The sequence below is a fragment of the Hyperoodon ampullatus genome, assembly GCF_949752795.1.
Source record: "Hyperoodon ampullatus genome assembly, chromosome: 14".
Classification (NCBI taxonomy): Eukaryota; Metazoa; Chordata; class Mammalia; order Artiodactyla; family Ziphiidae; genus Hyperoodon; species Hyperoodon ampullatus.
The window spans coordinates 32,169,386-32,313,564 of NC_136927.1; the positions used below are offsets into that span (position 1 = coordinate 32,169,386).

The window sequence follows — 144,179 nt, forward strand, 5'->3', positions numbered from 1 at the left end:
GGATGAGGTTTTTGAATATGGACGATTTATGTGCAAAGGTGACTTTTCTAGCCGCCATGAAGGTAAACTCGAGCTTTGACTTGTATCCGCTTCCTCATCTGCCATAACAGATGTCCCAGACTTTAATAGTAAATGTTGGCTACTCAGCTCCTTAGTCAGATGAGTCTCTGCCTCTGGTAACGGGACACAATTACTTGTTTTGTTAGGAAGGGAAGGAGATGATCTTTGTTTTGCCTAGCATTTTGGGAGTTGTGACCACGGTTTACTATAATCAGATGAATTTTGTTCAAAGAATCATCAGAGATGACACTTGGATATCAGGGTGTGACTGAGATTGATAGGTTGACATTTACCATATGATGCCAGAAAACCATCTAATTCAGAGCAGAGTTGAGAAACACATCATTAGGAGAACTTATTCAATCACCCATGCAGAGAGATTCTAATAACATCATTTATTCTTTCATTCCCAGGCTCCTCTCCTCTCTTTTGCATTGGGAGGACAGTTCTATTTTAAATATCATTTACGACAGGACTTAGCTCTCTGATTTAAGCAAAAGGACATAAATTCACAAATCTGCCTGGTATACTTTTTTATTTCAATAAGGGGTGGTGTGCAGCTGCTGTTTCTTCCAAAATGAAAAAATAGTAGAAGTGAAAAGTGAATAAATCATAATCGGCAATCATTTTTTCTTCAACAAATCCATCAGATCGTCTTCTATTCCCTTCTCACTCAGCTCATCTAAACTGTAGTATCGATGGACGATTTTCTCAGCGGTGACCACCACGACTCGGAGCCCATGGGTGTCTTTGCCCAGCTGGCATCCGATGGCAGATGATACCACCATGTCGAGGTCCTGGTAGGTGCCCCCGGCATTTCTGTGGTAGTGGCCTGAGAACACAGCTTTGATACCTGCAGGGAAGGGAAAAAACATTAGGGGGCCAAGGATTTCCATTTAGGTAACTTAGGGGCTCCAGTGGTTTCTTCTGTGAACAACACATATTATTATAGTAAATGCATAATATTATTCAGCATATGATAAATAAGAAGGCAGCATATGTGACATCCAGAATCTTTTCAAGGATAACTCATATGTATATAATACATTATTAATCTGTTTCTTGTAATTCATACAGGAAAGTACTAGGGGACAAGGAGAGAAGGGAGAAAAGGTAAATGACTTTGGGAGAGATGAAGGAAATATTTTGAGGCCTACATAAACAGCCATAGAGTAGAAGGTACATGTCTATGAAAAATAATGTTTATCAGAAATATAGATCAATGGAACAGGATAGAAAGCCCAGAGATAAACCCACACACATATGGTCGGTCACCTTATCTTTGATAAAGGAGGCAAGAATATACAAGGAGAAAAGACAGCCTCTTCAGTAAGTGGTGCTGGGAAAACTGGACAGCTACATGTATAAGAATGAAATTAGAACACTCCTTAACACCATACACAAAAATAAACTCAAAATGGATTAAAGACCTAAATGTAAGGCCAGACATTATATCAAACTCTTAGAGGAAAACATAGGCAGAACACTCTATGACATACATCACAGCAAGATCCTTTTTGACTCACCTCCTAGAGAAATGGAAATTAAAACAAAAATAAACAAATGGGACTTAATGAAACTTAAAAGCTTTTTGCACAGCAAAGGAAACCATAAACAAGACCAAAAGACAACCCTCAGAATGGGAGAAAATATTTGCAAATGAAGCAACTGACAAAGGATTAATCTCCAAAATATATAAGCAGCTCAACATCAAAACAACAAACAACCCAATCCAAAAATGGGCAGAAGACCTAAATAGACATTTCTCCAAAGAAGATATACAGACTGACAACAAACACATGAAAGGATGCTCAATATCACTAATCATTAGCGAAATGCAAATCAAAACTACAGTGAGGTATCACCTCACACCAGTCAGAATGGCCATCATCAAAAAGTCTACAAATAATAAATGCTGGAGAGGGTGGGGAGAAAAGGGAACCCTCTTGCACTGTTGGTGGGAATGTAAACTTATACAGCCACTATGGAGGTTCCTTAAAAAACTAAAAATAGAACTACCATATGACCCAGCAATCCCACTGCTGGGCATATACCTGGAGAAAACCATAATTCAAAGAGTCATGTACCATAATGTTCATTGCAGCTCTATTTACAATAGTCAGGGCATGGAAGCAAACTATGTGTCCATCGACAGATGAATGGATAAAAGAAGATGTGGCACATATATACAATGGAATATTACTCAGCCATAAAAAGAAACGAAATTGAGTTATTTGTAGTGAGGCGGATGGACTTAGAGTCTGTCATACAGAGGGAAGTAAGTCAGAAAGAGAAAAACAAATACCGTATGCTAACACATATATATGGAATCTAAAAATGAAAAAAAAAAAGGTTCTGAAGAACCTAGGGGCAGGACAGGAATAAAGACGCAGACATAGAGAATGGACTTGAGGACATGGGGAGGGGGAAGGGTAAGCTGGCATGAAGTGAGAGAGTGGCATGGACATATATACACTACCAAATGTAAAATTGACAGCTAGTGGGAAGCAGCCGTATAGCACAGGGAGATCAGCTCGCTGCTTTGTGACCACCTAGAGGGGTGGGTTAGGGAGGGTGGGAGGGAGACGCAAGAGGAAGGGGATATGGGGATACATGTATACGTATAGCTGATTTACTCTGTGATACAGCAGAAACTAACACACCATTGTGAAGCAATTATACTCCAATAAAGATGTTAAAAAAATAAATTAAATAAAGGAATAGCTGGATGGAAGGAGAAAAAGGTTTGAAACAGGAGAAGGGACAAGGAGGTGGACTTGTCCCTCTCTTTTAAACAGATACTTTTTACTCATTAATTCCTTCATATTTCTCAGGAATCTCTGAGTGCAGGAGCCAAAGATAGGGCCAGTGAAATAACAAAACGTGAAGACATGCATGCAGCAAGGAGAAGGTACACGTTCCACAGCACAAGAGAACAAGCGATTTACAAGCACTCCTTCAAGTCTCTATAATTGACACCCAATTCAAATTCCCACTGTTATTCGTTGTTCATAGGGTACAGCTTTATTTTGGAAGGTGCAGTGTTCTCATTGTGAAAATGGAGATGGGATTTAATAGGTAACATCTTCTCTGTATTAAATGTCCTTCTGGTATTCTGTATGTGTAAAGCTGTTCTTACCCCCAGCCAGGAGTCCTGACTCTAGGAAAAGCTGTTTTAACTTATCATTGGTTGCTTAGTGTGGCAGAGATCAGCCACCCAGGACTGGACTTGCTGGTTAGCCAACAGGCATCTAAAGGACTTTTGGTGTATCTTATTCATCTTAGGACGTGGAAAGTACACCTCAAAGAATTTTTAAAAGCGTAAATCATATACTATGATATATGTAAGCACTTGTTGTCTAGCATCAAGATTACTGACAGCTATATTAAAATTTTTTGAAAAATAATAATGTTTATGGAGTTCTAATCAAGATAGCACAGCATGGTCAACATTTAATATACCTCCTCCTCTCCAAACTTAGATCTATGATGGATAAAATATAAAAAAAAAACCCAAAGGACAGAGATAGCTTCAATACCAAAATAAATAGCTCTATGGACCAGAAAAAAAGCAGGAAGGCAGAGTAATGAGTGGGAGTTGAGCTCTTACAAGATAATCAAGATTGAAAGCACTTTCTCTGAGATGAGGCAATGAAGGCTGGCTCCCGGCTAGAAACAGGGGTGGTGTTAATACCTCCGTTTAAGGAAGGAGACTGAAGGAAACCACCACTTCCCTGTTCCAGGGTGGTGGTGGGCTGGCACACCCTGGTACAAGCACTCCAGAAAAAAAAAAAAAGGACCTGATTTGTAATGTTTACTCATTTCCATGGAGTTAACATTCTCATGATGGCCGATTTCAAATGACCAACGTGATGTCACTGAACCAGAGTGGTCAAGAGATGCCCAGGGGCTTCCCTGGTGGCGCAGTGGTTGAGAGTCTGCCTGCCAATGCAGGGGACACGGGTTCGTGCCCTGGTCCGGGAAGATCCCACATGTCGCGGAGCGGCTGGGCCCGTGAGCCATGGCCGCTGGGCCTGCGCGTCCGGAGTCTGTGCTCCGCAACGGGAGAGGCCACAACAGTGAGAGGCCCGCATACCGCAAAAAAAAAAAAGAGATGCCCAGGAGCACACCCACCACCACGGAGTGTTCCCAACACACATACGAGAGCTGTACGCAGCCAAAGAGCAGGGGTGAGAATAATACAGAGCAAGATAATTAGAAAATGGTTAAGTGTCGAGTATGAGTATTTATTACCTTTGCTTCTTAATATAATTTACTTAATGATGAGTTTGTATAATTAAATTCTAACAGTGGCTGTTTAACAACCAACTCACACAATTCTCTAACATTTAATCATTGGTTTTCATGTGTTGGTAGGAGCTGTCTCCAGCACAGCACTGGGTGAAGGCTTATAGCAACCCACGGGTCTAGGGAGGAAGGACAGACACAGGTTCAAGTCAAGGAAGCGAAACATGGTTTTGCAGGATGACTGGGGGGCCAGGACTCTTAAGCACTATCGTAAGGCCTGGTCCCCGATGGGGGCCGAAACCCCTGCACAGGGAGAAGTCGGTCAAGAGGAAAAGTGAGGGAAAAACCACCGCCTCCCCCGCTGCAAATACCTCTTACCCAAACTGAACCTGAAATTAAAAATTCCACCATCGGGGCTTCCCTGGTGGTGCAGTGGTTGAGAGTCCGCCTGCCAATGCAGGGGACACAGGTTCGTGCCCCGGTCTGGGAAGATCCCACGTGACGCGGAGCGGCTGGGCCTGTGAGCCATGGCCGCTGAGCCTGCGCATCTGGAGCCTGCGCTCCGCAACGGGAGAGGCCACAGCAGTGAGAAGCCCGCGTACCACAAAAAAAAAAAAAAAAAAAAAATTCCACCACCTGTGAAAATTTCACGCTAAGTAAGACAGTCTTCAAACTCTTCAATTGGGAATATGAATTCACTTCAGGGGAAATCAATGATACAAACTGTCTGAGAAATACTTAAAATAAATGTTTAGGATATCAAACGTACTCAGTAAAGGCCAAATATCCATTAAAAACAACAAGATGTTGTGAAACGAAACGGGCATGAATTGAATGAGAACGGTTGGTAATGGAAATTTAGAAATGGTGGACATAAAAGATATGAATTAAAATTTTAAAACAAAACCCTCAATAAATGGGATAAATTCTAGACTAGACATGAATCAGACAGGGAATTAGTGAATGAAAAGGTAGAAATGTGGAGCTGAATCAGAAAACAACACAGACACCCAGACATAAGCAATAAGAATGAGTTCAAAGAACCCAAAGGATGGGTTATTTGGAATTTTCCAGAAAGGAGGAACATATGGGTCTTCAAATGAAAGGTACTAAGTAGGATAAATAAAAATCAATTCATACTGACATATGCCATGGTAAAATTATGGAGCATCAGAAAGAAAAGCCTTAAAAAGATATCATGGTGGGACTTCCCTGGTGGTGCAGTGGTTAAGAATCCGCCTGCCAATGCAGGGGACACGGGTTCGAGCCCTGGTCCGGGAGGATCCCACATGCCACGGAGCAGCTGGGCCCGTGAGCCACAGCTGCTGAGCCTGCACTCCAGAGCCCACGAGCCACGGCTGCTGAGCACGTGTGCCACAACTGCTGAGGCCCGTGCGCCTAGAGCCCGTGCTCCGCAGCAGAAGCCACGGCAATGAGAAGCACGCGCACTGCAACAAAGACCCAACACAGCCAAAGATAAATTAAAAAAAAAAAGATATCATGGCAAAAATACTATAAAGGAATGACAATTAGACAGGTAGCAGGCATTTCAGCCATAAAACAATCAGGGAGTAATACCTTCAAAATGCTGAAGGCAAGTACTTGTGAACCTCAAATTTTGTACCTAGCTAAACCATCATTCAAGTTTAAGGGCAAAACAGATACATGTTTGGACATATAAAGACTAAGAGTTTACCACTTCTCAAAACATTATGCTGAGTTAAAGAAGTCAGATGCAGAAGGCCACATATTGTATGACTCCATTTATAAGAAATGTCCCGAATGGGCAAATCCATAGCGAAAGAAAGTATATTAGTGGTTGCTGGGTGAAGAGGGGAAAGAGGGAGTGGGAATGACTGCTAATGAGCACAGGGTTTCTTTGCAGAATGGTAAAAATGGTCTGGAATTAGACAGTGGCCATGGTTGCACAGTCTTATGAATATACTAAAGCCACTGAATTTTGGAGTAAATTGTATGGTATGTGAATTATACAGCTCAATAAAAAAATGTTTTTTTTTTAAACCCGTATGGGAAGGGGAGGAGGCTAGAATGATCCATGTGGTAATGGATTAGAGTTGGAGACATCAGTATGAACTTGTGTTTACCTTAACATGGAAACCCTGCTGACATCTGGAAATATATATAGATGTGTACGTACACAGGTTAGTAGAGAGACACACATTTCTTGCTCTGTCAGGTGCAAGTGCCTAGGAGCAAGGACACATACTAGCAGGGAGCACACCTAGCAGCCACATCTTGGTTTCTACTCCTATTCTCCAACAAAAGGAACTATGGATCCTTGGAGAAATGGGTGACTATAAGACTGGGGCAGGAAATGTATTTAAAAAGCCACGAGTCTATACTAATACAAATAACTGATTGAATAAATGTGGGGAAAAGAGACTAACATCCCATACAGAAGACTAACAGATAATTTATGTGGAAATTCCTCCTTTAAGGAGGTGGAGTATAACTCCCTACGCCTTAGGTATGGGCTGTGCACAGCAACTTCCTTCAAAGAGTAAAGTATAAAGAGAGGTTTAAAAAAAAAAAGTAACTTTACAGTGGAGAAACTGACGAACATCAACAGTGATGATACGTCAGGTTGATGGTATGTACCTTGATATGACCGGGATTAAAACAGTAATTGACCTGTGTGGTCTTCCTCCCTTAAACCCATAATTCTGGCATGAAAAAGACATCAGACAGATCCCAATAGACATTCTATAAAATACCTGACCAGTACTTCTCAAAACTGTAAAGGTCATCAAAAATAAGCAAAGTCTAAGAAATGGTCACAGTCAAGAGGCACCCACACCAATGGAATACTACTCAGCAATAAAAAGGAATCAACTATTGACACATGCCACGTCTTGAGTGGATATCAAGGAGATTAAGCTGATTTTAAAAAGCCAACTCAAAAGGTTCCATACAGTATGATTCCACTTACATAACATTCTTAAAGTGACAAAAATTATATAGCTGCTAAGAGTTAGGGACAGGGAGGAAGGGGGCTGGGAGTGGGTGCGGCTACAGGAGGGACCCTCGTGGTGAGAGAACTGTTCTGCATTTGACAATGATTCAAAAAATGTATGAAGGAAATACGATCAAATTGTTTAACGCTTCTTGTTAGTAGGGTTCTGAGAGACTTTGAACAGAGCTCTGGAGACTATAGCCGCTCTCCAGCAGCGAGAACTGAGACCCACCTGCGGGCAGGTGTGGGCCTGCCAGCCCTGGACCACGGCTAGGGATGGAAAGGAAGGTGACCCAGGTTTCCCTGCTTAAAACAACCAAGGGTGGAGAGAAACAGCTATTTCCATTGACTGTTATTAGGATGCAAACAGATACAACTCATTTCAGAGGGTAATTAGGTGCTATTAGGTTCTCACATTTTGCTGTGCATTCCTTGACCCAACATCACCATTTTCATATAAATTTATCCTTCAGAGATACCCAGAGAAGAGCCCACAGATGTAGGCGTGTTGTGTCTGTGGGGACAAATATACAGTGCTCACAGAGGCACTGTTTGTAATATTCGTTTACGGGAGACTGGATAAATTATAGTATGTGTATTTAAAAAAAAAAGAGAGGTTGATTTACATGTACCGGCACTGAAAGGCACCAAATATATTATTAAGTATGAACAGCAAGATGTAAAAAGAAGTGTTGTGTGATCCTGTTTTTGTAAAATAAAATATAAGAGGGTGTGTGCTTGTGTTTGTACCCCCAGCTGAATGGGGGAGAAACAGACACTAAATTCACACAGGTGATTTCACCACCAGGGTGGTGGGGTGGGATCAGCAAGGGTGGGCATCACTTTCTATGTTTTTATTACTATAATGTTTGTAGTGATCATGCATTGATTTGGTGATCACAAACAAACATCAAGGTGACGTGGACCGGGAAAGAATGACAGGAGGGACGGAGGTGCTGCCACACCAGGGCCGGAGCTGTGTGGCTCAAAGCTGCGGCTGGAACCGCTGGGTTGGGTGTATCGCCATAAGTGGGGGAAGTGAACAGCTCCTGATCACTCAGGGTGGAGGGCCGTGGAAATGACTGCTTCCTCCACTGCCTTCCTGGGGTTTCCGAGCCTTACGGTCTGTGCCGTCAGACACCCAAATGGGAGAGTGTACGATTAGACCCACCCCGGGGAGCTGCTAACGGCCAGTCGGAACGCACTTAGTATTATTATTTTGCTAAATTAGGTTTATGAAATTTGGCTCTTTAGGCCTAATTCATAGTTGCAAAATGTACTATTCTGGAAGGAATGTTTGGCAATTTTGAAAGTTGCTCGCATTAGCCGTAATTAGCTGTAAAAACTCATTTATGTTTAGATTTCATGCCATTATTTGTTGGCATTCGCAGAGACAGGAGTGTTAATGGGGACTGTGCAAGTGACCGGCAGACCTTTCAGAAGGGGTCTCGGTAGACAGTGGAGAGCTGGGCTTCTCTGCCATCAGCGTGTCCCATTCATTTCCTGACCCAGGTCCCTGGGGGCTCATCATTTACTGTTAATGTCCCAAGTCACAGAAATGTGACCAAATGAGGATTTTTAGATGAGCAAAGAAGCCTAAAGAGGACTAGAAATAAAGATGAAAGAGCCGTCAGCAAGCAGAGCTGTTGTGTTCAGAATCTTCTTGCTTCTGGTAAAAGAGATCCCCCCTCCCCCCTGCCCAGTACAACGAGGAACTTGACATTTTGGAGTCCTGAACAGGAAATCAGGCAATGACCATGTGATAAATTTACAAAGGGATGGGCAGGCAGGAGGCTAAAGTCTGTCTCAAAGTAGGGACATATGAATGACTCTCCACTCTCCTGGGTTCTTGTGCAGAGTTCAAGGCTCTGAGATATTCCCAGTTGGTCCAGGGAAAAGCAAAACACAGGGATGAGACTCAGGTGGAAAGTGAGGGAGCCTCTTCTTGGGTTGGAACCGGAACCAGGAGCCTGGTATTTGGTAGGGGGAGTTTCTACTTCCCACCTCCTGGGAAGTCCAGGAGTTCTGAACCCCAATCATGTCTCCTGATCCTGTCCCAAAGAAGGGCAAACACTGAGGCAGAGTGGGTCGAGGGTAGCAGCAGCAGGACCCTAAGGACTTTTTTTTTTTTTTTTTGCAATACACGGGCCTCTCACTGCTGTGGACTCTCCCATTGCGGAGCACAGGCTCCGGACGCGCAGGCTCAGCGGCCATGGCTCACGGGCCCAGCCACTCCGCGGCATGTGGGATCCTCCTGGACTGGGGCACGAACCCGTGTCCCCTCCATCGGCAGGTGGACTCTCAACCACTGCGCCACCAGGGAAGCCCCCTAAGGGCTTTTTATCCACCATCTCCTGAATCCTCCCAATGGACCTTTGTCCTAGGGACACAGGAGTCATCTCCATTTTACAGATGAGAAGACTAGGCACGGAGAAGTTAAGGAACCAAGTCAAAGTTACTCAGAAAACAGGGCAGCCAGGATCAGACCCATGGTACTCGGATGTAAGAGCTCAGGTTCTTGCAGACTCAGGTTCTGTCCTTTGGGACCTTGGGCAGGTTACAGACCTTTGTGAACCTCGACTCCCTCATTTGTAAGACAATAATAATACCTGTCTCATGGGTGGCAGAGAGGTTTGGATGACAGCTCGGATGCTGGCAACGTGTGCCCAGTAAACAGCAGGTGCTCATCATACCCCGAAGCTCCCCTGCTGGAGTGGGACGCAGACATGACCAGCTGGCCTTGCAACATTCAGGCCCTTGTCCGAGTTACAATCCTGCCACCAGGACTTGCAAGAAGTTTTACTTATGTTGGTTTTCTACTAGCTTTTTAAAAAATAATTAATTTTTCGCTGTGTTGGGTCTGCATTGCTGCACGCGGGTTTTCTCTAGTTGCGGCGAGCGGGGGCTACTTACTTCGTTGCGGGGTGTGGGCTTCTCATTGCGGTGGCTTCTCTTGTGGAGCACGGGCTCTAGGCACACGGGCTTCAGTAGTTGTGACATGTGGACTCAGTAGTTGTGGCTTGCGGACTCAGTAGTTGTGGCTTGCAGGCTCTAGAATGCAGGCTCAGTAGTTGTGGCACACAGGCTTAGTTGCTCTGCGGCATGTGGGATCTTCCCGGACCAGGGCTCAAACCCATGTCCCCTGTATTGGCAGGCGGATTCTTAACCACTGCGCCACAAGGGAAGTCCTCTACTAGCTTTTGATGGGGATGCATTGATTCACAACTCGATGGAGGTAAAGAATATATTAATAAATCATGGTTTTCCTGACAGGGGATTGATTTTAGTGGTGTTTTTAAGAGTTGTGCAGTATTTCCATTCGGACTGTTCATCAGTCATCTGTGGCCGACATGCCTCTATGGTGCCTTAATTGAGTTATCACGTATAGATTGTTTTTGAATTATGAACTGCTGTAAGGAGGTGACAAGCATCTCAAATTACCACCAAGAAAATCCGCAGCAGAGATAGCCCCTGCATCAAGAGGACGCCATCCGTGGCATTAGCTTCATATTTATTTCTCCATGGTATCAAGTCATAAAGATGCTATAAAAGCAATTTTTAAGCTGTCCTGATTCAAATTCATTTCAAATCAATCAGAGGATTGGGATACAATCTCCATATAATTTAATATTCTAATATCAGAAATGTGCCTCAAATCAACCAGGAAATCGGGATGCACCCGGTACAATTTTGGGATTAAAAACTGATGTCCTTAATGTCTTTAGTGTTACTTAGGCTTGGAAAGTGTGAACAGATTCTAATTGGGCAGTTTTTACTTTTATCCTGCCTGAGTATACACTTATGAAAATGCTTGGCATCTTTATATTGCTAGCTGTAACAGTGAAACTTGTGTCACAAATCATTAGTCACACTCAATTTATTCTGTCTCAGTGGTAAGGAAAAAAATGGGACTCATAAAAGAAACAAAGAAAAGGAAAATTTAAAAAAGGAAAAGGTTGGTGTGAACACACAGAAAGCAGGCATAAATAATCCCTCCTGCAGGTAAGGAATTTCCTCAGCAGGCAGCTAAGAGGCAGGCCTGGAGACGGTGATCCCCGCCGGCGGCCAGTGGCCTGGGATGGCTGTGAGGCAAAGGGGGAGAAGCAGATGTTTCTTAGGCAGGGCTGGAACATCAGCTGCTGATCCAATATCGGGGTTAAGGCCCACCTGACTCATTCAGTATGACATTCTTCATATTAAATTACGATTTTGAGTTGCCAATTTGGGAGTTCTAGATTCTAGTATAATCACGCTCAGAATTTTACTGGCAGGTATCCTTCCAGATGCCTAAGTGTCCATGGCCCATGGCTGCCAGGGACTGTGGAGAAAGGCAACAGCCTACTCCCCGTTCTTCGGCTGAGGCAGGATGCTGTTTCTTCAGCCAATTCGAGGCAATAAACATTTGCAGAGCTCCCTCTCGGTGCCAGGTGTTGGTGGAGCCTGGCGGGTCACCCAGATCAACCATTCCTAGCAATCAAGAGCTTAAAGTCTACAGCTGGGTAGTACTGTAAAGTACTTTCATAATAAAATGCAGAAAGTGAAAATAACACGGTTTAGCAGTGTTTTATTTACAGAATATCTGCTCTGAGCTGAGCACTTTGCATGTGCATCATCTCAGGCAAGCCTCATAAGGACCCCCACGAGGAAGATACTGTCCTCTTTTACAGATGATGGGATCAGGCACAGAGAGGTTAAGTAACTTGTCCAGCGTCACACAGCTAGGATTTGTTGCCTAGATCAGACTGACTCAGAAGTAGATGCTCTACCACCCTGGAGGTCCAAAGTGCCACGGATCACAGATGGTGCTGGGGCCCAGTAAGAAGGCTTCCTGGAGAGGGTGGCTTTGACCTAAACACACCCTCAGCTTCTTCCAGTTCTTTGTTTGTGCCTCACCTGGGACTTGAAGGAGGGTCATGATTAGGGTAGTACTAACAATAACAAGAAGCAGCAGCAGCAGCATTACTTATGGAGTGCGCACTATCTGTCAGACATTGTTCTGAGCTACTTTACATGTTTTTAACTCACTGAATCCTCACAGTTTGCCTAAGAAGAAAGCACAGTTATTATCCCAGTTTTGCAGATGGGAAAACTGAGATGTAGAGACATTCAGTAGTTTGCCTAACTCAGCCTGTACCCAGGAATCTGGCCCCAGTCGACGCTCCTCACCAAAACACCTGGGTAGTGGAGGTAAAAGAAAGGCCCGTCAGGGAAGGCGCAACCATGAGCACAGGACAGGAGTCAGGTGAGTGCAGGAAGCAGCAGCAGCTAAACAACAACAACAACAACGGCTCCTGCTGACTGGCCACCTGCAGGCATTTCCTCTACAGCCTTTGGACTCCTCCCCAGACATGGCAGAACTTATCCGTACTTCCCAGGGCAGTGGGTGGCAGCACCAGGGTTCCAAGTCAGATTCTGGCCCAGCTGGAGGGCCCGGGAGGCGTGGCCAGAGGCTAGACTCCGTCTGGCTGAAGTGGAAATGGACTTGAGACAAGTGCCAGCTGGGGTCGTGTCTTCCTCTTGTGGTGAGCAAAGCACTCCATCATGTTCAGTTCCAGCCTTTCGCTGATTCAAACCCTCCCATCCTCAAATTCCCATTAACTTGAGCGGGATCTTCAAGGCATTTTCATGGACCTCCTTTTGAGGATCACCTGTAACTTAATTGACCCGGGGTCTGCCAACCTTTTCCGTAAAGGGCCAGGTAGTAAATATTTTAGGCTATTCAGTCTCTATCGCAACTACTCAACTCTGCCTTCCTTTGTGACATGGAAGCAGCCGCAGAAAGTGTGTGAACACGTGTGTGATCCAATAAAACCTTATTTACAAAACTAGGAGGAGGGCCACCCCCAGTAATGGGGGAAAAGCATACCATCTTCAAAAATAAGTTTGGGTGATCAAAGGTCAGTCACGATCTCTTGATTCTTCAAAAATTGGAAGCTTCTGTGCTTCTCCCAGATAAAGTAAACAACAAAGGACAAAGTAATTTGTAGTTTAGTTTATGAAACTATGGATGCCATTCCAACCAGAAGAGACAAGCATCTTTGCCCAAAAGAGAACACTGCTTTAAAGAACACAAAACTGGTCAATTATTCTATAAACAGGAGCACCTGTCCTGATGGTCAGAGACTTCTGTATCTACCTTAAACTAAGAGTGTTCACATCCTTCCATCTAAAAAAGTAATCGAGACCTGAAATATGGAAAAAATTGTTTGCTGACAATTTTTGCTTGAAATTAAGTAGCTAATGGACTTACAGAGTAAACAAATGTACCAATAAGGGAAACTGTAAAATTTAACCAGCATACATTTTACACTCAATAAATATAAATATACGCTGTTGAATTAACCTCCTAGTTGTCTCTCACATATACAATATGATGTGGAAAGAGCTCTGAGGTGGCACTGGTCAAAAAGAAATGTAATGTGAGCCTCATGTGTAATTTTTGAATTTTCTAGCAGCTCCATTAAAAAAAGTAAAAAATAACAGGTGAAATTAATTTTAGTTATGTATTTTATTTAACCCAATGTATCTAAGATATTATCATTTCAGCATCTATTCAGTATATAAAATATTACTAATTTTACATCCTTACTTCCACACTAAGTTCTTGAAAATTCAGTGTGTATTTTACACTTAGAGCCCACCTCAAGTTCTTGAAAATTCACTGTGCATTTTACACTTAGAGCCTATATTGAACAGTGTGGGGCAGATGTGGAAGTCCAATTCCAGCACTGGTACTTTTTAACTGAATGGCCTTAGTTTCATCATCTATAAAATGGGGATAATAACAGCTACTCTGCAAAGCTGCTATTGTGAGAAACAGCTCTGCTGTGCCTGGCACATAGTAGGCACCAAATGAATGAAAGCCATTATTATATTAATTAATTAAAGCACTGAATATTTCTTTAATAGAAGTTCTTAATTATGAATATCATACAACAAGGCACAAATACAAGGCACTTTTGCAGAGCAAAAATGATAACTACACCACATATACAAGTAGACAAAAAAGGCTGGCTCCAGGGTCATTAGTTTCCAAAGTTTACAAGGAGGCTGAACTGCTGGGTCAAAACACACCTGCCCCCTTTTGGGTACAGCTTAAGCTATAACTGAAGAACCATAAACTGCATATTTGATCAGTTTTAACATATGTACACTCCTGGAAACCATCACCAAGATCAAGGTCATGAACGCATCCATCACTGCCAGTTTCCTGGTGCTCTTCTGGAGTCACTCCCTCCCTCCATCCCTGTCCCAGGCAACCACCAACTTGCTTTTTGTTCCTATAGATTAATTTGGATTTTATATAAATGTAATCACACAGTATGCACCTTTTGGAGGGGGTGGTTCTGGCGTCTTTCATCCAGCATACTTCTTAAAGATTTCATGAAAGAATCATGGAAGCATTAATTTTGAAAGATTCATCCATGTATCAATAGTTCATTTTTTCATTGCTGAGAACTATTCCATTGTACAGATATCCCATAATTTGTTTACCCATTCAACTGTTGATGGACACTGGAAGTTGTTTCCAGAACTGCCTCAGCACTTTTGATGAAAATCGATTAACCATATAAATTTGGGTCTATTTCTGAACTCTCTTTTCTGTTCCACTGATCCATTTATCTTTTAATACCAAATGCCTAACAGTCTTGATCACTGTAGGTTCATAGTTAATCTTGAAATCAGATAGGATAGGTCTTTCAACTTTGTTCTTCTTTTTCAAAACTGTTCTGCTATTATAGGTACTTAGCATTTCCATAGAAATTTTAGAATCAGCTTGTGGATTTCTACCCAAAATAAAACTGCAGGAATTTTGATTGTTATTATGTTGACTCTATAGATCAATTTGGGGAAAATGCCATATTAACAAGTCTTCTGATCCATGAACATGGTCTATCTTTTCATTTACTTAGGTCTTTAATTACTCTCTGTAATGTTCTATAATTTAGGGTAGAGAACTTAAGATATCTTTTGTTATTCCTAGGTATTTTATAGTTTTTGGTGCCATTGTAAATTGAATTATTTTTACAATTTCACTTGACAATTGTTTGCTGCTAGTATATATTGTACATAATTGTATTAAGAATACAACTGATTTTTGTCTATTAAGTTTATGTCTGGGGACCTTGTTAAATTCATTTTTTAGTTCTAGTGATTGTTTTGTAGATTCCTACGATTTTCTAAGTAAACAATCATATCATCTGCAAACAGGGACAGCTTTACTTCTTCTTTTGAACCTTATGCTTTTTCTTGCTTTTTGTAATGGCTGGAACCTCCAATAAGATGTAAAACAGGAGTCCTGATCTTAGGGGAATCATTTAGTCTTTCATATTCCCATAGTTTAGGCTTTTGAAATAACTGTCAAATGATCCTTCAGAAAATGAACCAATTAAAATTCCCATCAAGGATGTGAGAGTTTGGTCACTGAGATTCCACGCCCTGCTTGATCTTTCATGGAAGAGCCTTGAAGAGGTTAAAAAGGGACCCTGCCTAGGACAACATACAGTACGTTTCTGTTTATCCAGAACTTCTGAGTAACTGCTGCTGTTATTTTATTATGCTGGATAATCCCTTTCATTTCACTCTTAACGAAGCCCATTCACACGATTTACTCTGGGGGACTCTAATGGTGTCCCCACTAGGCTCCTTCACAGGCTGGTGTGTCCGTCCGCCAGCTGCTGGGCAGGTTGGCTGCTAATGGCTCACAGCTGCCCTTCTCTGGAGACCTGAACGACTGAACCAAAGCCACCGCACGCAAGTGGTGACCTCCCCTTGAGGGCTGGGGGTGGGGGAGGGGCACAGCCCATGACCGAACAACAGGAGTGTGCAAAAGGCCAGCCCCCAAACCATACATCGTATGACTCCATTTACACGACATGTCCAGAACAGGCACATCTACAGAGGCAGAAAGTAGATTTCTAGGCAGGGAGGGAGGAAGGGGTTGGGGAGGAGATGAGGCAGTGACAGCTAATGGGCTAGGATTTCTTTAGAGGGTCATGAAAATGTTTTAAGATTGACTCTGGTGATGGACGCACAACTCTGTGAATATACTAAAAACCACTGAACTGGACATCTTAAATAAGTGAAATTGTATGTTAATGGTATGGTATGTCAATAAAGCTGTCATGAAAAAAATAAAAGGAAAAAAGGGAATAATGACTATAATAGAAATAGCTATCATTTGCTGAAGATCTACTACAGGCCAAGCACCAGGAACAAGACCCATTATATGTATTAATTTGAACTCTTCGACATTCTCAAAGTACATTACTGTATATGGGGGATGGGGGAGTCCCCCCCCCACCACTCAAGGTGGGACCACCTCTGGTGAGATCCCTGCTCTGGTGCTCCCGCTGGATCAGGCTGAAGTCTGACTCCAGCTGAGCACATATCCTTCTTAGCTCTGTCGCCTGCCCTGTCCCATTGTTACTTCGCTGTTCCCTCACATGTCCTCCAATCCCAGTCTCAGGCTCTGCCTCCAGAGACCCTGACCTAAGAGAGTTACTTCATGTGGACCCCTTGCCATCACTATTGCTCTATTTGTGAGGCTCAAGGGCTCACCAGCCACCTGGCTTCTCCCATGGTCCCACCCACTTTATTTATTTATTTATTTATTTATTTATTTTTTTTTTTTGCGGTACGCGGGCCTCTCACTGTTGTGGCCTCTCCCGTTGTGCAGCACAGGCTTCGGACGCACAGGCCCAGTGGTCATGGCTCACGGGCCCAGCCACTCTGCGGCATGCGGGATCTTCCCGGACCGGGGCACGAACCCGTGTCCCCTGCATCGGCAGGCGGACTCTCAACCACTGCGCCACCAGGGAAGCCCCCACCCACTTTAAAAACAACAGACTTTCTATTAGAGCCTCAGCTTGCTCTCTTCAGTGGTTTTAAATTTGCCATTTCACTATTTATCTTTGCTTTTCTGCTTTCAAAAGTAATGCATGCCTGGGCTTCCCTGGTGGCGCAGTGGTTGAGAATCTGCCTGCTAATGCAGGGGACGTGGGTTCGAGCCCTGGTCTGGGAGGATCCCACATGCCGCGGAGCAACTAGGCCCGTGAGCCACAACTGCCGAGCCTGCGCGTCTGGAGCCTGTGCTCCGCAACAAGAGAGGTCGCGATAGTGAGAGGCCCGTGCACCGCGATGAAGAGTGGCCCCCGCTTGCAACAACTAGAGAAAGCCCTCGCACAGAAACGAAGACCCAACACAGCAAAAATAAATAAATTAATTAAAAGTAATGCATGCCTTAGGAGAGCAGTTGAATAAACTGTGGTACACTCACAGTTGTAAACAAACAAACAAACCGAGGAAGATCTCCATAAACTGATACTGAATGATTGCAAAGAAAAATGTGAATAATGTGCAGGAAAGCATATATAGGAGCCTACCTTTTGTGTAAGGAAGGGAAAATAAAACACATATTGATGCATGCAACGTACCCTCAAATAGATCAGAAAAATATACTTGCAGTATCTATTGCAAATAATAAAAAAATTAAGCAATTGGCGTAAAATGCCAGATAAATCCAGGTAAAGGGTATATAGGTGTTCTTTTTACTTGCAACTTTTCTGTAAGTTTGAAAATATTTCCAGACAAAAAGGTTTTTCTCAAAAAGCAATGCATGCTTGCTAAAAATAAAATCAAATATTATAAAAATACAAGGCACTTTAAAAAAGGAGGAGGAGGGAAATCTCTTGAAATCTCTCTTTCCATTTTAGGAGTTCCGCGTGTCTTGTCCAGATAATTTGAATGTCTGTACTAATAAAAAACAGATGTAAGATATAGGTCTATAGAAATACACACATACACAAATACATATAATTTCACAAAAATGGGATATGCTATCTGTGAATTTGATCCTTGCTTTTATTCACTCAACAATCTTTTAATTGTTCCCCTCAAGACATATGGCTCTATCTCAGAGCTGCCCTATAAAACCCTGAAAACTGTATCTGCAGTATGTACAATCTAGGCTGTCAGATGATCATTCTACACTTTAAATTGGGAGGTCGGGACATTCAGAGCCTTCCGGCCCTCCAGGGACTGTTCAGGTACTTGGGGACACTCAGTGCAGCTTCTCAGAGAGCCTCGGGGGCCCTGGGGCAGTGACCCTGCAGGGAGGAAGGTGTCCATTTGCCCAGCCCCAATGTCCAGCTCTCCAGGGAGGGGCCCATCAATTCCTGTTTGCTGCAGGATCAACAGCGCAAGAAAAGACTCTCTCAGGTTAAAAAGCACTCAAGCCAGGCAGCCCTGCCTCTGTACCACTCGACCTGGGTAGGGGTTTGGGGGGTTAGCTGCTACGGGAGTTGAACCCCAATCTTCTGAAGGGCATGAGCAGCCACAGAAGGCTGGAGATGACTTCACTGCCAGGGGATCAGGTGCTCCCGCGCTGGGCCTCCGCTGGAAACCTGGGTGGGGTTCATGCCACCCTTTCTTTTGTGGATGCTATGCAACACATAAACATCTGGCCACCTCAGGCATTTGCTAAGATGTCTGGTCCACATGCTGTGTGAAGCATCTGGTTTGTCTTGAGGATTCATAGCCTCCTCTTGGGATTTCTCCTCTCTCTCTCTCTTTTTGTTTTGCTTGGGTTGAAAGTAATGGCCCAGCTATTGAAATGACCCTTTACCGGAGGCCAAGAGATTTCTTTTCTCTATAGAGTAGGAGCTGGTGTTAGGTGAAGAGATTTCTTTTGTTTTAAATTTTCTCCCCAGTTTCCTCTCCTAAAAAACTAGCCATGTAAATTCCACTTTTACCTCCCCTAGATAATCATCAACAAAATGATACTCTTCCCTTCCCAAGGCTCCTACAAGAAGGTGGGAGGGTGGGGGGATGAAACCACGATTCTCGGTGGCAGAGAAGTGGCTCAGAGAACACCGAGGGGCTGTGCATTTCCAGCTCAGTCAGGAAGGGAGTGATTTTGCTGAAAAAGTTCCCAAGAAGAGCGGGTGGAGAGAGATCCACTGATCCGTCATCAGGCCCACACCGGCGGCGGTGGGGAGGGCCAGGCTCCGGTTTGTTGCACGCATCTCCACCTTCACCACCACACCCCCCCATGACTGTCAAGGCCTGCACTCCCGCCTTGGGAGAACGTGAGTTCCCAGACCCAGGCACAAAGCGGTGTTGCTGGGACATAATTCCGCTCAGGGGCTGGAGATGCCTGGCTGCCCTCATGCGTGCAAAGCCTCCAGAGCCTGCAGTGAAGCATATCGCTTCTCCACCTGGAGTTGAGGATTAATTATGCTCCTACCACCTTCAGACTCACTCCCCTTTATTCTTCTTCTACATGGGAGGTATGAACAACTTTTTAATTTTCCCCTTTCCTGATGACCTGGAAATTCAAAACCTGTGTGTAGTATGCAAGAGGAGAGGTGTATTTTCTTAATATTAATATTCAGTTGCTAGAAAAGCAGTGGCAGCTTGGGGCAGGGGCTCAGGAGACGAAGGCTTGAACCCCAGCCTGCCACTGCCAAGCTGTGAGCGTGGCATGTGCGTCCACCTCTCTGAGCCTCAGTTTCCCCCACTTGGAAGGTAGGGCTAATGTCAACCACCCCCAGGTTCAGAGCCGTGCCCAAGGTCACACGGCAGGAAGCTGCATGTGACATACTCAGGCGACGCTCAATAATTATACCTTCCTCTCATCCTTCTCTAAGATTCTGATCAGAAGATCTTTTTTTTTTCATTTGCACAAATTACAAATTACATCTTTTTCGCTATTCACAATTTCCTCTTTATTTTTAAAAGAAGATGGCAGGCTTGTGTGTGAGCTGGAGCGTGGGGCACACAGTAAGGTTTCAATCCAGAATGGACAATTTTCTAGATTTCCATTACCCAGTTTCCATGCCCTATCTTAAACACAGCTGTCAGGACAAGAGGCTCATTAAAAAAGATTGTTTTGACTGACGGCATGCTCATGTATCAAATTGGAAATCCGTCCAAAAATACTGGAGGGAGGTAGACAGAGGTGGCAGCAAGCCATGGAAGGGAGGTGTTGAGCAGCGTGCTGAAGATGAAATTTACTGGGGAAAAGGGGCTCTAGCTCGGACCAGGTAGGTCCACGAGGGGAGCTCTGCGCCATCGAAATATCAGGACCTTGGGAGAGTCAGCTTCTGTTTTAATAACCGGGGAAAGAAAGCTTCCAATCAGGCAGAGATGCCTTACAGAACACAGCATTTGCCTAATGAGCGTGCTTTTCCATGAGCCCTTTAGAGAGCAGCCTGCCCTGGGCTCTGCCCATGCCCTTCTCTGCTCGCTGGATGACCACAGCCTGTCGTCACCTCAGTCACCCCACCTGCTGACGACCCCCAATCACTTCCCGGCCCAGACTTAGTTCTCCCACTGCTCGGAGGACCTCTCTTCCTGATGTCCCTGCAAGAGCTGCAAACTCACTCTTTCCGCCCCATGCCTGCTCCTCCTCGTGGGCTTCCCTGGGCCAGCACACAGCCACCTGCTCCAGGGATGTGGGCTGTGCATCCCATTGGTTTTTCTGCCTGAACGTGCTCACAGCCCTTTCTGTTCTCCATCCTCAGGGAGGTCTTTGTGGCCACCTGCTCTTCCCTCCTTTCTGCCCCCAGGTGTGTCAGGATGACATTCAGCTGTCAGCGGCTTAAACAAGCAAAGGGTGTGCTTGTATTTACCTCTGATCTGTCCATCAGACAGGAGGTGGGCAGTCGGGGGGGTGCAGCTGCTCAACCATTTCACTAAGAATCCAGGCTCCTTCTGTCCTGCTCTGCCATCACCAGCTTGTGACTTTGTCCTCAAGACTGCAAGATGGCTGCAGGGCTTCCAGGCTAATGTCCAAGTTCCAAGCAGGAAGAAGAGGGAAGGGCCAATGAACGCTTTCCAGGAAGCCCCACTTGCTAAATTCCAGGACTGGGACATGTGGCCACACTAGGTGTAAGGGGGGCTGTAGGTGTGTCCAGCCTGTCATACGGTGCCCTGAACAAAACCAGGGAAAGAAGGAAGAAAAATGCATCCTGGACAGACCGGGCAAGGTTGTCTTTCTCAAATGCAAAACCCGATTGTGCCACTTCTCCACGTAAAACCTTTCCATGCTTCTCCATCACCTTGGGGCCGGATCCGGCTCCTGTTCCGTGTCATCCAACACCTGAGCCACACTCTGGTCACCAAGCAGCTCCAGTGCCAGGCCCAGTACATGCCCGGCTGTTCTGTGGCTCCGGCCTCAGCCCACACTCTGCCCTGTGTCTTTAGTGCCCACTTCCTGCCCACATCTGCCTGCTGAACTCTCACTCGTCCTTTACGACCCTGCCTGCTCCTCTCCGCGGGGAAAACATCCCTGGCCAAGCTGGACTGGGCTGATTTTCCTTCCTCCCGTGTTTTGCACATTCCTCTACTTTTGTCCTGAGGTTTCTTGCTCCCATCCTGGTGTCCCCTGCTGGCCTGTGAGGACAGAGACCAAGGCTATCTAACTAAATATCCATCCCTAGAATGAAGATAACAGGGCTGCTGCTCTATAAATGACTGTTGAAGGATGGATGGATGGATAGAGAACAAATATATCAAATTTGTGGCAACTCATAAGCTGCATTTTAGTAGGTGTCCTGGAGGAGAAACTCAAATCTCCCCTCTGCCAATATTATCTAAGGAAAAGCAGAGTACCAGTATTTACTGATATTAAAAAAGAATTGCCATGTTCCTTATAAACGTCCGCTTCCCCAATTTTAAAAAGGGGGTGTTAACAGATCCCTCACGGAGTTGCTGTGAGTTTCAGAGATGATGTGTTTGAGCCCCACCACAGGCTCACTCACGCGCCCTGCGGACACAACACTTTTCGGTCCTGTTTCTGAAATAAAGTGTAAATGTGGGTCCTTCCTTCCTTGCTGTGGGAAGCAGTGCTGGTTGCCTCCCGATATCCATGCCCTTCCTTTTCTTCTTTGCTAAGAGGATCCTGATTTTACTCTGGCAGGTCATGGGCTGCATCCACAGAACCAGGATGGAGGCAGTTCTCTTCCTATGACCACCCATGGGGCTAGGAAAGGGTCTGTGGCCAGGTCTCGGTATGGCGCTGTGGGAGGATACCTGCTGAGGGTCCATCCTGGGAAAGGTGTTGCTTCTTTTTTTTTTAAAGTCCCCTTTTCTGCCTCTTGGGGGTTGTCAGGTCTGAATGTTATGCCCAGAACTACAGCAGCCATCTGAGGAGGTCCAAACTAAAGAAAGGGCCACACTGGGTGTGTGTGTGCAAGGGGGGCGGTGGCGGGGACAGGACAGCAGAATCACAGTAAGATCCTGGTCCCTCAGTTAGACTTGTCTGAGAGCCTGAACCACATGAGATAATAAACTTCCTTATTCTCTGAGCTGGGCAGGCTGGAGTTTCCGATTACGTACAGCCAAAAGGAGCAAACACTATCCTATCCTTTTTAGAGCAGTAACTCGTCTTTTGGGGTGACCAGTAATCTGCTTTTAGACACAATGTAAGTTGGCCTTTGGAAGCTCTTACAAGATAATATAAAAAGTCCCAGGATGTTTCCTTCATAGGGTGGGGTTCAACAGGACTCCAGCAGAGTGTTGTTTTGTCAGGGATCTTCTTTTTTTTTTTTTTAAATAAATTTATTTATTTATTTATTTATTTTTGGCTGCATTGGGTCTTCGTTGCTACTTGCGGGCTTTCTCTGGTTGCGGTGAGCGGTGGCTACTCTTCCTTGCGGTGCGCAGGCTTCTCATTGTGGTGGCTTCTCTTGTTGCAGAGCACGGGCTCTAGGCACGCGGGCTTCGGTAGTTGTGGCACGTGGGCTGAGAAGTTGTGGCTCGCGGGCTCTAGAGCACAGGCTCAGTAGTTGTGGAACACGGGCTTAGTTGCTCCACGGCACGTGGGATCTTCCCGGACCAGGGCTTGAACACTTGTCCCCTGCATTAGCAGGCGGATTCTTAACCACTGCGCCACCAGGGAAGTCCCTGTCAGGGATCTGCTTGACATGCTTTCTAAGGCTTGAGAAATTGCTTTCTCAAGCATCAAGCATTCAACAGGACCCAAGGCACAGACCCAAGGCAGTGCCTGACACAGAGGAGGGGGCAGGGCACTGGGTAACCTTAGGACATGTCTATATGACAACTTGGAGACAATTTGGAAGTGAGAAACAGACAACACACCACAGAGGCAGAGTGCGCTATTATTAAAAGACCCAAAACATAGTCAGCTAGAAAGAAAATCTCCTCCTCCCTTAGATTTTAGTCTTTTACTTGTGGGTAGAAGATATGAAGTGTGGAAAATGCTAAGTGGCATAATCTTTTGAAAATAATTGATGGCTCTGTAACTATTATCCTTAAATACAAGTGTCAGTGGAGACTGATCTTAAGTTTCCAGACCAGAGGCTGGGAAACCACAGCTCATTGTCTATTAGCTTTTAAGGGGTGCAAACTAAGAACGCTTCCTATATTTTTAAATGGCTACATTTAGGTTTATATAAGCCCCTCTGTATTCTCTTCAGTTTTGCCTCTTGGCCCACAAGGCCTAAGATATTTACTATCTGGCCCTTTACAGAAACAGTCTGCCAACCGCTGACCCTGACTTCATTACAGGGATTCTTTTATTATTCTTTTTTCATTTTTTGAGAAACTTAGAAGATTCAGATGAGGAAAAAAAATAATATAACATTTACATTCTCACCACCCACAAACAATAAATATTAACATCTTGTAAGATCTCCTTTTACAGTTTTTAGGAAAAAAAATTATAATTATATAACTTGTATAAAATTATAACCCATGTCCCCTTTGACCAGCACCTGCTGTCCCAGAGGCACCTGGCTTCAACTCTAAGGAATGGGCACCTTTGGCCAGAGGGTCAGTAGCTTCAACAAGGTTGAGAACAGCTGTCCTATAACCTTGATCAGAAGATAGGAAACAGGGACACTAATCACAATGCTTCTGGGCCTTGATGTATCGATCACACAGAAAGGTTTCTTTTCCTTGAAAGCACTCTTTGCCATGATACGCGGGCTCAGCACAGAGTAGGCAAACTCCAATCTACTGAATTAACTGAATGAGTGCCCCCAAGGCAAACATTTCATGGAGCAATTTCATGAAGACACAGCCATGAAGTAAAGGTTGTTATGAATTAAAGTAAAGGAAGGAAGCGGGGGGGGGAGGCAATGAAGGAAGAAGGAAAAAGGAAATGCAATGCAATTCACACAATCTTAAGGGAAACCACGCCCCTACCAGATAGGTAGCAAGCAAAGTACATACATATCTTTAAATGTGACTTATGGAGAGAGGAATTTAAATATTCAAAACAAATCTCTAATGTGTCAGGAAGTACCCACTCTAAGGCTTCCACACTGGTTGTAATTCTCTGGTTCCCTCCCGACTTTGCCCCTAGGATTGAGCTTAAGCTTAAGCTAGGATTGATCTTCTTGAGGGTAAGACAAAGCTTACTCATCTTTGTTCCCCTAGTTTCCAAATGCAGAGAACACGTGCAATGTGTTCAAAATGCAAAGATGAATGTGACCATAAGCAGTACCCGACGCCAGTGTCAAGAGCCCCATAACTCTTCCAGTCAGAGTGTCAAACCTCTTCAGCAAACATGACTCCAGGTCATGCCTGGCCTTACCATGACCAATTTCAGGCATTCATTTCATAAATAAAAAACATGTAAGCGTACTTATTTTAAGATTTGGGCCTGTTTGTGCACAAAGAACTTCATAACAGTAGTATTTATCACAGAGAAAAATCAAACACAATTTAAGTGTCCAATAGTGGCAAAAGGGTTCAATGAACATGGTATAAAACATCTGTGGTCTGGAGAATATTTTTAATGACATGAGATAATGCTCTGTATGACATAATCTTATGCTTCTAAAATGCTATGATCTTAGCTGTATGAAAAGAGAACTTCTTAGTAACAAGAAAACATTAATGAATGGATTACTTATAAACCAAGCCCCTACTAAACCCCACCCCCCAACCTGTACAACCAGGCTGAGGAAGTTTTCTGTTAAACCACAAAGACACAGGATTTTATATAAAGCCAATGAAAAGTGACACCAGGGAACTGCCTGAATCACAGGGGAAGTCATTAACAAACAAGGCTCTGGCAGAATACATACACACACACTCATGCTCAAACACGTTCCAGAGAAGGGCAATAATTGGACTATTGATAGGTTCAGAAAAAGACCCTTGAGAAAACTGATGAAACCTGAAAATATTTTTTCGCTTATAAAAATGACCCTCAATTAAGCTGTTGCCAATGTCAAATGCAGGATGCTGTCAAACAATTATTTCAGACAATTTAGGCCAAGGAAACCAAATTGCCACTTGATTCATTCTTTGTTCATCCTAAGAGTTGGTGCATATTTGCAATAACAACCAACATTTTATCAAATACAAGTTGAAATAAACTGATTGCCATAATTTGTCTCTTTTCTCAAGATAGTATCTCAAACCAACCTTTATTTTTATTTTATCACTATTTTCTATGAGCTACAGCTGCCATTTTTAAAATAAGCTTTTTCCGGTGCCCATAATCCTCTGATAGGAGCCCACTTGCACTTGTATCCCAGGGGAGCCAGTCAGAGTCTGCGAGGGGTAGGAGTGGGGGTAGGGCGGGGTGTACAGATCCCTTCCTGTTTCAAGCAGCATCTTTGTCTGCAGAAGGCACAGTCCACCCATTCTAGATGAGAGGATGAGGTTAGGGGCTTACTCTGAAAAAAGACTACTGCTCTGAGGCCAGAGAGGAATTCCACACCCTGAGTGGACTCCCTGGACCCTCACCCAGCAGGACCCCTTCAGATGTGGTGATTCTAAGCCGCCATGGCTGGCTGGACCAGCTCCTTCCCCGGGGCAGCCCATGAAGGAGTGCAGGTAGAGAGAGGAAGTGGTTTGCAAGCAGGTGGGAATCGTCCCAACACAAGCTGGCCTGGCTCTTCTCACCTTGCCCAAAGTGCATTCTACTCATTACCCCGAAAGCATGATTAACAGGCCAAGGGTCAGAGCCAGAGCCCTGGGACTGGAGCCGAGCTGTGTGAAGCTGGGTAAGCTGAGGTGTCGCTCTGTGCCTCAGTTTCCTTATCTATAAAATCAGAGCAATAGTACCTGTAGCATAGTATTTAATAAGTGGGAAATATTATTAGTATGTGAATGTAATGTTAATTGTGTTTTAAATGGCTTATAAAGTAAAACTGATAGTCAAGGAAGTTGGTTACCCTGGGGTCTTTAGCACCCACAGGTGGCACATGGTGGGGATGACTCAGGGACGTGGGACCCTGGTGTGGTGGGCAGAGGAGTAGAAGGAACACAGTAAGAAAGACTTGGGTTCCAACTTTGGCAACACTCTAGCCACCAGCAGTGCATGAGAGGTGTGAACTTGTGCAAGGGAGAAAATAGGTTCCTTACACATCAATCTCTCTGATGTTAAGTCACCTAAAATATTTTTATGATAATAATGAAAATGATGATAGTAAGATGGACAATACTAAGAGCACCATCATCACTGAACACTTAACAGGAACCAGATACTGTGTCAAGGTATTGGATTATCTTATCTGATGCACATAAAAACCAGAGATATTCTATCCCTGCTTCCTAGCTTTGTGACCTGAAGAAGTGATTCAGCCTCCAGGACTTTGCTTCTCAGTAAAATGGCAAGAACGCCAACACCTTGAGGGGCGCTGTGTAGGCTGCGGTGACAATGTGAGCAGCCGCTGACAATAACGTGAGGAATAAAAAAACTGAATATTAGCCATGACTCTCAATAAGCTTGTTCATCTTCTGCCTTTTTCAGGAGAAAAAAACTGCTCTATTAGGTTCCTTCAGTGGCATCCCGGAGGAAGTGAGGTTAGGAAATGAGGTTACAGTCCCCCAAGGGAGAGGGACCACAAGGCCCCACCCAGCAGGTGGCCCAGCAGAAGGCTGGTGGCTGAGGCAGCATCACACCTGCCAGGACTCGGCCCCTTCCCCCTAGGCAGCAGTGCTGCAGGGACACCTCACCTGCACTTCCACCAGTGCGTAGAGGAGGGCCTTCCGTAAAGGAGACATATTAGAGAAGTTCTTTTCCTTCCTCGCGTGTGTCTGTAATTTAAATCTGAAACGGACTCACGTTTCTCACTGCTGTGTGCTCAGGTTCCTCACCTGGACTGCAGACACCTGTACACACAGGACCCTGGGTTGTGATGACAGGGCACATAGGAGGCTTTACCCAAATGGGTGCTGTTCTTTTACTTCCAAATGAGTCATCAATATGCAAACATTTCTGTTAAGTAAAATTGTAAAACAAAACTAAAGCAATTTCCAGCTTATTTTATGTAGCAATATTCTAAATTTTCATGTACAGTGTTAACCATAGTCGGGGCAAGTGCCTTTTAAGTGGCAGCAAGTCCAGTAAATAAAAAAAATACTTGAACTAGTATAGGAAGTAAGAGTGTTTAGCACCAGAGGGCAGACAACAGAAGAACTATAATCCTGCAGCCTGTGGAACAAAAACCACATTCACAGAAAGATAGACAAGATGAAAAGGCAGAGGGCTATACACCAGATGAAGGAACAAGATAAAATCCCAGAAAAACAACTAAATGAAGTGGAGACAGGTGACCTTCCAGAAAAAGAACTCAGAATAATGATAGTGAAGATGATCCAGGACCTCGGAAAAAGAATGAAGGCAAAGGTCAAGAAGATGCAAGAAATGTTTAACAAAGACCTAGAAGAATTAAAGAACAAACAAACAGAGATGAACAATACAATAAGTGAAATGAAAACTACACTAGAAGGAATCAATAGCAGAATAACGGAGGCAGAAGAACGGATAAGTGACCTGAAAGACAAAATGGTGGAACTCACTGCTGCAGAACAGACTAAAGCAAAAAGAATGAAAAGAAATGAAGACAGCCTAAGAGACCTCTTGGACAACATTAAACGCAACAACATTCGCATTATAGGGGTCCCAGAAGGAAAAGAGAGAGAGAAAGGACCAGAGAAAATATCTGAAGAGATTATAGTCGAAAACTTCCCTAACATGGGAAAGGAAATAGCCACCCAAGTCCAGAAAGCACAGAGAGTCCGATACAGGATAAACCCAAGGAGAAACATGCCGAGACACACAGTAATCAAACTGGCAAAAATTAAAGACAACGGAAAATTATTGAAAGCAGCAAGGGAAAAACGACAAATAACATACAAGGGAACTCCCATAAGGTTAACAGCTGATTTCTCAGCAGAAACTCTACAAGCCAGAAGGGAGTGGAATGATACACTTAAAGTGATGAAAGGGAAGAACCTACAACCAACATTACTCTACCCAGCAAAGATCTCATTCAGATTCAAAGGAGAAATCAAAAGCTTTACAGACAAGCAAAAGCTAAGAGAATTCAGCACCACCAAACCAGCTCTACAACAAATGCTAAAGGAACTTCTCTAAGTGGGAAACACAAGAGAAGTGAAGGACCTACAAAAACAAACCCAAAACAATTAAGAAAATGGTCATAAGAACATACATATCGATAATTACCTTACACATAAATGGATTAAATGCTCCAACCAAAAGACACAGGCTTGCTGAATGGATACAAAAACAAGACCCATCTATATGCTGTCTACAAGACACCCACTTCAGACCTAGGGACACATACAGACTGAAAGTGAGGGGATGGAAAAAGACATTGCATGCAAATGAAAATCAAAAGAAAGCTGGAGGGGGCTTCGCTGGTGGTGCAGTGGTTGAGAGTCCGCCTGTCGATGCAGGGGACACGGGTTCGTGCCCCGGTCCGGGAAGATCCCACATGCTGCGGAGCGGCTGGGCCCGTGAGCCATGGCCGCTGAGCCTGCGTGTCCGGAGCCTGTGCTCCACAATGGGAGAGGCCACAACAGTGAGAGGCCCGCGTACCGCAAAAAAAAAAAAAAAAAAAAAAAAGAAAGCTGGAGTAGCTATACCCATATCAGATAAAATAGACTTTAAAATAAAGAATGTTACAAGAGACAAGGAAGGACACTACATAATGATCAAGGGATCAATCCAAGAAGAAGATATAACAATTATAAATACATGTTCACCCAACACAGGAGCACCTCAATACATAAGGCAACTGCTAACGGCTATAAAAGAGGAAATCGACAGTAACACAATAATAGTGGGGGAAATTAACAAATCATTTACACCAATGGACAGATCATCCAAAATGAAAATAAAGAAACAGAAGCTTTAAATGACACAGTAGACAGATAGATTTAATTGATATTTACAGGACATTCCATCCAAAAACAGCAGATTACACTTCCTTCTCAAGTGCGCGCGGAACATCCTCCAGGGTAGATCACATCTTGGGTCAGAAATCAAGCCTCAGTAAATTTAAGAAAATTGAAATCATGTCAAGCTTCTGATCACAATGCTATGAGATTAGAAATGAATTACAGGGAAAAAAATGTAAAAAACACAAACACATGGAGGCTAAACAATACGTTACTAAATAACCAAGAGATCACTGAAGAAATCAAAGAGGAAATCAAAAAATACCTAGAGACAAATGACAATGAAAATACGACGATCCAAAACCTATGGGATGCAGCAAAAGCAGTTCTAAGAGGGAAGTTTATAGCTATACAAGCCTACCTCAAGAAACAAGAAAAATCTCAAGTAAACAATCGAACCTTACACCTAAAGGAACTAGAGAAAGAAGAACAAACAAAACCCAAAGTTAGTAGAAGGAAAGAAATCATAAAGATCAGAGCAGAAATAAATGAAATAGAAACAAAGAACACAATAGCAAAGATCAATAAAACTAAAAGCTGGTTCTTTGAGAAGTTAAACAAAGTTGATACACCATTAGCCAGACTCATCAAGAAAAAGAGGGGGAGAACTCAAATCAATAAAATTAGAAATTAGAAATTGATTAGAAATTAGAATTAGAAAAAGGAGAAGTTACAACAGACACCGCAGAAATACAACGCATCCTAAGAGACTACTACAAGCAACTCTATGCCAATAAAATGGACAACCTGGAAGAAATGGACAAATTCTTAGAAAGGTATAACCTTCCAAGGCTGAACCAGGAAGAAACAGAATATATGAACAGACCAATCAAAAGTAATGAAATTGGGGGCTTCCCTGGTGGCGCAGTGGTTGAGAGTCCGCCTGCCGATGCAGGGGATACGGGTTCATGCCCCGGTCCGGGAGGATCCCACATACCGCGGAGTGGCTGGGCCCGTGAGCCATGGCCGCTGAGCCTGCGCGTCCGGAGCCTGTGCTCCGCAACGGGAGAGGCCACAACAGTGAGAGGCCCGCGTACCGCAAAAAAAAAAAAAAAAAAAAAAAAAAAAAAAAAAAAGTAATGAAATTGAAACTGTGGTTAAAAATCTTCCAACAGGGCTTCCCTGGTGGCGCAGTGGTTGAGAGTCCGCCTGCCAATGCAGGGGACACGGGTTCGTGCCCCAGTCCGGGAAGATCCCACATGCTGCAGAGCAGCTGGGCCTGTGAGCCATGGCCGTTGAGCCTGCGCATCCGGAGCCTGTGCTCCGCAATGGGAGAGGCCACAACAGTGAGAGGCCCACATACAGCAAAAAAAAAAAAAAAAAAAAAATCTTCCAACAAACAAAAATCCAGGACCAGATGGCTTCACATGTGAATTCTATCAAACATTTAGAGAAGAGCTAACACCCATCAAGCTCTTCCAAAAAATTGCAGAGGAAGGAACACTCCCAAACTCATTCTACGAGGCCACCATCACCCTGATACCAAAACCAGACAAAGATACTACAAAAAAAGAAAATTACAGACCAATATCACTGATGAAAATAGATGCAATAATCCTCAACAAAATACTAGCAAACAGAATCCAACAGCACTTTAAAAGGATCATACACCATGATCAAGTGGGATTTATCCCAGGGATGCAAGGATTCTTCAATATATGCATATCAATCAATGTGATACACCATATTAACAAATTGAAGGATAAAAACGATATGATCATCTCAATAGATGCAGAAAAAGGTTTTGACAAAATTCAACACCCATTCATGATAAAAACTCTCCAGAAAGTGGGCATAGAGGGAACCTACCTCAACATAATAAAGGCCATATATGACAAACCCACAGCAAACATCATTCTCAATGGTGAAAAACTGAAAGCATTTCCTCTAAGATCAGGAACAAGACAAGGATGTCCACTCTCACCACTATTATTCAACATAGTTTTTGAAGTTTTAGCCACAGCAATCAGAGAAGAAAATGAAATAAAAGGAATACAAGTTGGAAAAGAAGAAGTAAAACTGTCACTGTTTGCAGATGACATGATACTCTACATAGAGCATCCTAAAAATGCCACCAGAAAACTCCTAGAGCTAATCAATGAATTTGGTAAAGTAGCAGGATACAAAATTAATGCATGGAAATCTCTTGCATTCCTATACACTAATGATGAAAAATCTGAAAGAGAAATTATGGAAACACTCCCATTTACCATTGCAACAAAAAGAATAAAATACCTAGGAATAAACCTACCTAGGGAAAGAAAAGACCTGTATGCAGAAAACTATAAGCCACTGATGAAAGAAATTAAAGATTACACCAACAGCTGGAGAGATATACCATGTTCTTGGATTGGAAGAATCAATATTGTGAAAATGACTATACTACCCAAAGCAATCTACAGATTCAATGTAATCCCTATCAAATTACCAATGGCATTTTTTACGGTACTAGAACAAATCATCTTAAAATTTGTATGGAGACACAAAAGACCCTGAATAGCCAAAGCAATCTTGAGGGAAAAAAACGGAGCTGTAGGAATCAGACTCCCTGACCTCAGACTATACTACAAAGCTACAGTAATCAAGACAATATGGTACTGGCACAAAAACAGAAATGTAGATCAATGGAACAAGATAGAAAGCCCAGAGATAAACCCACGCACCTATGGTCAATTAATCTACAACAAAGGAGGAAAAGATATACAATGGAGAAAAGACAGTCTCTTTGATAAGTGGTGCTGGGAAAACTGGACAGCTACATGTAAAAGAATGAAATTAGAACACTCCCTAACACCATACACAAAAGTAAACTCAAAATGGATTCGAGACCTAAATGTAAGACCAGACACTATAAAATTCTTAGAGGAAAACATAGGAAGAACACTCTTTGACATAAATCATAGCAAGATCCTTTTTGACCCACCTCCTAGAGAAATGGAAATAAGAACAAAAATAAACAAATGGGACCTAATGAAGCTTCAAAGCTTTTGCACAGCAAAGGAAGCCATAAACAAGACCAAAAGACAACCCTCAGAATGGGAGAAAATACTTGCAAATGAATCAACGGACAAAGGATTAATCTCCAAAATATATAAACAGCTCATTCAGCTCAATATTAAAGAAATAAACAACCCAATCCAAAAATGGGCAGAAGACTTAAACAGACATTTCTCCAAAGAAGACATACAGATGGCCAGGAAGCACATGAAAAGCTGCTCAACATCACTAATCATTAGAGAAATGCAAATCAAAACTACAATGAGGTATCACCTCACACCAGTTAGAATGGGCATCATCAGAAAATCTACAAACAACAAATGCTGGAGAGGGTGTGGAGAAAAGGGAACCCTCTTGCACTGTTAGTGGGAATGTAAATTGATACAGCCACTATGGAGAACAGTATGGAGGTTCCTTACAAAACTAAAAATAGAATTACCATATGATCCAGCAATCCCACTACTGGGCATATACCCAGAGAAACCCATAATTCAAAAAGACAAATGCACCTCAATGTTCATTGCAGCACTATTTACAATAGGCAGGTCATGGAAGCAACCTAAATGTCCATCGACAGATGAATGGATAAAGAAGTTGTGGTACATATATACAATGGAATATTACTCAGCCATAAAAAGGAACGAAATTGAGTCACTTGTTGAGACGTGGATGGATCTAGAGAGTGTCATACAGAGTGAAGTAAGTCAGAAAGAGAAAAACAAATATCGTATATTAATGCATGTATGTGGAACCTAGAAAAATGGTACAGATGGACCGGTTTGCAGGGCAGAAGTTGAGACACAGATGTAGAGAACAAATGTATGGACACCAAGGGGAGAAAACTGCGGTGGGGTGGGGATGGTGGTGTGATGAATTGGGCGATTGTGATTGACATGTATACACTGATGTGTATAAAACGGATGACTAATAAGAACCTGCAGTATTAAAAAAACAAAAAAAAAAGAAGAAAAAACAAACACACACAAAAAAAGAGTGTTTAGCTAAGCGAGGGATATTTCAATTTTACAAAGGAATCCCACCGCTCATTTGAAAATGACATTAATTGCTATTTTTAAAACGTGACCTAGAAAGAAAAGATATAATATTTTGACTTCATATGCTTAAACAGACATTGCTGTTTCCCATGTACTTGTGGCTCCTTTTTGAAATGCTGCAATGGGATTTTTCAACAAGATTTTGAGTTTTTAGTTTGAGGGTGACCTACAATACTCTGTTTTGTGCACTGCTGCCCTGGGTGCCCAGCACAGGGCCCAGGCTATTTGTTGAATGGATAAATGCTGACTTAACTTTGGGAACAGGCAGCACACACATACACATGCCAGATTCTCAATTTATAAATAGTTACTATCAGAACTTGATTTTAACTTTAATTAGCCCAACTGTTAAGGATACCTCCAAAGTGAGAAATGTAATCCATCACTTTGCACCAAATGTAGCTTCCGTAGTTGGTCTTTTATCTTGGTTTACAGTGAATGAAATACAGACATAAAATGACTAAAGCATGATGTTTTATGGTGAACTGATTGAAACATACAGCAGACCAAACCTAGAAGATGAATTCAAGACCAAATGTAAATTAAAGAGGGTAAAATTCCTCAAGCTGACATGTCCCCAGAAACTCTGAATTCTACAGATGCTCAAAAAAAGGACTGTTTGTTGAGTTCTCACTTGAAAGTCAGTTAAAAAAAGAACCAATGAGATAGATTTTTTAGTGCATTTTAAACAGAGGGCATTGGGACTTCCCTGGCGGTCCCTATGCGCTTCCACTGCAGGGGGCGCGGGTTCCATCCCTGGTCAGGGAACTAAGATTCCCACATTGCCGTGTGGCCAAAAACAAACAAACAAAGGGTGTTGTCTGATGACAGCCACTGCCATATGGACCCACTTGCTGCATTCAGAAAAATCTGACTATGAGATTACGCATTCCAAAGTGTGTTTATTAGCACATTAATTGGTGAGGTGTGTGCTTTAAAAAAAATAAATGCAGAGTCAAATCTTCTCACTAAGTTCCATAGGAATTTTCCATGTAGTTCAATGTTTCCCAACCTTTTAAACTAATACCCCTTTCGACAAAACTGAAAATAGTGTACATTCCTCATTCACCCTGAAAAACCTCAGACTCTTTGAGACACAGTCTATCTTCCTGCGTAGCCCAGAAGCCAAGAGGTTTCTTGTCTAGCTTCACTTCCTTAGTTTGTATTCTAAAAAGAATTGCTAATTCCTCTCCCTTTTTCAATATATAAAGTTATGTTAGCAAACTGCAGGCACGTCCCCAGACTTGACGTGCCTCTCCGTGCTTTGTGCCCCCTTACGTACACCCTCCCAAGAAGACGCGGCCTGCTCCGGGCAGCACCAGGAGTGAGAAGCGCTGCTCTCATGAAAGGAGGAAGCCAGACCCCAGGTAAAGCTAACTTGCCAGCTGTGGGCTTACACCACGGTCCAGGGCCAGATGACGACAAATCACCCTTCATCAAGCACATGCCACGTCCCAGGCATGAGGCTAAGTGCTCTTATACACGCCTCCCTTTACTTGATTCTCACACCAACACTATGAGGTTGGGACGAGTACCGTCCTTTAACAAGTGAGTAAACGAAGGCAGAAAGATGTTCAGCAGATTACGGGAAGCTGCTTCACTGGGGAGTAGCACCAAAGGATTTGAATCCAGGTCTGTCTGAAGCCAAGCCCGCCCGCTGACCTGTGACCTTCAACGGTCCTGTAGCCCACGCTCATGAGCATGCCACCCCTTGTACTGCCATCACAAGTTCGGCCTTACCCGCACACTATCCATGCTACCTGTCATTTATCATTTTTCTTTCACTTGATGAGCTAGTTATAGTTTTTTTCTAACACATTAAACACCCAAGTGTTTGATTTTCAGTGCCCCAGGAGCCCTCCCACCTTCACCACATCATGGGCCTCCAGCAGGATGAGCTGCACCCAGGCATGCTCTCCACTGAGGAACCCGGGGCCCCTTCTGGGCAGACCTCCGGTGAGTCGGCAGTTGTGACAGGGGGGATCATCAGAAGCAGCCTGGAATTAGACGTGTGCATGTTGTGGACAAGGTCTCAGGGGAGAGAAAGAGCCTCCCGCTGTATCAGGAACATCTCTCTAAGCCAAGGATGGGAAAACTATGGCCTGCAGGCCCACCACCTGTTAGCGTAAAGTTTTACCAGAACCCAGTCACACCCACTTGCTTATGTACCGTTTGTAGCTATTTTCATGCTACAGAGGCCAAGTTGAGCAGTCGCTACAGAGACCACAGCCCAAAACGTTCACTGTCTGACCCTTTGCAGGGAAAGTTTGCTGACCCCTGCTCTAGGTGATGCATTTCCCATCCAAAAGTCAGCTGGTAAATACCAATCCAGAGGTAACATGGACATTACCTGTGATTCTGCTGATTAGTAGATATGAATCAAGTTTAACTCAATTCTATATTTATTTATTGAGAGGCTACTATGTGATAGTCTAGGCTAAGGGCTGGGATTATAGAGGTGAACAAAGCTGGGACTCCATTTCCTGGAGGAATCAGGATGGAAACAAATAATTTCAATACAACTCAATATTAGATGTCAGAGTAGGATTTGATGTTTCATTCTTCCTGTTAAGTAGACCCTGGAAACCTGACCTTTTTGTTCTTTAAAACTTTGAAATTCTAAAATCATAACAGTACATGGGCTAAGATCTCTTTCTAGGTTTTTTTTTAAAAGCATAAATAGAGGTGAAACTATAATTCTGTGAAATTACTCATTAGCTTTTACAGGAAAGATCAACTTATTGGAATTTTTCATAATTGCCAAATTCGCTCTGGGCTTTCTACTACACAGTTCTAATCTCTATGTTGAGAATGGAAAAAAGAAAAGGTATCGAGACATCAAGGGAAACAGGGTCAGTTAAAGAGCTAGACTTTTGTTTTTTAAGATTGAGTTTTTAAATTGAAATCCGTATTAACTGGGTCACATATTAACCTTCTGCTGAAAAAGGCATGAGGGATACAGACAATGGCCAGGAGGTTCGACCGAGATTTCATTATCTACTATCTTTGCAACTCCAACTAGGTATCAGGTGAATTAAGGGGAAAACCGATTTCTACATCCTGTGGATGTGATGAAATTGATTATCCTCAGGCAGAGCAAAGAAGATGGAAAACAACTGTGCCGCTTCACATCTGTGCATCTGTCCTGCCCCGATAACTGTTTATTTGTACTGGCTATTGACAACATTTTTGCATCATACAGAGGTTTTTTTTTTATTGAGCTTCAAAAGGAGAAACAGAATGCATCTGTTTCTAGGGAAACCTGAGCTCGGAGGCTGGAGGCTTTGATTCAAAGAACGCATCCCTACACACATGGTGGCCCATTGTATAGTAACAGCCCTCCTCCTCATTTACCTTATCCCGTTTAGAAAATTAATGCCACGATGTGAGATGATTGTTGATGCTCATTATTAAATCATTTATTCATCCCACACAATGATTCAGAATTATTCATTAAGCTTGATGGAAGGAAGCTGGGTGTTACCTCCATGGTGGTTTGAGGAGGGATGTGCTCTTTAAAAGGATATTTTATAACAACACAATTATCATAATTAAAAGCTACCCTGATATTCTGATAAGCTTTTGACATATTTTTGAGTACTGGCATTTTAGCACAAGGAGATAAATGAGACTGAAATAGTATTAGGGAATAATATTGCTGTGGGGAAAAAAAGCTGGAGGCAGTATTAAACACCATCTGCCATCATCACCCCCAATTTGATCATGGTCTTTAAGTTATGAATTTCACAAAATGTCACCTGAACTTCTGGCTTTCCAAAATGAGTTCAAGAATTACATGGCTGTGACCTAAGCAATCTCCAGCATTACTGAGTCATGGGGGCCTGCATTCCCCATGAGAGCCCATCTACCTGTGCTCCCAAACCAAGCTGGCCCCTCAGGCTGCCACGGAGCTGTGACTGCATCTGATCCCAATATCTTCCCAATGCTGCTGATGCTTTGTTCTGAGTTTGAAAGGCCATTAAGCAAAGGGCCTGGTTTGGGAAGCCACTCAAACTGACAGGTGACTGCAGGAAGGGCACCCTTCTCTCTGCTTTTGCCTGGTCAAGCAGGTCTAAGGGAAGATCCTAAGGCCAGTGACCAAGAAGAGCACGCCTGCCCATAAGTGAAGGTGGTACCTGATGGGAACAGCAGGGGGCCACTTGGGAAGAGAGCAACTGACTGCTGGGTGAGCCTGGAAAGTCAGCATGTGGGTCGGAGCAGAGTCACACACATGGTCTGACCCAAGACCGAAGGACCAGGAGGCTGCATGATGTGTGCCCGACACTGGGAACACACCACGCAGAGGCTGCGCCCGGGAGTTCCACCGAGTGGGACCTGATCTGCTCTGTGCCAGGTGCACAGAGGGTGCTAAACAGAGAAATGAGCTGGACTGGTTGGCCACTGAGGGAAGGAGCCTGCATCAGAGGTTCATCTTTCACTCATTCCACAAACACTGATGAAGCATTTATTATAGGCTAAGACCTGAGCCAGGCCTCCCCTGCACTCAAGGAGTTGAGAGTCTAGGGGGGCTTCAGACAGGTTGACACTTACAAATGCACTGGGAGCAAGGGAAGCTGAGGAAGAACCTGGCAGGGCAGGGCTGGGGCACCTCATACAGAAAGTCAAGGCGGCGTTGGCCAGATGAAATGGAAGAGGCAGAGACAGTGACAAAGGGTGAGGACAGCCTTATCCTATGTATGAAGGGGCCTCAGAAGGGTAGATGCTGTTGGGCTACATACTCCTCTGGATGTAGTGGAGAATGGACCAGAATGGGGCAAGAGTGGGGCAGGGGGACCAAGTCAAAGCTGTTGCTACCACCCAGCTGAGAGGCAATGGTGGCCTAAAGGAGTGGACAGGCTGGAGAGCTATTAAAGAGGTAGAACTAAAGGCACATGAAGTATCTATCTTCCTGGGCAAGGAGGCCCTACTGGAGAAGAATCCATCAGAGTTCCAGAACCAGAGGCCGTTAAGAGCTAGTAAGATTATTTACAGTAGCCAAGACATGGAAGCTACTCAAGTGCCCATCAATAGACAACTGGATTAAGAAGATGTGATACACACACACACACAGACACACACACACACACAGGAATATTAGCCATAAAAAAGAAGGAATACTGCCATCTGCAGCAACATGGATGGACCTAAAGACTATTATGCCCAGTGACATAAGTCAGACAGAGAAAGACAAATACTATATGGTATCACTTATATGTGGAATCTAAAAAATAATACCAGTGAATGTATATGCAAAACAGAAACAGACTAACAGACATAGAAAACAAACTTGTGGTTATCAAAGGGGAGAGGGAAGGGAGAAGGGACAAATTAGGGGTATGGAATTAACAGATACCAACCACTATATATAAAATAGATAAGTAACAAGGATATACTGTACAACACAGGGAATTACACCCAATATCTTGTAATAATTTATAATGGAGTATAATCTGCAAAAATACGGAATCACTATGTTGTATACTTGAAACTAACACAATATTGTAAATCAATTATACTTCTGTTGAAAAATAAAGAGCAGATAAGAAAACTAGTCCCTCTGCTCTGTCTCATGCTCAGCAAGCAACCTCCTGATTATAACTCGGCCTCCCATGCTGTTTTGCCTATAGGAAGAGACTGCACTGTTAGGGTTAAGGGGAGGATTTCAGCCTTGCTCTAAATTAATAAAATGTAAAATAGATAGCTAATGGGAAGCAGCCGCATAGCAGAGGGAGATCAGCCTGGTGCTTGGTGACCACCTAGAGGGGTGGGATAGGGAGGGTGGGAGGGAGATGCGAGAGGGAGGAGATATGGGGATACACGTATATGCATAGCTGATTCACTTTGTTATAAAGCAGAAACTAACACACCAATGTAAAGCAATTATACTCCAATAAAGATGTTTAAAAAAATTTTTTTATAGGGAGGGTGGGAGGGAGGGAGACGCAAGAGGGAAGGGATGTGGGAACAGATGTATATGTATGACTGATTCACTTTGTTATAAAGCAGAAACTAATAAAAAAATTTTTTTTAAAATTTTTTTTAATTAATAAAATGCCATTCTGGTGGTAGATATCAGTCTCTGTGAGCTGTGGCAATTGGAGCCCACCTCCGAGACACAGACCAGCTCTGGGGGTGCCGACAAATCCTCCCTGAGCTTACAGGGCTGCAGGTCTGATGGGGGAGGTGGCTGGTGCATCCCAGATGCGATGTCACCCTCTGGGGTTCCTGGGGGTGGGCAGCAGGATTCCCCCGAGGATGCCCTGTTAGAGCTGGGGTCGCCCTCTTTATAAACGCCTCCAGGTCTCAGTATCTGGGGCTGATCCTGGGCTGCATGTGCTCCTTCCTACAGTGGGAAACCCAGAACCCCATGCCACTCAAGGATGTGGCTGACAACAAAGAGCAGCCAGGGGATGGCATTCGCATCATTTAACATTTGATATAAAAGGAATCATTTTGGTGGCACTAAGTGTTCTCTCTGGCATTATTCTCTGTTACAAAATAGTCTCCGCGGTGGTGCTGATGCCATCTTGACACTTCATTTCCTTGTCAACAAAAACAAAAAAGGTTGGTTTTCTGCACCAACTGAAGCATGGCATAAAATTTCAAAGGCTTTGATAAAAGTTTTCCAACTTCATCTCCATGGAACAGTTGGAAAACGTCTCCAATTATGCAGGCTTTTTGTAAAATGTCTCGAAAATACAGAAGGGCCTATTGTACTTTTCACAAGTAAATGTGAACACATTTAATGCTCAAAGGTGAAAAGAGTGCCAGGATTTTTTTTTTAATGAATGCTTGCTACTTATTGGGTCAGGCCCCCTCCCTCCCCCTCCCCCCTAACAAATAAAGGAATGTATTTATATTTTAGAGGCGTTTGATGAAGTACACTCTGGAAAGATCTGAAAGGAGGCATTAGGACCAAAACAAGAGACACAACAGCCGTCAAAATTGGAATCCTGCCAGGGCAGTGGTAACGCAGGGAAGTGGCTGAGAACGCGCCATTTCTCATGAGAGGAAAGCTGCAGGTGCTCCCAGGAGGAGAAATGAGGTGTGTGGGCTGGCGGTGCACACAGCGCCACCGGAACTGAGATCTCTAGAAATGGAATGTCCTCATTGTGTGTGTGTGTGTGTGCTCACGTAAGTGTCATATGTATGATTAGCTTAAAATTCACAGCAGGGTAAGATCTGACTAAACAGATTTCTCCTCTTACTTCTGGAGAAGAACTCAGTCCACCTCACTAAAGGGACACTGATGAGGCTCCAGGACCTGCCCTATAGCCACGTTCCAGGATTTCCCGGGTTACACCGAATACTGGTAGGGGTTGGCTCTTAAATATCATCTGCCCTTGGGCAAGTTCCTGCTTCCCAGAGAAATGAGAAAAGATACTCCTGGCGTCTTCCTTTGCCTGGGGCACATACAGCCACGCTCAGACCAGACCCACCTGGTCCCCCCGCCCCCCAATAACCCCCAACCTGCAGGGTCCCCATGCTCAGCTGTGAGCAGCTATGACTTCAGTACTCAGCTTGGGGCTGTTCTAATCCTGTCCAGGCCCCTTCTCACTGAATCCTCACAGCCACCCCATGAGAGAGCTACTTCTGCTACTCCTACTTTACAGACGAGGAAGCTGAGGCTCGGAGGGCAAGGCAGCTCATCTAAGGCCACACAGCCGTGAGTGCCAGAGCTGGGATTAGAATCCAGTCCTGCCCAAAGCCCCATCCTCTCTCCCCTCTGCCAGGCTGCAGAGGGGCATGAGAAGGACCTGGACACCTCCTCTCCAGATCACCCTTCCACCCAGACAGCTGGGGCCCCAGGCCTACCTGCTTGGGAGAACTTGTCTGCCATCTCCTTCCGCACCAACTTGGTGAGGTTGAAGTAGTCGTCATCCTCGTCGATGCTCCGCAGGAACAGCGGGATGTGCTGGAAGACGATGGCGTGCTGGCACTTCTGCTGCCCAGCGATGCTCAGCTGCCGGTCCAGCCACTGGTCCTGGGCCTGCTTCAAGGTAGGGCACATGGAGGCATCGTATAAGAACTGGGAGTTGAGGATGAGGAACAGGACGCCCCCAACCCAGAAGCTGAAATAGTCATCTCCCCAAGTCCGCTGGAACTCCGCGATGGTCTCGGGGGTGGGGACATTGCCCACGTCATGGTTGCCGCTGACAAGGACCAGTGGGATCTCGCTGTCCACGGTCCTGAGCACCCGCTGCAGGTCCTCCGTCTGCTCCTTCCGCCAGGGCGTCCCTGGAAGAGTGAGGGTCATGTCCTGAAACGGCTGAGGCTGTTTGTGTCTTTATAATATCAAATTAGAGAATAATCTAGAAATCCACCCAACTGGACACATGGAAACTGCAAAAAGCAGTCATATGTTAAAAACAAATCAACAAATGAGGTGGGAACTTCTGTCCTCCTTCCCCTGGAAATTCAGTGTCTAACTGGCCATCGGACCCCAAATTGCTGATTGAGTGATGGTGTAGAGTCATTCTAATTGTAAATATTAGTGAAGCTGAATTTCTATCTTTTATTTAGAAAATAAATATAAATAGTTGTGACTTTTCTGCCCTGTTTCAAGGGGTCATCAAATGCACCCCTGAGGTGTATGGACCCAGCTCTGAACGCTAACCTCAAACGACAGCTATTTAAGTTTTTCTTACCATACACACGACCGTGCAGACTGTGTGACCACCTTTATGGGAAAAATTCTTAGAATCCAAATGGCTACATCAACTGGCATGTGTATCTTGCCAAACCTTCCCCATACAGGGGAAGAGGCATTTTATATTCTACTAGCAGTGTGTTAGAGGGCAGGGGCTCAATGCCTTAATATGAAGCACATTCCCCCTGGCACTCAGGAGTCAGTATGGAGATGATTATTTGCACAAAGAGTGGGTTCCCTCCGCCCTCAGATTCCCGGCTTCCACGCTTCCTGTAATAATGTATTAAAACCTTAATAAATGGGCTTTGAGATGACCAATTTAATTCCAGATCTGTTTTTTTTTTGGTGCTAATTTATTCAACAAATGTTTATCGAGTATTGACTATGTATAAGGTACTGATTTAGCTACCAGGGTGAGCTGTGAGTCAAGGAGACACAAACCCTTCCTTTCAAACTAGTGAGTCAGACAACCTGTCAAGTAAATTACAGAAGCACACCCATCTGTATCAGATGTTATTAAGCATGATTGAGAAAAGCAAAGCGGGGAAAGGACATGATTCCTGAGAGTCCTGAGGAATAAGCTCAGCATCCTGCAAAGACAGCATATGAAAAATGATGAAAGAGAGAAGCCCACCTTCACGAGGGATGATAAAAATTCACCTGAAAAATGCTGCCATGAGCAGATGAAAATTATACCCCACATTTCATTTCCATCATGAATTAAAAAGAAAGCAGCAAAGTCTTTACAAAGCAATTACAGCTAAGAAAGAAGAACATAAAGCAGAAATAAAGCAATTCAGTTTAGATGGTCAGAAAACAGGCAGATGTGAAATAGGAACTGGTAGAACTAACTCAGGAAAGAAAGAGAGGGAAATGACAAAGCCACTTCAGAAATTACAACCACAAGATTAGCAGTGAGGTCTCCTTTCCAGCAAGTATATGCCTGCTTTTCTAAATACCCCATGAGAGTGTGTACAGAATGTGCGCGCTCTAACTGTTGAATACAGAGTCCCTCATATTTCCACTCCATCAAACTTGTTAATGGGGTGATTCAAACCTCCTATGTCATTATTCTTTGCTTTTGGCCTATTGATCTGTATCAGTTTCTGAAAGGCCTGGTTAGGTCGTCACTCTAATTATGGATCGATCGATTTCTCTTGGTAATTCTGCCAAGTCTGGTGTTCATTTACTTTTAGCTATGTTGTCAGACACTTAAGAGTTCAGAACACCCATATCTCACTGAAATATTTTTATATTTAATCCTAATAAAATAAATAAATGAAGAGAAAATAAAGAGGTAGATCTGTATGGATGTTCTGGAAAGATCTGTAATATATATTAAATATATATTAAATATATATTTAATATATATTAAATTAAAAAGGTAAGACATGGAGTAGAAAAAAATCACACATAAATTTTAAAAAGGCTTACACATATTCATATATTATGGATAGAACTTCTCCAAAGATGCAAAGGAAACTATCAACTCTGGTTAAATCTGGGAAACAGAAGCGGGGAGTGAAGGAGACTTTCACATTTGATTTAAAACCTTTTATACTACATTTTTAAAGTTCCTTCCTTTCTTCCTCACTTTTTCCAAGCTTATCTATCAGTTTCATTTTAAAAAAGAATTAAATTTTAAAAAGCTTATGTATTATTTTCATTTTTAAAAAAAGAATTAAAAAAAAATCCTTAGCCTCAGGATCCTAAGGGTTAAAGAAAATTTAGGGGAGGCCAGTCAGGCGGCTACATTACCAGTAGACCCCAATCTCGGGGGTGAGTGGAATTTACTGGGGAAAGGCTGGCTGATCCCCACAGAAAGAGCTCAGGCGAGGGGAGAAGCAGGTCCTGCCTAGCACTGGGGACCAGGAAGCCTATCCCTCGGTGGTGCTGGGGATTTGCCTACAGACAGCATCTGCTTCCTCACTGGTCTGGGCTGGCCCTGGGGCTCCTGGTTTGAAGAGGCCACTGACTGATGTTGTTTCCTTAGCTGAACTTGGATTGTGGGTATCTGTGTTGACTCTAAACCCCTCTAAGACCCCACTGGTCTGTTCTTTTCCCATGTGAACAGACTGCTAGTTAGAGAGGATGAATCCTTTATGGCCTTGAACATGATAAACCATCTCAAAGGGACTCCATGAACCAACAGTAATTTATCACTACTTTTTGCAACCAGTTTTCTAAAAGACCCCAAAACTACCACAATTGTCTCCTTCTTTCCACTGACTTAGGGATTTTCTGACACTCAATACTAGCCAATATTTACCGAGCACTTACTCCAGGACAGGCACTGTTCTAAGAACTGTACGTGTATTAACTCAGTTGACAACCAGTGGAGAACTTGAACTTGGTGCTCCGGCTCAGAGTGCTGCCTCTCGTTACAGTGCCCTGGTCACAGTGTATTATGAAGTCCTGATCCACAGGACAAGGACTTTATAATACACTGGGGTGCAGAGTGTCTCTCATTCTTGATTTTCAAAAGACATTTCATCACAATGCTTCATACACTGACTGAGGCAGACACAAAGAATGTTCAAGTAGCTAATGACCATACACAGAAAAGTTTAAAATGCGCACCTCAGAAGACAGACTTAGGGGCTTCCCTGGTGGCGCAGTGGTTGAGAGTCTGCCTGCAGATGCAGGGGACGCGGGTTCGTGCCCCGGTCCGGGAAGATCCCACATGCCACGGAGCGGCTGGGCCCGTGAGCCATGGCCGCTGAGCCTGCGCGTCTGGAGCCTGTGCTCCGCAACGGGAGAGGCCACAACAGTGAGAGGCCCACATACCGCAAAAATAAATAAATAAATAAATAAACAAACACATATAACTAACTGCATGTATGTTAATTACACATGCATCACACTGCATGTACGCACACACACACATTTATGTTTCTAATCAGAAAGTCATTAGAACTGAACAAAACTGGATGACTTTACATAGATGCTGGACAAGCCCAGACGTCTTTGCAAGGCTCATCATCTTCAGGGTATGTGCAGTAGGTGTGGTGAGTACCTGGCAACATTTTTCTCCCCAAGGGATGGCACCCCAGAGAGACTGATCAGAGCAGTGTGGGACCAGGCTTTTCTCATCTGTGGCTTTTTCCACTGTGGAGAAGGAAGCCTTTGCCCTTAAAAAACAAATATTGGATTCTCTTCCGTATTCTTCTTAACTGTCCCTGATATCAGACACCTATGTGTGGCTTGGCTTCAGTTGCTAGCAAGCCTTTCTCAAAGAGGTGTTCAGGGTCTGTGTTCTCAGCGTTCTCTCCCAGGGATTTGTGTTGCAGCTAAAGAACCTTCTTCTTCTCGGAACTTCTGACATTAACTTGGGTTTTTGATTTTATACAGGTCTATCAAAGCTTAGTTTACAGCTCAAGATGATTAAACAAAATTATATGTTATTACTAGGATAAAACTCCCATGCCCGGTTCATTTATTCCACAATTAAACTCTTGTGGGCATGGCACATTAAAAGTAAACATCAGAATGTACCTGGGATGGCTATTCATGGAATATTGCCATAATATTTCAGAAGCAATGGTAAAACCCTTGGAAGGATGAGATGAACTCTTGGCCATGTAGCTTTCCTTAGGATTGTAACACACTGCAATTTATTGTTTATTGAGAACCCAAGTGGTTACTTCATTTCCAAGAACAGAGGTGTCCATGTTATTGCCATTTTCCACCCCCAGACTAGGGCTCCAACTCCTGAAGGGAAAATAACCACCATGCGTCACTTAAAGTATATCTTAACCAGAAGTGCAGGCAGCTACTGCAGAAATTTTTGTGCGCACCTGCCAAGCACAAAACACCATGATAATACACATTTGTTTCCCCCTTTGGGGGTAAAGGAAAACAGAAGATGCTGCAAAGTACTGGAGAATATAGCCTGGTTACAGAAAAGATAGAACAAGAAACAAGCATTGAACTCACGTGCTTCCATTTCCCTTGAACCACCCACCCCAGCCAGCAACACGTAGTGATGCAAAATCCCACCAGCAGATTACTTATAAGAACCATCCACCTCTGAGACCTTCACAGCATTTTCTCTCCTCTGTGGAGGTCGTCTAAAGAAGAGATACTGTGAAATGATTTCAACAGGGTTATGAATCTGTTCACTGTTTTAGTAAGAAGTTTTTCTTCCTTTTTTATTTTATTTTATTTATTTATTATTATTATTTTTTTGCGGTACGTGGGCCTCTCACTGTTGTGGCCTCTTCCATTGCTGAGCACAGGCTCCGGATGCGCAGCCTCAGCAGCCATGGCTCACGGGCCCAGCCACTCCGCAGCATGTGGGATCCTCCCGGACCGGGGCACGAACCCGTGTCCCCTGCATCGGCAGGCGGACTCTCAACCACTGCGCCACCAGGGAAGCCCTCTTCCTTTTTAAAATACAAACAAGGAAACCAACGTTCTCTGCAGCAAAGCGACAGGAAAGGATGTTGCTTAGTTAATGAAAATAAGACCTCTACATTCCCCAGTCCCTGAAGGCACAAGAACTCAAACGAGAACTGATGATAATACACTCAACCACTGGCAGGAAAAGTTAAATGAAATAGTGGAAGAGTAGAGAAACAGTCAGGTGAGGTAATGGGCCACTCATCCAGGGGGATCTAGGGTGGACTTCCCAGTTCAATACCAGCAGCAGCGGAAAGAACAACAAAATCAATGCAGCCCTCGAGGAAGCCCATGCTGAGCACTTACTTGCAAACCAAACGACTTCTCCAGCTGAGGCCGGCGCAGGGGAGGCAGGTGACTCAGCCTGTGATGGGGAAGGATTTCCTGGCAGAGAGACCGCTGCTGCTGCACTTTGTCCAATCCTTTCACACCCACAGAGCCTCCTGCCTGCTCCAGCTCTTAGGTGTATCCTCCCACCTGGGACCTCGCACAGACCCTGGCTTCCCCACGGCACCCCCAGGCTGGGCTGTTAAGTGATGGGTGGTCTCTAGCAGCATTTTCTTGGCACAGTGAAGATGCCTGGTAGATATGTGTATGGATTTGGTCTAATTTGACTGAGTACAGAAATTAATAGGAGGGGCTTCCCTAGAGGTCCGGTGGTTAAGACGTAGCCTTCCAGGGGCTTCCCTGGTGGCGCAGTGGTTGAGAGTCTGCCTGCCGATGCAGGGGACACGGGTTCGTGCCCCGGTCCGGGAGGATACCACATGCCACGGAGCAGCTGGGCCCGTGAGCCATGGCCGCTGAGCCTGTGCGTCCGGGGCCTGTGCTCCGCAACGGGAGAGGCCACAACGGTGAGAGGCCCGTGTACCGCAAAAAACAACAACAACAACAAAAAAGACGTAGCCTTCCAACGCAGGGGGTGCGGCTTCGATCCCTGGTGGGGGAGCTAAGATCCCACATGCCTCAGGGCCAAAGAATCAAAACATAAAACAGAAGGAATATTGTAACAAATTCAGTAAAGACTTAAAAAAGAAATGGTGTACATCAAAAAATCTTAAAAAAAAAAAGAAATTAATAGGAAGATACTGGGATATGCATGGAACACCCATTTCTCGTCCCTCCTCTTCCTAATTTCAGCAGCAGGTTATCGGCGGGGCAGCCTTAGAACCCTTGCTCCTCAGTCCAGGCCTTCTGACAAGAACAGAAGTCCAGCAGCTTCTCCACCCAGTTCCAAACCAACTTCTACACACACACACTGTTCCTCTGGTCTTCTAAAGTCTCTTTTCCTAACAGAGTTGTGGGCAATTTTTATGCAATTGAAGGCATGACGTATGGCTTCTTGCAATCTGTGAAGCTGTAAACAGGTAGCAGCATCTGCCTCTTATGGACTGAATTGCTCCCACACCCCCAAAATTCATACACTGAAATCCTAACCCCTGTCCAGGAAAGCTAACCCTTTCTCCTCTACTTAAATTCCTCTCTACCCATCCTTCCCGCATCCTAGAACCGGCAAGACCATGTTTCCTCTCCCCTAGTTATAGCTCACTGCCCAGAGGACCGCAATACCCTCCTGACCGGCCCATCTGCCACGAGCACCCCTGGACGAGCTGTTCTCACACAGCCATCGGCATGAGTTATTTTTCAGCCAGGCCACCAGCGTGTTGAATCATTCACCTCTCCCGATCACAAACTATTCAAAGTTTCATAAATTTAATCTCATCTTCTTATACTTTATCCCATCTGATCCTCACATTGTCCCTTTGGTGGCCCAATGGATGGCCTTGTGGCACCTTACGCAAGAGACATCTTCTGAAAACCCTGCCCAATTCACAACGTGCATATTTCCAGATGATGTGTGAAACAGAATGGTACTTCTTACCAGCTGAAGTGTCCCTGCCACTTTGCAAAAGCAACCAAGAGTTTTGCATTTACAGTAAGTCCCCTACATAGGAACCTTCAAGTTGTGAACTTTCAAACATGCTAACATGTGTTCGCATGTCCAATCACATAAGTTAGCTCACGTGTCTGGCGCACACTGTCACGAGCGTGCATCCTCTACAAGTGGTTGTGCTTTTGTGTACTTTACTGTATAGCAGTGTATAGAGTACAGTAGTACAGTATCTTTATTTCAAGCCCAAGATGTCCAGAAGCAAGCATGAAAGCAGTGGTGATGTAGCTGGTACTGCTAAGAAGTGCCAAGCAATAATGATGGAAACAAAAGTGAAAATAATTGAGGGAGTGGAGTGACAGGAGGACAGAGAAGTAACTGAAGCACTGAAGAGATTCACGATGCAGGAAATGCAAGGGGACTTTCTTTATTTGAGGAGGCACTGTTAGTTTTTGAGGCACAGGACCCGAACACAGAACGGTACATGAAGGTGGCAGCAGCCATTCAGAATGCAATCCAGTGCTACCGTGTCATCTGTGACAAGAAAAAAAGAGCTACGACCCAGACATGACTGGATCGTTTCTTCAAGAGAGTAGATAGAACTGAATCCAGCAGGGAACCAGACCTGTGCCATCAGCATCAGGCGTGGGTGACATTGCAGCTCGCCCTCCATCTCCTGTTGCTGACGATCCTTCAGCTCTACCATCTCCCACCTCCTCTCCCTCCTCCAGTATCAGTAACTCTTCTTGCCTGTTCACTCGATGACAGCCCCTGGGTGCCAGCTGTACTACTGTACTTTTCAAGGTGCTATACTATAAAATTAAAAATGTCTTTATTTTTTGTTTGATTTTCATGTATTATTTGTGTGAAAAGTATTAATAACTTATTACAGTACAGCACTATATAGCCAATTGTGTTAGGCTAACTTTGTTGGACTCACGAACAAACTGGACTTAACAGACATGCTTTTGGAATGGAACTCGTTCGTATGCAGGGGACTTACTGTACTCATCAATGGCTTCACCAGCTCTAAAATGGCACGGTTCTTGACAAAGGTTTGATTTGAAGGGATTTGTATTACTTCAAAGCTAAAGCATAAAGAGAGGCTTTTTTTTTTTTTTGGGTATCACACTATTTGGGGTTCACATAGCATCCATTCCATTGTTCTGTTACCACTGTTTACAGGCAAGCAAACCAAGGCTTACTGTAGTCACAGGGGGAGGGGATGGGGCGTGAGGACTCAGAGCTGAGCTACATGGAGCCCAGGGCTCAGCCATGGAGGACTGGCCTGGGAATGGGACCATCAGTGGGGCTCACTGCTGGGGACTCAGGGAGTGGGGAGACTCGGCGCTCTAAATCTCACTCTGTGACCAACTGGCTGTGCTCTTTTGGCAACAATCAATCATAAACATGGCCCTTGCTATCATCAGTGAGGGTTTCTATCTGCCAGGGCACCAAGGAAAGCACTTCACACATAATATTTCATCGTGACAACAGTCCTGTCACCATGACACCACTTCTTACTTAACTGTGTGCTGCCCTCATTTCTCCAGGTATAAAGTAGCAATAGGAAACTTGCTGTATCTACTTTCAACGAATGGAAAAAAACAAAGAACAACGACATGGCAATCCAGTGGTCTCACTTCCACTGCAAGGGGCATGGGTGCGCTCCCTGGTCGGGGAACAAGATCCTGTATGACAAGCAGTGTGGCCAAAAACCGCACACAAAAAAACCAATGACATAACATGTACACAGCTAGGTGTCCTGGATAGTGTGAGGAATGAGGTGGACACAGTCCCTTTCCTCATGAAACTCAGTGTGTGTACACAAGGCTATGCTGGAGCCATCAGGAGGAGGACACTTCTTCCACTTGGTGCTGAGGCCCATGCTCGTAGCACCGATCAGGGAACCATCGATTCAGTAACAATAAAGAACAAATAGCCCTCAGGCTTTCGACCATAAACAACTTGACCCCTGGGTTTATGAGGTACGGTTAGTACATCCAAAGGTGTGCCAAATATAGGGGGATTCTAGACATTCTTGAAATATATCCATTTAGTCCATTTAATCATTCAGACAGGCACTGCAGGTCGTGGTAATAGGGAATATAGAGCAGCAAATCCTTTGACCAAAGCATCAAATCTGCCAAAGGGAGGTCGCTGGAATTGTAGGGGAGATTCTGGGTATCAAAGCCCATTTTTTTAAGCACTCCATTCTGATGGAGTAATGTCATTTCTCCAAATAAAGATGAGGCTCTACAGTTTCTGAATTCGTCATAATTCTTCACTTATGAACATTATAGTATGGATTTACTAACTTGCAAAGTTTATAAATTATCCCCTTTGTAGCATCCAACAGTATTAAAAGAAAAGGGGAAGACACTAGAATTATAAAACTTTTTTTAACCTCTTAGAGTGGTCCTCATTTTAAAAATGTACTGTGGGGGGGACTTCCCTGGTGGCACAGTTGTTAAGACTCTGCACTCCCAATGCAGGGGGCCCAGGTTTGTTCCCCAGTCAGGGAACTAGATCCTACATGCACGCCGCAACTAAGAGTTTGCATGCCACAACTAAAGAGCCCACATGCCGCAACTAAGGAGCCTGCCTGCCACAACTAAGACCCAGCACAACCAAAGAAATTAAATAAATAAATAAATAAATAAATATTTTTAAAATGTACTTTGGGGACTTCCCTGGTGGCGCAGTGGTTAAGACTCCGCAGTCCCAATGCAGGGGCCCGGGTTCAATCCCTGGTCTGGGAACTAGATCCCACAGGCATGCCACAACTAAGAGTTCGCATGCCACAACTAAGGAGCCCGCCAGCCACAACTAAGACTGGGAGCAACCAAATAAATAAATTAAATAAACAAAATAAATATTAAAGAAAAATGTATTGTGTGCAGAAGTTCGTTCATAAACTGGCTGTCTGGAATGTAACTAGGGTTTGTCACAGAAATAACACTGTAATTGGTGATTAGATCTCAGGCCAAATCACAAAAACCCAGTTTTTTTCATCACAACACAGATGAATGTACTAATTCAACTACATAAGAGTTATGATCAAGCTTTTCTCCCTAGCCACTCTGTTTACTTTCTAGTAAAACATTTGAGATTTCTGTTTTTGTTGCCAGATTCTGTGTCTTTTCTTCCCTTCATAATTCTCTTACCAGCTAGCATAGGAAACTAACCACTATTTATACCCATAGGTAACAACGACCATAAGGGAATTTAATATACTAGAGGAGAGAAATGTATTATGTTTTTGTTTTGGTTTTTGGTTTTTTTTGCGGTATGCGGGCCTCTCCCGTTGCGGAGCACAGGCTCCAGACGCGCAGGCTCAGCAGCCATGGCTCACGGGCCCAGCCGCTCCGCGGCATGTGGGATCTTCCCGGACCGGGGCACGAACCCGTGTCCCCTGCATCGGCAGGCGTACTGTCAACCACTGCGCCACCAGGGAAGCCCGAGAAATGTATTATGTAAAGTAGTAAGTATATTAAATGCATCTGATTAGAGGTTCGATAAAGGTATAATCGTGGTTATTTATACTTCGAAATATTATTTGTTACATTAGTAGAAGTAAGCTGTATGAAATTAGTGGTTTTGGGATAACATATCTCTGATATATGATGAAGCAGGGAAGATAAAGATAAAGGGTCTGCAGGCTGATTATATTCTTGAGACTCCAAAGAAAGAGTCAGGTAAGCCAAGGTCACTATTTGAGTTTGACCAAGTGAAGCATATAACTCTCCTGGTTACTCAAAAGCTCACTCTATAAAAAGAAATAACAAACATAATATCAGCTCTCATTCATGGAATTCTTACCACGCGCTAATTAGCACCTGCATGACTGCACCCTGACAAGCCTGTTACTTTACTACAACACGAGACACATCTGGTTGATCAGCGGACTGGGGCCCCTCCTCATGCTAATACTATTCTAATGAGTAAAACCATATCAGATGAAGTGAACTGTAACCAGGGGATAAGAAACATAGTCGTGCCAGTTCTGTGATGCAGGAGGGATGGATAAAGAGGAATTTAAGCACAGGACAAAGGGTTAGCTCTCCTGAGGAAGAGCCTGAGTGGTAAATGGACAGGGACATCCAGAGTCTGGGAGCTTGGGAGCATCTCAGGCACTGAGGGTGCCTGTCACCTTGTCTGCCTCATGGTCACCACCACTGTCAGCAAAGATGTCTGGGACTCCTTGCTGCCATACTGCCCTGCCAGTTGCCATCTCTGCATAGGAAGGAGGTCCCACAGGGGGCCCAGAGGGTCAGTGGGGGTCAACATACACCACTGGTTCTTTGGGGAAACATGATCTGACTCCCAATTCACAGCTCTAGGAGTTCCACTGTGCCTCCTGGCCCTGGTGTACAAACCAAAATGGTGAAGAAGTTTCAAGGGCAATGGGAACACCTGGGACACACGCTTGGGATATTACAAGATTAAATGTTGCGATGCTGCAAGGTTAAATGCTGGGATACTACAAGGTTAATGTTTGGATACCACAAAGTTAAATGTTGAGATATTACAAGGTTAAATGTTGGGATGCTGCAAGGTTAAATACTGGGATACTGCAAGGTTAAATGTTAGGATGCTACAAGGTTAAATTCTGGGATGCTACAAGGTTAAATGTTGGGATATTATGAGATTAAATATTGGGGTATTACAAGGTTGAATGTTATAGTATTTGGATTTACCTAGACTTGGACATTATTTGATCAGCTTAAAAATCCTAAATACAAGAGTATACTCAGAGTTTTACAACCTGAAGAAAAAAATTTAAGGGAAAGAATCCTAACAGACTATACCTTCAGTTTGTGTTCGTTATTAATCACTATATATGATAAAGACATGGAATCATAATGATCTTATTATTGTGTTCACAATGCAGACAGCAGAAAACAATGTCTACAGTAGCTGTGAAAGGCTGAGAGTCACAAAACCACGTTTTTATAAAACCATTAAGCAGAAATGACTTAGAAGAAACACAGGGATAATTATGTTTGGTGAGACTGAGAGAGCTAAAAGCCATCTTAAAATCATAACAGAGGGGCTTCCCTCGTGGCACAGTGATTAAGAATCTGCCTGCCAATGCAGGGCACACGGGTTTGATCCCTGGTCCGGGAAGATCCCACACTGAGGAGCAGATAAGTCCATGCACCACAACTACTGTGCCTGAGCTCTACCGAGGAACAGATAAGTCCGTGCACCACAACTACTGAGCCTGAGCTCTAGAGCCCGCGAGCCACAACTACTGAAGCCCACGCGCCTAGAGCCCGTGCTCCGCAACAAGAGAAGCCACCGCAATGAGAAGCCCGCACACTGCAAGGAAGAGTAACCCCTGCTCGCTGCAACTAGACAAAGCCTGCACGCAGTAACGAAGACCCAACGCAGCCAAAAATAAATTAAATTAATAAATTAAAAAAAAAAATCACAACAGAGGCTTCCAGTTAAAGATGGTGGATTGAAAACACACACTTAGCTCTGTTCCTTCCACAAACCCTACTGCAAAGACAGTAAAGTTCCCAGGAAAGAGATAACAGGGGAAGAGAAAACAGCCACAGATATTTGGAAACCAGAAAGCAGATGGACAAGTGGTAATGGGCTAAGCCTATTCATAAAGTTAAATATTCATCTGGCAGTGGGAAAAGTCAAGAAGCAAATGGCTTGGTACAACCACTTTGGAAAACTCTTTGGTGGCATTTACCAAAGCTAAACCTACATCTTCCTGATGGCCCAGCAATTCCACTCCCAGGAATACACTCAAAGAAAATGAGTGCACAGGTCTATTAAAAGACATGAACAAGAATGTTTATGGCAGCTTTATTCATAGGAGTCCCAAAAGAGAAATGACCCAGATAACCATCAACAGTGGAATGAGTAAATAAGCTATGATATAATAACTAGATGAATACTATATAGCAATAACAAAGAACTAATTGCTGCTACATGCAATAACATGGATGAATCTTCAACATTATGTACAGTAGAAGCCAGAAGAGTACATACTGTATGGTTCTGTTTTTATTAAGTTCAAGAACAGGCAAAACCAACTGATAGTGACAGAAAGGTTACTGATAGAGAAGAGACACGAGGGAGGATTCTGGCGTGTGGCAAACGTTCTCCATCTCTGAGTTGTGGCTAAGGGTGGACTCACATTTTCAAGCTCTTCACTTCGCATTAATTGCATTTCACTTTATTTATACTAAATCTCAGTTTTTAAAAAAAAGTAAAGAAAATGAATGAAAAGAAAAAAATTTGCTTTGGGATGTCCCTGGTGGCACAGTGGTTAAGAATCCACCTGACAATGCAGGGGACACGGGTTCGAACCCTGGTCCGGGAAGATCCCACATGCCGCCGAGCAACTGAGCCCGTGCGCCACAACTACTGAGCCTGAGTTCTAGAGCCTGCAAGCCACAACTACTGAAGCCCGTGCGCTCTAGAGCCCGCACGCCTCAACTACTGAGCCTACACACCACAACTACTGAAGCCCACACGCTCTAGGGCCTGCGAGCCACAACTACTGAGCCTGCGTGCTGCAAGTACTGAAGCCCACACGGCTAGAGCCCATGCTCCAGAACAAGAGAAGCCACTGCAATGAGAAGCCCGCGCACCGCAACGAAGAGTAGCCCCCGACTTGCTGCAACTAGAAAAAGCCTGCATGCAGCAATGAAGACCCAATGCAGCCAAAAACATAATAAATTAAAAGAAAAAAAGGCAATAAAGTTAATCAGCCCCTAATACCTTGGTGCACTGATGAGGACACAAGGTAATTATAAAAATAAAACAAAGAAAAACAAACAAAAGAACTCTGCTTTACATTACAGAAACCTCACAGGCCCAGGAATTTGTGGTGACAGGTATCCTTGGAAATGGGAGTAAAAGAGCCAAAAAAGAAAGACCTACAGACACCGATACTGGGGACAGGGGGAGCCTTCACTATGGTGAAGGTCATGGAATACAAGCCCTCCTACAAAAAGGGTCCAATCAGCTTTCTAGTGCTGCACTGGTTTTGTGTGTGTGCTACAGCCTTAAACTAGCAGGCAGCCAGGTCAACAAGACACCTAAGGAAAGTGTACAACAAACAACCAAAATGGGAGGAAACAGACTATTTGGAGAAAAAATAAAACTATCATTAATATTCTCAGAGAGGGAAAAGAAGATATTGCCTCCACTAAACAATGGTAGGATGCTATTTTTAAAAGGCATTTAATGACCAAAAAAGCTCTTGGAAATAAAAACTATGGTAGCAGAAATGAAAATCTCAGCAGAAAGCTTAAAAGATAAAGTTGAGGGAATATCTCAGAAAGTACAATAAGCAAGGAAATGGAAAAACAGGAAATAATATTTGAGGACAAGTATAGGAAGTGCAGCATCCGAAGTATTCAAGTACCAGAGACTATAGAAAAAAAATCACAGAGGGAAAATCATCAATGAAATAATTCAAAAAGATTTCAGAACCAAAGGCATGACTTTAAACAGATTAAGCAGATTCACACAATTCTGAGAGAACAATGACTCCTTACCTAACATTCTATACCCAGCCTAACTACCAAACTACCAATTTAACGTGAGGGTAGATTGAAGATATTTTCAGATATAATTTCTTCTCCAGAAGCTGCAAGAGGATATAATCCATCTACAAAGGAAAGAAAAGAGGATCCAACATGAGAGAGAGGTAGTTAGTCCCTCGAACAGGAATGGAAATCCTAAGATGACAGCTGTTAGAGAATAACCGGTCAGGAAACAGAGGGCTTTAGGAGAAATTTCTTCAAGAAGCTGAAACTGGGCTTCCCTGGTGGCACAGTGGTTGAGAGTCTGCCTGCCAATGCAGGGGACACGGGTTCGAGCCCTGGTCTGGGAAGATCCCACATGCCGCGGAGCAGCTGGGCCCGTGAGCCACAACTACTGAGCCTGCGCGTCTGGAGCCTGTGTTCCGCAACGAGAGGCCGCGACAGTGAGAGGCCCGCGCAGCGCGATGACGAGTGGCCCCCGCTTGCCACAACTAGAGAAAGCCCTCGCACAGAAATGAAGACCCAACACAGCCTACAATAAATAAATAAATAAATAAATTTATAAAAAAAAAAAAAAAAAAAAAAAAAGAAGCTGAAACTGATAGAATGCCTAATATTTTTTTAATGTATTGACATATCTTCCAAAGGTATGTGCACTTAAACCTTTCGAAGGAGAGACTGAGGTTGATCCAGTACATTTAAAAAACTAAGAAATTTTATTTTTAAAATGCAAATAAAATTTGCAGGAGAAATAATCATGGCTTATTAAATGGCTCAGCTGTGAGTAGTGTTTAAAATACTGTATATATAGATGAACTATTAGAAACACTAAATACCAATATAACCAAAATTAGGATTTAGCAAAGATGCAAATTCAATAAACAATAAGCAGATCCAGAAACAGCAGCATAAACATGTTATTTAGAATTATGTATGTGATTGTAAACAAAATTAGCTAAAATTATTGATAGTGATGGCCTCTGGGAAGTGACCAATGGGCAGGTGAGAAGTCGTAAGCTATGCTTCTCACAACATCCTGTGTATGATTTGACTCATTAATCTGTGTGCATATATAACACTGACAAAGATGAAAAACTAAATCAATGAAAGCAAAACTTTCTATTATAACTCTAGTTTGGTTTTTTTTTTGGTGTACGCGGGCCTCTCACTGCTGTGGCCTCTCCCATTGCGGAGCACAGGCTCCAGAAGCGCAGGCTCAGCGGCCAAGGCTCATGGGCCCAGCACTTCGGCAGCATGTGGGATCTTCCCGGACCAGGGTACGAACCCGTGTCCCCTGCATCGGCAGGCGGACTTTCAACTACTGTGCCACAAGGAAAGCCCCTATAACTTTATTTTTGTTTTCTATAAAATAGCAAGTCTATAACCTATATAAACCACTACACAATAATTTTTATAATTTAAAAAAATCACTTTCCTGTCCCTGAAGGCATTTAAATGTCTGGCTCCAGAAGGTAGTTCAACTCCCCGAAGTGTCTGTAGGGTCCCCATGACCCCTCCTCAGAGCAGATGAGGAAAGTGGCGGAAGCTGAACACAGAGGGTCACAAATCACAGTGGGCACCCCATGAAGACTACAAAGCAAGTGAGCCTCTGGGCAAACAGATCAGCCAGGGCCTGAGATGAAAGGGCTCCTCTGTCTTACCTGTGCTCAACCATTCTCCCACACCCAGCACCAGACTTCAGAGACCAGTCAAGGCAGAGAAATGCAGGAAATGGGGTGAGCCCTGCCAACAGGCAGAGAAGAAGTGGGGTCTTCTGACTGTCTGAAGGGTCAGCTGGGAAGACTAGAGTCACTGCCATCACAAGTATACAGATGTCCGGGAGACCCTGGGTGCAACTCCTTTTCATGGGCCTGAAAATCTGCCTCTCTGACGCACTCCATGGAACGATGATTATTTTTCCCTTTTCATCTCTTGGGAAAAGAGAGGGGATGAGCAGCCTATGACCATAAAGCAATTTGCACCGAGATCCAGGTGCCCCTTCCCCAAAGATAAATTACACGCAGTGTAGCAGTGTGTCTAATTATACTGCCTGCTTTATAGGATTGTTATGAAGACGAAGGGAGTTCATCCTTGCAAAGCACTTAGAACAATGCCTGGCACCTAGCAAGCTGTATAAATGTTAGTTATATAAATAAAATAAAATGAGGGAAGAGAATATGGCGTGTTTGCAAAGGTGTTATGAGAAGTCTCCACCCCCAGGCTGATGAAGTGTTTCTATAAGAGATTAAACAGGGCCTGGCCCCTCAGGGTCCCAGTGAGGAGAGAAAGTTATATTTGGATTAAACCAAATGGTGGAAGAGAGGTAGGCCTGGCTGGATAACATTATGGGCCATCGTTTCAGCCCCAGGGGGAGGTATAAGTACAGCAGACCACCTCCCAGCTTCGAAACAAGAGCCCCTGGGCCCTTGGAGCCTGACTGAGCTTGCTGCCCAGACTTCTGTGTTCTGACTTTGTTGCACTGAGGTAGGCATGGGAGAGTGGGGGGTGGGAGTGGGCCCCTACGTCCAGGGTGGCTTTGACCTTCAGAGAACCATCTTCCCAATCAGTGGGCTACATATCCCAGTATTGTTTAGCACTGTCCACAGATGAGGGGAAGCCTTAAATACCTTTGGATTCTGGCTCTTGTGGTCTAGAAACTTCCAGTGTTTAAAAGAATCAAAGTAAATACCCAGAGAGAAGACTACATACAAAGAAAATGGAGGAGTGACTTAGATTTAATACTCCCCCTATCAGCCTAAGAAAAATTTACTAAACAACTACTCTGGACCCAGCACTATTCTAGGCCCAAAAACAGAGATGAAAACAGAACAAAGAAAAATTCTTGCCCTCTTGGAACTTACACAATAGTGGAGAGAGAGAGACTATCAGTACAGTGAATAGGGACTTCCCTGGTGGCACAGTGGTTAAGGATCCGCCTGCCAATGCAGGGGTCCGGGAAGGTCCCACATGCCGTGGAGCAACTAAGCCCGTGCGCCTGCACTCTAGAGCCTGCGTGCCACAACTACTGAAGCCCGTGCTTCGCAACAAGAGAAGCCACTGCAACGAGAAGCCCGCGCACCGCAACAAAGAGTAGCCCCCGGCCCCACTCGCTGCAACCAGAAAGCCCACGTGCAGCAATAAAGACCCAATGCAACCAAAAAAAAATTAATTAATTAATCTTTTAAAAAGTATGCTTAATAAGTAAAAAAATGTAGGATGTTAGATGGTACTAACTGTTATGGAAAAAAATCAGGCAGGGTAGGTGTTAAGGAGAGCCGGTGGGGATGGGAAGAATTATAATTTTAAAATCAGAGACAATCTCAATGAAGAGGTGACATGAGAATAAAGACTTGAGGGTAAGACGACAAATAAGCGGAGGATCAGCAGGAGTTCAGGTACCGGAAGAAGGGAAAGGAGGAAGATGGAACAGTTTTCAGGAAGAGGGAACAGTATGTGTGAGAACAGAATGTCAAAGGAACGCGGCCCAGTGAGGAAGCAAAAAGCAGTTGGTATGGCTGGAGGCCAGAGTGCTCAGGGGAGAGGGACAGGAGATGCAGCAGGCAGGGCCACATCAGGCAGAGCCTTGTGGCCCACCTTAGGGACCTGGCTGGATTCCAAGAGCAATGGGCAGCCCCTGAAGGGTTTTAAGCAGGGATGGGCATGTTCAGGACTGAGGTTTCAAATAAAAAAGAACTAAATATTGCCATCTGTAGCAACAGGGATGGACCTAGACATTATCATACTAAGTGAACTAAGTCAGACAGAGAAAGACAAATACGTGGTATCATGCATATGTGGAATCTAATTTTAAAAATGATACAAATGAACTTATTTACAAAACAGACTCACAGATTTTTTTTTTTTTTTTTTTTTTTTGCGGTACGCAGGCCTCTCACTGCTGTGGCCTCTCCCGTTGAGGAGCACAGGCTCCGGATGCGCAGGCTCAGCAGCCATGGCTCACGGGCCCAGCCGCTCCGCGGAATGTGGGATCTTCCCGGACCGGGGCACGAACCCGTGTCCCCTGCAACGGCAGGCGGACTCTCAACCACTGCACCACCAGGGAAGCCCCAGACTCACAGACTTTGAAAACAAACTTATGGTTACCAAAGGAGAAAGGGTAGGGGAGGGATAAATTAGGAGCTTGGGATTAACATACACATACTACTACATATAAAATAGATAATCAACAAGGACCTACTGTAGAGCACAGGGAACTCTACTCAATATTCTGTAACAACCTATATGGGTAAAAATCTGAAAAAGAATGAATATATGTACATGTATAACCGATTCACTTTGCTGTACACCTGAAACTAACACAACATTGTACATCAACTCTACTCCAATAAAATTAAAAACAAACAAAACTCTCTGGCTGCAATGCTCTTACTGCCCACAACTTTTCTGAAGAATGAAAAGTTAACAGAGGGTCTAAGTTTACCCTTGCCTTACCAAAGGATTCTATTAACCATGTGAGGCTGCAGGGACCAGAGGGGCCGGCTAAGCCACAAGAAGAAAAGGGACACTGGAGATGGGTGGCAATGGAGCTCGAAGCCAACAGATGGAGACCAGATAGGAAACAGCGGAAGGGAACAGCTGGAGGAAACATGTGAGGAATTTTCTGACTTCTTGGTATTCATCCTCTCGGTGTCAGGGGACACCTGCCTGCAAGACTGAAGGATCTGGCTGGTTTTTTTAATATAAAACTTACCAAGGAAAAGTCATCATGACAATAAGAATGACTGATGCTCATCTGTGATAAATTGTTAACATGGTATTTGATGCAGTAGAGGACCTGTTAGCAGACGTGTCAGGATGTGGGTTATTCTTCCTTTAGAAAACGTTAGCAATTCAAGGCTCACATCACAACATCCATGAGATAATCCAAACATGTATCAATAAAGGAGGGTATGTTTGGGGAGTGGAGGGTGAAGAGGGGTTCCTTAAGCTATGGATATGGAATGGCACCCTTCCATTATAAATAATTTTCTATAAAGAGCCAGATGCGGTGCCAAAGGCAGGAATAAAGGAATGCACAACTCAAAGGCTGTGCTCACTTTCGGTAAAGACAGCCTCAGACCACTCTATGCTCACCATCAAGCCACCCTCTGTAGCACCCGAGCCTGCAAATCTACAACCTCATCCCCACGATGAGAGAGGAAAGCATGGCTGGTTTGTAGTCACACTATTCTCTAAGGGACCAGCCGCCTGGAAAAGCCCAGGCATGCCCACACGACAGAGCAAAACAGGGAAGGATCCTGAAGTTCTTGTCAATGCTTGGTTAGTAACAGGCCCGGGAACTGGACTCCCATGTACAAAGCCGCTGGAAGACTGGCAGGCTTTCTGTTAACGAACATGTGAGTTATCTGCAGAGAAATCATCAGACTCATGTCTCTATAAGGCAGCAATTATTTCTGTGCTGGAAACAACCACTTGCAAACTCCAGAAGCACTTTAGGCTATTTGATAATAGTGATGCAGTCATATGAAGGTTGAGAAAGAAAATGAAAGGTCACAGGCAAGAGCTCGGAACTGGAAGAAAAACACAAGGTACCAGTTCTTAATTCTTCTTCATAACACAGGGCTGGGATACACCCTGCAGATCTGTTGCTAAAAAAAATCACTCCTCAAATTACACATTCCTTGTAGGAGGAAATGATGTCTTTTGAAGGAAATAGATGACATTTTTTTCTAAAAATTAAAAAAATCTCTCATCTGATGGGTTCTCATAGTTGTAGCACCCATCATATCACAGAGTAGAATAAATTATTTGCCAGGCCTTGAACTGCAAAACCAAAACAAACATAACCAAAAATATTTTCTCCATACTAACTTCACCATCAGCCCCGGCCGCGGAAATTACAGTATCCCTCCCCAAACACGCGCTGCACTTACTCAGAATTCTAGTAGCTGTCAGTTTGGTACTCTGCAGCTCTGAGGGCCCTGGTCCAGGTGTTTGTGAGTCACTCTATTTGGAGGTAATTGGAACAGAAATGTTGGGAAGAGGAAAGGAGAAATGAGGATGGCCAAGCAGAGGGCGCATATTCCCACTGCTGTCTTGGTAAATTTGGACTTGAGGTCAGCACCCTAGTGCCTGCTGGGCAGGAGGAAATCAAGACATATAAAACGGGCCAGGAAGATAGGAAGCAATCACAGTGAACCATAAAATGAAGAAGACACCGAACATTCAGAAAGAGAACAAACATTGCTGGAGTAAAGGGGACACTGGCAAAGAGAGGACGATACCTACCTTAGTATGAACCACCACAGAACACATTTTTACCAAACCTTCTTAAAATGAAAAGGCAGATCCTGAAGCATATCTATCAAGAAAATGTTTCTATCTTGAAGTATAAAACATAATATTGAAAATATTTTTACTTAAGGGGATCTACCATTGTTAGTGAGCATTTAAATAAAAATTATGAAGGATGGTGTGTTCTTAATGAAGAAACATTATGCAGCCATTCACAATGATGCTTATAATAACACGGAGGTTTGTTCATGTTCCATGAAAAATCGCAGCACGTAAAACTGCAAATAATGTATGAACTCAGCTGTGCCAAAAAAATTTAAGAAAATATTAGGAAGGGCGTATGCCAAAAATGTTAATAGTTACTGTCTCTGGGTAGTATAGAATTATGAGTGATTTTTCTCATTATTCTTCTTCCCAAATTTCTTTCAACTGAGCATCTATTACTTTTATAATCACAAAACCCACACACATTAAAAAACATGTTGCAGGGATGAAATGTCTCTACATATTTTAGTTCACAAATGCATAACTGTAAGCTGTGAACATGAATATAGATGATCCTTGTTTCATTTATCCTGAAATAAGAATGCTGGGGTTTTCCAGAATAATAAAGGGCAGAAGCTCCTGGCAAAGTGCCTTACCTACTTAACAGGAAAAGATTATGCAAATTATTTAGTCTTAAAAGAGTATGGACTAACCATGGGGTAACTAGCCTACCATACAAGGTCCTGTACTAAAAATTATAACCCTGCTCATAGAATGAATGTCACCTCATTAGACCTCAAATATAAAATCACCCCAAATTACAGCTGCAATATTATTAGTGACCTGTTTTTGCCAAAACATGTTTAATGTAGAAGCTAAACTCTGTCAGGCTAACAATCATTGCGCCCTGGTAGAAAAAAAATCAAATGCAGGAGGCTTCATGGGATCAGCTGTAATCATCCCAGAGGCAGTGTAGCATCGTGGAAGGTGAGACCCGGAGGGATGGATGGAGGGAGGGAGGGAGGGAGGGAGGGAGGGAGGGAGGTTCGGGTTTGAGCCTTGGTTCTGTCACTTACAGAGCTTCATAACCTTAGGCCAGTCATTTATTCTTCCTGAGATTCCATTTCTAATTGCAAAATAAGTATAATAATGTCTACCTTGCCAGAACTGCCATGAGAATAAGAAAAATGTATCTGAGAGTGGCTAACAGCTGGCTCACACTCAACAGTGGATGAGTGAACAAAAGAACAAATAACCAAAGCAGGTGGGTTTTTCCTACTCATCCACTAACACCAAAGTACTTGTTCTGGTAAATACTGGGGCGATCAGGGTGGGGCAGACCACTCCTTGTGGGCTAGCCTAACTCCCATTTCTTCCCTTTTTCTCCCTGTTCACTTCCAGTAGAGAGGCTGGAAAAGCTACACACATGGTTTCCAGACTCCTTTCTAGCTAGAAGTGGCCAAGTAACAAAGTGACATAAACAGAGAGTAGCTGTCTCCCTACTTTCTTTCTTCTCTTAAACATGGAGGAGATGGCTGGGCTACAGCAGCCATCTTGCAACCATGAAGAAAGTAACAAGAACATGGCAGAGACCCCATCATGACAGTGCTAAGTAACTTAATCAATGCCAGGAGCTGCCAACCTTCAGGCTTGTTATTATGTAAGAAAAATAAGCCCTACCTTATTTAAGCTACTTAAAAAAAGAAAGAAAAAAAACCAACCCTGCAACCAAAGCATTCTTAAATATAGAAATCATGAGTATAATGGTGCTTGCTCTCATGGAGCTCATTGTCTACTGAGGATAAGGACAATAAAAAGGGCTCACAAATAAATATAAAATTAGAATGTACAGTCAGCCCTCCAAATCCACAGGTTCTAATGTATGGATTCAATCAACTGCAGATGGAAAATATTTGGGAAAAAAATTCTAGAATGTTCCAAAAAGGAAAACTTGAATTTGCTGTGTTGGCAACTATTTACATAGCATTTACATTGTATTTACAACTATTTTGAGAGCATTTACATCATATTAGGTATTATAAGTAATCTAGAGATGACTGAAAGTATACTGGAGGACGTTTGCAGGTTATATGCAAATACTACATCATTTTACATAAGGAAATTGAGAATCCACAGATTTGAGCATCTGAAGTGGGGAGGGGTCCTGGACCAAATCCCCCGTGGATAACGAGGGATGACTATATTATTAGTGTTTGAAGAAGGGGGTGCTTGAAACTCTCTCCTTCATATATGAGGGCATTTGAACCCGCTGAGGTGGTCAGGGGCAACTTCCTTGACTGGGTCAAGATGATGTTGAGGAAGGAGGGGGTGAAGGACAGGATTCTCAGCAGAGTGAAGAGCAGGTGCAAGGCCCTGTGGCAGGAAGGAGAGTACAAAGTATGAGGATCTTACAAAAGGACTGTGGGCTGGTGCACAGAGAGCATGGAGAAGTACAGTACAAGATCAGACCGTGGAGGTGGGCAGGCTCAGACCTCTTTGGACCTTGTATTTAAGTATTTAGTGTTTTGGGTTTTTTTTCTGTATTTTGCTATTCCCTAAAAGCAAGGGAAGCTATGTGAGTCTCGCAGAGGGGTGACGTGTTCAGATTTGATTCTAGTGGTTGTATGATATCTATCTGCGGGTGTGGTGTGGTGTATGAGAGAAAGAGAGAGGTTGAGAATACACATCTGTGGCCAACACTAACACCTGTGTACCCAGTAGCCATCCTCCGCCCTCCCTTGCCAACAGAAACCCAGTTTTGTTGAGGGCAACCATGTGCTGGGCCCAGCTAAAGAGCAATGATGGGTCCACACCAATAGGCACATTCCTCTTTCCAGCTTTCCAAGACTCCCTGGGGTCCATGAATGGCCACGTGACCCAGATCTGCCTGGTGGGACCTCAGCAGAAGTCTGCCAAGCACTGGGGGTGGGGTGAGGGTAGAGGTGCATGCAAAGGGCATAGTTCTAGGGAAGCTATAAAAGGGGATCCATATGTGGCCAATACAGCCAACTTGAGACAGGGTAAGAAGCAGGAATTTGAAAGCCAGCATGCTAAGGAGGATGGCGCTTAAAGTTAGAAATACTCTGGGTCCCTGAGGGCACTGCTTGGGCTGCTGAACTGCAGACCCCTATTTGTTTAGGCTGCCAATACTTGGGTGGTCTATTAATTGTAGCCAAACACTTTCCTAAGTGATATACCAGCTTTCCTCACCTAACTGAAGGAGAAAAGGCTAAGTGTCCACACTTATTCAACATGCTTGAAAGTAATAGCTCTAAGGAGCCAGCACTGCACTAGGTAACATTCCCATTTTTAAACCAGGAAAACTGCCTGACACAGCAATATAACAAGACCCAATTGGGACAAAATACAATAACTTCAGGTCAACTAGCTGGATGATAATTATAATATAGTGGGCAGAACAGAAGAGTAAGTCATCAGAAAGAACTATCCTGCCTCATAAATGGCACCAGAGATGCTCAGAATGGTTTTATATCAGACTTTTCAAAAATGGGCAGAAAAAATAAATCCTCCTTTGGATGTTTTTCTGTAGGATAAGTGAATTGAGACAGACCTGTTTCTAGAAAGCTGCAGAGAATCACATGTGATCAGAGAGACATGGCAGTCGTTCAGAGTGATAAAGAGACTCCGTTCGCTGTTGGTGTGATTTAAGGCATTAAGCTCAATTCAGAGCAGTTTCTGAAATGGGCATGATTATTTGCTTCCCCTCATTAGGGGAAGAAATCAGTTGGGCACTAGTGATCTCTTCATACAAGCCACCAGGGAGAATCACTATCAAAAAGCAGGTTGGGCGTGTGAATTCCTATGAGACAAAATACACTGAATGGACAAATAAGACATCTCTTGGAATTTTATAAGAGGGTTCACAGTTAACCATGCTGCAACTTACAATTTCTAGTATATAATGCCAATCACTGTACATGTGTTTACCTCACATCTATGGTCAAACAAAGTCAACAGTATTTAAAACATGACAGAATAGAGATGTTCTTATAAACACACGAAGAGAAACATGTAGAGATGACCATAATACTTGTAGAAAACATACTTTAAATAACTGTAGACATGTCTCTCAAAACATGTTAATGAAATCGCTTAACTAATAATGAACTACTACCTACAGAAACATTACATGAATAAAAGCAGCTGGTTGGATGAACAGCTGGCTTGCTATGTTAGAAATATAGAGACAAGTCTTAGCTCAGCTGCTATAACAAAGTGCCACAGACTGGGTGGCTCATAAACAACAGAAATTTATTTCTCACAGTTCTGGAAGCTGGAAGTCTAAGATCAGGATGCCAGCCTGGCCAGGTTCTGGTGAGAAACCTCTTGCAGGTTGCTAGCTTCTGGCAATGTCCTCACATGGCGGAAAGAGGAGTAAGAGAGCTCTCTGGGGTCTCTTTTCTAAGAACGCTGCGCCCAGTTATGAGGGCTCCATGCTCATGACCCACCTCCTAATATTATCACATTGGGGGTTAGGAATTCAACCTGTGAATTTGGGGGACACACACGCATTCAGTCCATAGCAGTACACAAAGGCAGCAATGTGAAGCATGTTGAATAATAGGATTTTAAATTCTCAGACAAGGTTAAGAAGATAGAAAATTCCTAACTTGGGATATTACAAGAACTATAAATGTTCCAAGATGATAAAAAAAAAATTATGATTGCTAACCTTAAATAGATATGGGAAAATTTATTTCACTAATTGCAAAAACATAAAACATGCCCATCTGAAAGATTTACAGCTGAATATTTAATCTTTCTCAAACTACCACAGCACTTTACCTATTCCTTTCTTACGGTTATTAATGATCATTTATTGAGTGATACAGAGTATGTGCCAGGCATCAGCTAAAACACCTGAAAGCGAAGGGGGGCTTAGATGTTTAGATAAAGAAACGAATGTTTAACAGTAGTTAAGAACACTGCCCAATATCTGCTTCTCAGGATTATTTTAACATCAGCAGGGAAAGGACAGTGTGTTGGGGGTCCCCAGGACCACCCCCGGGTTTGATGACTCGGGAGGAGGACTTATAGGGCTCAGCACCTATCACACCTGGGTGTGATTCATCCCAGCAAAAGCATACAGAGCAAGATCAGCAAAGGGATCAGGTGCGTGGGGTGAAGTGTGCAGGAAATCAGGTGCCAGCTCCCGAGACTCCTCTCCCAATGGACTCACAGAGGATGTGCTCACCTCCTCCAGCAATGAGCTGTGACAGCACATATGACATGTTTGTATCAAGGAAGCTCATTAGAGACCCTGCGCCCAGGCTTCTCACTGGGGGCTGGTCACGTAGGAGCCTCTGCCTGGCACAGACCAACATTCCAGACTCGCAGAAGGAAAGCGGGCGTTCAGCATAAACCACATTGTTCGTGCAATCCAGGCACAGTGAGGCCCTCTTATCAGGTCTGGGAACGGTGGGAACCCCCCAGATTCCAGGTTCCCAGATGCCAGACAAGGGCCTAACTTGTAAACAGGCCTTTCATATGGGAAGTCTCAGGCCTGCCGGGCTAAGTCTTTTCTGCACAGATAGACTATTCATTAAACACTGATGGAGCAACTGGTAATCCCAACTGGAAAAAAATAGAATAAATAGGGTCTCTATCCCTATCACACACAAAAATCAGTTCCAAATGAATTAAAGACGTAAATACACAAAAACTTTCAAGCTTCTAGAAGAAGATATTAGTAGAATATCTGAATAACTTCAGGGTTAAGCATTTCTTAACTAAAATAAAACAAAATGCACTGACCTTATTAAAGGAAACTGACAAACTGGACTATATTAAAACTTTAAACTTCTGTTCATCAAAAAACAATATAATTTTAAAAATGAAAAGATAATTAAATCTAAGAAAAGTTAGCAACAACCAATTTAAGCTGACAAAAGATTAATCTGTAAAATATATAAAGAACTATTCCAAGTTACTAGAAAAAGACATATATATCTCAATGGAATAAAACAGGCTGAGATGAACATGTGGTCGGAAAACATGTGAAAAGATGCTTAATCTCTCCAGTAATTACAAAAAGAAAATTAAAACCACAATGAGGACTCACTCTGCTTCCAGCCAAGGAGGAGGAACAGACACTAGGTTTACCTTTCTGCCTGGAACAATTAAAACACTGGACAAACTATACGACCTGATGGCACTCAAGACAGTGAACTGGGCCATGGCCCTCAGGGACCATAAGAGACGGGAAGCAAGTGAGGTGAGCCCTACAACTGCCCAGATACTGCATGGACAGTTTCCAAGCCATGCTGCAGGGAAGGGAGACCCAAGTAGACCCAGTCTCCCTGAGTTAAGAAAACGGAGCTGGGAGTCCAGGCGTCAAGAGTTTCAGGGCAGAGAACAAGCAAGGAGAGTCTCATTGACAAAGAACCCCAGATATCTGCTGAGTGTCCCCCCTTGAGCCTTCGGTGGGAACTGATCAAGGCAGGTGAGGAAACTATCCCAGGCCAAGGAAAGAAACACTTGAAAGGACTAGTGGGAACAATCCCCAGTGCTCACACAGGGCCAGAAACAATTCCCATTCCCACCCGTCAGAGGGGAAAACCTCATAATTCATGGGCAATCAGGTAGAAGACCTGAAGAGGTTTGCTTTAGTAGTGGGGGCAAAATTAGTCCCAAACCAAACTCTGCACTGGTCCTGCATAACAAACTTAAAAGCAAGACTGAAAGGATTAGCTGTTTCCAAATAACTTAACTGTGTCCTAGAACTCCTCAAAAATATTTATAGGGACTTCCCTGGTGGTGCAGTGGTTAAGAATCTGCCTGCCAATGCAGGGGACACAGGTTCGAGCCCTGGTCCGGAAAGATCCCACATGCCACGGAGCCACTAAGCCTGTGCACCACAACTACTGAGCCTGCGCTCTACAGCCCATGAGCCACACTACTGAGCCCGTGTGCCACAACTACTGAAGCCTGTGTGCTAAGAGCCCGTGCTCTGCAACAAGAGAAGCCACCGCAATGAGAAGCCTGCACACCTTAACGAAGAGTAGTCCCCGCTCACCGCAACTAGAGAAAGCCCGCACGCAGCAACGAAGACCCAACACAGCCAAAATAAATAAATAAATAAATAAATAAATTTATTTTTAAAAATTTATAGGAAGATAAAAATATCTAGCATCCAACCAGGTAAAATTCACTATGTCTGGAATCCAACTAAAAATTACCAGAATTGCAAAGAAGTATGAAAACAACACCCATAACAAGGAGACAAATCAATCAACTAATTGATTAATAGAATAGAAGAGAATAAATATAGTAGCAAAAAGCTGAAAACATCTTACATGTCCAACAACAACATAACGGATAATGGTAAATTATGGTACAGTCATATACTGGAATACTCTACAGCAGTAAAAAATAAATGAACCAGAATGATCAGGTGAATGTGGATGACTTTAACATACAGCTGAATGAGGGAAAAAAGCAAGTTGTGGAAGAACATATACAGGATGCAATACCGTTTACATGAAGTTTAAAAACATGTAAAATAAGCCTATATATTTCTGAGGGATACATACACATACAGCAAAAATATAAAGAGACAATTTTTTAAAAACCTCTTAATTTAGTATAGTGTTTACCTCTCAAGGAGAAGCTGCCAGCTGCCTACCTAATAACCCTTCTTTTCTTACCAGCAGAACCTACATTTTGATGGCAGTGAAAATGATCTCTGCTGATAACTACTATTTCCAGTACAATTCTGGGCTCTGGGATGAAAGTCATTGGATGGGCCTTCCTGAAAAGCCCTTTTGCCATCAGTGTTTCCTCCTTCATGGAACTCGAAGGTGATGGCTGCAGCTCCAGCAGCCCTTCTATAAAGCATGGAAACAAGGGCCACAGCCTAAAGATGAAGGAGCACAGAGCTAGAACAGCCTGGGTCCCAGGAATGCCTGCCCCAAAACTTCTTATTACCCGAGAGGAAAATATATATTTGCCACTTTTATTTGGATTTTCTGTCACATGCCCTTTATCTCTAACTGAAACTGGCACACAGGGGGCTTCAACAGTGTTGTTAATGTTTTATTTTGTAAGCTGGCTGGTAGATACATGCGTATGCATTATATTAATCTCTAGGCTATTTTTGGTGTTCTTTATGCTTTTTAGCTTTTCAGTCTTTCTAAAATGCTCAAATTTTTTAATGTTCATTTAAAACTCTTAGCCCAATACTTAATCCTCAGTAAGATTTTGAAGACTCGATGATAAAATATATGAGAAATGCCTACAGTAGGAAACTCAATGAATAAACTGAATCGGAAATAAACAGAAAGCTTCCTAGAGTCACCAAGCTAGTAGACAGTGGTGCCAGAATTCAAACCCAGTTTTATCTGACCTCCAGTTCCAAGCAATTCTCAATACACCCTAATTTAATGAGTAGATAAACACAACTTTGCCTTGAAGATATAAGTGTCTCATAATAAACTAGTCCTGGTTTATAAAAATCAACAGGAATAGAGCAGAGGTTAAAGTGCTATTTTAAAATGAAAAGGCTCATTCTTCCTTTAAGAAAATCTATTCAAAGAACATCACGGGCTGTAACTGGATTTTGGCAAAAAAACACTCTTTGGATCTTAAAAAGCCTACTTGATGTTAGTTTATAACATAAACATGGCACCTGAATTGCTGTTTGGATTTTAATGAGCTGGCATACAGGATAAGAAACTCTCATGTTGTGTATTACTCAACCACACAAATAGGGAAGCTGTGTTTTGTTTTGTTTTTGCGGTATGCGGGCCTCTCACTGTTGTGGCCTCTCTCGTTGTGGAGCACAGGCTCCGGACGCACAGGCTCAGCGGCCATGGCTCACGGGCCCAGCCGCTCCGCGGCATGTGGGATCTTCCCGGACCGGGTCATGAACCCGTGTCCCCTGCATCAGCAGGCGGACTCTCAACCGCTGCACCACCAGAGAAGCCTGGGAAGCTTTGTTTAATCTTGACAGCTCCCACTTAATTCTCCCTAACTGCCTTCTGTTCAACCACCGTTGTCTTCTGATTGGTGGGAATAAATCAATTTGCGTCAGCTTGAGTAGATCAAATTTATCAAACTCTGAAAACCTGTTACTTGAGAGCTACCCTGGCAGGTAAACAAATGAATAAACAGAGAATGCTTGGAATGGTATGAAAAATTATCTATATATTTTATTCTGCCTGGGTGGCAATACCAACTTCAAACTCTCTTGCCTTTCAGATTTACAAGCTGTAGACAGCAAAATGAAGCTTTCCAAGCAAATCTGACCTGTCTGAACTATCATAAATTCAGTACAGTGTGAGTTTATCTTTAATCTTTTTTTCTTGTTTTCCTATTACTTTATCAAACACCAAAAATATTTCTCTGAAATATTACTGGATTTCTTAGCATGTTGTTATGGACTGAATGTTTATGCCCCCCGCCAAATTCCTATGTTGAAATTCTAACCCCCAATGCGATGGAATTAGGAGACTGGGGGTGGGGGGGCTTTGGGAGATAATTAGATCATAAGGGTAGAGGTCTCATGAATGGGATTAGTGCCCTGATAAGAACTGACCCAAGAGAGTGTGCTTCCTCTCTGCTCTCCACATGTGGGGATTTAACGAGAAGGCTCTGTGCTCTCCACATGTGGGGATTTAACGAGAAGGCGGCTGTCTGCAAACCAGGAGAAGGGCCCTCACCAGACCCCAGATCAGAACAATGCATAAGCAGAGGCACCTGGACAGCAGTGCTGTGGAGAGAGCTTCCATTAAGCTCTGCTTCCCAGCTCCCCAGAGCTGGTCAGTTCCTTCTGCTTTCCAGATGCCTATTTTTCAGCTTTTCCTTCAATCTTGTGAACCACCTCTTATTCTTTCCATTTATTGCTTTTATTTTTTTCTTCTTAAATTGGCCACTGGGTTTCTGGTGCTTTGCAGCCAAAGAACCATGAGCAACAAACTGAAATGCCCTCCCCTCCCTCCTCTAGGCAGATTCCTGGGATACCTTCTGGTAGATGACACCAGCCCATTCCCGCCTTCCCGCCTCCACCTGCACACATTTATGGGGACAAGTGCCTGTCGCCCATGTCTATACAGCATGAACTTAGCACCTGGCAGTGGCTGGGTGGTGTCAGGAGACATCTGACCCCAGCTAAGCCAATCACAGGTTCTCTTCTGGGAGTCTGAAATTGGACCTTTTGATATCGATGCATCTCAATGAAGAGGTGAGATGTGAAATAACGTGAAGGCAGACAGGGGATCATCCTGTACGTGCACCCAAGCCGAGAAAGCTGTCTTCCACAAAGCAGAGGCCAGGTAGACCCAGGGAGGGCACAAGTCACTGACGGATGCCCTTCCTGTCTCTGTCCCCACACTTCCTCGCCTTCCAGGGTCTCAATGCACTCCTGCCCTTGGATTCCATGAAATCCTCCTGAGACCCAACCCCCTGCCACCCCTACCCTCAGTGCTTATTTTTTTCTCAAGCTAGTCTGAGTGGGCTCCTCTTTCTTATAATAGAATCACCTTTCTTCCACATCCTCATAAACCCCCTCTTTCTCCAAAATCCCCCACGCCCACCCCACCATCCTGTCCCCACTACATAGGCTGATTTGAACATAGGCCCTATTTTCTACATGGAGCCTGTGCTTGCTTTGCCTGGATCACACGTCCTGTGGGAGCCTCTCACCCCCATATGGTTAGAGTCTAGCCTTTGGGAAATCAAACCCTATTTAGTGACTGATCCAGGAAAAGAGGAAATGCGGCTGCTCCTCCAAGTGTGGATCATGGAGAACCTGGAAAAGAATGAACCAAAACAGCCAAGAACGAGGCTCTGCGTCACTGGAAAGTTAATTGTGGTCATTTCTTTTATAATGCATACAACCTCCCTGGGGTTCTTGACCCCTTTCCTCTCTGGCTGTAGGTTCTTTAAGGCTCTGATTCTTTCTTTCTTTGTGTGGCACGCTTTGTCAGATAGAAGAAAACAGAGAGATATTTGGTCCTCAAATTGCATCTCAATAACGGAGAGCCGCTCCCAGGTACACTGTGCCCTTTGAATTCACTCATTCGAGGTTTCATAGTCTCAGTGTGACGACAAGTGAAATAGTAAATATAGGTCTGAAAACCTGCTCTGTCTCTAGATCATTTTGACAGGATGCTTTCAAGCCAAACCAAAACCAGATGAAGCCCTCTTAGTTCAAGGCAGCTTTCACGAGCAACTGCTTGCTGGTTTCGGGGGGAGGGGGATGGGTTCCTCCTCCTATGAGAAGCCTCCCCCGACACCGACCAACAGCAGTCATATTCAATACAGTGTTGGGGGGAGCACAACTTCTGAATCTGATTAAACAAACTGAGGGGATGGGTGCACAGGACAAGTGCATTCTTGGCCTTACAAAAGGATGAAGTGCAGAGACCCTCTGAGATCCTCTGTTGCATTCTATTTATATTATAAATAGAATTTTCACAGGCACTTCTCTACTGCCTGTGAGAAAGAGGCCAAGAGGGAGAATACCAGCTTTTCTTTGACCTTACAGTAGATCAAATTAAAGAAAGTATTAAAGTACAGCAGGAAAAGGTGGGGTCAGACTCGCTGTAAAACTTCTGCACGCTGGAAGTGGTGGGGCAGGAGCCATATTCCAGACTAAAATGAATAGTTTTCTCTCTCTTTCTCTCTCTCTCTCTCTCAGGCATGAGGCAGCAAAAACGGGGTCAAACGGTCTCCAGTGGGTGTCTTTTGGCATTGAAGTTGCATCATTTTTTAATTATTATTATTATTTTTTTTTGCGGTACACGGGCCTCTCACTGTTGTGGCCTCTCCCATTGTGGAGCACAGGCTCCGGACGCACAGGCTCAGCGGTCATGGCTCACGGGCCCAGCCGCTCCGCAGCATGTGGGATCTTCCCGGACCAGGGCACGAACCCGTGTCCCCTGCATCAGCAGGCAGACTCTCAACCACTGTGCCACCAGGGAAGCCCGAAGTTGCATCATTTTTATGACCACTATCACAGTGACCCTCATGGATTAATTAACCTCTGAAATTCTCTCAGGGTGACCCTCTTACGAGTACTTCAATACACATCTTTATATATCTACCAGCTATGCAGTTAGATCACTTTGGCAATGGGTATAAATACTTTTGAGAAGGTTCATATCCATACAGTAAAATTAATTCCCTCTCTGTTGCTTTATCATATGAAAATGGCTAGACACATTCAGCAAATTTGGAAGATATGTTTCAGACAGTATGACGTAATACCCAGGTTAAGTGGCATATTTGAAATTTGCACTAGGGGCTCTGCCAGGTGCCTCGAAGAAGCGGAAGTGGGTTCAGATGCAGACCCTCTGAAGTAGGTACAATGATACGTCTGTAGGACAGGCGATTGGGAAGGCATGCTGTCCATACTGAGTAGCTGTGGACACAGGCAGCTGTGGTTTTAATAAATAAGAGCCCCAAACGGAAAGTCACAAGGGCAAAGGCGGCAAGTGAGAGGATTGATTTGCAACAGAGCTGCGTCTGTGCAAACTGCTCCGGGTGAAGCAGCAGCAGAGACGTATTTATTTAACAACAGCTAGTGATTCTCCCGAGAAATGCCAGGAAAGCCAGCCATCGACAAAATAGATCAGACAAAAGTAAGCAATTAAAGGGTATTATGGGAAGCTTAGGGTACAACTTTAACCCTTGAGATGGAAGTTATAGACCTCAACTATGCTGCTCTCCCAAAATACGTCCTTGATTGGTTCTTTTCCCTATAGAGTGGTGAACATTTATATTAAATGCATGGATCAACCATTTTCCAGGTCTCACTTCTGAAGTTTTTAGTTACAATGCCCTGAAAAATGTTTTTCTTCACAAACTTCCATCTAGGTCTGGGAAAACCCTACTGTAACACATCGAGGATGACCACCCATCTCAGTTTGCCCAGAACTGAGGGGTTTCTCAGGATGGGAGACTTTTCGGTACTATTACTGGGATAGTCCCCATCAAACCAGGCTGGCTGGCTGGCTGGCTGCCTAAATGGGAGCAATACAGAACTCTAAAGTACAACTACAAACATCACCACGGATGCTAGAAGAGCATCATATTTTGCAGTCTGTCTATAGAGTTTGCCTACCTGAATGGTACAGAAGGACCTTAACATGCTTGAAAATAAAAACTCATAAATAAGTCTCGGGAATGTAATGTACAGCATGGTAATTATAGTTAATAATGCTATATTGCATATTTGAAAGTTGTTAAAAGAGTAGATCTTAAAAGTTCTCACCAGGGCTTCCCTGGTGGTGCAGTGGTTGAGAGTCCGCCTGCCGATGCAGGGGACACGGGTTCGTGCCCCGGTCCGGGAAGATCCCACATGCCGCGGAGCGGCTGGGTCCATGAGCCATGGCCGCTGAGCCTGTGCGTCCGGAGCCTGTGCTCCGCAATGGGAGAGGCCACAACAGTGAGAGGCCCGCGTACCGCAAGGGAAAAAAAAAAAAGAAAGTTCTCACCACAAGAAAAAAAATGGTGTGACTATGTGTGGGGACAGATGTTAGCTAGACTTACTGTGGGGATCACTTCACAATGCACACAAATATCAACTCATTATGTTGTACGCCTAAAACGAATATAGCATTACATGCAAGTATGCCTCAATTTAAAAAAAATATTCAAGTTCAAAAATGAAAACAAAAAAGAAAATAAAGGCCCACATGACTTAATGCCTTGGGTTATCTTATAGATAGAGCCTCAGACCCCAGGCACTGATATTCCACATGGGGGTCTTAGCAGCAGAGATGTCGTGAAGGAATAACAGTTTACGCTGGTGATGAGCTTCATTCCATCCAGATCAAACCAGTCCTAATGATCAACCAAACCAGTCCTAATGATCAACCAAACCAGTCCTAATGGCAACCTTTTAAAAAGTCCTCCTAGCATGCTGTCAGATGATGCCAGATGAAAACACTGTGTCATCATTTACAGGAGACGGTGGTGTGGCAGAGCATTTGGCTGAAAAGACCATGTTTCCAAATAAATTTGGTAGCTTGCTAGGGCTGCTTCAAAGCACAGCAAAATATATGGCAAGGAAAGGCAGAAGAGGAACTAGTCATTTGGGCGAATCATGTAATCAAATACCCAGTTTTCGTCACAGGGCTCTCTTGGCTGTTGTTTTTCCATGTGAGCTTTCAGAATATTCTGAATAAGAGCTGGAAGGTCAAAGAAAGAAAAAACAAAGGCCCTTTCTATTTCTCACATTTCCACTTCCTGCAGGAAAAAGGACGGGGTACTACTGCAGGGTCCAGCATGGCATCAAGTGAGGATAAAGGAAGACAAGTGCGGACATCACTCTCTTACTGCTGCCACCAACGTCTGTCACAGACCCTGTAATTAACAATCTTGTTTGATCCTCCAAACAACCCAGAAACATAGATACCATCTCCTCTGGCTTCCAGATAAGGAAGCAGCCGCTCAGTGAAGTCTACGACCTTGCCCACAGCCAAATAGCTCTTAAAGGACACTTAGTCTTTTTTTTTTTAATTGGAGTATAATTGCTTTACAATGTTGTGTTAGTTTCTGCTGTACAATGAAGTGAATCAGCTATATGTATACCTATATCCCCTCCCTCTTGGACCTCCCTCCCAACCCCCCCATCCCATCCATCTAGGTCGTCACAAAGCACCAAGCTGAGGTTCCTGTGCTTTACAGCAGGTTTCCACTAGCTATCTATTTTATGCATGGTAGTGTACATATGTCAATCCTAATCTCCCAGTTCATCCCAGCCTACCCTTCCCCTGCCCCCCATCATGTCCACATGTCCGTCCTCTACATAAATGACACTTAGTTTTAAACCCAGGTCTCCTTCCTTCCAAAAAGCTTATATGCTTTGAGCACCTGCCATGTGTCAGATACTGTGGTAGGTTCTGGGATACAAATGGATAAATGGCAGAGAACCTGTCTTCAAGAGGTTCACAAGCTGGGAGAAAATACAAGAAGAAGCATCATAACCGTCATTACAATGATGGAGTGCTTATAAGGTGCCAGGTACTGAGCGAAATGTTTCCCAGTCAGTATTTCAGTTAATCCTCCTGCCTGTTCGTGGATACAGCTATCACTTTTCATGTTTTACAGAGTCTGAGGCTTAGACAGTTGAGTAACTAACCCAAAGTCACAGGGTGAATTAGTCACATCTTCTGACTCCAATACCCAGACTCTTCACGGGACAGCACATCAGACAAATGCAGAGGATGGTCTGAGCTTAAAACCACATCAGTGAAGCAGACCACCGAGTTTAAGGCAGAAAGAATCACTAAAAAACTGGTACTTCTGAAGAAGTTTTCAAGAAGAAGACAGGAAGTGGAGCTGAATCTCAAAAGAAGGTGTGATGATGAGGACAGCAATGACGGCAGCATAATGAAGACTGAGGGTGATGGTGGGGGGGGGTTCAGCCACTGTTTATTCAATGCCTGTGTTGTGCCAGCCCTTCTATCAATACGTCCATCATCTCGCCTCATCTCCACAACTAGCCTCTAAAGTGGGTACCACTGTCAGCCTCATTTAACAGAGGAGGAGGCCCAAGGTCACATGGCCTGTGCTCTTGACCAGCACCTCTGCAGACACAAGGCGAAAGGAACAAGGGAAACACACTCCACCTCCGGACGGGAGAGCTGCGAAGGCATGCTGCAGGGTGGGGTGCAGGACTGAGGCCATTTTGTGATAAGAACACTACAAGGGTGATGAGGCTGAGTATGTGATACAGAGGAGGTGGAACAGGTGGGCAATGAATGGTACCGTTTGATGAGGGGCCACACTGTAGAGAGCGCACAAGCAGGCAGCTGCACGAGTCCTGGCATGAGTGTCTGGGGCTGACAGGACAGAGGGGGAGCAGGGTTATCGGGGGACTGGGCAGGACTGGGCAGGAGTTGGGTGCGGAGGGAAAGATGGCTCAAGATGGCTCAAGGGACTTCCCTGGTGGTCCAGTGGTTAAGACTCCGCACTCCTAATGCAGGGGGCTCAGGTTCGATCCCTGGTCAGAGAACTAGATCCCACACGCCATAACTAAAAGAGCCCACATGCCACAACTAAAGATCCCACATGCCGCAACGAAGACCAGGAACAGCCAAGTAAGTAAGTAAATAAATAAATATTCTTTTTAAAAAAAGAATGAATTCTTCACATCCTTATGACTGAGGGAACAATGAGAAGGAAGCTCTAAGAAGAGAGTAGGTTCGGTTTTCACATGATGAAACTGAGGTGGAGTGGAACACCTGGGGAGAAGCACAGAGCAGAATCTGCCCCAGGGTGGTAACTGGGCAGCACTAGAAGGCGGCGGCGTGGAAGCTTCCATCAGTCAGGTTCTTTGTTGCACACAACTGACCCTGGCTAGTCTGAATAGAGAAGCAATTTATAAAGGCTATCAGGTAGCTGGGAGTCTTACAGAGAGCTGGAAAACCAGGTCTCGAGGCTAAGAAGGCAGCACCTCCAATCACATTCAAAAATGCTTCCAGGGAGAAGCGCTGGCCTGGGTACAGATGCTCCCAGGCTGCCCGCTGACACAGCTGATGGTGATGCTGGATGCGAATAATGCTGGCACCCCGCCCACTGCTGCCCCCTGAAGGTAGACGCAGCTGCCAACCCCTTCACTGGGACAGATCCTGCCCCCTCTGTGTCAACAGCTGAAGATTTAAAATCTTCTTCAGGGGGGTCTGGGTGGTTGGGACGGGGTCACAAGCCTGAGTCCTAGCTGCACGGGAGACTGGAAAGAGCATCAGGGCACCTGACTTCAGTCACAGCAGGTGGCTTCCGCCTCCCTCCAAGACACACACCAGAGGGAAAGTGCAGTTCAAAGTAGTGGAAGGTCAAGACGAAGGACAAATGTCCCTTGCAAGCGCCTTGTTCTGTCTTTTCTAAATAATTGATGGTTAAATTTGCCTTTCACAGGTAGAAACATTTTCTATGTTTCGGAATGAACAAAGAGTTTAAGATGGCAATGCTAAGATTTTGGACCTGATGGCAACTTTCATCTTCAGAGGAGTCTGGGGGCTGCTGTAATGATATGGTCTGTTTTGCTGCTTTCGGGGGCCCAGTGGCCCCGGGGCAGCAGGCCTGGTCACTAAGAATAACAAAACTGTCTTCTGCTCAGAAGTGTTGTGAAGCTCCCACAGCATGTGCCAGTGTTTGGAGATCCCTGGATTAGGGACTCTGGGGACTACTTTTAATTTACCGACAAGTAGAATTTTAAAATGTGACATCTTTGAGTACCGCTGCCCTGGTCTATTAAACAAAGAGGAGCAATTCTCATGCCAGTATCATCCTATTAACCTAAAGCTGATAATGCTGAGGTGGCCCAGGGCTGGCAGGATGGCCTCGACTGTGACTAAACAGCACTTGTTTCCACTCTCAGAAACATGGCTTCACCCTTACTATAGAGCTGCATCTGGAATATGGAGACAGACCATCTTAGATTTTGTAGTTTTAGCTCCAAAAGCACAGCTAGGGCTGTCATCAGATTCCCCCAAGGAGGGAACACTTGTCCTCCCCCTCCAGCACCTCTCTCCCTAGTTTCATGCAGCCTTGGCCTGTTAGTGGTCAGCAGATAAAGAATTCACCCTAGGACGGCTCTAACTCCTTGAGGGTCCAGTAAAGGGAGTCCAGGCTCTGAGTTACTGAATGGACCTCAGCGCCAGCATCACCTCCCCAGCAGGTGGAGCTGGGCAAGCTGTCCGACCTGACAGTTTGCTCATCTGGAAAAAGGGATAAAAGCACTATTCTTTCATCATAATACAGCTACCTTAGTGGCTCTGCACTACCACGAGCCCTACTCTTTAGAGTAACAAGCTCTTCCCAATTTCTGGTGGCCACTTAGTTGACCTAATGATAAGGAAGAAAGACTGTTTTTTGAAGTGATTACATAAGAAATAATAGGCGGCTACAGATACTCAACTAAACTTAGTAAACTTGCTCTTTATTTCCCAAACGTTTGGGTTTTATTTTCGGACAAAAATATTCTTAATAAAAACTGTGAAAAAATGAAGAGTTAAGAATCTTATAAAAAAAAAACGGGCTCTCAGCTATTTGAGATGGCAAACTGGGGTTTGCCTGAAGGTAGGGAGATGGCCCACTCCCCATCCTCTCCCTTTTACCTAGTGACCAGGGACTTTAACTCCCACATTAAAAACACCCTCTCGTTTATTTATACTTTTTGGGGGGGGGGAGTAATACAAAGAATATAGTAAATTTGATCTCTTGGGCCACTAGGGATATTATTTAGTAACGGAATAAAAATATTAAAATATAGGGACTTCCCTGGTGGTCCAGTAACATCCCACAAGCTGTGCGGCACAGCCAAAAAATAAATATTAAAAATTAAAATATATTAGTTGAGGACTTCCCTGGAGGTGCAGCGGTTAAGAATTGCCTGCCAATGCAGGGGACACAGGTTCGAGCCCTGGTCCGGGAAGATCCCACATGCCGCGGAGCAACTAAGCCCGTGCACCGCAACTACTGAGCCTGAGCTCTAGAGCCCGTGAGCCACAACTACTGAGCCCACGTGCCACAACTACTAAAGCCCACACACCTAGAGCCCGTGCTCCACAACAAGAAAAGCCGCCGCAATGAGAAGCCCACGCACCAAAACGAAGAGTAGCCCCCGCTCACCTCAGCTAGAGAAAGCTCACGCGCAGCAACGAAGACCCAATGCAGCCAAAAATAAATAAATAAATAAAATATATTAGTTGACCATATGTTAGGACAAAGGCCTAATTTCCACTTTCCTTAATATTAACATTTGGTTCAACAGTCTATTTCTAAGAATTCATCTCACAGAATAACAACAAAAAGTAAAAGTAGGTAAATGAAATGCAGTCTCTCCCTACAATTATTCAGACATAAGAGGAATGAAGTAGTGACACCTGCTACAATACAGATGAACCCTGAAAACATCATGCTCAATGAAAGAAGCCAGTCACAAAGGATCACATATTATATGATTCCACTTACACAAAATGTCTAGAACAGGCAAATCCATAAACACACAACGTAGATTAGTGGTTGCCTAGGGCTGCGGATGAGGATGGGGTGGAGGGATATGGAGAGGAGTGGTTAATAGTATGAAACAGGCTTCTTTTTGGGTTGATGAAAATGTTCTAAAATTGATGGTGGTCTTGTCTGCACAATGCTGTGAATAAACAAAAAGCCACTGAATTACACACCTTAAATGGGTGAATTACATGATATGGGAATTAGATCTCAATAAAGCTTTTATTAAAAACAAAAACAAAAACAAAACCTAACTAGTGGAAGTAACTGTAGTTACTGGATGGTATTAAACGCCAGTGTTCTGAGCACTTTAAGTTCTATGAGAAGCCTACCAAGTAGTATCATCAGTATCTGCATTTTACAGATAAGGAAACTCAGCTACTGAGAGATAAGGTAAATTGCCCAAGGTTACCCAGTTAGTAAACAAGGGGCCCAGGATGTGAATCTGAGCAAGCTGACTTCAGAGCCACATCCTTAACAGCTGCTCGTGCACACAGAGGTGCACTGGTCACCGCAGAACACAGGGCACAACATAAATGCCCCCCAAGTCGGGGGCAGTTCAAACACATGCTGGTATCTTGTCCACTGAAAAGAGTGATGCATAGTACCTCCTGCTACAGAAAGACAACAGAAATGACATAAACAGATGCTGTGTCTTTTTTTCTTCCATTTGTACTTTTTACAAAACACTCTACATGCCAAGTGTACATAAGCTTGATAATTTTCTGCCATTTTTCATGAAAAATTAATAACCACGGGTTTCCTCTAAGAAGTAGGTCAGTGGTGGCTGGAACGCTGACTTCTATTTTCCTGAATACCTTTTAGTACTGTTTGATTGGATTTGATTTTTTGAATGATGAGCAGGGCAGAGGCTACCTAATATTACTCCGGTTTCAAGGCAGCCTTTGCTAACCACCGATCAGGGCTGCATCCTGCATCTGCTCACAGCACCAGGCACCACGCACCACACCTGGAATCACTCACTAAGGCTACTGTTTTATTTCATTTATAGAGCTTTTTGCTTCCCTCCTCTCTCCCTAACTGGAAGCTTCCTGAGGACAGGCACTGGGCTTGTTTCTTGCTAAGCAGTGCCAGGCACATAAGCAGCTCTCCACATTTATTTGCTATTATTGATCAGACAAACAAATGAGTAAGTGAATTAGGGTCGAATTACCTAACTCCAACTGCCAATAGTCAAGGGCACAAGCAGTGATGATGGAACAGGTGGACATCTGGCTGGAAAACACTAGGGCTAGGGACACAGTGGCACAAGCAGCCTTGAGTGGAACTTAAGAAAATGATTTACTCCTTCAATTAAAAACATTCACTTTCATCTAGTCCCAGAGAATTTATGGAGCCATACTCCTTTCCATCTCAAATCCTTTCCATTATCTTTTCCTAATTAATTGAGGTATGTAAATTCATTTGATCTAAATCTTTGCAAGCATAAATGTTACTCAGTGGTGATTCGGCAGCACATAGCTAGCAGATAAAGTTTAATCTGGTTCTACTGGTTTTTAAATTATACATGATATTAAACAAGATTCATTTAACTTTGCATCTAACAGCTACAACTTATTACACTGGCTGCTCCCAGACATTTATAGCAAATCACTGTTGAATCTGTACTGTGAACCAACTTAGGATACAATTAATAAAATAAACTGTTTGACATTATAGGAGCTTTTGGTATGATATAAAATTTACTTTAATATTTTTTGGGAAAAAAAAAAGATTAAGGAAAGTATATTATCCAGGTGAAATTTCTAAAGCTGCCACCTTACAGATCAATACAAAATCTCTTCACAAGAATATTTATGGATTATGACAGCAGTATTTCACCCAAATAATACATAAAGAAAGGAATAGTACATTTTTTATACAACCCAAATAACATATATTGAAAAGAATCTACCATGGTTTTCCAATAAACTATTTAGGAACTGTCAGTACATTTAAAACTATTAGGCATTCTACCAGTTTCAGCGTCTTGAAGAAATTTCTTCTAGAGCCCTCTGTCTCCTGGCTCATTATTCTCTGAGCCTAACAGCTGTCATATTGGCATTTCCATCGCTGTTCTAGGGACTGACTACCTCTCTCAGGTTGGAGTGATACAGAATTCCAAACATGCAGGTGAGTGTCTGAATTATGGAAGTTACAAAATAGGCATCCTCAGCAGTTTTGGCCTGAAATGTGCTCCCTTTTCTAACCTCTCATTATTTTCTTCATTTCACATTCTGATCACTTGACCAATTAACTGGTAATTGAACTCCTTTGGGATCGTGCTTCTTTTTACTATTTCATTTAGTTGCAGATAATAGGCCCATTAAGGAAGTGAAATGTCCCAATTCCAGAAAATTAGTATTTAGAGCAAAAACAACGAAAGGAAAGATGTAACTATTCCAATCAGCTAAGCACAAGCTAGAAAGACGTTGGTTTTGTCTACACTGTATTGGTTTGCCAGGGACTCTGCAAGCTTCTGTAGCATCCCTCTGCCGCCTCCAGGAAACCCCCCAGGATGTGGGGGATGGTGGAAGTGAGCTCCCTAGCTGTTCTGCTCAGTGGCCTGCGCCACTCAGAGGGCTGGCCGGGTCGCGGAGCAGACTGCCACAGGTTCTTTGCCTAATGGCCTCTACAATCATGGTCTGCTACAAAGCGAAGAAACGGGGATCCAACCTGAGAGAGGTAGTCAGTCCCTAGAACAGGGATGGAAATGCCAATATGACAGCTGTTAGGCTTAGAAAATAATGAGCCAGGAAACAGAGGGCTCTAGAAGAAATTTCTTCCAGACGCTGAAACTGATAGAATGCCTAATAGTTTTAAATGTACTGACAGGAGGGACTTCCCTGGTGGCGCAGTGGTTAACAATCTGCCTACCAATGCAGGGGACAGGTGTTCGAGCCCTGGCCTGGGAAGATCCCACATGCCGCGGAGCAACTAAGCCCGTGGGCCACAACTACTGAGCCTACACTCTAGAGCCCATGAGCCACAACTACTGAGCCCATGTGCCACAAATACTGAAGCCCATGCACCTAGAGCCTGTGCTCCCCAACAACAGAAGCCACCACAATGAGAAGCCCGCGCACCACAATGAAGAGTAGCCCCCGCTCGCCACTAGAGAAAGCCTGCGCACAGCAACGAAGACCCAACACAGCCAAAAATAAATAAAGTAAATAAATCTACAAAAGACAATTGTTAACTAGCTCCTGTTACTCAGCTCATTTCTTTTCAGGGAATAATCAGAGGTCACATTTTCCTAGCTACAGTTAAGAAGCATTTTAGCCTTTAATTCAAGGTAGAGTTTCTGCCCTTGAGTTTATACTGTGGGCAATTATAATATCCACACATTGACTATGAAGAGAAAGCTCTGACTAGTCAAACAAGAGTATATCCACATGTGCAGATGGATAAGGGCTCTTAACCTGGAGTCCACGGGGATCTGTGAACCTAGATGGGGAAAAAGCCTACATTTTCACTGACCTCTAACTGACATCTAGCATTTCCTTCTACTATGAAGTTAGGCAGAAAGCCACAGAGGTATTCACGCTCCTGTGATCCTGTCCACCAACAGAAATCACGAGGATTTTTCATATTCCATTACAGTTGTTGCAATACCTCACAACGTTGCTTAAGCTCAAGCACCACTTTGAAAATACAGTAGTTATTAGCCTTGCTGTTAGACTGTATTATATAACAATAGATCAACAAAGAGGCATGCATTTTACTCTATCAAATAAATTTTAAAATATTTTGATAACTGTATTTCAATATAATTGGTTTCTGAGAAACCTCATGCATTTTATTTTATGCATTTAGAAACATTATTATGAGAGGTGGTCCAGAGGCTTCAGCAAGCTGCCAAAGGGGTCTGGGCACAGAACAAGCTGAGATGCCCAGCAGCGGGCACAGGGCCTCTGCCATGAGGCCACGTGGCAGATGCTGGCGGGGGCGTGAGGGCGATCACCGCTCCCAGCAGTGCTGCTTCAGACCACACACATCATCAGAAACAGTGGCATGGACATCTATACACTACCAAATGTAAGACAGCTAGTGGGAAGCAGCCACATAGCACAGGGAGATCAGCTTGGTGCTTTGTAACTGCCTAGAGGGGTGGGATAGGGAGGGTGGGAGGGAGGGAGACGCAAGAGGGAAGAGATATGGTGATATATGTATATGTATAACTGATTCACTTTGTTATAAAGCAGAAACTAACACACCATTGTAAAGCAATTATACTCTAATAAAAATGTTAAAAAAAAAGTCACAAGAAAAATTTGTAACTATGTATTGTGACAGATGGTAACTAGACTTACTGTGATCCTTTCACAGTATATACAAATATTGAATCACTATGTTATACACCTGAAACTAATATAATGTTGTATGTCAACTGTATCTCAATAAAAAATCCTCTCTCCATGAACAACAGCAACAAAAAAGAAACAACTCTGCAAGTAATGCTCAGAGTTCCCTAATTAGTAATATCAGGTAAATTAGTTCAAACCACTTTCAATCAGCCCCAGCAGAAGGGAGGCATTGTTCCTGTTCGCCTGGATGCTTCAACAGCGCTTATAATGGATGTGAAGGAGCCCGGGAGCCTGGGGCTGGCTGATTACTCCGGGTCACCACGGCTCAACATTCGGCCTGCACACAACCTGCTGGAAGAGCTGAAGACAGCAGCCCGGCCCAGTCCAGGGCCTGGTGATATTTCAACCAAGGCGGGTCACTTTCTTGCACCCACAGAACCCCCCTTTAATGTTTCTGTATGTTAAGCTGTGTGGTAAATTGTCTTTAAATCATGACATTTCTTGGAGCCTGGAATATGCACTTAAAAATAACAATGCGAGGCTAATTATACAGCCAAGGAATTGAACATGAGTTAACTGAGCTTCTTTTAAAAACAACAACAACAACAGGAACAAATCCTGTTAATAGGGACAAAAGGGTTTCCATTCAGTGGAAACTTTCTGAGAACCTGGGGTGTGGTGGGCAGTGCAGGCAGAGATGCTGCTGCACAGAAGAGATGGTACAGAAGGAAAGTGCGGCCAGTCCCTGAGAGGCGTCCTCCTGGGAACTGCAGAGCGAACTGCCTGGTGTTCACTCCCTCCAAGTGCTAGAGCACGTCCCGAACCAGCCAGCCCATTTTGACTTCAAGCCTAAAGAAAAGCTGACCTGAGTACACAAGAAGAACCTCTGCTAGCAGCACTGTTTAGATGATCACTCCTAGTGATGGTGAGGAGAGAGAACTAATCAATCAGGAGATTCCAACCCACGGAACTCACCACAGTTATTAAAAGCCTGACATAAACCTCTGTGTATCAGCGTAAAAGGGTTTTCCAGATGGATGCAAGGGGAAAAAGCGAGGCACAGAGCAGTGTGCACAGAATGATGACATTTATGGAAGACCAGGGTGCTCACCAACACACATACTTTTAACTATGGTGACCCCAAGGGATGGACCTGGTTCGGGGTTACAGTTTATTCTAGATACAGATTTTAAATCTTTACAAAGAGAATGTATTCACATATTACTCGTATAATTTAAAAATCTAATAAAATAACAAAACAGATCCATAGCTACACGAGTTTGAATCCTACAAAAGATAAGAATGACAAAAAATAATACTTTCATGTTTCCATGCGTCCCTATTCCTTGTTTCTAGGTCAAGCACAGGTTTTGATCTGTTTCATTCACTTATGTAGCACAGGCATCTGGAACAGTGCCTGGCTCAGAGTAGGCACTCAACAGAGATTTGTTAAATAAATGAATTGATTACTCATCTAATCCAGAAGTTTGTACTGGGGGCCTACCATGTGCCAGTTACTTGCTAAGGACCCTGGGAAACATACAGTGATTCACTTGGCCTGCATTCATTCACACCGTTCACATGCCCACAGTGTTGGGCGCTTGATGTAAATACACACCAACACAGATACACACACTCGCTGCCCGTTAGGAACTTAGAACTCAGCTTGGGGGAAGGTGAATCGTAGAGGCTGGAGGGCCGACATAAGGCCTTTTCCTGGCCACAGCCTTAATCCTGGCTTTGGTTTTCAAAAGTGTGCCTCTGAGGCTTTGCTTATCATAGTCTGTCTTGTACCAGAATTACATTCACATGTTTGTGCCTGCCCAGCTGGGAAAAAATAAACACCAACCTTCCTGGACTGTGTGAACACAGAAGGACAAATGGCTTATTTTCTGCCTGAAGCCCAGCGTACCAAGGCATTCCATCTTGCTTTATTTCTCAATTCTACCCATTCATCATAGAATTAGAAATCTAAGTGGGGAAGGAGTCTTGATGGCCATTTAGCCAGGGCTACTCTTATCTGGACCTTGGCCTAGCCCTTCACATCTAATTTAAGGTGAGGGGCTACCAAACTAGATGAAATAGAACCTTTCAGGTCTCGCTTGGATCTTGCAGGAAAACCACAATTCAGCAGTTCTGCTTTACATTCCCAGAGTGTCTCCCATCCTAAACACCATGCCACTAATCCCCTTAATCTCCAGCCTTTTGCAGCCATATCTGCAGAAGCTCAGTCCTTCTCTACCCTGAAGTGAAGATTTTTCCACCTAAGTGGATTAGTCTGCACTTATCTGTAGCAAACATTACCTTTGTGTACGTACCCCCTCTTTCAATTTGTCAGAATGATTTCTGAACGCAACTCCATTTTCATATTCAGTCACTTCGGTCCCAACAGGAATGGTCCCCAAAATTCAAATATAAGATGCCTGGGAACATTTTTAACTTTGAAACTAAAATGTGGCCACTGTGCAATGGGTGTACACAAGTGAACTTGGGGGTGTGACATTAAATGGGAAGGAAGGAAGAGCCTTCTGCTTCTAGAGATGAAAGGTTTCTTCATCTATAAATTCCAAATGATCAACACTGCAGATTCATGTGTTCTTATCCAAAATGCTTTGGGCCAGATCTGGTTTGAAATCTGGAGGTTTTCAAACTTAAAAATAGCAATACCAGGCAGAGGGCACATATTAAATAATGCCTCCAGCTGGGTCTCAGGCACCACCCCGTCATGGAACACGGTAATATTTCACTAGCAAAATACATGAATGTTTTAAGTAGGATAAATAGAGACTGTAAATAGCTTCACGTAGTTCAGGTCAGTTTTGCTGCCAACTGAGTTAGTTCAAACTAAAGCAAAAAACGCTTAGTGTTCAGAGCTTTGTGAACTTTGGAATGGCAGATAAGGGATCATGCACACAGACAGGACCCGAAAAACCAGTGCTAGCCCTCCTGACCTTTCTGCATAAAGATACTTTTAAAGCATATAGGTGTGGCTGCTTTCCTGAATATTTCTGTCAGGTTCTGTTTGGGAAGCCCTGCAGAGCAGAGGTCATTCGGCTTTAGTTATTCAAACTGTTGTTTAAAAAACAAAATAAAAAGCTACAAACTTAAAGCATTTCCCTTTGAAGCTGAGCACGGTAAGTCTAAAGCAAAGGTAGCTCTCTTGCTAAACACCATTATCTTTAAGAGCTAAAGTGAATTTTCACAAACCACTTGCATACACACAAAATGGTACATAATACACAGAGAAGCCAAACACCCAGTGCACTGTGCATATCAGTCTATTAAGTGCTTCTCAGACTTAATTGTCCGTAAGATTCACCTGTGGATCTTGTTGAGCTGCTGATTATGTCTCATTAGGTCTGGGTGGGGCAGAAATCCTACATTTCAAACAAGCTCCTGGTTACAGCTCTGAGGACCAGCCTTTGAGTAGCAAGGCTGCAGCAGAAGTGCATTAAATTTGGAAACAGACGGACCTGAGTAAGATCCTGGCTCCACCACTTACAAGCTAAGTGACCCTGGGAAAATGGAAGTAACAATGACACTTTTTCAAGCCCATAATGAGTGAGCTAGCAGCACAGTTCCTGGCACATAACAGACCCTGAATTCATCCTTTGCCAATCTGTGGTTGGCTGAATAATGGTCCCCCAAAGATGTCCACATCCCAGTCCCCCAAATCTATGAATATGTTACCTTACAAGGCAAAAGGGAATTTGCAGATGCGATAAAGTTAAGGATTTTGAGATGAAGAGATTATCCTGGGCTATCTGAACAGGCCAACATGATCACAAGGGTGTTGATAAGAGGGAAGCAGGAGGATAGGAGTAAGAGAATATGAGAGGGTGAATCAAAGGTCAGTGAGGAGAGAAGATGCTGTCTTGCTGGCTTTGAAGACGGAGGAAGGGGCCTTGACCCAGGACATGTGCGCAGCCTCTAGAGGCTGGAACCTCCCAGAAAGGATGCGGCCCTGCACACCCATTTTATACTCTGTCCTCCAGAACTATAAGAGAATAAATGTGTTGTTTTAGACCACTAAGTCTATAGTAATTGTTTACAGCAGCCATAGGAAACTAATACACCACCTACTGAAATAATGCTAACGCAGGCTTGCCTCAGTTTACGTAACAGAGGACTTCCTGGGGCTGAATCAACTGAAACATCATGTAACAGCTGCCCCAGTGGAGGTCAGTAAACAAAGAACTCTTCAAGGAGACTTTGTATCAAGGGAAGAATTCCTCCCGCTTTATCTGTTTTGTTTGGTTATAGCCCTTGCTACCAAACAGGGACAGACACACCAACCCGTTCCAAAGGCCAAAGGGACTCTCCTGTACCCTAATTGTATCATCACATTCCAGCTTCTCATGTAATTGTCGAAACCTAATAAGGCTCCTGGGGACAGCATCAGTGGGTTGATGCCTCAACATCAGAAGGACTGAAGAAAGTCATCCTGGGCTCAAGAGTGAAGGATTGAAAATCAATGGTCTCAATATTTGTACAAGTCTTCATTTGCTACTTATAATGTGGTTTATCCCACAGAGAAGCTTTATAAAATAAGAAAATACCAAGATAACCCAAAAGACGCCTGCAGGATGAAAACTGCATATGTTTCAAAACAAAATGGGCCTTGTCCTGCATTTCTTAGGCTTTTTCCTGCAGGCCTTGGCACCAATGGCACCCCTTAACCATCCTGGGTTTTACACTTCCCTTACCAGACTCTAAGCTCCGTGGAAGGGCTGGTCTCTCATTTCTAACTATCATATCCACAGCATCTGTAACTGACACTTAGTTTGCACACCATAAATGTTTGTAGATGAATGACTATTATGATGGGTATTTATAACAGAAAAGCATATTCGGACTTTCATTAGCAAAAGTATTACTTGTAAAGTTCTTTTTCTCCAATTTGAACTTAAAACTACTTGGCCCAAGATGGTGGAATTAAAAGTATGCTCTCTGATTTTATCTGCCTATTAATATATGTATTTGATAATTAACAATGTGCTAAGCAATCAAAGCAAATAATTACTTTTCTAAAGTCTGCCCCTGAATATGAGCTAAATGAAGGGGAAGCCACTAATTGCATATTAAAAAAATGCAAAAAAAATGGTAACTAGATTCAAAACGTTCTGTTTAAACCTCAGACCACAATATTCAAAACAGTTACAATCCTTTCACTGGGTCAGTTACAATCCCACAAAACAATCCAAATCTTCAGAATTCTGTTCGGGTCACAATGAATATAAAACAATTTCTCAAAAGTTGGCTAGTTCACATTTTTGAGGTCTTCTGACCAACTGGTAGGGTTGATCATAAAAACTCTATCTTTTAATTTACTTATGTTCAGTACACTTTATTTAAGAAGCAGTGTAATCACACGGAATGCTTTTATTTTAAACCTTATTTTGAAATATGACTGAATACATTAACATAATTCAGAACAAGTCAGTAAACATCTACAAGAACATGTTATATAATTCTAGTGAGTCTCATAATATTCTATTTTCAAAGGAAAAAAAAAAAACACTGGACAGAAAAGCAGTAAATTTGGAATCTGTTTCAACTGTCCAATGGAAGTCTGTTCACTGTGTCGTCCAGAGGGAGAGCTCTAGCTGATGCTACAGTGAATATCGGGCCAAATGATTCCAAAGAAACCAGCGACCTGCAAATCAAACCATTTGGAAGTAGCATAAATCTGTTAGATCAACTCACACACTACCTTGGCTTACCTTGTAAACCAAGACTCCAAGTCCTGCTACAATTTCTAACTCCTTTAGAAACTGGGGTACTCTGTGGTCACTTTAGCACTGTATAATCTCAGCACTGGAGAACCCTCAGCCAAGAGTCACCAAGGGTGGCCAAGTTCATAGGCAGCTAAGATTTTACCTCTCTAAAAAAAGAAACTCAGCAACTTCCTGAGAATACATTTCTGTACCAAGCTGCTGAGATATTCACCACCTGCATGGAGGTATAGAGTCGTCTGCCCTGCGCTGTGTAGCCCCAGACTATTGAGGCTACACATGCATCAATGGGCTCTTGGTTCAGAAACTGAGGCTCTAAGAAGGTAAGAGGTCTGGCCAAGTGTACCCAGTGCATCAGTGGTAGATGTGGTAGATGTGGAGCTGGCATCCCGGCCACATGAGCCCTAGTTCAGGTCTTTGTCCACTGCCTTGTTTTCCCTCTTCCCCATCCTGCCGCCTCTGTATAGGCCCAATAGCAGGACAGGCTGCTTCTCCAGGGATGGCATCACTGGGCTCCTCCAGGGGGAGGGGGAGTTAATGACGTGGACTGTGGGCATGTTCACAATCTTGACTTTGTGTAAAATGTGAGTAAACAGAGAATGAGGGAAGGTCTGAGGGTTCTCCCTGCTGGCCATACTCCCTAGACTTCAAGGAGAGCCATTCTGGGCAGCCCCTTCTCCATCCTCACACGTTCACACTGGGGTTGTTCTAGATAGGTAGGTTACCAGACAAGTGAGTCCTGGAGGGGAGGAATTAGTGTACCCAGGCTTCCTGCAGAGTGCCTTGGCTTCTAAAGACATTAGAAATCATAGAAGGACTCAAGAGTCTTGGTTTACAAGGTAACGTTAGCCAAAAACAAACACCCATAGCAACTACAGCGTTTTCTGCAGTGGTCTTTGGGTCACCTCTGTCCACTAAGCAGAGACCAGGACACAGACAAGAGTGGTCTTGGGTGCCTGCTCTGCCTCCCAGATGGGGAGGGGCGGTTTCCACTTTCTTATACTTGCTCACTGGGCTTTATCTTTGCCTGGGAGAGAAGGATATCAAAGGAAAGGGGAATAAATAAAGGAAGCGAGTTCTAAAAAGGACCTGTTATGTTCACATTCCTACTATCTCACTTTTCTTCAGGGGAACCATCCTGTTCTTCTGACCACTTGGCTGCAGGGGAGCTGATCCCACACCCCGGCTTCATGGGGCTATGTGAGCTGGATGGGTGTTGTTCTGTAACTCTGATTGGACCACTAAGAATAAGGCACTTTCAGGGGCTTCGCTGGTGGCACAGTAGTTAAGAATCCGCCTGGCAATGCAGGAGACACGGGTTCGAGCCCTGGTCCGGGAAGATCCCACATGCCGCAGAGCAACTAAGCCCGTGGGCCACAGCTATTGAACCTACACTCTAGAGCCCACGAGCCAACACTACTGAGCCCATGTGCCACAACTACTGAAGCCCACGCGCCTAGAGCCCATGTTCCGCAACAAGAGAAGCCACCACAATGAGAAGCCTGCACACCGCAATGAAGAGTAGCCCCCACTCGCCACAACTAGAGAAAGCCCGTGCACAGCAACAAAGACCCAATGCAGCCAAAAATTAATTAATTAATTATTTTTTAAAAAAGAATAAGGCACTTTCTTTCTGTTGTGGTTTCAGTAAGAAGGACATAAACCTAAAGCTCCCAGGAGCCACTACCTGGAAAGAGCCTGCATGAGAATAAATTCAACCCAGAGGAAAGCAAGGCTGAGCGAGGAAGAGGCCAAGCCCTGATAGCAACCTCTGAGCCCCTGGATTCGGCCATACCTGAAGCCTAAATCTGCCCTTGGACTTTACAGTCCCATAGGGTAACACAAACTTTTAAAAAAATTAATCTAGTTCAAGTTAGATTGTCATTTGAAACTGAAAAAGCACTAACAAATACAGGAGAAATAAAAGCACAAGGAGAAGGGAAATGAAAGGAGAAGATTACGTTTATGGATATGGGATCTGAAAGCAGTTCAAGTTTGTCCCCTGGAAATGAAGAAAGGTGACACATAGGAAACTGTTCCATTTTTCATAGTAAGCTCAGACCATAAGAACTGTAGCTCTGCCTAATTACTGTGATTAATCTTGCCAAATTCTTAAAACAAAATGAGCGTGTATTTTCTGATGTTTGACGATACTGCAACCGTTGTGAAGAGAAAGAACGAGCCGTTACTGAATAGAGTCGTCTTTTAAGACAAATCATTTTTTTCTGGATGGGAGAAGAAGACAAGGTCACAACGGTGACCCCAGTCTTACCGGGCATGGCATGGACGAGGTCCCCGCACAGAACAAAGAACTTGGGCTTGGGGCTCAGCTTGTTGATAGCCCGGACGGCTTGCTCAGTCAGACGGATCTCCTGCTTCCACTCGTCGCCACCGCTGTCACAGTCCCCAGTGGACCAGGCCTTCATCAGTCCGAACTGTGGGTCTGCACCTTGGATGAAGTAGAACGGGCCTTTCCATTCCCTTTCCTTTTCTTTAATTAAAAAAAAAAAAAGAAAGAAAGAAAGAATGAAAGGAAGGAAGGGAGGGAGGAAGGAAGAAAAGAGAGGGAAGAAATATTATAAAATCTGTCAGGGAAAGCACCCAGGTTACCCTGCGAGTGGATACAATATTTTTCTTAAATTAAGTAGGTCATTTTAATAAGCTGCTGTTCAAACACACCATTTTCCTGTCATCAGCTAGAGGATTTTGATTTATACTAATTATGCCTGGACCTGGTGATTCCCAAAGGCCAGGGGAAAACCACATGAGCCATTAACAGCTATGCAACCAAGCTGTCTGTTTAAAAGCCAGACGGCCAAAATGGAGCACAGAGGCACCACGGCACGCTATATAGAGGATATTAATGTTCAATAGTTTTTTAATTAGAATTAAAAATACCCCAAATTGAAAGCTGCCAGAAGTATTATGTTTAAACGACGAGGTGAAGTGCTTTCAAATCTTTTACGCCAGGCTTAATGGCACAATTTGCACTGTTTCAGGGGATGTGACAAAAACTTGGAGCTCAGAAGCTCCGGCTATCTGGTGGGAAAGGCAGGGCCAGAAACGAAATCTTAGTTAATGTGGAAAACAAAAAATGATGCTAACATTTCCAAGGCAGCATGATGTGGGCATAGGTGAGGTGTGAGGCTGCAGGGCAGGGCTGGGGGGACGAGATTCTTTAATTCTTTATGTCCTTGGAAAGCACTTAGGTCACCTGAAGGTAAACTATCAGGCTGCTCTTCCTATTGGTTCTGCCAAAGCTTCAAGGGCCACGGGTCTCCACCCTGATCTGCCCAAAAAACTGCCAGCAGTGTCTGCATTTACAGAGCTGGAATGCCCATCAGTGGGTGCGTGGGTTTCAAACTTTTCTTTGGCCACAGAATCCTTTCTTCAAACAAAACCACAGGTGGCTGACCAGTGTTGAAAACACGTAGCCTCCTCTGCCTGAGTGGGTTCTGGGGACAGAGCAGTCTGAACACACCCACTGATCAGCCCAGATTTTATCCTCAGCCCAGAGAGGTGACATGACTTGCCTCATGGACACCAGCCATCAGCTGCAGGGACAAAACTACCCCACAACCTTGAGACTGTTTTCTTCTTTTTAACAAATGAACATATTTTGCAGGTCAGCTGAATAAATGGCATTTCCTTTGGAAGTCATGAAGATACTAGAATTTCCCAAAAGCTCCTTGAAGTCATTTTACATCTTTGTGTTCATTTCACTCATTTATTCAGTATTTACCGAGAGCCTACTGTTTGCCAGGCCCCGTGCGAGGTGTTGATGACACACAAGTGGACCAAGAAAGGTGAGGTCTCGGCTCTCGTGGGCTTAGTTCTCACGGGGGGTGGGGGGGTGCGGGGAGAGACAGCAAACAAGGAAATTCGCAGAGAATAGAGCCGGAGGGTGCTAAGGGCTCTGCGAGGATTAAGGTGAAAGCAATGGTTAATTTAAATTGGGTGCACAGGGAAGGCCTCTCTGAGGTGGGGTCATTTAAGCTGAGATCTAGATGTAGCACATAAGCTTTTTTTTTTTTTTTTTGCGTTACGCGGGCCTCTCACTGTTGTGGCCTCTCCCGTTGCGGAGCACAGGCTCCGGACGCACAGGCTCAGCGGCCATGGCTCACGGGCCCAGCTACTCCGCGGCATGTGGGATCCTCCCGGAGCGGGGCACAAACCCGTGTCCCCTGCATCGGCAGGCGGACTCCCAACCACTGCGCCACCAGGGAAGCCCAGCACATAAGCTTTTAAAATTCCACACCCACCCTCCCACCGACCACCCTCCCACCCACCGTGCCTAGCTTACTAGCATCTTAGAATGGATCTCAGGCTTTAGTCCTCCTTTCCTTAATTCCTCTTCTAGAACTTAAGAAGACAAGCAGGTAAACAAACAAAATCACCTATCCATACTTTCCAGAACAAATTATGTATGTGTGTTAACCTGCCAGTTCTTGAACTACAGCTTAAAATGCTAGCTGTTCAGTCAAATCACAACCTACCTAAACTCACCCTGAACAAGGACTGCAATGAAACCCTGTTGTGTGCATCTCACTGCCAAGGACAGCGATCCAGCACTACAACGGATCTGACTCATACTCATTGAGCCCTTACGACATGTGGCAGAAAGACTCCAAAATGCCCCCGGAAGACCCCTGAGTCCTGATACTCACATCCTGTGTGATCCCCTCCCCTTGAGTGTGGGCTGGACTGCTTCTAATAGGCAGAATACAGTTATAGGATGTGCCTTCAGAGACTGGCTAGACCAAGATATGGAAACAACCTAAATGTTCCTCAGTGGATGAATGGATAAAGAAAAAGTGGTATACACATACAACAGAATATCATTCAGTCTTAAAAAAAGGAAATCCTGCCATTTGGGACAAAATGGATGAACCTGGAGACATTAAGCTACCTGCAATAAGCCAGTCGCAGAAAGACAAATACTGCATGAGCCTCAACTTGTATGTAGAATCCAAAATAGTCAAACTCATAGAAGCAGAGAGCAGAACGATGTTTTCCAGGGGCTGGGGAGTAGGGAGGGGAAATGGGGAGGGGAGGATCAAAGGGCACAAAGTTTCAATTATGCAAGATAAATAAGTTCTGGAGATCTACTATATAGGACGGTGCCTATAGCTAACAATACTGTATTGGACACTTAAAATTTGCTAAGAAGGTAGATCTTAAGTGTTCCTATCACACACACAAACAACAACAACAGCAATAAAGGGGGTGGGAAGAAACTTTAGGAGGAGATGGATGTTTATGATAGATGTTGATGGTTGTGATGGATTCACAGGTCTATACTTATCCCCAAACTCACTGAGTTGTACCCATTATATATGTACAGCATTTCATGTCATCGTATCTCAATACAGTGGTTTTGAAAAAGAGAGAGATAAGGCTAAAGAAAAGACCCTGACTTTCATCTTGCTCACTCTCCCTCGGAGCCCTTCTCCTGGAGGGAACAGGCTGTCATGATGAGTAGCCCCCTGGAAAGGCCAACACGGCAAGGAACTGAGGGAGGGCTCTGACCAACAGCCTGTGAAGAACAGAGCCCCCCCACCCATGCAACAACCTGAAAGAAACCAAATCCTGCCAACAAGCATGTGAGTAAACCTGGAAGAGGATTCGCCCTAGGTGAGCTTCTGGATGAGACCACACCACAGGTGACACCTTGACGGAACCCTCATGAGACCCTGCAGCAGAAGGACCCAGCTAGGTTGCATCCAGATTCCTGATGGTAACTGGGAGATAGATAATGCACATTAGTTTTCGCAAGCTGCCAAGTTTCTGGGTAATTTGTTACACAGATCAGACTTAAAGATAAAGGGCCAGGAAGAAGTCAGCAAAACTTCTTCAAGAGCTCAAGGTTGGTGTCATGAAAAAAACTGAGATTCTGATTTGAGTTTTAAAGTTAATTGTTGGCACTGTTCATTTATTTTACTTTAATAATACCCATTTTGCACTGATGAATGCTTTTAGCTATGTTCCTGTTTCTGAGGCAGTTTGCAAAGCTGTTTAAACTGGATAAATTAATCAGGGAGATGACTGACACCCCAAAGTTGGGGCATAAATCAATCTGCTACAACAAACAGAATTTATAAAGTTTTCTACAGTGAACATTTTAACAATTATAGTTGCCTATCACAAAGTCATAGTCTCGAAAAGTCGTCTTTGGAGGTATTAAATCTTTCATTATTACTGGTTTACTAAGTAAAATCTTAGAAAGAATCTCAATTTTATGATGACAAGGCACAAAATAAACAGATTTGACCTAAAATAAATGACAGCTCCATGTCACTGTTCCATCTACCTTACCTATCTAATAAAGGCAATGGGCTGACTCAGGGTTCTGCGTTCTCAAAAGCACCTGGAGCCTCTTAAAGTTCCTGCTACAGAAGTTTGTGGTGTTTGGCCTCATCTTAATTTTAATCAAGGCTGAATTTAACATATTTGAGGCTTGTAAGACTTAGTACTGGATGGAGGGATCTTTTGTAAACTTACACCTCCCCCACCCCTCAGAAGGGCAGACTTTTATATTAGGAAAGCCAATTCTTAAAAACATTTGCATTAAATTATTTCACCGAAGTCCAGAATTACCCCAAGGACAGGGCATAGGTATTAGCTGACTGACACCTACAAGGGCCTGGGAATGCTTACGATGATGCCTCCCTTCCGGGGCAGAGCAAGTGTCTGGCCCCAGCTTCTCTCTTTAGACTCCGGAAAGCACTGTTCTGGCAGCTCTAACTGTGGAAGTCTGGATATGGTAAGGACCATCCCTAAAGCAACCTGATACACAATCAGGGCATTTAAAAACCACTTAAGGGTCCAGTGGTTTATTGCTTGTTGTTTTGTTTTGTTTTTAATTTTCCTAGTCAAAGAGCCTGGTAAATGACTGACAACCCAAATTAAGGAGCAGAAGTACCTGGAAATGGAGGCTGAGGGAGAAGGTGAGGATGACGAGAGAGCAACTATGCAGGCTGTACCTGGGCACGGGGGGCTGGGCTGGGCCTCCACCTCAGTCCTCAAGGTGTGGCAACGGACCAGCAACATCACCATCACCTGCGAGCTTAGGAAGCCCACCCCAGACCTACTGAGTCAGAATCTGCACTTTAACAAATTCCCAGGTGATTTTATGCAAATCCAAGTGTGAGAAGCACTGGCATGCAACTAATCAAGGGCCTGTTTAAATGTGTTTTATATCAAACAGATGTAAAGTGATTGTTTCCCTAAATTGAAACAATGTCTGGGAGGGGTTTTGCTGTTGTTAGTGGCTGTGTTTTTTGTTTCATTTTGTTTTTGTTTTGCATATTTTCCTATTCATTCCGACATCCTGCCTATGTCCAGCTCAGGTATTTGTTCCTAAACATTTCTTGGTCTTATCCATTACTGTCTAATCAACTCCCTTTAAATCACCTTTCAAAATCAATTCAATTTTCTTGGTAAGAATTCCAAGATTCCAGGTAAGAACTTAATGAGGGAATTCATTACTAATTAGTGAGTTCTAACACTTTAGATTTTCACATGACATCATGACATACAGTGAAAGCACCTGCTAGCAACTGTGTGTGTGCAGCATACACAAATGTGTGTTTTCAAAAGCACAACAGAGAGGTAATTTTTTTTGTCCAAATTTGATACAAGAATGCAGTCAGGGACTCTAATTGACAACTATGATAAGACCAAGGTCAAATTTTTGAGAAAAACTAAGTACTTTAGAATGAATGGATTAAAGAATAAAGTGAGTTGATTAAATTAAGATCTCATTTCTGACCCTGATGGTGCTAAAACAAGACTGTAATCTTTTGAAACATTTGACACAAACCTCTGGATAATGCCTATATGGTTCTTAGTGTTAAGACACAATAATGCATACATTCATTTAACTAAAACACTTAAATCTGCTATGAATAAGAATGTCTACAGTGAATGTAATTTTTTCAATGTTATTTTTTTAAACAAATTCAAAGAGATGGTGTATTAGCCATCTACTGCTATGTAACAAATCACCACAAATGCAGCACCTTGAAACAAGACACATTATCTATCTCACAGTTTCTGTTGGTCAGGAATCTGGGCACAGCTTAGCTGGATCTTCTGCTCAACATCTCTCACAAGCTGCAATCAAAGTGTTGGATGGGGCTGGAGTCTCAATTGAAGACTCAGGTCAGTCAGGATGTGCTTCCAGCTCACTTAGGTGGTTGTGGACTGGGGGACTGAGGGCACCTGTTCCTTCCTGGCTGTCAACCAGAGGCCACCTGTTCCTTGACACGTGGGCCCCTCCAACATGGCAGTTCATAACGTGGAAACTTGTTCATCAGAGGCGGCAAGAAAGAGGGTTTGCTAGTAAACGGAAGTTACGATCTTATGTAACATGATAATAGAAGTGACTGCCCATCACTTTTACCAGGTTCAGTTCATTACAACCAAGTTGCTAGGCCAGCCCACGCTCAAAAGCAGGGGCTCATGCAGGGAGGCAGGTCCTGTCTGCCACAGATGATAATATTAACTAACGTAATTAACTAATCTCAGGTAACCACAAGTTTAATGTGACCCTCCTGTACTGAGCTGAGTGAGCTCATTTGTTGCAGCCCATCCTATGAAGGCTGAAGGCTCACCTTATACAAGCCCACCTTTTCCCCCTAAAGAACTGGAAATTGTGCCTGACGGATTCTCAGAGTTACTTTAACCAACACTCTGATTTAACCAAGGAGGGAATACTGAGGGATCTTAGGGATATACTTAGGGATCTTAGTCATGGCTCAAGTTCAAGGTTACACAGTTTATGAGCAGCAGCCTCTATTGTTCAGCATCTCAGTGCTGCCGGGCTGGCCTGGAGAAGAGAGAACCATGAAGAAGATGGAATGTTCCCTAGGCTGCCTGCAAGTTGCCCACCTCCATAAAGACATTTTTTGTCTCCAAAAAGTTTCCTTTAAATGGCACATCTTGGTGAGTACGAAGACAGTACACAAAGATAATGCTGACAAGGCTCAGAGTCTTTCCCCAGGAAGTTGTGACGCTCACAAACCCTGCCAACAGCAAAGGGCCCAGGACATCTATTTTCTGTGGGATGCTGACTGGTGATCTCCTCAAGACATTACAAACTTTAGGTCTCTCGATGTGATCTGATTAGCAGGTGTATTCTGTTTGGCACATGCAGTGTTTGGCTTTCTGGATTCTCATGGAAAATCTGGCCACACCAGGCCCAAATGGAGTGTGCCAACGATTGGCTGGGACTGAGCAGTAACTGCCCCTTTACTGGCATGAATGCTCTGGAATTCACTGCGGTCCACACCTGGTCCCATTCACCACCTGGCCCCTGAAGACATCTGGGATGAGAAGCCCTTATCCACGGTAACCCTTCCATTTTGCTTAGAGGTACAGAAGAGGAGACTCACAAGGTCAAGGGTAAATAACTTCATCAAGACTAACAAGGCGTGAGGGGCAGAACCAGGCCAATTACACCACAGAGCCCTGACTTCAGGGCAGATGATCACACAAGTGAGATTAAAGAGAAGGCTCATCCGGCTAGGAGTGCCAAGGTCTGCTCAAATAACAAGCTGGAAGAAAACAAGCTCCAAGCTACCAAAATAAATTGCCATAATTTAGTATGTTACCATAGCCTAAATCAAATTTTAAGATTAATTGAAAAATACTTTTTAAAGAAAAAATGGGCCTTAGAAAGAAATCTGACTCATCCGTCGTATAGAGTAACAAGATTTGGCCACTTCCAATTTTCAGCTAATGGATAGAGACTGTCATAGAAACAATCTTTCAAAATCGAGGGATAAAAAGGACATTGGATTTTGGGTGGTATTAAATCATGGTCAGGAAAGGCCTGTGAGTCTCTGTTAAGCATTACTGAGTACAAACCAACTGTATACAGAACAGAATCTTTAAAACCTTTTAAAATTCACATGATTCTTTACCATTAGGCCTTCCTATGAGATTCTGTTTATGTGCCAATATCTTGCCTGAAAAACAGACATTCAAATTGCAATTGCTCTTTACAGTTTGCACCTTTAATATCACAAACTAAATGTTTTCTTGAATTTGTCTCTGCCAATATATTTCCTCTCACTCATTTTTATTATACCTTTTGGGCACATCTGTCAATTGTTAATGAAAGTTGACTTTTTAATATACACCAAGAATTAGAAATCGCATTGATCCTTTCATTCTTACCAGTTAATCAATGACTAACTATAATGAATGCACCCCCCCCAAAAGCAAATGAATCACTACTTCCATTACCCAACTAGGAAAAGGCCTACGGGAGTCAGCCATGTCACTAATTAATACCTAATACTCTAATAATTTATATTTTCATGATGTGCTAAACCTGCCACTTTATAGGCAACCCCAAATAATTCAAGGTGGAATACAATGACAAACAGCTTTCTTAATTTACTTTTTATAAATAAGAGTCCCATTTTCTAAATCTAGTTTGACTTCTGGAAGACAATTAAAATCACAAGATAGTGGTCAAGAAGTGTGAGAGCTACAACACATCACTACATTGTAAGAATATTTAAGAATTCAATGTTTTGACCCCTGTTAACTAATCTGACTCAAAATAATACATAAATTGGGACTACAGAGGCCACATTTCTCCACTGGACTATAAAGTTAGAGAATTAACTCAGCATTAACTGACAGTGTCACTGTCCTGGGTCAGGCGTCCACCATGCCCACCTGGAGCTACCAAGACAGCTCCATGCAGGACTCCCTGCTCTGATCCATCTCAGTCAATCACTGCATCGTGACTCTTTATAAAATGCTTACCCTGATCATCAAACTCCCTCGCTGAAGGGCCACTACCTTCTAATCTCCATAAGGAAAGGCCCACATTTGCTTTCCCTTTCCAGTATTCTGTCAGCATGTTATCATTTGGTCCCTGGCAGGGAGGCATTCAGTAAACATTTGGTGAAAGGATAAATGAAGATGTCAGTGGATCCTCGCTCATTCTGGCACCTGGTGCTAAAACACAGCCCGAAATTTTTCCAACTGTACCGATTACTATTCCCACTAGACCAGTGGCTCTAAACCGGGGATGATTTTTTTTGGTTTGTTTTTGGGTTTGGTTTTGGGATTTTTTGCGGTACGCCGGCCTCTCACTGTTGTGGCCTCTCCCGCTGCGGAGCACAGGCTCCGGACGCGCAGGCTCAGCGGCCATGGCTCACGGGCCCAGCTGCTCCGTGGCATGTGGGGTCTTCCCAGACCGGGGCATGAACCTGTGTCCCCTGCATCGGCAGGCGGACTCTCAACCACTGCGCCACCAGGGAAGCCCAACCGGGGATGATTTTGATCCCCAGGGCACATCTGATGTCTGGAGACATTTCTGGATATCACACTGGGAGGGGGATGGTGCTTCTGGCATCCAGTGGACAAAAGCCGGGATGGTGCTAAACATCCCACATTATACAGGGCAGCCCCACAAAAGAATCCAGCCCATGTCAACGGCGAGACTGAAGAACCCTGCACAAGACATACCACAGGGTCCCTCCACGTGGACCCTTCTCTGCTCCTCAAACACGCCCCATGCTTTCCCGCCCCTTTCTCCAGGGGGTGCTCTCCATTGTACCAGCTCCTCCTGCTGAGGTGCTGTCTATCCACCCGGGCCCAGCTCACACGCCACTTCCCCCTCCCCGGCAAGCGGATGCGGCTCTGCCTCTTCCCCTCATTCAGAAAGTTTGTTCTGAGGACGGGTGTCATGTGAGTCACCAGACATTCAACTAGTGGGCAAGGCCACAGGTCCCATTCCTTAAGACCTTACAGGGACTTCCCTGGTGGTGCAGTGGTTAAGAATCCGCCTGCCAATGCAGCTGACAAGGGTTCGATCCCTGGTGCTGTGGAGTAACTAAGCCCGTGCACCACAACTACTGAGCCTGCACTCTAGAGCCCGCGAGCCACAACTACTGAGCCCACGCACCACAGCTACTGAAGCCCGCGCATCTAGAGCCCGTGCTCCGCAACAAGAGAAGCCACCGCAATGAGAAGCCCGCACACCGCAACAAAGAGCAGCCCCCACTAGCCACAACTAGAGAAAGCCTGCGCGCAGCAACGAAGACCCAATGCAGCCAAATAATAAATAAAAATAAATTAGTTAATTAAAAAAAAAGACCTTCAGAATGGTGGTGAGACAGACAACGAACAGGTCAACAACTAAGCTCATTACACACTGTGCTCCTGGGTACCGCAGAAGTAATCAGGGTGATCACGGACGGAGCAACTGGTGGGTGCGAGAGCTCTGCAGTAGATGGAGGAGTGAGGCAACACAGGAGATGAGATCTGAGGACGAGACAGAGCCAGGCGGGGGGCTGGGGAGATGTGCCCCAGACAGAGGGCACAGCAAGGACCAGACCCTGAGACCAGGGGCAAATATGAATATTGGGGATAAAACAGATCATACCTGGACATGTGGGCTTGGGGAAGGGCTTCAAGCCCCTGTACCACTTTGGGCTTCCATCTCCCAAAGCCCTAACCTTGTCCCAGGACAGCCCAGACCCTGAGGCTTGAGTGCCAGGATCAAATCCCATTTCCACCCTTTACCAACTCTGTGACATGATGCAAGTTCCTTAACCTCTCAGGGCCTCAGTTTCCTTATCCGTAAAGTAAGAATAACTCATCTACCTCAAAAGGGTTGTTGTGAAGAATTAACTGAGTTAATACATGTGAAGCATTTGGACTTGGCACATAGTAAGCAGTCAAGTGTGTGCTTCTATTACCATGAGTGTTATCCACGGTAACTCCTACCCCTGTCTTAGCAGACAGCATTCTCAAAATCTTACCCATTTCTTTGTTTCCCATAGCATATAGTGGGGCTCAGAAAATATCTGATGGTATATATGTGTATATGTATGTATGTATGTATGTGTGTGTGTATGTGTGTGTATGCTTTGGTCTTAACATCTTTTCCTTTATATACTGTGGATATTGCTTTGGTTATAAAATGGCAAAGATGGGCTGCTTTACAGCTGCCCAGAAGCTTTCTAGCTAAAGAGCAAATGCCAACGAAATGCAATTTTTGCAGTTTCTCACAGCAGCGATCTGCACAGTGAATCACAATCTAAATGTCTTCAGCAATGCCCCTCATCTTCTCTGGCGACTAATCTTATTTCAGTGGTTAAAAAACAAAAAAACACAGTAGCAAAACAATGTTCACCGCTTTGGGACTCTTTCTGGTTTAACAATCCAAATGTCCCAAAGGTAAGACTGCCAGAACTCAATGCAGCAGTTAACAGTGTCTTTCACTAGTGGCTGCCTCGGGCTGGGGGGGTGGGGGTGGGTCGGGGGTGACAACTGAGGGGTGTGGGGTTTCTTTTTGGGGTGGCGAAGATGTTCCAAAATTTGTGGCAATGGTGGTACATCTCTGTGAATAGACTAAAAGCCACCGAATCGTTCACTTTGAAAGGGTGAATTGCGCGGTATGTGAAGCTGTTTAAAAAAGTAGTGTCCTTCAGGGCCCCTCTGCCCCCAAAATAATTCAGTGCGACAGCAAAATACTCAGAGTCTCCAAATTACGTTTCCTAAGTACCAAAGTGAATTTACCCAACCTCTTTTCTTGGCCTACACGCATCCAAAAGGTAGCTTTTTGAGATACGCAAAAGCTTCTGAGTCATAGCTTGGCTGCCACACTTGCCGTTTGGGGATGAGGGGCCTGCCAGCATCTTTATCTGCAACCCTTCAGAGAAGTAAGAAGGCAGATGCGCCAGGACTACTTGCCCAGGCGGCTTTCAGCATCCCTGGCTTTGGCCAACACTGTTCTGGACAATGTCTAAGCGGGGAAAAAGACATTTTCCATATCTCTCTCACTTTTCAAAAGCAGAACTCTATTGAGGGTCTGCATGTTTTGAGTGGAGGTTTGCTATGACTTTTGTGCCATTCCCCGTGTTTCACTGCCAAGAGACCCTGCGGCTGCTGGCCCAGGGGGTGGTGCTTCAGGGAGAACTGGAAGAAGGTGCTCGCTCTGGACAGAGGCAGCCCTGCAGGCACAGGCTGAGCAAACGGAGGCCCTGGATGGGAGGAGAAGGCCACCCTTACTTGGGGCAGATGCAGCTCCAAGAGGGGGCAGGGAGAAGAGGGACCCGCCTGGGAACAAGCACTGGCCCCAGCGGGTGCCTCTGAGTAAGGCACCAACTGCCCAGTGGTATGTGGTTTGCAAGGGTCCTGTTGATTGGCTCAATACCTTGGTTTCTGTTGGTTTTGTCCAGAGGAAACATGATGTGTGTAAACTGTGGGTTAGGTGGATGCACACACGTGATCCCGTGGGCATTGCACTCATTTTCATTCATTTATTCACATAATGAAAGGCCACTGAAGGTCCACTACTGCCAGATACCCTCCTAGGCCTGGGCTTCCTGCTCCACCCCCAAGGAATTTATCACCTACAGGCAGGACAGGACATCAAAGTCAGAGGAGTAAAGACACAACTCTAAGTTGTAACAAATATCCTAAAAGAAAAGAACGGGTGAAGGTGAATGGCAGTGGACCTAACTTAGAATAGGAGAAGCAGCACAGGCCTGAAGAATGAGGAAGAGAGGGAAGAGGAGGGGGACAGAGAAAAGCCACGGCAAGGGCTGACAGACCCAGTTTTTGTTTCAAAGACATGACTCTGGATGCTGTTCAGGGAATAGACTGGAGAGACAAGAGGGACTCAGAGGCTGCTGGGACTGTCCGCGTGAGAGGCAGGGTAGGTGGGGTGGCCGGGCTCACGGTGGTGGGAGCCGGGAAGCAGAGAAGTAGATGAAGCCCAGCTGTGCCCTGGGGGTGCGTGGATGGGACTGTGGGCGGCCGGGCTCACGGTGGTGGGAGCTGGGAAGCAGAGAAGTAGATGAAGCCCAGCTGTGCCCTGGGGGTGCGTGGATGGGACTGTGGGCGGCCGGGACACGGAGAGGAGGGTGAAGCAGAGGTCAGGAGCGACTCCCAGGCTGCTGGTCGGACTGGGAAGGGGCAGACTGGGGGGAAGACGAGGTGCTCCGTCCTGCTCCAGTGTATTCTGGGGGCGGGGCCAGAGGGCAGGAAGCCTGAAGAGCTGCGTTCTCCTCTGGATCCTCCCCCTTACTAGTTTGGGGCCTGAAATCACCAAAGTGTCCCCACACAGATGAAATCAATGCACTTGTTATCCTGGCTGCTCCTTAAGACAGATCTGGCCAACACTCGGCCTCCTTCTTACAAATGAGGACCTGCGCCATTAGCTTGACAAAGATGTTTCTTCTTTTCCTTTAAACAAGGCTACGTGGGGGAGTCTGGACGTTCTTTCGCTCAACAAATATTTCCTGGGTGTCTGACTCCACATTCTCTTGGTCCTGAGAGTGGCTGGCAGCAGCTCTGGGGCTTCTGGAGTCTCCAGTTGCCCTGGCCCCATGTTACTGCCCCTGACTCGTTGGAGGGTTTGACAAAGTTAAAAATCACACACTGCACAAATATAAAAAGTTGTCAGTTAGTCCTCTCTGTGAAGAAGATACTCTCTTAACAGATGTCCACTAGACCAATGTGAAGGGTCATCAACACTCTCCATGCCTCCACGAAGGCGCGGACCATGGCCCAGGGCAAGCTGATGGCCTTCCCATGCTCTACGCACCTCTGCCCCGCCCCTCATGGAGTGTCTGTCAGGAGGTGCCCCCAAATCTGTTCATGCTAGCACTTATTTTTAAATCATCTAATTTAATAAAACATGTAAGCCAGAGAAATACAAATGTAAAAAGGGTTGTTTCTAATAAAGCAAAGATGGATGCTTTGGGAAGACTCAATAAAGCAAGCTGGTAAAAATAAAATACTGTTGAATCAGGTGTTGGGGAGGCAAGTGTGTAAGATCTGATGAAAAAGTATAAAGCTAGAAGAATCCTTCGCTCAGAGTGCTCTCTAGGTGATTTTTAACTGACTACTCCACTGGAAAAAAACCCAAACTGGAAAAGATTCGTTATGGGTGTTGTTTATGGGCCCTGGCAGGCCCACCTGTAAACCCATACTCCAAGACATGACCTTGGCCTGACCTCAAAAGATCATTAACTGAATTTACATTTATAGTTTACATTAAAATGAAATGTCAAAAATGTGTAATATTTTAATGATTCCCCTCTTTAGCTAATTTTTTCTATTCATTGACAAACTACCAGGCTTTTACTGTAGTTAAAAAAAAAAAAAAGGAAAACTTCTAAGACAACCCTTACTCCACATCATACGTAAAAATTTATTCAATGTGGACCCAGACCTAAATGTAACAGCTCCAACTATAATACTCTTAAAAGAAAACACAGGAGTAAATATTCACAATTTGGGTTTAGGTAAAGATTTCTTAGATATGGCATCGAAAATACAAGTAATAAAAGAAAAAGTTGATAACTGGGACTTCATCAGAATTAAAAATGTGGGTCTTGCAAATGATATCATCAAGAAAGTGAAAAGACAAGCCACAGGATGGGAGAAAATATTTTCAAATCATATATTTGACAAGGGACTTGTATCCAGAACATATAAAGAACTCTTACGACTCAATAATAAAAACAGAAATAACCCAGGCAAAGGATCTGAACAGACATTTCTTCAAAGATTACAAATAGCCAATAAGCACATGAAAAGGTGTTCAACATCATTAGGCATTAGGAAAATGCAAATCAAAACCACAATGAGGGCTTCCCTGGTGGCCCAGTGGTTAAGAATCTGCCTGCCAATGCAGGGGACAGGGGTTTGATCCCTTGGTCTGGGAAGACCCCACATGCCGCGGAGCAACTAAGCCCGTGCACCACAACTACGGAGCCTGCACTCTAGAGCCCGCAAGCCACAACTACTGAGCCCGCGAGCCACAACTACTGAGCCCATGCGCCTAGAGCCCGTGCTCTGCAACAAGAGAAGCCACTGCAGTGAGAAGCCCACGCACCACAACGAAGAGTAGCCCCCGCTCGCCCCAACTAGAGAAAGCCTGCGCGCAGCAATGAAGACCCAACGCAGCCAAAAATAAAATAAATTAAATAAATAAATTTATTTTAAAAAAAACACAGTGAGATTCCACTTCACACGCATTTGCTTGGTTATAATCAAAAAGACAGACAATATCAAGTGTGAATGAGCATATGGAGAAATTTGAACCTGTATGCACTGCTGCTGGGAATGTAAATGGTGCAGCTGCTTTGGAAAACAGTTTGGTGGTTCCTTAAAATGTTAAAGACAGTTACTTATACGACCCAGCAATTCCAATCCTAGGTATCTACCCAAGAGAAATGAAACATATGTCCATACAAAAAGACCTCTAGGGCTTCCCTGGTGGCGCAGTGGTTGAGAGTCCACCTGCCGATGCAGGGGACACGGGTTCATGCCCCAGTCTGGGAAGATCCCACATGCCGTGGAGCGGCTGGGCCCGTGAGCCATGGCTGCTGAGCCTGCACGTCCGGAGCCTGTGCTCCGCAACGGGAGAGGCCACAACAGTGAGAGGCCTGCGTACCACAAAAAAAAAAAAAAAAAAAAAGACCTCTAATGTGGATGTTCATAACAGCTTTATTCATGATAGCCAGTGTCCAAATGGGGGAATGTCCGTCAATGTCCAAAAAATATCGAAATGTTCACCGACGGGTAAACGGATAACAAAATGTGGTAATCCATACTCTGGAATACTGTTCAGTAAAAAGGAACAAAGTGCTGATACACACTGCAACATGGGTGAATAGTAAAAAGATTATGTTAAGGGAAAGAAGCCAGTCACAAAAAACCACAGATTATATGATTCCATTTATATGAAATGTCCAGAAAAGGCAAAGCTAGGGAGGTAAATTAGTAGTTGACTGCGCTGGGATTGGAAACATAAAGAGACTGAAAATGGACACAAGGTATCCTTTCTTGGGGAGACTGAGAGGTTCTAAAATTCTGATGTTGTACCACTGTAAATTTATTAAAAACCAGTGAAACTTGAAATGAGTGAATCCACATGCTGCGGAGCAACTAAGCCTGTGCGCCACAACTACTGAGCCTGCGCTCTAGAGCCCGCAAGCCACAACTACTGAAGCCCATGCGCCTAGGGCCCATGCTCCGCAACAAGAGAAGCCACCACAATGAGAAGCCCGCGCTCCACAACGAAGAGTAGCCCCCACTCGCCACAACTAGAGAAAGCCCGTGCACAGCAACGAAGACCCAACGCAGCCAAAAATAAATTAATTAATTAATTTAAAAAATTAATTAAAAGCATTCATTTCATTTCCTTCATTGATAAGTTTGAATTTTTTACGCCACAATATTTTCAACCCTCTTCAGACTTGAACAAACATTTCCAGGCCTACTGTTTCTAGAGAGGTTCTTAGGTGAGACCTGGAAGGGATGAAGTACATTATTCTTTAGAGATTTCACTTATTCTCTGTGAGAGGGTTTCTAGAAGAGACCAAGAAACATTCAGAATCAGTGAATAGAGTTGGCTCCTCTGAAACAGCTGTGGAGGTTTAAAATGTCCAAGGAAATCATCATTTTAGGTAAAGCACTGAAGATCCCTGTTCTCTATCTAAGGGGGAAAATATTCCAGTGGTAAAATGAACTGGAAAAACTGATTAGGACCTGAAAACAATTAAAGATAGGTAATTTTGAAAACATATTTTATTTTGATATTCCTCCCTTTGAGAATTTCTTCAAAACAGATGTTGTAAACTTTTCAGAAAGCCAATTATTTGTTAGGAGAAAGTAGTCTTAATTAGGATACATGTCAAGGAAATATAATTATTAATTTGCGTAATTAAAATGAATATTTGAACATGCCCGAGGATTGTGAGCCTTCTCAGGTGAGACACGTACAACTTACTTTCTATAAACATCTGCTGACAGAGCCTAGCAGGTTGTGTTAACAGGAAATGGATGACTGAAGCCAGGCTTCACATACAACACTCCTGGAAGAAGTGCATGGGAATACTGTTACTCAAAAACTATCAGGGGGAAATAGTCTTAAAGTGCTTTCCATGGACTGTTTGTGTCCCCCCCAAATTCTTACATTGAAATCTAACCCCAAATGTGATGATATTTGCAGATGGGGACTTTGGAGGTGATTAAATCCTGAGGGCTTAGTAGTGGGATTATTGCCCTTACGAAAGAGACCCTAGAGTGCTCACTCCTGCTTTCCTCCATGGGAGAACACAGCAAGAAGACAGCCATCTACTATAATGATGGTTACATGTTATTATACAGTACATGTACATTGTACATAAAATGTACAACTCCAAGAGTGAACTGTAAGGTAAACTGTGGACTTTGGGTGATAATGTTGTGTCACTGTATGTTCAGTTGTAACAAACATACCACTCTGGCGGGGAATGCTGATGATGGGCAGGCTGTGCATGTGTGTGGACAGGGGATGTATGAGAACTCTCTGTACCTTCCACTCAATTTTGCTATGAACCTAAAACTGCTCTAAAAAATAAAGTCTTAAAAAAAAAGAAAAAAAAAAAGACAGCCATCTATGAACCAGGAAGAAGGTTCGCACCAGACACTGAATCTGCGAGTTCCTTGACCTTGGACTTCCAGCCTCCAGAATGTGAGCAATATATTTCTGTTGTTTTTAAGCCATCCAGCCTATGGTGTTCTGTTACAGCAGCCTGAGCTGGGTAAGACAGCACTCTTTCATTTACTTGACAAGCTTCACTTGAGAAACAAACTGTTTAATTCTGGAGGGGGCTTCCAGGAGGGAGTGTAAGGGTTATCAGGGTTGTAATTTGAGGCACAGTTGCTTGAGTTCACCAAAACCTCTTTGAGAGGCAATGTGTATTTTGGCAAGAGACAGAAAAAGCCAGTTCCTTTCCTTTCTCTTCCAAACCTGCCCTTGGGGCACCTCTACCAGCTTACCACCTGCCCACAGAGCCTGAACTGGCAATGGACCCTCCGAGAGGATCACTCAAAGTCACCAGCAGCACTAACAGGGAACTAGGGCCCAGGTAAGTCAGGGACAGCAGTAGAGGCAGCTCAGGGGTAGACTAGGTGCTCAACTTCTAGTGAAGGGTTCTGAGCCTGACCCTCCAAGGCCGGGCCTCTAGAAGCCCTGAGCTGTATGACGCATACTGGGCATGCCCACTGGGGCTGCTCAACCCACAGAGGAGACCAGGTGCAGGCCCCATTTCTAGAAGTCCAGGGTCATTTTCCCTCCTCCTATCTCAATTTATCTTCTCAGTCTCTCCCCACCCCCACCGCACCCCACTTTTTTCCAGGTGAGCACCTCTCTTGCTCTCTGGTCCCACGGCAGCCCTGGGACAGCTCCAGGGGGCTAGGAAGCTTCACACCTCAGTGCCCCCATCACCTCCACCAGAAGCCCCCCACCACCACCACACGCCCCTCCAGCTGCTGGAAGTCAACAAATTCAAAGTGAACAATGTGTGCCTTGGAAATGCTGCTTCGAGGCGAGTCGCTGAGCTCCAGCTTCCAATCAGATTGCACCCCAAGTTCCTCGCAAGCACAGACTCTTCTGTTGTTACTGCTGCAGCCAGACCATTCTTTCCAAAACGGAAATCAGATCATGTGTCCTTGTGTCCTCACACATGCAGCTTAAGGACAAAACCTCCCCAATGACCCCCTTCCCCATGCTCCAGTCTCATCCTGCACCACCCAGCTCCAGACTCAGGGGCTTCTTTCTCCCCTCACCCTTCCCTTTCCTGTCCCACCATGTCAGACTTTCACACTTGCTCCACCTGAGGTCTACCATGGTCCTCCCCCTCCCTTCAGAGCCCAGGTACCTCCTACTCATCCTTCAGCAATCAGATGACACACCCCTTCCCCAGGGGAGCCCTCCCTGCAGGGCCTTATTAAGATGCCCCTCACTTCCTGACAAGCGACATTCCTCACTTCCCTACACTTGCCACAGCTGGGATTTATGATGGTTTGTGTGACTGGCAGTTTAATGTTAGGCTCTCCAAGTAGCTACATGCCAGCGGTGAGGAATCACACCTGGTTTTCACTCATCACTGCACTCTGGGATCTAGCACAATGCCTGGGACAAGGGAGGTGCTTAGTACATTTGATGAGTGGGCAAATGGATGAACCAATAGACAAAGGGATGGACAGACAGATGAAAGGATGGACATATGATGGACAGACTGGTGGATGGACGCTCTGGTAGATAGATGGATAGACAGAAAAACAGTTAGATAGAAGGAGGGAGAGATGGTCGAAGAAGAAATTTGTTCCCAGGGCCAACCCCTCTTCTGAGCCCTCAATGCCATCTTTTCCCATCTCCTCAGATATTGCTCTCCAACAATTATCCGGCCTTTTGCATTTTTCAACCCCAGATCCATGTCAGACCAATCATGTGACCTTGGGCAAGTTGCCTAGCCCTCCTGAGATTGATTTTCTCCCACTGTAAAAAGAGGATAACCCTAATAGCTAGCTCAACAGGACTACCTTGAAGATTACATGAGCTAATCCACATACAGCACAGAGTATAGTGCCTGGCCCGCCGTAAACACCTGATCAACGTTAGATGCTCCGGTTGTTCTTATCACCATTAGTACTATTGCAAACCCTTCAGCCCTCCCTCAGCATTGCTCCTCCTTCAAACTGCTACTACCCTATGTCTACCCTGGATCACCAAACGGCTCCAAACAGAATCCTGCCTTTGCTGACTGCGCATCCTCAGTCTCCACCATTCCTCAAAAGCCATGCACCAGGCTTCCTCCTACAACTGCACTGAAACTGTCCTGAAGGTGACATAACAATCAAACCTGCCATCCTCTGCTCAGCTAACACTCACCTAGATGTCTGCAGCATCTGAGCCTGTGGACCACCCTGCCTTAAGCCCTCCTCCCCAACTTTGGTACCAAGGCTGGCTCCTGGATTTATCTTCCTAAATTTCTGGTTGTTTCCTGCTCTGAGACCTTCAGTGTGTCTTTTCCTTCTTCTGACCCCCTAAACGATGGCACATCCTAAGGTTACACACACACACACCCCGTCCACTACTCCACACCTTGCCCCTCAGGAATGCCACTGACTCCTACAGCGATATCATCTACTTGCCTCTCTGTGGATGGCACCCACACCTCCATCCCCAGCTGTGCACCACACCCTGCAAGTTGCCTCAGATTTCCTGACCGCACCTCAAAGCCACCACTTCCCAAATTAATCCCATCAAACCTGGCCCTACTCCTTACTCCCTGATTTCAATTAACAGTCTCACCATCACCCAGGACCAATGCTTAAAATCCCGATTCCCAGGCTTCCCTGGTGGTGCAGTGGTTAAGAATCCCGGGTTCAAGCCCTGGTCCAGGAAGATCCCACATGCCGCGGAGCAACTAAGCCCGTGCGCCACATACTGAGCCTGCGCTCTAGAGCCCGCGAGCCACAACTACTGAAGCCCGTGTGCCTAGAGCCCGTGCTCCGCAACAAGAGAAGCCACCGCAATGAGAAGCCCGCACACCGCAACAAAGACTAGCCCCTGCTCGTCACAACTAGAGAAAGCCCACGCACAGCAACGAAGACCCAACACAGCCAAAAATAAATAAAATAAAATAAATTAATTAAGAAAAAAAAAGCTTAAAAAAAAAATCCCGATTCCCACTACAGTGGCCTACAGAGCCCACCAGTTGCCAAGAATTATTTTTTGTGCCACAGCTCTGTGCTTAGATTATGAGCCCTTGCCTTCCCCTTGACTTTTTTTTACTCATCACAAGATACTAGAGAATGCAATAGGAACACAGTAAATACTTCCTGAACTGAAAAGAGATAGTGCAGGGTCACAGGGAACTCTCATACCCTGCTAGTGGGAGAATAAGTTGGTGTAAACATTCTGAAAGGCGATTTGACAAGATCTAGGAAAGCTGGAAAAGATCATACCCTACAACTCAGAATTTCGCTCCTCTGGGTATATGCCCTGGAGAAATTTTCCCCTGTATCCACAAGAAGGCTTGTACCAGAATGTTCATAACAGCACCGTTACCAGGAGTGAAAAACAGAAATAACTGAATGTCCATCATATCAGGATCCTAGCAGGAAATAGCTGGCATACTCAAATCAGGATAATTAAAGGAGCGTTTAATTACTTGGGATGAATTGAGTATCGAAAAACATCAAAGGACAGTTTAGTAGTCCAACACAGAAAAGCAGAACTACATCTGAAAGGAAGGAGAAAGTGGTTACCCAAATCTGAAAAGAGAGTTCCAGCAGAAAGCCTACCTTGAAAGAAGCAGTGAATTTCAGGTAAGGAATACAGTCAGGTTGAGGCAACCCCACAGGGACTAAACCAGGGGAATAAACACCCTGACAATTGTTTTCCCCACCCTCTAACCTCCAGTCAGGACTCCCCACTAGCTGAACCCAACAGCAGGCCAGAGGGCAAGGAGCCCCTGGATGAAGCCCAAAGATGTCAACCTCCTGGGGCATGGCGGAGCAGGGAGAGAGTGGATATGGAGAGGCAAGAAGATTCTCAGCATATCCAGCAACAGAATGTATCAATATATGCTGATACAATGGCTACTGCCCAGCAGGAAAATGAGCAGACTAGAGCTACTTAGACCAATATGGATAAATCCCCAAAGCCTCACATTGGTTTGAAACTGAGTGGGACCCTGTGGGGCCCGCCAGGACACAAAAGCCCTTCCACGTCTCCCATTCCTTGTTTGCAGAAAAAGGCTTTAGTATCCTAGACCTTCCCTGAGTTCCAAAGGGCAGATTCAAGGAGTTACTAATTAGGGAAGTGAGGAAATGCAGAAACAAAGGAAAAGCAGTCAAGAAACAATAGTTCAGCGATAAAAGAGTCTTAGTTCCTAACTGGACAGCTACATGTAAAAGAATGAAATTAGAACACTCCCTAACACCACACAAAAATAAACTCAAAATGGATTAAAGACCTAAACGTAAGGCCAGATGCTATAAAACTCTTAGAGGAAAACATAGGCAGAACACTCTATGACATAAATCACAGCAAGATCGTTTTTTGATCCACCTCCTAGAGAAATGGAAATTAAAACAAAAATAAACAAATGGGACCTAATGAAACTTAAAAGCTTTGCACAGCAAAGGAAACCATAAACAAGATGAAAAGACAACCCTCAGAATGGGAGAAAGTATTTGCAAATGAAGCAACTGACAAAGGATTAATCTCCAAAATTTACAAGCAGCTCATGCAGCTCAATATCAAAAAAACAAACAACCCAATCCAAAAATGGGCAGAAGACCTAAACAGACATTTCTCCAAAGAAGATATACAGATTGTCAACAAACACATGAAAGGATGCTTAACACCACTAATCACTAGAGAAATGCAAATCAAAACTACAATGAGGTATCACCTCACACTGGTCAGAACGGCCATCATCAAAAAATCTACAAACAGTAAATGCTGGAGAGGGTGTGGAGAAAAGGGAACCCTCATGCACTGCTGGTGGGAATGTAAATTGATACAGCCACTATGGAGAACAGTATGGAGGTTCCTTAAAAAACTAAAAATAGAACTACCATATGACCCAGCAATCCCACTACTGGGCATATACCCTGAGAAAACCATAATTCAAAAAGAGTCATGTACCACAATGTTCATTGCAGCACTATTTACAGTAGCCAGGACATGGAACCAACCTAAGTGTCCATCGACAGATGAATGGATAAAGAAGATGTGGCACACATATACAATGGAATATTACTCAGCCATAAAAAGAAACGAAATTGAGTTATTTGTAGTGAGGTGGATGGACCGAGAGATTGTCATACAGAGGGAAGTAAGTCAGAAAGAGAAAAACAAATACCATATGCTAACACATATATATATGGAATCTTAAAAAAAAATTGGTTCTGAAGACCCTAGGGGCAGGACAGGAATAAAGACACAGATGTAGAGAATGGACTTGAGGACACGGGGAGGGGGAAGGGTAAGCTGGGAAGAAGTGAGAGAGTGGCATTAACATATATACACTACCAAATGTAAAATAGATAGCTAGTGGGAAGCAGCCACATAGCACAGGGAGATCAGCTCAGTGCTTTTGACCACCTAGAGGGGTGGGATAGGGAGGGCGGGAGGGAGGGAGAAGCAAGAAGGAGAAGATATGGGGATATATGTATATGTATAGCTGACTCACTTTGTTATAAAGCAGCAACTAACACACCACTGTAAAGCAATTATATTCCAATAAAGATGCTTAAAAAAAAAAAGTCTTAGTTCCTTAGTCTTATAGTTCCCTCAAGAGATGTGCCTAACAATCTGATACAGTCTTCAAGTTCTGCAGGCCCCCACCCTGGTTGAAGGATGGTAAATACCTGCTGAGACCCCAGACTGGTCAGAACCAGAAGGCTGATGCTTGAGATTCCTGGACCACCATCCTGTTACCTCACCAGCAACCAATCAGAAGAAAGTCATTCACCCTGCAGCTGTCACCCCGGATGCTGCCTTTAAAAACTCTTCCCTGCTTCTCCACTGGGGATTTCCCTGGCGGTCCAGTGGTTAGGACCCTGTGCTTTCACTGTCAGGGCCCGGGTTCAATCCCTGGTTGGGGAACTAAGATCCCACAAGCCACGTAGCGTGGCAAAAACAAAAACAAAAACAAAAACAAAAACCTCTTCCCTGAAAACTACAGGGAGAGCTCGGGTCTTCTGAGTACGAGTTACCTGTTCTCCTAGCTTGGCCCTGCAATAAACCTTTCTCTGCTCCAAACTCTGATATTTTGTTTGTTTGGCCTCACTGTGCATGGGGCGCACAAGCTTGGGTTTGAAAACAGGTTGAAAATGGCATATTAAAATATTTAGAGAATGGTCACCACAACAGACTGCATTTTCTAAAATCCACCTCAGCTAGATTTCTGGCCTTACATGCTCTTCCAGAACCTTGCCACCCCCCACCGACAGCTGCAAAGAAAGAAAAGAATAAGGCTTTAGGACAGAGTTACAGGAGAAACCCACTTTAGTAAGGGTAGCCAGGGAAAATCTGTCTGAGAAAGTGACTGAACTTTAAATAAAGTGTGAAGGTTGAGAAAGTGCTATTAGCTAGGCGAGCAAAGAGCAAGCACAAAAGCCCTACGGAAATAAAGGACTTGGACCTTTAAAATTGGAGTTAAGAAAAACAGAGAAGCAGGAGAACTGGGCAAGGAAAGAATGGTGAGCATGAAGCAAGAAAGGTGAGTACAAGCCAGATCACGCAGCGTGTCTGGGGTGACTGCCCCGGGGTGACAAAAGCTGGAATTTGACCATGCAGCAAAAGACGCAGGGAGGACCAATAAAACGGGCAGCAGTGGTCCCTTTTATAGCTCTAGGGCTAACATTCACTTAGCACCTAGCCTGTCAGGCACTTGGTTACAGAAATCCTTTTAATCTGCTAACTCTCCCCTATGCGGTAAGTATTAACAAACCCATTTTCACAGCGAGGCAGATTATCTAAATCCAAAATCCAAGCACTTAACCCCACACGGCTCTTCTGCCTCCCCTCTCCAGTTCAGATGGGCACTGCCAACATTTTGGTGGATGACTCATATTATAGAAGGTAACCATGATTATGGAGTATAAACTACATCGTGGTGAATGACCATAATAAGAATAACCGCATCTCACGTGCACCCAGCGCTTATCCTGTGCCACACACAACCTCGCTGCGATTATTCCCCTTTTACAGATGAGGAAACTGAGACCAATACTCGCTGAGCAACGTGTCCAAGGCAGGGCTTGGAAACCAAGTCTAACTGCAGAGCCCACGCTATTAACTATGCTTTGCTGCCTCACTCTATCTTCTCTCAGGGAGCCTTGGTCAAGGCCAGCGAGGCTCCACGACCGTACCCCTTGCCCAGACACTCTTCTTTCAAAAGCGCCCCTGGAAGCCCCAAGTGCGGGCGGTGCGGCCTCTTTTGCGGTCCCCAGCCCCCGGGTGCAGCCCCGGGTGCAGCCCCCGCTGGGGTCCGGCTGGAGGTGCACATCCCGACCGAACGTTCTCCCCGCCGAAGGTTCCGCAGCCCTGAAACCATCCCCTGCCCAGGCGAAGGGCAGGCAGTACCTGAGGAAAACGCGTCCAAAGTCCTGCCCCGAGCTCTGTGGAAAACACCTCCCGCCTCCGCAGCCGACATGGCAAGCAAGTTTTCCGCCTCGAAGGAGTTCACTGTGTAGGAGGGAGCGGCGCGACTCCTTACGGCCCAACTGCCGCTTGGGACCTGCCCGGCTGGGGGCTGCGCCCTCTGCTCGGGGCGGGGCGGGGCCGGCGGGCGCGCGTGGCTCGGTCGCTCGGGGCGCCACTAGTGCTGCCTGAACGGGGCGGAAGCGTGAGGGGCCCCTCTGGGATCTACTGGGGCTCCTGGAGAGGGAGCCAACTTGCCTGGCGCCTGCGTGAGCAGAATGGGTGCCTTTGGGGCTTCCCTGGTGGCGCAGTGGTTGAGAGTCCGCCTGCCGATGCAGGGGACACGGGTTCGTGCCCCGGTCTGGGAAGATCCCACATGCCGCGGAGCGGCTGGGCCCGTGAGCCATGGCCGCTGGGCCTGTGCGTCCGGAGCCTGTGCTCCGCAACGGGAGAGGCCACAACAGTGAGAGGCCCACATAACGCAAAAAAAAAAAAAAAAAAAAAAAAAGAATGGGTGCCTTTGGACTCAAGGTTTGGGGGGTGCAGCCATTCCCTAAAAGTGGGGTCTGCAGGTTTAACAAATAAGAATACAGGACGTCTAGTTAAATTGGAATTTCAGATAAGCAATAAATGATAAGTATGTGCTATGCAATTTAGGAGATGCTTGTGCTAAATTTTTTGTTGTTTATCTGAAATAATTTAAGTGGGGACCTATATTTTATCTGGGAATCGTACCTTACGGTCCAAAGGACCTGGCCGTGTCCTTGGAGGACTCGACAGGACAGTCCTCCGAGCCACCAGGTGTAATCTCTGTCACAGTTCTGAGGCTTCTTCAGTTTCCTAGTCATCATCACCATCATTCCATTTCAAAACAAGTCCCCCTAAAACTGGGTTCCCTTACTGAATTATGATTAATCTCACTATGCCAAATTTTGTTCTCTTTCTTGTCTGGCCCCTGTTCCCCTCAGGATTGAGGACTATCAAAGAAAAGGGGAGATTGAAACCAAGCAAGACACTGTAGGGCCTTCCCGGGTACAAAAGCCCCACTGTGTCCCCTGTTGCTTTTTTTAATTTTTTAACATTTAAAAAAATTTTATTATTTTATTTATTTGGCTGCATTGGGCTTCTCATTGCAGTGGCTTCTCATGTTGCGGAGCATGGGCTCTAGGAGTGCGGGCTTCAGTAGTTGCAGTGCGCGGGCTTCAGTAGTTGTGGCTCGCGAGCTCTAGAGCACAGGCTTACTCAGTAATTGTGGCGCATGAGCTTAGTTGCTCCGCGGCATGTGGGATCTTCCTGGACCAGGCCTTGAACCCGTGTCCCCTAGCATTGGCAGGCGGATTCTTAACCACTGTGCCACCAGGGAAACCCTCCCTTGTTTCTTGTTTGTAGAAAAAAAGGCTTTAGGGCCTCCCTGTTGGCGCAGTGGTTGAGAGTCCGCCTGCCGATGCAGGGGATACGGGTTCGTGCCCCGGTCCGGGAGGATCCCATATGCCGCGGAGCGGCTGGGCCCGTGAGCCATGGCCGCTGAGCCTGCGCATCCGGAGCCTGTGCTCTGCAGCGGGAGAGGCCACAACAGTGAGAGGCCCGCGTACCGCAAAAGAAAAAAAAAAAGGCTTTAGACTCCTATGCCTTTCCTGAGTTCCAAAGAGCAGGCTCAAGCAGTTGATGATTAAGACAATAGAGTCACAGAACTCCTAGTTCCTTCTGAAAGGATGTAGATAACAATCTGATGGATATCAAGACCCCCCACCCAGGTGGAGGGTGGTAACTACAAGCTGACCACAAGCCTCCACTCCAAACTGGTTGGAACCAGAAGGTTGAAATTCCAGAAACATCACCCCGTTACCTCCCCACCAACCAATCAGAAGAAAGTCCACAAACTGATCACACATCCTATGACCCTCTCCCCTAATACTGTCTTTAAAATCCCTTGCCTGAAAACCATTGGCTAGTTTGGGTCTTCTGGGTATGAGTTCCTTGGTTGGCGCCCTGCAAATAAACCCTGACTTTGCTGCAAACACCTGATGTCAGAGTTTGGCTTTCTGCACCACGGGCACAGGAGCCCTTGCTTGGTGCCACGTTATTGTCATCATTGCTCCCTAAGCATCAGGCATTGCTCTGAGCACTTTGCACCAGCTCACTTAATCCACTTAACAGCCTTAGAAGATGGTATATCATTAGCTTCATTTATCAGAAGGGGAAACTGATGCCCAGAGAGGTGAAATTGTGTGCACAAGGTGACACACATCCAGGAAAGTAGTGAAGCAGCCACCCACCCAAACTGGGATCTGTCCGGCAAAAAGCCATTGAACTGAATTACTAAGCCAGTGTTTGTCAAACTTGCAAAAAATACAAAATCCAGGGTGGACCTACTGAGTCTAAATCTCCAGAAGAAGCTTCTGTTTCTAACTCCTCCGGGAGTTCGTATGACATGCCAAGTTTGGGAAATTCTCTTAACTAGCTGCCTACATCTGAAGCATTGTTTGGGTGGCTAAAATGACCGGGAGAACTGTCCTCTAATCTTAGATAAGAGGCAGTAAATCATAGCGGTTAAGAATATAAGTGCCTAGGAGTTCTGGAGTCAGACTGCTACCACTTACTTGTTGTATGATCTTGAAAATTACTTAGTTTCTCCATGCCTCAATTTCCCTATCTGTCAAACAAAAACAATAGTAGTATCTTGGTCATAGAGTTGCTGGGAGGCTTAAATGAGTTGGTGCATCAAAGTGCTTAAAACAAAAATGGTACAGATGAACTTATTTGCATAGCAGAAATAGAGTCACAGATGTAGAACACCAACTTATGTTTTCCCCCCAAGGTGGGGGCGGGTGAGATGAATTGGGAGATTGAGATTGACACATACACACTACTAGATATAAAATAGACAACTAATGAGAGCCTACTGTATAGCACAGGGAACTCTATTCAATGCTCTGTGGTGACCTCAATGGGAAGGAAATCTAAAAAAGAGTGGATATATGTATATGTATAACTGACTCACTTTGCTGTACAGCAGAAACTAACACAACATTGTAAGGCAACTCTACTCCAATAAATTAAAAAAAAATAATAAAGTGTACTGGAATGAAAAAGTGCTTAAAACAATAGTTCTCTAGCAAATGGTAAGTACTCAATGAACACTGGCCATTATTATTATCATCATTATTAATCACTATATCCCTATTCACTGCCCATGGCCTGGTCCAGCAGAAAATTCTCAGGAAATGTTCAAGGAAGGAATGAGTAAATGAGGATCAAAAGTCCCAGTGGTGGCCTCTAGGCCCTGCGAGGTCCAGCCTGCTTCGCACCCACTAACTCTGCAGTCACTGTCTTCCTTAAACATGAAAATCCATTTCCCTCTTTGCATTTTTGGTTCCTTCTATTTACAGTGTATCTGCTCATTTGAACATCAAGGCCTCTGCTTAAATCATACGTCCACGGAGAGACCTTACCCTACACACTTGCACACATGCTTCAGAGCTAAACTAGGTCTTCCTCATTCTTTTTATAGCACTCTGCTCATGATCATCATAGCCCTTTGCACAGTTGGTTATCATATGTTTACACATGTAACTATTGGTTTCATGTTGTCTTTCCCAGTTCAGATGTAAGGTTTGTGAGGGCAGTTACTTTGACTGTCTTGCCCATCAAGCAGGGGGCTTAACGCATAGACACAAATGGCTGTTGCATGAGAAATAAATGGATGATGACTATCTTAGCAAGATAACCCTGTTTTTTTTTTGTTTTTTTTTTTGCGGTACACGGGCCTCTCACTGCTGTGGCCTCTCCCTCTGCGGAGCACAGGCTCTGGACACGCAGGCCCAGCGGCCATGGCTCATGGGCCCAGCTGCTCCGTGGCACATGGGATCTTCCTGGACCGGGGCATGAACCCATGTCCCCTGCATCGGCAGGCAGACTCTCAACCACTGCGCCACCAGGGAAGCCCCGATAACCCTGTTTTGAACCTGGGCGGTGATGGTGGGTAACGTCAAAGCCACATGGGTGCCACTTCCTGATAGTTATGGCTGCAAGTACACCTTGTCCACCACTGGGACCAGCAAACTCTGAGCCTCATTGCCTGCCACATCCTCCCCTGATCACCGTGCAGCTCAGTGTTTCCACTCTCCCCGACTGTGCTCTTTCAGCCCATACACTCTTATTTTCAGCTGTCTGCCTGGAAGGTAAGAGGGGGCAGACAAGCACCATAAGAACAGCATATTCCTGAGCAGCAGGCTGACTTGTTCAGTCCACTTCTCAGCTGTGTGACCTTCGGCATGTGACCTTAATCTTTCTGAGCTTCTGATTCTTCATCTAAAAGGAGTTTCCTGGTGGTCCAGTGGGTAGGACTTGGCAATTTCACTATGGATGTGGCCCGGGTTCAATCCCTGGTTGTGGAACTAAGATCCTGCAAGCCATTGCTGTGGCCAAATAAAATAAAATAAATAAATAAATAAATAAATAGAGATAATCACAGCACCAACCTCATATGGTTTTTTGGGGGGGTTTTAAACATCTTTATTGGACTATAATTGCTTTACAGTGGTGTGTTAGTTTCTGCTTTATAACAAAGTGAATCAGCTATACATATACATATATCCCCATATCTCGTCCCTCTTGCGTCTCCCTCCCACCATCGCTATCCCACCCCTCTAGGTGGTCACAAAACACCGAGCTTATCTCCCGGTGCTATGCGGCTGCTTCCCACTAGCTATCTATTTTACATTTGGTAGTATATATGTCTATGCCACTCTCTCACTTCGTCCCAGCTTACCTCATATGGGTTTTGTGAGGAGTAAATGATCCTCTAGGCAGAGTTTCTGGAGCATACTAAGTGCTTGATACATTTTTGCTGTCATTGATATTGTTAATATCGTTGTTGGAATACACTTCAACTCATTTTTTTCTAGTCAAAATTCTACTCTTTCAAGATTCTTTTAGGGAATTCCCTGGTGGCCCAGTGGTTAGGGCTCAGCACTCTCACTGCCAGGGCCCCGGGTTCGGTCCCTGGTCGGGGAACTAAGATCCTGCAAGCCGCATAGCGCAGCCAAAAAAAAAAAAAATTTTTTTTAATCAACTATACTTCAGTAAAAAAATTAGGGACTTCCCTTGTGGTGCAGTGGTTAATAATCCGCCTGGCAATGCAGGGGACACGGGTTTGAGCCCTGGTCCGGGAAGATCCCACATGCCGCGGAGCAACCAAGCCCGTGCGCCACAACTACTAAAGCCCACGTGCCTAGAGCCCGTGCTCCACAACAAGAGAAGCCCCCGCAATGAGAAGCCTGCGCACCGCAATGAAGAGTAGCCCCTGCTCGCCGCAAATAGAGAAAGCCCACGCACAGCAACGAAGACCCAACGCAGCCAAAGATAAATAAATAAAATAAATAAATTTATTTATTTTATTATTTTTTTTTTTTGCGTTACGCGGGCTTCTCACTGCTGTGGCCTCTCCCATTGCGGAGCACAGGCTCCTGGATGCGCAGGCTCAGCGGCCATGGCGCACGGACCCAGCCGCTCCGCGGCATGTGGGATCTTCCCAGACCGGGGCACGAACCCGCGTCCCCTGCATCGGCAGGCGGACTCTCAACCACTGCGCCACCAGGGAAGCCCAATAAATTTATTTTTTAAAAAAGATTCTCTTCAGGTGTCACCTCTTACATCAGCCAGGTATCATTTCATTGCAAATAACAAAATCAGTTCAAATTGGTTTGATCAGAAAAAGGAATTCATTGGCATACATAAATTAAAACTCTTGGTCTTTCCTGGTGGCGCAGTGGTTGAGAGTCCGCCTGCTGATGCAGGGGACACGGGTTCGTGCCCCGGTCCGGGAAGATCCCACATGCCGCGGAGTGGCTGGGCCCGTGAGCCATGGCCGCTGAGCCTGCGCGTCCGGAGCCTGTGCTCCGCAACGGGAGAGGCCACGACAGTGAGAGGCCCGCGTACTGCAAAAACAAAAACAAAACAAAACAAAAATACTCTGCTATGTGTGGCCAACACGGTGGAGTAGGAAGACCGAGCTCACCTCCTCCCACAGGTTCACCAAAATTACAACTATTTAAACAGCAACTACTGATGAGAATGACGGGAAGACTCAAAGAAAAAGATCCTCTACGACTAAAGATATAAAGACGGAACCACAACGAGATGGGTAGGAGAGGTGGAGATGTGGTATAGTCCAGACCTTCCACCCTCGAGTAGGCAACCCACAAGCGGGAGGATAATCACAACTGCAGAGATTCTCCCCAGGGAGCGAGGAGTCTTAGCTCCACATCAGGTTCCTCAGCCTGGGGGTCTTACACCGGGAAAATCAGCCCCCAGGATGGCTGGCTTTAAAGGCCAGTGGGGCTTGCATACAGGAGAGCTAAAAGGTTGTAGGAAACAGGAACTCCACTCTTAAAAGAGTGCACACAAAATCTCCTGTGCTTTGAGTCCCAACCCAGACTAATATGAAAGGAGTCAGACCTACTTGCTGATCTTGGAGAGCCTCCCAGAGAGGCAGGAGGCAAATGGGACTCCCCCTGGGGACATAGACACGGTGGCAGCCGCTGGGGGGAGCTCGTTCTACCATAAGGACACTGGTGCTGGCTAGAGCCATTTTGGAATCTTCCCTCTATAGCCTATTAGCGACAGGGGGGGACTTACCCACCCATCAGTGTGCCAGCATTAGTCCAAGGACACCGTGGACCCCACAGCCAGCCAACCCAGAACCCAGCCACTTCCACCAGCAGGCTGGCTCCAGGCCCAGGACTCCCTGGGCTCTGCAGCTAGTCATGCCAGGGCTCAGCCCTGCCCTCTAGCAGACTGGCAGCTTCCACACAAGGCATGGCCTGGCAGACACCTGGGCCAAGGGCCAGCCTTGCCTACCAGCATGCCCATAGTAACTGGCTCTGCCACAACAGAAGGGCCCGTGCAACCCACATAGGGGGTACCCCTAGAGCATAACGCTCTGGTGGCCAGAGGGGAGTGTGCTGCTGGGCAGCATCTCAGCTGGTGACTATTTTGCCCCCTTCCCCACCCTTTAAAAACTGCCCCTTTTCTTCCATCCTACCCCTTGTAACAGCTAATCCAAATGTGTTGTAATTTAGAGACTTAGGTATATTACTAAGAACATCAGTTGCTGTATTGGCCTGTATTATAGCCTCACACCAGGAAGCAAGCAGAACAGTTTGTCCTAACACTCAGAGGCCCTAGGCAGATGAGCTTTTTTTTTTTTTTTTAACATCTTTATTGGAGTATAATTGCTTTACAATGGTGTGTTAGTTTCTGCTTTATAACAAAGTGAATCAGTTATACATATACATATGTTCCCATATCCCTTCCCTCTTGCATCTCCCTCCCTCCCTCCCTCCCTATCCCACAGCCAGGACATGGAAGCAACCTAAGTGTCCATCAACAGATGAATGGATAAAGAAGATGTGGCACTTACATACAATGGAATATTACTCAGCCGTAAAAAGAAACTCAATTGAGTTATTTGTAGTGACCTAGAGTCTGTCATACAGAGTGAAGTAAGTCAGAAAGAGAAAAACAAATACCATACGCTAACACAGATATATATGGAATCTAAAAAAAAAAAAGGTTCTGAAGAACCTAGGGACAGGAATTCAGACAATACATATAATAGATGGATGATATAGTGTGATTGAAGATGATATTGATGCTATGGAAAACGACAAAGTAGAACAAGGCAAGGGGGACTGAGCACACTACAGCTGAGGAGAGGGAGGGTTGCATTATTAAATAGGGCGGTCAGGGTGGCCCTCATTGAGAAGGTAAAATTTCAGCAAAGATCTGGAGGAGGTGAGAGAATTAGCCAAGTAGATATCTGTGGGGGAAGAGTGTCCCAATAGAGAGAAAAGCTAGAGCAAAGGCTCCAAGGTGGTGGAAAGGAATGCTTGGAACATGCAAGAGCAGCAAGGAGACCCATGTTCCAGGAGCAGATGAACAAGTGGAGAGTAGTAAGAGGAGCAGTCATAGAGGTGACAGGAGTACGTCACATGAAGTCCTTTTATGCCATCGTAAGACCTTTGGTTTTACTTTGAGTGAAACAGGGTGCCACCGCAAAATTTGGAGCAGAGGCGTGACATGATACGACTTATATTTTTAAAGGCTCACTCTGTCTGCTGTGTTGAGAATTGATTAGAGAAAAGGAAAGAAGCTGGGAAGCCTATTAAGAGGCTATTGCTGGGATCCAGGCAAGAGTTAACGATGTCTCAGAACAGGATGCTAAAGGTGGAGGCAGAGTCAAGTGGTTGGGTCCTGAATGTATTCTGAGAACAAAGTCAACATGATTTTATGAGAGCTTGGATACCAAGAGAAGACAAGGATGCTTCTGAGATTTTGTCCTGAGCCACTGGAAGGATGGAGTTGTCAGGACATGAGATGGAAACAATGGTGCAGTTTTTTGGGGGGAAGATCAGGAGTTCAATCTGGGGCATGTTGAGTTTGAGATGCCTGCTAGATACCCAAGTAGAGATGCTCATAGACAGTTGGATAAATGCATCTGGGATACTGGGGAAAGGTCTGTGTTGAAGTCTACAAAACGCACAATTTTTTTTTCTATTTCTATGAGTCAAAGTTTCTGTTATTCAAAAGCATATTAACCACCTTTTTTGGTTTGTTTGTCTTCCAAGTGTCTCTCATCAGTAATAATTAATGTTCAGAACACTGAACACAAGACCTATAAAACTGTCAAATACCTTCTGATTCATTGGTGAAATAAAATCAAGTTACAGGGCTTCCCTAGTGGCGCAGTGGTTGAGAGTCCACCTGCCGATGCAGGGGACACGGGTTCGTGCCCCGGTCCGGGAAGATCCCACATGCCGTGGAGCGGCTGGGCCTGTGAGGCATGGTCACTGAGCCTGCGCGCCCGGAGCCTGTGCTCCGCAACGAGAGAGGCCACAACAGTGAGAGGCCCGCGTAACGCAAAAAAAAAAAAAAAAAAAAATTTCTGAATCCCCAAATCTTCACTGTAAAAGGGGAATAACACCCATCTTGGAGGGATATCAAGGAAAATGCCACACTTGATACTTTATAATCATTGTTTTTGTGATTTACACCTTGCCCATAAGGTGGATGTCCAATAAACCATCTTATTCCAGCTCCTCCTCTTCCCAGCACCCACAGAATGCCTAGCATATAGTAAGTGTTCAATAAATGCTTATGATTCATGACTCAGATGACCCCCACCCCCTCAGAGGAATCCTCATTTCTCTCTCCATTCTTCTGCTATATATGTGTTTATTTCCCTGCCACTGTGTGGCCTGACATGACACATTTACCTGTTTACTCTCTGCGTCACCCATGACATGTAAGCTCCAAGAGGGTAAGAAATTGCATTTATTCAATCCCTATATCTCTAGTGCCTAGGACTGTGTCTGGTACATTGTTGGGGTTCAACAAAAGTTTATGGAATAAATTAGGAGATGAATGAATGATTTCAGCCAACAAACCAACTCTACCATTTCCTAGACAAAGTGAAACTTCAAGGACCATCAGCCAAATCACCTTGAAAAATCCTCTGCCCAGAAAAGGACAGACTGGACATTGTTTCCAGCAGTAAGGGTTTACAAAGTATTGATTTTTCTGACTCAGTGTGGGTTTCAACCATTTATCTGAAAGTGCCGTAATATATTCCTTGAATTACTCTAACAATGAGACACGAAAGCTGAAATAATGAGTTAAACACTTAGTTGAGCCATCTCTATTAGCCCCTCATGTTTATTGCCTGTCAGCATCACCTCTGCAGTGCCTGCTTCAATGCACATTTGGTTCTTCTGGGGACAGATGCGATGAGTTTTCTCCCCATTTCCCTCCCAGCTCGTTTGAGAAAACTGCAGACCTGCCCTTTGGTGACATCACCTGCTCTCCGATCAAGAGCCTTTGGTGGAGGCCTGCCAGACCTTCTGAAGACGGCTGCTGCCTTGTCCTAGCCCTGGTGTGCCACCACCCCACCCCCACCCCCCGCAGCAGCAATATTTAATAACATGAAGAATACCAAGGCCAGCTGGTGAGTCACTGTTGTGAGTGACCCGCCAAATTGAAATCTCCTTTAACAAAACGGCCTTGAAAGGCAGGAAGAAAAAAAAAACCACTCCTTTAAGTTCCACTTTTAATGGGGATGCTATGCATTTCCAGGGACAATGCCTGCACTTTCTTCTTCCTGGTTGATGTCATAAAATGCCTCCGAATCCGCGTTAGGTTCAGAGTTCTTTCTTTTTTTTTTTTTTTTTTTTTTTTTTTTGCGGTATGCGGGCCTCTCACTGTTGTGGCCTCTCCCGTTGCGGAGCACAGGCTCCGGACGCGCAGGCTCAGCAGCCATGGCTCACGGGCCCAGCCGCTCCGCGGCATGTGGGATCCTCCCAGACCGGGGCACGAACCCGTGTCCCCTGCATCGGCAGGCGGACTCCCAACCACTGCGCCACCAGGGAAGCCCCAGAGTTCTTTCTTAACCCAGTGTTCTGCAAATTTCAGGCATGTGCAAACTGTCTTCTGTCACTTTCTTTGCCCTGTCTGCATACCACCTGCATGACTACTTACTTCCTAGTTTTCTTTACTATAACTCACTTTGGTTACTTAAACATCTTCGTTCAAAAGACAAAAATTTCATCTCACTCCTCCTGATTCTGGTAAACCAGTATTTCCTACCAGAAATAGACAGTAAAATTAGAGGGGAAACCAAAATACTATCAATTCTTGTTAAACAGTTTCTGTGGTCTGCTGGGGACGCTGAGGCTGGGATTTGGGGTGTCTCTGATAAAGAGGGAGGGTGGAAAGCATTAGGTGTTAAAGATACAGTGACTGCAGATGCAGATGGTCTCATGAAGTGAACTGAGGAGGGAATACAGACGAGGGGCGCCTTTGTGGTAATCCGTTCTGAATCAAGATTGTGGTGGTGGTTACACAAAGCTATGCATGGAATAAAATTGCACAGAGCTGTGCACGCACACATATATACACGTGTCAAAAAACTGGTGAAATCTGAATAGGGTCTGTAGTCTGGTTAACAATATTGTACCAATGTCAATTTCCTGGCTTTGATATAGCACTTAAGATGTCACCATTTGAGGGCTTCCCTGGTGGCACAGTGGTTAAGAATCCACCTGCCAATGCAGGGGACACGGGTTCGAGCCCTGGTCCGGGAAGATACCACATGCCGCGCAGCAACTAAGCCCGTGTGCCACAACTACTGAGCCTGAGCTCTAGAGCCTGCAAGCCACAACTACTGAGCCCGTGTGCCACAAGTACTGAAGCCCATGCGCCTAGAGCCTGTGCTCCACAACAAAAGAAGCCACCGCAATGAGAAGCCCGCACACTGCAATGAAGAGCAGCCCCTGCTCGCCGCAACTAGAGAAAGTCCGCGTGCAACAACGAAGACCCAACACACCCATAAATAAATAAATAAATATATTATTTTTAAAAAAAGATGCCACCATTTGAGGCAGCCAGGTGAAGAGTTTGTGGGATTCCATGTATGGCTTTTGCAGCAACTTCCTGTGACCCCACAATTTTTTTTAAGTTGCATATTTTAAAAAAGAGTACTGTCCCCCCATGTGGCTTGATTCTGTGTATCACCTAAAATCTACAAGCGTACTACCAGTGGTATATGTCCCCCTTTGGGCAAAAATTGCTTTATTATTCTTTGGAGGTAAAAATCTAAGAACAAGATACATTTATCAGACTTTGGAACCCTCAAGTGTAGGAGGCGGTACTATAAGAAGCAAGACAACATTGTGGTTTAGAAGCTTGGGCTGGGGGGGTCCCATCAGAACTAGGGTGAATTGCAGATTCACTCTACCAGTAGTGAGATCTCAGGCCACACTCTTAGCCTCTCAGAGCCTGTGTTTCTTTGGTTGAAAATGAGAATAAGAACGTGGTACCTTTATCATACGTTTTCTAAGGGGACTGTATGAAATCATTCAGATAAAGCACTTAGGATACTGCATGGCACTTAATAAGGCTCAATCATTATTTGTCTTGTCCTAACTTCTTTATCGTCTTCTTTCTCTAATTCTCCTCCTTCTCATCACCACCACCACCACCAACATCATCTTCACCACAACCATAATCATCACCATCATCATCCTCATCATGTACCAGGAGGAACTAGCATTTGGGAAATACTAACTTCATCTCATTTCACAATTAAGAAGGCTAAGAACCAGTGAGAGTAGTTGACTTGTTCTAAGTCATAGCGTGAAACCAATGTCATACCTGGAATTAGAACTCAGTTCTCTCTGATATTCTGTCTTAACAGCAACAAAATAATAATCGTTGAGCCATGGACTTTTAACTGTCAGGGCCTCAGAGCTCATCTAGTCCAAATTCTTCCTGAGGAAACTGAGGCCCAAAGAGAAGTGATTTCCCAAAGTCACAAAGTTAGCTACTGTGGTTTTCTCACATCCACAAAATATACATCCAAATTACCCAGCAATCAAAGAAAAATCATAGCTGATGCTGCCCCTAGTGGCCGAGCTCTGCAATACAAACCATCACAGCACAGATATTTTTAAAGGTAGATTTCTTAACAAAAATAATAAACCACAGACCACACAGCACATCAGGGGAAAGTAAGGTTAATTCCTTAATATATTAGATTTAAATTTTATGATTACTCTGCCTTTGCTATGGAACTTTAATCACTGATGCCAAAATATTTCTTTTAGCTGATTTTATCTTTTTTTTCTAGGTTAGTACAATATTATTGCACATCCAGAGCTAATAATTTTCTATTAGATTTCAACACACAGTAAAATGTACTTAAATCAACCAAAAACTAGTGTGTTACTCCCAACGAAACTACTTTAAAATCACTTTCAACACATGTTATGCATGTAATGCAGAATTGGGATGTATTTTATATACCTGCATGGCTTATGTGCCAACAAAAATGGTAGTAACACAGAACAACTGTTTTTTAAAAAAATATATATCTCAATGGGGAATCTTTTGTTTTTTTCTTTAAAATCATCCTGCCTTTAGATTCCTAGTCAATACTTATATGAATTTCAGCAAAAAAGTAATTGGCAAACAGGGTACTTAACGCACTCCCCCTCCCCAACTCCAACGAGCAATTAATCCAGACATACAGATATGTGATCTACTTTTTGAGGACCACAGGAATAGAATGGGTCTGAGGAGTTGCTTTTCTGGAAAAAATCAGAAAGTCCTCATTAGCTCTGGTTCAATGTACTTGGCAAATAGCTTTAGAAATTAGCAAGCCCTGGGGACTTCCCTGGCAGTCCAGTGGTTAAGACTCCCTTCTCCCACTGCAGGGGGTACGGTTCCATCCCTGGTCTGAGAACTAAGATCCCCCATGCTGCGGGTGGTGGGGAAAGGAAATGAGCACAACCCTAACTCTGGTTCTGTCCTCTCAAAAATAGAATTATGATGCTATTAGGTTAAAGGGGAGAAGAGAAGAGTTCATACTGATGCTGCCTTGAATATATTTCACTAAGAATAGGAAGGCTAAAGGAAACCAATTGTTGTGCTGCACAAGCACTGTAAGTACTTTATCTTTTAAAATTCTAAGAGTATATGTGTGAAAGATCCCAATCTCATTTTAATTAATTAATTATTTATTTATATATCTTTATTGGATTATAATTGCTTTACAATGTTGTGTTGGTTTCTGCTGTACAACAAAGTGAATCAGCTATATGTATGCATATATCCCCATATCTCCTCTCTCCTGAGCCTCCCTCCCACCCTCCCTATCCCACCTAGGTGGTCACAAAGCCCTGAGCTGATCTCCCTGTGCTATGCAGCAGCTTCCCACTAGCCATCCATTTTAAATTTGCTGGTGTATATATATCAATGCTATTTTCTCACTTCATCCCAGCTTCCCCTTCCCTCACCCCCCACCCGAGTCCTCAAGTCTGTTCTACATCTGCATCTTTATTCCTGCCCTACCACTAGGTTCATCAGTACCATTTTTTTTTAGATTCCATATATGTGCATTAGCACATGGTATTTGTTTTTCTCTTTCTGACTTACTTCACTCTGTATGACAGACTCTAGGTCCATCCACCTTATAACAAATAACTTACTTTCGTTCCTTTTTACGGCTGAGTAATATTCCATTGTATATATGTGCCACATCTTCTTTATCCATTTATCTGTTGATGGACATTTAGGTTGCTTCCATGTCCTGGCTATTATAAATAGTGTTGCAATGAACACTGTGGTATGTGCATTTTTAAAAATTAATTCATTTATTTTTGGCTGCGTTTGGTCTTTGTTGCTGCACGCGGGCTTTCTCTAGTTGCGGTGAGCAGGGGCTACATTTTGTCGTGGTGTGCAGACTTCTCATCGTGGTGGCTTTTCTTGTTGCAGAGCACGAGCTCTACACGTGCAGGCTTCAGTAGTTGTGACTCGTGGGCTTCAATAGTTGTCACTTGTGCACTCTAGAGTGCAGGCTCAGTAGTTGTGGCGCATGGGTTTAGTTGCTCCACAGCATGTGGGATCTTCCCAGACCAGGGATTGAACCCTCGTCCCTTGCATGGGCAGGTGGATTCTCAACCACTGCACCACCAGGGAAGCCCGGTACATGTATCTTTTTGAATTATGGTTTTCTCAGGATATATGCCAGTAGTGGGATTGCTGGATCATACAGTAGTTCTATTTTTAGTTTTTTAAGGAACCTCCATACTGTTCTCCATAGTGGCTGTATCAATTTACATTCCCACCAACAGGACAGAATGGTTCCCTTTTCTCCACACCACCTCCAGCATTTACTGTTTGTAGATTCATTGATGATGACCATTCTGACCAGTGTGAGGTAATACCTCATTGTGGTTTTGATTTGCATTTCTCTAATGATTAGTGATGTTGAGCATCTTTTCATGTGTTTGTTGGCAATCTGTGTGTCTTCTTTGGAGAAATGTCTATTTAGGTGTTCCACCCATTTTTGGATTGGGTTTCTTGAGGTAGGATTATATTGTTATATACTTCCCTCTTAGAACTGCTTTTGCTGCATCTCATAGGTTTTGGATCGTCGTGTTTTCATTGTCATTTGTCTCTAGGTATTTTCTGATTTCCTCTTTGATTTCTTCAGTGATCTCTTGGTTATTTAGTAACGTATTGTTTAGCCTCCATGTGTTTGTGTTTTTTACGTCTTTTTCCCTTAATTTGTTTCTAATCTCATAGCGTTGTGATCAGAAGCTTGACATGATTTCAATTTTCTTAAATTTACTGAGGCTTGATTTCTGACCCAAGATGTGATCTACCCTGGAGGATGTTCTGTGCGCACTTGAGAAGGAAGTGTAATCTGCTGTTTTTGGATGGAATGTCCTGTAAATATCAATTAAATCTATCTGGTCTACTGTGTCATTTAAAGCTTCTGTTTCTTTATTTTCATTTTGGATGATCTGTCCATTGGTGTAAATGATTTGTTAATTTCCCCCACTATTATTGTGTTACTGTCGATTTCCTCTTTTATAGCCGTTAGCAGTTGCCTTATGTATTGAGGTGCTCCTGTGTTGGGTGAACATGTATTTATAATTGTTATATCTTCTTCTTGGATTGATCCCTTGATCATTATGTAGTGTCCTTCCTTGTCTCTTGTAACATTCTTTATTTTAAAGTCTATTTTATCTGATATGAGTAGAGCTACTCCAGCTTTCTTTCTTTTTTTTTTTTTTTTTTTTTGCGGTACGCGGGCCTCTCACTGTTGTGGCCTCTCCCATTGTGGAGCACAGGCTCCGGACACGCAGGCTCAGCGGCCATGGCTCACGGGCCCAGCCGCTCCGCAGCATGTGGGATCTTCCCGGACCGGGGCACGAACCCGTGTCCCCTGCATCGACAGGCGGACTCTCAACCACTGCACCACCAGCGAAGCCCCCTCCAGCTTTCTTTTGATTTTCATTTGCATGCAATGTCTTTTTCCATCCCCTCACTTTCAGTCTGTATGTGTCCCTAGGTCTGAAGTGGGTGTCTTGTAGACAGCATGTAGATGGGTCTTGTTTTTGTATCCATTCAGCAAGTCTGTGTCTTTTGTTTGGAGCATGTAATCCATTCATGTTTAAGGTAATTATCTATATGTATGTTCCTATTACCAATTGTTATGGGTTTGTTTCTGAAGGTCTTTTCCTTCTCTTGTGTTTCCTGCCTAGAGAAGCTCCTTTAGCATTTGTTGTAGAGCTGGTTTGGTGGTGCTGAATTCTCTTAACTTTAGTTTGTCTGTAAAGCTTTTGATCTCTCCGTCAAATCTGAATGAGATCCTTGCTGGGTAGAGTAATCTTGGTTGTAGGTTTTCCCTTTTCATCACTTTAAATATATCTTGCCACTCCCATTCTGGTCTGTAGAGTTTCTGCCAAAAGATCAGCTGTTAACCTTATGCAGATTCCCTTGTATGTTATTTGTTGCTTTTCCCTTGCTGCTTTTAATACTTTTTCTTTGTGTTTAATTTTTGTTAGTTTGATTAATATGTGTTTTGGCATGTTTCTCCTTGGGTTTATCCTGTATGGAACTCTCTGCACTTCCTGGACTTGATTGATTATTTCCTTTCGAATGTTGGGGAAGTTTTCGACTATAATCTCCTCAAATATTTTCTCAGACCCTTTCTTTCTTTCCTCTTCTTTTGGGATGCATATAATTAAAATGCTGGTGCACTAAATGTTGTCCCAGAGGTCTCTGGGTCTGTCCTCCTTTCTCTTCATTCTTTTTTCTGCTCTGCAGCAATTATTTCCATCATTCTATCTTCCAGCTCACTTATCCATTCTTCTGCCTCAGTTATTCTGCTATTGATTCCTTCTAGAGTATTTTCAGTTTCAGTTATTGTGTTGTTCATTACTGTTTGTTTGCTCTTTAGTTCTCCTAGTTCCTTGTGAAATGTTTCTTGTATTTTCTGTATTCTATTTCTGAGATATCGGATCATCTTTACTATCATTACTCTGAATTCTTTTTCAGGTAGTTTGCCTATTTCCTCTTCATTTATTTGGTCTTGTGGGTTTTTATCTTGCTCCTTCACCTGCAAGATATTTCTCTGTCTTCTCATTTTGTCTAATTTACAGTATTTGAGGTCTCCTTTCCCCAGGCTGCTGAGTCATAGTTCCTCTTGTTTCTGTTCTCTGCCCCTGGTGGTGAGGTTGGTCCAGTGGCTTGCATAGGCTTCCTGATGGGAGGGATTGTGCCTGCGTTCTGGTGGGTGGAGCTGAGTCTTTTCCCTCTGATGAGCAGGGCCACGTCAGGTGGTGTGTTTTGGGGTGTCTGTGAGCTTCGTATCTTTAGGTAGTCTGTGTGCTGATGGGTGGATTTGTGTTCCTGTCTTGTCTGTTGGTTGGTGTGAGGTGTCCAGTGCTGGGAGCTGCTGGTAGTTGGGTGGAGCTGGGTCTTGGATTCAGATAGAGGCCTCTGTGAGAGCTCTCAGCAATTAATCTTCCTTGGGGCCAGGAATTCTCTAATGGTCCAGCGTCCTGGACTTGGTTCTCCCACTCTGGAGCCTCAGGCCTGACTCCTGGTCGAGGAACCAAGACCCTGCACGTGGCTTGTCCTGGCAATAAAGGGGATTAAAAAAAAAAAAAAAAGACTAACAAAACCCCAGACAAATGGTAAAAAGTAAAATCAAACAAACAAAAAGAGAAACAAGGAAACACACACACATATAAAAGAAACAAAAATAGAACCAAATAAATGAAAAAGCAAGAGAACAACCAGACAAATAGAAGAATTCAAAAACAAAATCAACCAATTAGGATTAAAACTAACAATAACCCATAAACAAAACCAAAGCAGTGTGCCAACCGAAGAATAAAGCAAGGAAACAGAATTAACTGATAAAAATGATTAAAAACATAATAATAAAATAAAATAAAATTGGAAAAAACACAGGACAACAGAAAAGCAAAGTAGAAATGGAAATATTAAAAAAAAAATGTTAAAGAAAAAGAAGAAGAAAATAAGGGAAAAGAACACAGAATAACAGCAAAACAAAGTAAAAATAGAAATAAAATTTTAAAATAAAAATTTAAAATATGCTATAAAAGATGGAGATCCCAAAAGACTAAATAAAAAAAAAACTAAAACAACAACAACAAACAAACCAAAAAAGAAAACCCCTCCTAAAAAAGCCAGAACCAACAACAGAATGAATCAAAACATAATAGAATTAGTAATAATAATTATGTTTCCCTGGGGTCTCCGCTGTAAGTGTCCTTGCACATGCCGTGAGCCTCAGCCCACCTCTGCCTCCCCACAAGGCTGTCCTGCCTCTAGGCTGCTCTCTGGACCTGCTGTGAGCCCTGTGGGGACCTCTCAGACTCTGATGTGGCCCAGTTCCTGCATGTGCTGCCCCCAAAGTCCACAGCTGCCAGAGTTAGACCATTTTAATTTGTGGGAACACTCATTGTCTACTCAGATATTCCATAGATGCGGTCTACCTAGATGATCGTGGGGATTTAATCTGCAGTTTGTACAGTTGGAAAGATTTTCAATCTTCTTCCTTAGTTACCCCATCCCTGGAGTTCAGCTTTGGTTTTTTTGTTTTTGTTTTTATTTTTTTGAATTTTATTTAATTTATTTTTTTATACAGCAGGTTCTTATTATTTATCCATTTTATACATATTAGTGTATATATGTCAATCCCAATCTCCCAATTCATCACACCACCACCATCAGCTTTGGTTTTATCCCCACCTCTGTGTGTGGTCCACCCACAGGAGTCTGGTCCTGAGGCCACCTTGGAGCTCTTGGGTCTGCCCCAGTGAGGACAGGGCGCAGAGTTGGTATGACTGCTTGGATCATGGGAGCCCCGGTGGCCCAAATGTGCAGGGAAACCTGTGGCCATGGGTGCAGGAGATATGGCCCTAGCGAGGGCCTTTTCTGGTGCCCAGCGTAAGGCGTGTGAGGGCCAGCCCTGAGGGGGCTTCTCTTATTATCATCAGCAAGCACGGGCGTGTGCAGAGAGAGGTTACAGTAGTGGCTCCTCCCTCTGCATGTGACTCAGCAGTAGCGCCTGCTTCCATGGCAGTCTGGCCTTCCTCTGTAGGCATTCCCTGCTGTGGATTTCCTCCCTCCCATCCCCTCAGTCTGTCTCCCCACAGCCAACGGCAGTTCTTGCTCCAAGCCTGTTCTCCAGTCCCCATGCTCCAGCTCCTAGCCCCCTTGCACACCTGTGAGCATACGTCCCAGTCCGGGGCACATAGGGCTGTGGTACGGACCATCTGTGTATTTCTCACTCTGTACCATCTGCCACAGATTGGCCGCTTCACCCTCTTGCGACAGCCTCAAATGTTTCCCTCCTGTCCCACTTGAGTTCCCCGTTGGAGAGGGGGTTTCCCCAAATTCGGGAATCTCTCCTCTGCTTCAGCTCCCCCACCCTGGGGTGTAGGTCCCATCCTGCTTTTGCTCCTCCTCCTCCCTTCTTTTTCCATCCTAACCAGTTATGCAGGGATCTTGTTGTTTTTTTTGTTTTTGTTTTTGTTTTTTGCGTTACGCGGGCCTCTCACTGTTGTGGCCTCTCCCGTTGTGGAGCACAGGCTCTGGACGCGCAGGCTCAGCGGCCACGGCTCATGGACCTAGCCGCTCCGCGGCATGTGGGATCTTCCCGGACCAGGGCACGAACCCGTGTCCCCTGCATTGGCAGGCAGACTCTCAACCACTGTGCCACCAGGGAAGCCCTTATGCAGGGATCTTTATAGTCCTTTCCAGTGTCCACGGTCTTCTGCTAGTGTTCAGCCGGTGTTCTGTGAGAATTATTGCATCTATAGATGTATTCCTGATGCATCCGTGGAGAGAGATGAACTCCACGTCCTCCTACTCCTCTGCCATCTTGAATCCCCACCCACCCCAATCTCATTTTTAAAATGAGGAAACTGAAGCTGAAAGAGGCTCATCTGTCCTTGGTGTAATGTTGCCAACCAGCATTTACTGAGTCCTCGCTATGCGCCAGGATCAGTACAATTCTTTTACGTGTATTATTCCCTTTCATCTTCAAAATCTGTGTGGCATCATCCATATTTCTCAGAGGAGGAAATTGAGACTAGAAAATATTCAAACTTTTACAGTCTTAAGGGAGAAATAGATAAGTTTCCCTGGGACAAATTGCAATTCGGGAGACAGGGGTCAGAAACATGGAGCTCAAAACACCAAGTGAAAAACCAGAGGCTGAGTGGATGGAGGTCCCCTCCCAACACATCACATGGCCAAGGTTACACAGCGTGTAAGCAGAGAAGGTAGAATTTGAACTCTGATCTGCATGCCTCAAAGTCCAGACTCTTATCTACCACTCTGTCCTGTCCTTATTCTTTTTCTTTTTCAGAGAAATATGGGATAAGAGAGACATCCTACAAAGACCAGTTTCACCCATGCAAACCTTGGCTACCTACAGGGGATTCTAACTACTGTCATTAACTGGTTAACTAAGGGTTAACGAATACTTTATTTTTTAAAATAATCCTTGGAAAAGAAAAATCTACTGAAAAATGGTTCTCTACCCAAATTAGCAAATATAATCAGGACACTTAACTGCCAGTAATAGGAGTACAACTTCAACAAACATAAACTAAAGGGTATGTTTATTAAAAAGACAGTTGAGAGTCAGACAAAGAAAGAAAATGTTCTCAAACTGGGAGAAAGCAGAGATGCTTCTGAGGTTCCATTTGACAGTGACAAGAAGAAGGATCTTCTAGAAAGATTGGCTTCTCCAGCAGCAAGGCATGTATTAGTGTCCTACTGCTGTTGTCACAAGTGACCACAAACTTAGTGGCTTAATACCACACAAATCTAATATCTTATAGTTCTGGAGATCAGAAGTCTGACATAGGTCTCATAAAGCTGAAATAAAGATGTGAATAGGGCTGTGTTCCTTTCTGGAAGCTCTGGGGGAGGGTGTATTTTCTCACCTTTCTCAGTTTCTAGACACCACCTGCTTTCCTTGGCTCATGGCCCCCTCCCTCCATCTTCAAAGCCAAGCAAAGCTGCATCTCTCCCTGAATGTTTTTCTGTTTCTCCCATTTCCCCGACTCTCCTCTTCTGCCTTGCTCTTCCATTCTTAAGCACCCTTATGATTACACCAACCCCCACCTGTATTATCCAGGATAATCTCCCTATTTTAAGGTTGGCTGATTAGCAACCTTAATTCCACCTGAAACTTTAAATCCCCTTTGCCATATACTGTAATATACTCATGGATTGGGAGGATTAGGGTATGGATACTTTTGAGGGCCACCATTATTCTGCCTACTATAAGAGGTGTTGGGCTGCTCCCCGCAGATCTACAAGGCCTGCACTTGCCCAGCTTTAAGACTGAAGAAAGAGACAAGAGTCAGTAACAGAGACATCAAAGGTTTAACGGATAGGAGAGCTTATACATCTGAAGCAAGGTCCTGGTGCAACATCCCACCATGTTCAGCAGACAGCAGGCAGGACATGGTGGCAGTCTTTGCTCGGGGTGTGTGGGGGGGATGGGATAGGGAGATTACCAGCTCTAGGGGAATTGATGTCAGGTGGGCTCATTAGTTACCAGGGAAACAGTAGAGGAGCAGACCTCTCCCATCCCCCCCCCCCTTTTAAACATCTTTATTGGAGTATAATTGCTTTACAATGGTGTGTTATTTTCTGCTGTATAACAAAGTGAATCAGCTATATGTACACATATATCCCCATATCCCCTCCCTCTTGTGTCTCCCTCCCACCCTCCCTATCCTACCCCTCTAGGTGGTCACAAAGCACTGAGCTCATCTCCCCGTGAGATGCAGCTGCTTTGATAAGAAACATCACTAGCTGGGGCCTGGGGCAAGTACATAGGAAAGTCAGTCACCTGTGTAGGGCGTAGGTGAAGCAGGCCCTGGCTGGGCAGGGAATGTACGGAGAGCAAGAGAACAGCTATCTTGGGACTTCTGTAGCGGTCCAGTGGTTAGGACTCTGTTCTTCCACTGCAAGGGGGCGTGGGTTCAATTCCTGGTTGGGGAACTAAGATCCTGCATGCCACGAGCCACGGTGAAAAAAAAAAGAACAGCCATCTCGAGTGGCCTGACCATACAAGAGGGTAGACACCTGGATTTACCAATCAGGGATTCTGAATACAAAGGGTGAGGGGTAAACTTCCAGAAGGAAGTTGGAGTGTTGGAGGAGGGTGAAAAATTTATAAGTGGTCAAAAGTGATAAAGTCCTCGATGAATGGGGAGTCATTTCAGAAGATGGAAGGGCTGCTGAGTGAACATAACCGTAGCTATCTACTATGGAGCAACATCACCGTACTACAGAATGAAATCTCTCTGATAATTTGTGCTCTCTCAGTGTCTCAAGACCAGGCTTATGACTACCACCAACTGTATGTAGTGCTCAACAGGAAATACCAGGGAAGGTGTTTTGTATTGGCTTGTAAAATACCCTGACTTAAAAAAAAATTCCAGCCTTAGTTGTTTTCTTGTTGTTTGTCCTTGTCTTAGAAAAGTGGACTGTAGAATTCATAAAAATGATTGTGTGAGGGCACCAGTGCATTGAAATTTTTTTCTGCTGTGTTTAAGACAATACAACTTCTTTAAAATAAATGGTAGTAAGACCTTTCTCTCAATTTAAGGCATAAACATTCTTATCTTTATTCACTCAAACTTGGTGAATTTTCTTGGCCAGATAAAACAATTTGTTTACATTCTGGGCTGCTGGAATCCCCTTATCTCACTCTATTGCCAATAGGTAACTAGATGATACATAGTTTGGTGTGTGTATTCTTCTAGATCTTTTTCTATTGGATTTGTATGTAGAAACATGCAATAAAAAAGTTTGACAAGAATTTTTCTCATGTAACAATGCTCTTTAGAGAACATTGTAGGTCAGGCCAGATAGCTCTACCTTGTTTTTTGAAATAGATCACTGCAAGATCTTCTGGATGTCTTGAGAGGAGCCCTAGATTCAGATATTTATGGGAAAAGTTCTGATTTTTTAAATGTTGGCAACTAATTAAAAAATGTATAGAAGAGTGTGAAAGCATAACAGAATACGCCTGTGGCACTGATTCATCCCATCAATGGCCAGTCTGAGACCTCGGAATGGATATGCTCTTCAACGTAGCCCCACGTGCATGGTGTTGGTAGAATCTGCTGAGGTCTGGGCATAAGAGGATGAAGGAGGACAGTACTCTGATGGTTGTAGTTGAGATGATGATCATTCACCAGTGAAGGGGGATTGAACTTCTCAGCCTCCTTGACCTTGGTCAAAGCCATATGACTAGTTCTGGTGAATAGGTTGTGGGCAGAAGGGACATGTGTGATTGCCAGGCTGCGGTGAAAACCCTTTGCCTGCTCTTCTCCCAGCAATTATAGAAGCACATCCTAAAAAGGAGCCTACAACATACTGGATCCCTGAGTGAATATTCTGAGAGAAGCCCTTCTAATAAAACACATTAGACATTTGTGTGAGTGAGAGGTAAACCTTGGTTGTTTTATGATTCTGAAATTCTGTGTTTTTTAAGAATAATTTAAAAATTGTAATATTACTCAGTTTATTCTGACTAATTTGGGGTATATTCATTTTCTATTGTTGTTTGACAAATTACCATAAACTTAGCAGCTTGAAATAACACGCTTTTATTTGCTCAGAGTTCTGTAGGTCAGGAGCTGCATTCTAATCTGATGGTTCGACCAGGTAAAGTTTCCCTTCCAAGCTCCCTTGGGTCATTGGCAGAATTCATGTCCTTGTGGTTGTAGTACTGAGGTTCCCACTGTCTTTCTAGTTGTTGATCTGGGACCATTCTCAGCTTCTAGAGGCTCATCTCAGGTTCTTGCTATGTAGCCCCCTCCTTTGACAACCAAGAATCTTCCTGAAATTTAATCCTTTTCATTCTTTGCATTTCCCTGACTTCCCTTTCTATGACCAGCCAGAGGAAACTCTCTGCTTTTTAAAGCTTCATGTGATTAGATTAGTGTGATTGGGATTATGTCTTTAATTAAGGTCAAATGTACCAAGTAATATAACCTAATCATGGGAATAAAATCCATCATGTTTATAGTCCTGGGAATTATGCAGGGCAATTTACACCAAAGGGGCAGAAAAGCTTGGGATCCATATTAAGAGTCTGTCTTACACATGGGGAGAAAGTAAGAATGAGAGCAAGTGAGTGAGAAAGAGTATTTGCTGGTCTATTTCTGCCTGGGGAAGAATCTATACACTTATCTCTTTTTTAATGACTCTAATTCATTCCTGAAAATTCTGATGCTAAGTAAAAAGTCATTAAATGGGAAAAATTTTTTCCATTACTTTTAATGGGAAAATTATGATGCATTCCATCTCAATCTAAAATACCCTCATGATTTTCAAAGATAGAAAATATATCAATTGAACAATGGAAACAAGTTTACATAAGTAATTTTTAAATGGAGAGTAAATATAGTTGTACACAAGATATAATGCAAAGAAGCTTCATTGTACTTGCCAAAAGAGGAAGGTAAAACTTAACTGAAAAATGGGCAGAAGACCTAAATAGACATTTCTCCAAAGAAGACATACAGATTGCCAACAAACACATGAAAGGGTGCTCAACATCACTAATCATTAGAGAAATGCAAATCAAAATTACAATGAGGTATCACCTCACACCAGTTAGAATGGGCATCATCAGAAAATCTACAAACAACAAATGCTGGAGAGGGTGTGGAGAAAAGGGAACCCTCTTGCACTGTCGGTGGGCATGTAAATTGATACAGACACTATGGAGAACAGTATGGAGGTTCCTTAAAAAACTACAAATAGAACTACCATATGACCCAGCAATCTCACTCCTGGGCATGTACCCTGAGAAAACCATAATTCAAAGAGTCATGTACCACAATGTTCATTGCAGCTCTATTTACAATAGCCAGGACATGGAACCAACCTAAGTGTCTATTAAGAGATGAATAGATAAAGAAGATGTGGCACATATATACAATGGAATATTACTCAGCCATAAAAAGAAACGAAATTGAGTTATTTGTAGTGAGGCAGATGGACCTAGAGTCTGTCATACAGAGTGAAGTAAGTCAGAAAGAGAAAGACAAATACCGTATGCTAACACATATATATGGAATCTAAAAAAAAAAAAAAAAAAAAGGTTCTGAAGAACCTAGGGGCAGGACAGGAATAAAGATGCAGATGTAGAGAATAGACTTGAGGACATGGGGAGGGAGAAGGGTAAGATGGGGCGAAGTGAGAGAGTGGCATGGACATGTATACACTACCAAATGTAAAATAGCTAGTGAGAAGCAGCCGCATAGCACAGGGAGATCAGCTCGGTGCTTTGTGTCCACCTAGAGGAGTGGGATAGGGAGGGTGGGAGGGAGATGCAAGAGGGAGGAGATATGAGGGTATATGTATATGTATAGCTGATTCACTTTGTTATAAAGCAGAAACTAACACACCATTGTAAAGCAATTATACTCCAATTAAGATGTTAAAAGAAAAAACTTAATTGAGAAGGAAATACACAAGGGAATGGTGGATTTTTCTTTCTGCACCATATTCTTCAGTAATTTCTGAACAATCTGGGAGCTGATGGGTTGGTTATCTTGTATTCGGATTGTACCAAAAATTTACAGTAGAGCTCAGATAAACACCTTTAGGACAAAACAACACTGAACATGAGAGTGATCATGGAAATAGTACATGTGCAAAGTACACTGGAGAGCTATAGAAGATGTCGCCTTTTTATCCCTTACTCTTGGTGTATATATTCAGGGAAAATCTTCAGAGTTCGTTCCAAACATGGCTTGCAATTCAAATTTATTCCACTTAGTATTTTCTGACTTGAAACTATTGTGTTGGGTAAATTGGAAGGTGTGTCTTGCCAGAAACCGTAGTGTCAAACTATCACTTCTTATAGTATATTTATTTAATGTGTTTTGGGGCAAAAGCATTGGTATTAAAAAATAAATAAAAAGAGTGGTTGTCCAAAAAGTAGCATAAATTTTCAAGAGCAATTTTGACAAAAATTGAGTGAACAGCTATAATGTGACCTAGTAATTAGATCTAGTCTTAGGGTACATAGTTTA

At 44.2% G+C, this 144,179-nt stretch overlaps 1 protein-coding gene across 4 annotated transcripts; it reads right to left on the reverse strand.

Annotated features, from left to right (window-relative positions):
• Window positions 1–522: 522 nt before the first annotated feature.
• Window positions 523–118,277, reverse strand: CPPED1 (calcineurin like phosphoesterase domain containing 1; the record flags this gene model as incomplete). Of its 4 annotated transcripts, XM_079719270.1 has the most annotated exons (5): window positions 523–913; window positions 41,341–41,763; window positions 93,517–93,725; window positions 100,091–100,172; window positions 118,162–118,231. In XM_079719270.1, 5 exons carry the CDS (start codon window positions 118,229–118,231, stop codon window positions 684–686), a joined length of 1,014 nt encoding a protein of 337 aa, XP_079575396.1. In that variant the 3' UTR covers window positions 523–683. The 4 variants fall into 4 exon arrangements, with proteins under 4 accessions (XP_079575396.1, XP_079575397.1, XP_079575398.1 ...); XM_079719271.1 differs by lacking the exon at window positions 100,091–100,172 and having other exon boundaries at window positions 93,517–93,735; window positions 118,162–118,277; XM_079719272.1 differs by lacking the exon at window positions 100,091–100,172 and having other exon boundaries at window positions 93,517–93,693.
• Window positions 118,278–144,179: the final 25,902 nt, after the last annotated feature.